Source organism: Ornithorhynchus anatinus, chromosome 4 (genome assembly GCF_004115215.2).
Source record: "Ornithorhynchus anatinus isolate Pmale09 chromosome 4, mOrnAna1.pri.v4, whole genome shotgun sequence".
NCBI lineage: Eukaryota > Metazoa > Chordata > Mammalia > Monotremata > Ornithorhynchidae > Ornithorhynchus > Ornithorhynchus anatinus.
The window spans coordinates 54,904,977-55,020,299 of NC_041731.1; the positions used below are offsets into that span (position 1 = coordinate 54,904,977).

A 115,323-nucleotide genomic window follows, 5' to 3' on the forward strand; every position below is an offset into this window, starting at 1 on the left:
GCGGGAGCTTTATTGGCCTCAGGAACATGTTTGTACCATAAATGTGCAAGCTTGGAAAATAGAGGGGCTCAGGCATAAGTTTCACTCTTGAAAAATGGTCCATTACAGCACTTCCCCTCTAAATTTTCTACAACGCAGTGATTGAGGAGGGCAGCAATGACCAGTTTCCACTATGCTTCTTAGTCCTATCAATCATATTTATTGAACACTTACTGTATGCAGAGCACTGTACTAAGCAATTGGGAGAGTATAGTATAAGAATTGGTGAACACGTTCCCTGCCCACAAGGAGTGAGCAGTCTAGAGAGGGAGATAGAGAGTAATATTAAAACATAAATTATAGAGCTGTACATAGGTAACGTGAGGCTGAAGGAGCGGTGATTAAAGGGAGCAAATCCGAGTGCTGCAAACATAACTTTGAAAAAGTACCTTTTCATCTAATAAGAGATGAAAGGAATGCAATAGATTTGAGAAACAGCATGGCCTAGTGGATAGAGCAAGGGCCTGGGAGTCAGAAGGACCAGGGTTCTAATCCTGCTCCGCCACTTGTCTGCTGTGTGACCTTGGGCAAGTCACTTCATTTCTCTGCGCCTCAATTAGCTAATCTGTAAAATGGGGTCAAAGACTGTGAGCTCCATGTGGGATGTGGACTCTGTCCAATCTAAGTACCTTATGTCTACCCCAGTGCTTAGTACAGTGCCTGGCACATAGTGCTTAACAAATGCCATTTAAAAAAAACAAAACTTGTTGGGTTGTTTTTTGGTGGAAGTCTCCCTTGGCTTGATGAAGAGACTAGATAAATAGTAAAAATCATAGAGTTGATCCCATTATAATCGCAATGGAGAAGTTCTACATGGTCTTGGAGACTTCCTTCCTGGGCCCATAAATAAGTCACTGATACCTGGCAAGGCAGTGACCACCTTCAACCTAAACTGCATTTTTAAAAAGGGGCTTGGGAAATCCAGCTCTGCTCATTTAACACTGCCTCTCGAGTTACTTTGAGAAGTCCTCTATTTATCTCATTGGAGACACAAAGCCCCAGTTATTACCTTTCTTGACTGAAAATCTACTCAGGCACCAGCTGGAAATCTTGAAGGGAAAGTCAAAAGAATTATGGTTTCTATTGTTGGGCACCGAGGCAGCTGTATGTGACATCTGGGTACATTACAGACAATATTTAGTGATGTCCCATGAGTCTTTCTGTTGTTGTTAGAAAAGAGGAGAACATGCCCTGACAGAAGGAAGACTTGTTTGGTTTCTTTGGAGGAAAAATAACCCTTGTATTTGGTTACTAAGATCCAGAGCCACATAGTGTTTGGGATCAGAAAGGATGTAGAATTTTTTGAATGGACCACCAATCCCTGGAAAAGTATCAAGATGAGCTGCACAAATTCTCTGTTGTTTACATAATGCTTCATGTTGTTCTCGTATCAATCAATCAGTGGTATTTACTGAGTGCTTACTGGGTACAGAACACTATACTGAGCCCTTGGGAGAGTACACTGTAGCAGAATTTGTAGACTATGGCCAGGTGTTGTTGACCAAGACTTTTCTATATCTTGTAGGGCTGCAGATATTCCATTCTCCAGTCACCTTGCTACTCCAGAGGATATTCTTCTTGATTTGCTTGACCCTAGAAATCTGTGCTTCCACTGAGTAGTTAATAAATATTTAATGAAGATGACTCTGTCACTACCTTACCTTTGCTCTGGCGTTTCTGGCATTGTGTTTTTTTTTTTCCACCCATCTCATTCCTTACATTAGTGTAAGTAGGGACAGGTCAAGTCCTACATCTCTTTCTATTTCCATGTGGGTCATTGCTTTTTTGTGGTTAGCCTTCATATTCAAATAACACACTCCAAATGTGAAGTGTGCCCATCCTTGTTTTGGCAGTTATTGTGCAGTGTGGATTTTCAAAATAAGGTTTCTTTGGGGAATAAAACCAGCTTTATTAAATTCACTCAGGCACCAGGCTGACTTAGGTGACTACTGGTTATGGCATTTATTATTTACTACATTCTTCTTTTAGAAGCAGTTTGTCCTACTGGAAAGAATGTGGACCTGGTAGTCAGAGGACCTGGGTTCTAATCCTATTTCCACCACTTGCCTGTTGTGTGACCTTGGGCAAGTCACAACTTCTCTTTGCCTTTGTTGCTTCATCTGCAAAATGGGGATTAAATGCCTGTTCTCTATCCTACTTAAACTGTGGGCCCCATATGGGACTGGGACCTTGTCCAACCTGATTATATTGTTTGTACCCCAGTGCTTAGGATAGTGCTTGCCACAGAGTAAGCACTTAACAAATATCATAATTACTATTCTAAACTCTATAGTAGATAATAATAATAATGATGATGGCATTTGTGAAGTGCTTACTATTTGTCAAGCACTGTTCTAAGCACTAGGGGCGGGGAATACAAGGTAATCAGATTGTCCCACATGGGGCTCTCAGTCTTTATCCCCATTTTACAGATGAGGTAACTTGAGGCACAGATAAGTGGCTTACCCAAAGTCACACAGCTAAGTGGCAGAGCGGAATTTGAACCCATGACCTCTGACTCCCAAGCCCGAGCTCTTTCCACTGAGTCATGCTGCTTCTCAAGGTACAAGGTTATGAGATTGAAAACAGCCCCTATACACATGGCGTTCACAATCTATCTTATCCCCATTTCACAGATGAGGAAACTGAGCCCCAAGATCACGCAGTAGGTCACCCTAACTGGACTTGAACCTGATCTTTTGACTTCTGATTCTATGCTCTTTCCCTTAGGCCACATTGTTTATCATTACCTGCTATAATTCTCTTCTGTTCTTCTCCCTCCTCACTCCTCATCCAACTCCCATGCACATTAGCCACAACGATTCTATTAGATTTATAACTTCCTCCTAAAACCCTCTTTTGTCCCATCTTACCCCTGATGATTTACCTCCCCCATCTTACCCCTGATGACTTTCCTCCCCCATCTTACCCCTGATGACTTGCCACCTCCCTCCCTGACAAAATCGAAATGATCAGGCATGAACTTCACCCAGTCTCTCCCTTCACTTTCCCCAATTCCACTCTCTCATCTTTCTTGGCATTCTCTCAAAGAGACCTCCTGCTTGATTTCAAAATCTACCTCTTTCATCTGTCCCTCCATGCCATCTCACCTTCTGAAAACACTCTTCTTCCCTCCATGACTGTCATTTTCAAACACTTGCTCTCTAATGGATCCAACCTTTCAGCCTTCAAACATACCCACTGTCTGCAGACCACTGTACTAAGTGCTTGGGAGAGTATAGTACAACAAAATTGGTATAACTGATCCCTGCCCACAAGAAGCTTACAGTCTAAAAGGAACATATTTCCCCAGTCTTAAAAAAACCCAACTTCTTTTGACCCCACTACCCTATTCAGGTATCACCCCATCTCCTGTCTCCCATTCTCATTCTTGTCCAGGCTCCTTCTCCCCAGCTCCTTTCTTGATCGTCTACAATCCAATTTCTTTCCCCATCACTGCTCCAAGACTGTTCTCTCTCTAAAGACACCAATCACCTCATTTTCACCCAATCTACTGCACCCTACTCTGTTCCAATCCTGGAAAGCAAACTCAGCTTTATAAGAAAAAGGCATTTAGGTTCCAGACCTCTCAATTCACCCCAACACAGAAATTCTCACCACTGCACTGGGTCGTTGACTTGACAATTGGAACATTACCAAACAGCAATTGTAAAACAGCAGTAGAACACTTTCAAGAATATCAACATTAAGACAAAGAAACAAAACGGAGGAATGGTGTTAAAAGGTTGCATTGTGGCCTGAGATACCTTTCTCCTTCTTTATTGTGAATCTACTGCCTTCAAGGGGGTCCCTTGTGTTGGTGTCATGGGTTTGGGACTCCTGAGGAGAGTTCTGCAAGGGGATTCTGAGCTTAATGTCTATTCTCCCCCTATTATTCTACTCTTTCTCCTATCCCTAATCTATTTAAATGTCTTTCTCCCCATGTAGACTGTAAGCAAGCTCTTAGGGTCACACCTGGAGAGTTTCAAATACTCTACCAATCTTGACTATGGGAGGCAGAGTCAAAAAGAGGCATTTCCATTCCTAGCTTGGGCAGTGGCTAGTGAGTAGAAGACAATCTGCTATGAGTCCAAACTCTCCTGTGCTGGGTAGCAGAGGTGTGGGAGAGAGTCGAGGGTGGAGACTCAGGTTTCCTCTTCTGTATTTGTACCAAGAAAACTACCAGAACAACTACAGGTGGAGTCGGGGCGTTCTGGGAGAAATCTGTCCATGTGTCACTACGGGTCACTGGGGAAGATACAAAATGGTATCAGACCCAGTTTCTTGATTCTAACCAGAGACTGTTGCAGTTAAAGAAATTAGTTTTTACAGATTAACAAAAATAGCTGAATATTTTGTATTTGTTTGGAGAGTTTAAGAAAATGCCTTATAAAGGAGGTAAGTCAGTCAGTTAATTGTATTTATTGAGTGCTTACTGTGTGCAGAACACGGTTCTAATCGTGTGGGAGAGTACAGTAGAACAAACAATAAACATACATTCCTTGTCCACAACAAGCCTTCTTGGAAGGAGGGAAGGCATTGACTCTAGGATAATTTTAATTTTGAGTGTATAACTTTGGAAACAGTGAAGCAGGGGAGAATTTATGTTCTAATGTACCCAGTGCCAAAGAGACAGTGGATATCTGGTTGTCTGGGATTATTATTATTATTATCATTATTGTTTGTTAATTGCTTACTGTGTGTGAAGCTCTGGGATAGATACACTAAAAATAAGGTCAGACACAGTATCCTACATAGGGCTCACAGTCTAAGTAAATCATAATGCTCAGGAGGTGAAGTCTAACATATACTCATATAACAGTTTCCTTGTTGTTTTTCGTGCCTGTAGCCTATCCCCTCTTCAGGCCAGGTTTCATTCTGTTTCATGATTATCTTCCAGAATCATCGTTCAGTACACATCTCTTCCCTCCTCAAAACCTTCCACTGCTTGTCCATCTCCCTCAGCTTCAAACAAAAACTCCTTTATATTGACTTTGCCTTTTATAGGTCGAACTACTGCTTGGTATGGGGAGCAAGCTCCTGGTGGGTAGAAAATGTGTCTACCAACTCTGCTGTATTATACTCTCCCAAATACTTAGTACAGCTTCCTGCACATAGTAAGTGCTCAATTAATACCATTAATTAATTTATTGCTAGAATGATGCAAGGCTATCCCCAGCTCCTTCCAGTTTACATGCAGTTTAGGGGAAGCAGCGTGGCTTAGTGGAAAGAGCCTGGGCTTTGTAGTCAGAGGTCATGGGTTCGACTTCCGGCTCTGCCACTTGTCAGCTGTGTGACTGTGGGCAAGTCACTTAACTTTTCTGTGCCTCGGTTCCCTCATCTGTAAAATGGGGATTAACTGTGAGCCTCACGTGGGACAACCTGATTACCTTGTACCTACCCCAGCACTTAGAACAGTTCTCTGCACATAGTAAGCGCTTAACAAATACCAACATTATTATTATTATGCAGGCTTTTCTCACCAGCAACTTCCCTGCTCACACTCTGGCTCAGATTTCTAGGTGGAGGTAGTTGAACCCAGAAGGAAATGACAGTTTTAGGATATTCATCTTCTCTCTCTGTGGTAACCTGGATGGCTTTATCTTAATTATTGATTCCATTTTCCCTCAGATTATTCCACGACATAAACATCCTGGTTCATATTATTATATAAAGAAATATCTATTTTATTATTCCTATTTTTTAAAGGGAGGGTTGAGGATGTTTATTTTTTATCTAGACCTCATGATAGACCTGCAGGGTTTTGGAAATCTTTCATTATGTCGTTAAGACACATTTTGAACAAAATGGAAGAACTTCATTTTCCAAATCTGAATCTTGGCAGAGAGGGCAATTCTCTATGTGTTTAAGAATTTCTTCTCACTTGACTCTGCAGCCACAACTGTATTTTAGAAACTTCATAATGCACCCCCAGAAGCACGTTGCTGCTTTTTAGCACAAATTGAGTTAGTATCTCAATCTAATCATATGTTCAGTATTCATTTCTCTCACTGCTGGAATTCCTGCCCAAATTTATTTCACATCTCTTCTAGGGATAATCCTCTTTCTGGAAATTCAGTCTGCAAAACCATCTCCTCAGGTCTATTTTCACTGAAAGCTGAAGGAGGAATAACCACATATATGTGGTTATGATGCTTTAATATTTTATATTTTTTATTACTATTGTTGGTTTTTAAAATATGTTCAGTTCATGCTAGTTTATTCATTGACCCTGAGGCCATTTTAAGGAGAAGCACAATAAGAGTAAATCATTGCAATTTTATCCTGAACTGATCCTCTCCTCTTGCTAAAATCCTTGGTTCACTTCAGAGTACACTGATTTTTTTTCTTTATGCTACCTTACATAGTCATTTTCTAAAACTCTATGCTCTGCAGAGGAACCAGCAAACTAGCCATGTCTCGAGCCACAGGTGGGCTATTGGCTACGTGGGAATAGGGCCAGAATGGATAGTAATTCCCTTAAAATCCACTCGTCACTGCTGTTGCTGCTGCTCTTGTGGTTATAATATTTTTTTTTTAAGTTTACTCGCAGGAATAGAGTGTGTGTGTGTGGATGACTCAGCATAGCCCATCACTACTACTGGAAAAACAAGTTAAGCATATGTACTGCTGTTGATTGGATATTCTTCCCCCTCCTCCTGCCTCTCTTTCATTTAGCATGCTTAACTAAAGAGGCATTCCCAACCTGACTTGGTAGCTACAGGCAGCAGCGATGCCACTGGTATCTGAGCAATCCGACAAATGATCACGTTATTCAGCCCTTATGATCAAGTTCGGCTAGAAAAACTCCCCTATTCTTTTTAGGTGTAAAAAGACTGTTTTTTGAACACAGCCCAGCCAGGAATGGAAATCTCATCCTCCGCAAATGGCTCCGTTTTCAAACATGATGGATAAGGTGGACAACGTCTCTTCCTCTCACCCCCCAAACTACATTTTATTTTGCCAGCAGCAACTGCATTTATTTCTTTATTTGTTCTCAGGGCCTATTTTCGTTCATTCAGTTGTATTCCTTAAGAGCTTACTGTGTGCAAAGCACTGTACTAAGTGCTTGGGAGTGTACAAAATATTGATAAATAGGCACACAAGGAGATTACAATCTAGAGGGGAAGACAGACATAAGTAAATAAATTACAGATATGAGGCAGGGTCACTTAGCCAACAGCTTTTGCCCATAGATGTGACTGCCCTCAGCTCTCCTTTGGTGTTTGACTGTTTCCTCTTTAAAAATTCTCAAAGCAGGAGCCCTGGCAAAAAAGTCATGTCATAAAAGTTGCACTAGCAACTTCTTTAGAGAAGCAACGTGACTCAGTGGAAAGAGAAAGGGCTGAGGAGTCCGAGGTCATGGGTTCAAATCCTCATGGGTTCAATCCCGGCTCTGCTGCTTGTCAGCTGTGTGACTTTGGGCAAGTCACTGAACTTCTCTGTGCCTCAGTTACTTCATCTGTCAAATTGGTATTAAGACTGTGAGCCCCAAGTGGGACAACCTGATCACCTTGCATTCTCCCCAGTGCTTAGAACAGTGCTTTGCACATAGTAAGCGCTTAACAAATGCCATCATTCTGATTATAAGAGAAATGGTGGCAGTAGCATCAGGCCAACTCAACCCTAAATGGAAGGTCCATTTTAGGGGTCACCACTCTCCAGATTGCAGGCCTCATTTCCCTTCCTCCAAAGACCCACTTTCCCCCCCACCCCCACTTCCCAAAACAAGGCCCTGGATCACAGCAGACTTTGTATTCGTGTGCATCAATCAGATATGTCCCATTTAGAATGAAGCGTATTTACAGTATTTACCAGATGGGTTGGAAAAGAGCTTGGTAGAATTCACTTGCTTCCACAGATTATAAAGGAAAAAGCTCAGTGGCTTTTTGGAAACAATTACATGATAGAAAAGGGCACTTGAGCTAAATCACTGCAGAATGTTGAATCATGGACAAGGAAGATTCAGAAGATAAAAGAACAATCATATTGTTTATCACCTTTTGTAGAAGAAAATGGGTTGGGAGGGTTTTTTAAGCTATTCTTCCTGATTACTCTGGAGTTCACACAGTCAATGTAACCAGTGCGAGGTATGGAACTTTCTCCTTTATAAGGTAACAATCCTCGTCCAGAAGAAAAAGATATAGGTTAGTATTAAAGCAAAACATGATCCAAGAATGTAGAAATGGGGAAAATATTTTCTTCCTCGAGGCTTAGTAGAAAGATCATGGAAGTCAGAGGACCTGACTTCCAATCCCAGCTACCCTACTTGCCTGCTACGTGACTTTGGGCAAGTCACTTAACTTTTCCGTGACTTAGTTTCATCGACTGTAAAATGGGGATTCAATACCTGTTCTCCCTTCAACTTAGATTGTGAACCCCATGTGGGACAGGATCGGTGTCCTACCCGATTAACTTGTATTTATCCCAGCACTAAGAACAATGCTTGACAGAGTGAATGCTTAATAAATACTATAATTATCATTATTATTAATCATGTAATGGTAATTTTAAGAAGTTAAAAGTACAGGGGGACAAAATAATAGGTTTTGATCCCCATTTAGATGATGATTTTGGAATTTTGCATTACCTTTTCCTGAAATTGAACTCAGCCTGTATTAGTTAATCGATCTCATGCCCAGGGTTCAAAAACTGCAGTATGGCCTATGGTCTTCTAGCAGTGTTGCCTAGTGGAAAGAGCACAGGTTTGGGAATCAAAGGACTTGGGTTTCAATCCCAGCTCTGCCATTTGTCTCCTGTGTGACTTGGGACAAGTTAATCAACCAACCAATCAATGGTTTTAATTGAGCACTTACTCGTGTGCAGAACATCTTATTCCCTCTCCCTTCTCCATCACCCTGGCACTTGAATTTGTCCTATTTAAGCATTTGATATTCAACCCACTCTTGGCCCCATGGCACTTATATACATAGCCATAATGTATTTTAATGTCTGTCTATCTCTCTAGGCTGCAAGCTCTTTGTGGACAAGGAAGATGTCTACTAACTCTGTTGTACTGTATTCATTCATTCAATAGTATTTATTGAGTGCTTACTAATGTGCAGAACACTGTACTAAGCGCTTGGAATGTACAAATCGGCAACAGATAGAGACAGTCCCTGCCCTTTGCGAACACTGTACTAAGCGCTTGGAATGTACAAATCGGCAACAGATAGAGACAGTCCCTGCCCTTTGACGGGCTCACGGTCTAATCTGGCGAGACAGACAGACAAGAATAATGGCAATAAATAGAGTCAAGGGGAAGAACATCTCATTAAAACAATAGCAAATAAATAGAATCAGGGTGATGTACATCTCATTAAACAAAATAAATGGGGTGATGAAGATATATACAGTTGAGCGGATGAGTACAGTGCTGATACTCCTCCAAGTGCTTAGTACAGTTCTCTGCACTCAGTAATTACCATAGAATGATAAGATCTTGGGAGATTAAAAAACACAAAGAGTTGATAGATACATTTCCTGTCCACAGGGATCTTACAATCTAGAAGTTACTTAACTTCCCTGTTTCCTAACCTATAAAATTGTTCATCTGCAATTAGATTGTGAGTTTCATGTCAGACAGACTGTGACCAGCCTGATGATCTTGTAGCCATCCCAGTGCTTAGTGTAGTGTTTGGCACATAAAATATCATCAATATCAATACTTAATAATAAATCAATATTAATTAAATTATGATAGTCAAAATGGTATTTGTGAAGTGCTTACTATGTGGCAAATGATGAACTAAGCACTGAGGTAGATAGAAGAAAATCAGGTCAGACACAGTCCCTGTCCCACATGGGGCTCACAGTCATAGTAAAACCTTAACAAATACCACGATTATTATTATTGCTATTATTATTATTATAAATGTGACTTTTCACAAACTTAACTAAGAGTTTACAGGTTTTCATAAATGTTATAAATTAACATTTGCACGTTTGACCAATTCCCAGTGGTTTAGGGCTATTCCTAAGGCTTTACCTCCTGTCCAAATAATTGTATGGGTGTGTTGGTGGGGTGGGTACTTTTACAATCTTATGTAAACATTATCAGTAAAATCTCTGCTTCCTATGGGTAGAAGAAAAATAATCAAATTTAAGTTAGGGGAAGATCATGAGTGGTGGAAGGAAAACAAGGTGGAGGAGACATGTACCAACATCCACACGCTCTCATTCAGACACGATACTTCATCCCCCACCCTAATACATACATATACACACACACACACACTCACTCACTCACTCAGAAGCTCAAGAAGTTACAACAGATGTCCGTGGAATACAGCAGCAGTGGTTTTTGGGAGGTAAATAAAATAGCGGATGCCCGTCGTCACTGCTGATTGTCTGGAATTTCAAGAATGGTAGAAGGACCCACATACAACCCCCATAATCAATCCGTCACCGAATCCTGTCCATTCAACCTTCACAACATCACTAAAATCCGCCCTTTTCTCTCCACCCAAACTGCTGGATGTGGTGAGCCCACACCAAACTGCATTATTAATGACTGTTTGTGATCATAATGATGATAATGGTTTTCGTTAAGCGCTTCCAATGCACCAAGCACCGTTCTATGCGCTGAGGTAGATGCAAGGTGATCAGGTTGTCCCACGTGGGGCTCACAGACTTCATCCCCTTTTTCCATATGAGGTAACTGAGGCACAGAGAAGTTAAGTGACAGGACCAAAGTCACACAGCTGATAAGTGGCAGAGCAGGGATTAGAACCCATGACCTCTGACTCCCAAGCCAGGGCTCTTTCCATTAAGCCATGGGGAGCTACTGATGGGCTGTATTTGAGGCAGGTGATTGTGGGCCTGTGGAGGTGGAGTACGGAGGGAGGTGAGGCTTTCTCTCCCTGTTCTACCCAGTAACGGGCCTGGAGCAGTCAGTGCCTGCCACATGGAGCCACGGCTGCCTCAACTAAGGCAGATACAAGGCCCTCGTTTCGAATCGTGAAAATACATACAGAGAAAGTACAGGGAAGCAAGCATTGAAGAGGCATGAGAGCAGTACAGTTTTGTTTTGTTCTGTTTTGCTTTGCTGTCTGTCTCCCCCCTTTAGACTGTTAGCCCATCATTGGGCAGGGATTGTCTCTATCTGTTGCCGAATTGTATATTTCAAGCGCTTAGTACGGTGCTCTGCACATAGTAAGCGCTCAATAAATAAATACTATTGAATGAAACTGGTGGACTCGTGACACACACACGGCAACGAGGATGGGATTCAAACCCATGTGTGTACAGCATAATGGATTTGTGTGTCATATTGACTATCTTATCTTCATAACATTCTTGGGGGGAGGAGAAAGGCAACTATTATTATCCCCATTTCACAGGTGAGTGAACTAAGGGGCAGAGACATTAAGTAACATGCCTAAGGTTATAGAGGAGACCAGTAGAGCTGGGTTAATCAATGGAGAGTCTACAGGAGTGTGTGTCATTAAGGATACATTCATCCACTTGTATTTATAGAGCACTTACTGTGTGCTAAGGACTATACTAAGTGTTTGGGAGAGTACGGTATAAAAATAAGCAGACCTAGTTCCTGCCCACAACAAGCTTACAGTCTAGAGGATTTGAGTTAGTGTGTGTGAGAATTTTTATGCATGGGTAGGTAAGGGCTAGAAGGTCTGTTACCGTTTCCTCTCCTCCCACCTGGATTTAGCAGCGTGGCTCAGTGGCAAGAGCCCGGACTCAGGAGTCAGAGGTCATGGGTTCCGATCCCGACTCCGCCACTTGTCAGCTGTATGACTGTGGTCAAGTCACTTCACTTCTCTGTGCCTAGTTCCCTCAACTGGAAAATGAGGACTAAGACTGTGAGACTCATGTGGGGCAACCTGATTACCCTGTATCTACCCCAGCGCTTAGAACAGTGCTCTGCACATAGTAAGCGCTTAACAAATACCAACATCATTATTATTATTACTTAGGTAGTCCCACCGCTGGAGTTGGAGCTGGGGCTACTAGGGTGCTATTTTTCCTGTTTTATCATTCCTTTGGGAGATGGATCTTCAGCAGGTGGGAGGATACTCCAATGCTCCAGCCTATCACTGCCTAAGAGTGTCTCCAAGTTAATCAGGAACACCAGGGGATGTGATCACAGGCAACTTCATTTAATGTAAGTAAATACTAATAATGGTATTTGTTAAGTGCTTACTATGAGCCAAGCACTGTTCTAAAGCACTAGATGTAATTGTTTCATAGTGTATCTTTATTGGCAGTCAATATTAGCATGTCACCCCCCTTCTTAAACACCTCCAGTGGTTGCCTATCGACCTCCGCTCCAAACAAAACTCCTCACTCTAGGCTTCAAGGCTCTCCATCACCTTGCCCCTTCCTACCTCTCCTCCCTTCTCTCTTTCTACCGCCCACCCCGCACACTCCGCTCCTCTGCCGCCTACCTCCTCACCGTCCCTCGGTCTCGCCCGTCCCGTCGTCGACCCCCGGGCCACGTCCTCCCGCGGTCCCGGAACGCCCTCCCTCCTCACCTCCGCCAAACTGATTCTCTTCCCCTCTTCAAAACCCTACTTAAAACTCACCTCCTCCGAGAGGCCTTCCCAGACTGAGCTCCCCTTCTCCCTCTACTCCCTCTACCACCCCCCTTCACCTCTCCGCAGCTTAACCCTCTTTTCCCCCCATCTCCCTCTGCTCCTCCCCCCTCCCTTCCCCTCAGCACTGTACTCGTCCGCTCGACTGTATATATTTTCATTACCCTATTCATTTTGTTAATGAAATGTACATCGCTTTGATTCTATTTAGTTGCCATTGTTTTTATGAGCTGTTCTTCCCCTCGACTCTATTTATCGCCATTGTTCTCGTCTGCCCGTCTCCCCCGATTAGACCGTAAACCCGTCAAAGGGCAGGGACTGTCTCTATCTGTTGCCGACTTGTTCATTCCAAGTGCTTAGTACAGTGCTCTGTACATAGTAAGCGCTCAATAAATACTATTGAATGAATGAATGAATGTAGGCCCAGGCTTAAACCCCCATAGCTGTGGTCAGATAAAGTGCCACCCACTCCTACATTATATTCTTATAGAATAGATTATGGGGTGGATACAAGCAAATCAGGTTGGACACAGCACCTAGCCCCAGGTGAGGCTCACGGTCTCAATCCCCATTTTCCAGATGAGGTAACTGAGCCAACGAGGAGTTAAGGAACTTGCCCAGGGTCACACAGCAGACAAGTAGCAGAGCTGGAATTTTACATTTTACAGAGCTGGGATTAAAGCCAATGACTGACTCCCAGGCCCGTGCTCTGCCACTTGTCAGCTGCATGACCTTGGGCAAGTCACCTAACTTCTCTGGGCCTCAGTTACCTCCTCTCTAAAATGGGGGTGAAGACTGTGAGCCCCTCGTGGGACAACCTGATTACCTTATATCTACCCCCGCGCTTATAGAATATAGTCTACAAAAGGAGCAGCACTGTGGCTCAGTGGAAAGAGCACGGGCTTAGGAATCAGAGGTTGTGGGTTCAAATCCCGGCTCCACCACCTGTCAGCTGTGTGACTCTGGGCAAGTCACTTAACTTCTCTGGATCTCAGTTCCCTCATCTGTAAAATGGGGATTAAGACTGTGAGCCTCACATGGGACAACCTGATTACCCTGTATCTACCCTAGCGCTTAGAAGAGTGCTTGGCACACAGTAAGAGCTTAACAAATACCAACATTATTATTATTATTATTATTATATTCATGTTGTTCAGCTAGAACAGAACATTCGCAGTATGTATTCTTAGTATTCAGAGCCTACAGAGCCTTCTCCAAGTAAAAAATGCTTTTCCTGTCCATCTCAGCTTTATCTTTTAGGTTAAGCAATGGCCCTCCGACAAACACATAAAAACTTACAAACTGCCAGCGATGCCCCTTAGACTGCCCAGCCGAAGATAAGATTAATTGGGTCTCAATTATTCCTCGAAGGGTAAGGTGATATAATAATAATGTTGGTATTTGTTAAGCGCTTACTATGTGCAGAGCACTGTTCTAAGCGCTGGGGTAGGTACAAGGTAATCAGGTTGTCCCACGTGAGGCTCACAGTTAATCCCCATTTTACAGGTGAGGGAACTGAGGCACAGAGAAGTTAAGGGACTTGCCCACAGTCACACAGCTGACAAGATATGTACAAGATATCACAATTACAAGATATGTAATTGTGATATATAATTGTTATTTCTGTGAATGACAACAAAAATTTCGGTTTGCATAAAGTATTACCGGATGCCTTTGTTTTGCATCACAGTGTATAAAACTGTGTTTTCGCAGATTAAGGACACAAGGGCACAACGCATATGAAATCCTAATTGCCTGAAACATGGGCCTCCCCATGTGGCTTGAAGAGGAACTGACTAAACACAACCGTAGTTTAGAAAATACCTGATTGCCCCCCTCTGCATGGCATTTTGGATAATAATAATAATAAAAATAGTGGTATTTGTTAAGCGCTTACTGTGTGCCAAGCACCGTTCTAAGCACTGGGGGGATACAAGGTGATCAGGTTGTCCCACGTGGGACTCCCAGGCTTCATCCCCATTTTACAGAGGAGGGAAGTGAGGCCCAGAGAAGTTAAGTGACTTGCCACGCAGCTGGCAAGTGGAGGAGCTTGGACTCCCAAGCTCGTGCTCTTTCCACTGAGCCATGCTGCTTCTCATAATAATGTTGGCATTTGTTGAGCGCTTCCTATGTGCCAAGCACTGTTCTAAGCGCGGGGGTAGATATAAGGTAATCAGGTTGTTCGCTGTGGGACTCAAAGTCTTCACCCCCATTTTCCAGAGGAGGTAACTGAGGCACAGAGGAGTTAAGGGACTTACCCAAGGTCACGCAGCTGACAAGTGGCAGAGCACGGGCCTGGGAGTCAGAGGTCATGGGCTTTAATCCCAGCTCTGCCACTTGCCTGTTGTGTGACCTTGGGCAAGTCCCTTAACTCCTCTGTGCCTCAGTTACCTCATCTGGAAAATGGGGATTGAGACTGTGAGCCTCACCTGGGGCAAGGTGCTGCGTCCAACCTGATTTGCTTGTATCCACCCCAGGCCTTAGTATAGTGCCGAGCGTATAGTAAGCACAGAGAAGCAGCATGGCTTAGTGGAAAGAGCCCGAGCTTGGGAGTCAGAGGTTGTGGGTTCTAATCCTGACTCTGCCACTTGTCTGCTGTGTGACCTTGGGCAAGTCACTTAACTTCTCTGGGCCTCAGTTACCTCATCTGTAAAAATGGGGATTAAAAAAAAAAATGTGAGCCCCACGTGGGACAATCTGATTACCCTGTATCTACCCCATTGCTTAGAACAGTGCTCTGCACATAGTAAGCACTTAAATACGGACATTATTATTAACAAATACTAATATTATTATCTCAGGGAGTGCCTTATTGCAGCTGACCCAGTATGGAGTTGATGGCTGAATGACCACTCCAATGCCTCTGCTTGGCAGCCACAATGTCATATGACTCGTTGAGATTTAATGGGTACTGAGTGTGAATCTATGGCTTCCATTAACTACGTCTCTCTCCACTGACCTTGGAACCTTTCCACTTCTCCTTCATCGGAATCCTCTGAAGGAAACTCTCTGCTTAGGTACGCCCTGAAGGAATTGAAATATATTTATGGGACGAGATGTCCCCTAAGGAATTTTTAGTTCCTTGTTTCAGTCTCGACGGACAGTTGCCGTACGGCCCTACATATCCTTTATATATCAAGATCAAGAGAGTCCAGATTTCTAAAATAAGATGAGGACAAGCCAAAATCAATGTTAGCGACAAATACGATTGTGTTCGACACAATATGCAGGACGAGATATTTTGAAATCCATAGTAGACACTTAAATCAGTTGCCTTTAATTGCCCCTTACTTTAGGAGCCCCAGAGCAGATTGCTGCTCATTTAACATTAACCCCTGTGCTTGCTAGACGAGTGGATTAACTGTTCCTGTTGTTGGCCAGATAATAATGCTGGTATTTGTTAAGCGCTTACTATGTGCAGAGCACTGTTCTAAGCGCTGGGGTAGACACAGGGGAATCAGGTTGCCCCACGTGAGGCTCACAGTCTTCATCCCCATTTTACAGATGAGGTAACTGAGGCACAGAGAAGTTAAGTGACTTGCCCACAGTCACACAGCTGACAAGTGGCAGAGCTGGGATTCGAACTCATGGCCTCTGACTCCAAAGCCCGGGCTCTTTCCACTGAGCCACGCTGCTTCCAGATGAGGCCCAGGACACTCAGGTGACCTTGGGACCTCATAATTCTGCCTGTTCTTCTTTCCAGGACTAAAGGGAAGGAGCTTTATCTTGGCAAATGATAAGACAGACTTTTGTTTTCTGCGTGGTTTCAACATCGGGGAATGTATCTAAATTCAATAGCATTTAATGAGCGCTAACTATGTGCAGAGCACTGGACTAAGTGCTTGGAATGGACAATTTGGCAACAGATAGAGACCATCCCTGTTCATTGAGGGGCTTACGGTCTAATCGGGGGAGGCAGAAGGACAAAAACAAGACAACTTAATCACGATAAATAGAAACAAGGGGATGGACACCTCATTAACAAAATGAATAGGGTAATAAAAATAGATACAAACAAGCCCAGTGCTGAGGGGTGGGGAAGGGAGTGGGGGGGGGAGCAGAGGGAAAGGGGGGAAAGGGGGCTTAGCTGAGGGGATGTGGTCGGGGGTAGAGAGGCAGCAGAGGGAGCAGAGGGAAAAGGGGATGCTCAGTCTGGGAAGGCCTCTTGGAGGAGGTGAGCTCTAAGTAGGGCTTTGAAGAGAGTTAGTTTGGAGGAGGTGAGGAGGGAGGGCATTCCAGGACCGCGGGAGGACGTGGCCCAGGGGTCGACGGCGGGATGGGTGAGACCGAGGGACGGCGAGGAGGTGGGAGGCGGAGGAGCGGAGCGTGTGGGGTGGGCAGTGGAAAGAGAGAAGGGAGGAGAGATAGGAGGGGTCAAGGGGATGGACAGCCTTGAAGCTTAGAGTGAGAAATTTGTGTTTCATGCGGAGGTCGATAGGCAACCACTGGAGGTTTTTAAGAAGGGGAGTGACATGCCCAGAGCGTTTCTTCAGGAAGATGATCTGGGCAGCGGAGTGAAGAATAGACTGCAGCGGGGGGAGAGAGGAGGAAGGGAGATCAGAGAGAAGGCTGACACGGTAATCTAGCCGGGATATTACGAGAGCCCGTAGCAGTAAGGTAGCCGTCTGGGTGGAGAGGAAAGGCGGATCTTGACGTTACTGTAAAGGTGAGACCGGCAGGCGCTGGTGATGGATTGGATGTGGGGGGTGAATGAGAGAGCCGAGTCAAGGAGAGAGAGCTGAAGCTAGGGCTGGCAAGGCGAATATCACAGGCAACAACAGGTTGAAGGGACAGGTCTGGGGTGTGCGCGGGTCACAGTGAGTCTGTCATCGGGCTAGTCAACGGCGTTTCTGGACTCTCTCGAACTTAATGCCCTGGAGATCAAGGAGAAACCGTCGATGGCATTTAGGCATTAGTAAGGCTCTTCATTATATCCCATAAGACAACCTGCATTCTGCTTGAGAAGCTAGGAAAGCATGGTTTCGATCATATTGCTGTCATGTGTCTATTGTTGATGATGGTATTTCAGTGCCTACTGTGTGCCAAGCCCTGTTCTAAACGCTGAGGTTTAGAAGGTAAGCAGGGTGACTCCCGAGGGGCTCACAGTCTTCATCCTCATTTTACAGTTGAGGTAACTGAGGCCCAGAGAAGTTAAGTGGCTTGCCCAAAGTCACACGGCTGGGATCAGAACCTACGACCTCTGACACCCAAGCCGGGGCTCCTTCCATTATGCCACACAGCGGGTCTCGGTGGAAAGAGCCCGGGCTTGGGAGTCAGAGGTTATGAGTTCGAATTCCGGCTCTGCCACTTGTCAGCTGTGCGACTGTGGGCAAGTCACTTCATTTCCCTGTGTGTGCCTCAGTGACCTCATCTGTAAAATGGGGATGAAGACTGTGAGCCTCAAGTGGGACAATCTGATTATCCTGTATCTACCCCAGTGCTTAGACCAGGGCTCTGCACATAGTAAGCGCTTAACAAATACCAACATGAATTATGCCACGCCGGTCTTGTACTCTCCCAAGCACTTAGTACAGTACTTCCCCTTGACTCTATCTATTGCCATCGTTCTCGTCTGTCCGTCTCCCCCGATTAGACCGTAAGCCCGTCAAACGGCAAGGGACTGTCTCTATCTGTCGCCGACTTGTTCGTTCCAAGCGCTTAGTACGGTGCTCTGCACATAGTAAGCGCTCAATAAATACTGTTGAATGAATGAACTTGGCACATGATAAGCGCTCAATGAATATGATTGAACGAATGCTCTAGAGATGGCTTCCCTGATAGGGAAGGCCAAGGAGGGGGGTGTGCGGTTGCCAAGGTGAATGTCTAGTCAGTCAGTGGTATTTATTGAGCGCTCACTGTGCGCAGGACACTATGTGAAGTGCTTGGGAGGGTACATTATAACAATAAAACAGACACATCTAGGTTGAGTGACCAGCAGGCCCTAAAGTTGTGTAACTCCTGCTGCTGCTTCCCTCTAGACGCTAAATTCATTGTGGGCAGAGAATGTGCCTGTTTTTCTGTTATACTGTACTCTCCCAAGCGCTCAGTACAGTGCTCTGCACATAGTAATAGCCGCTCGATTAATAAGATCGACTGACTATTGCTGATGGCAGCTCCCGTCGAGAAGGACGGGGGAGGCTCCCTGCCGCCGTGAAGACTTAAGGCCTGAGTCCAAAGAGGAGTTGAGCTTTTTCTAGGGGCAGGGAGAGTGTCTGTTACATTGTACTCTCCCAAGCGCTTAGTACAGTGCTCTGCACATGGTAAGTGCTCAAATAGGATTGACTGCGACTCTCCTGGTTTATAATAATAATAATAATAATGTTGGTATTTGTTAAGCGCTTACTATGTGCAGAGCACTGTTCTAAGCACTGGACAATCAGGTTGTCCCACGTCGGGCTCCCAGTCTTCATCCCCATTTTACAGATGAGGTAACTGAGGCCCAGAGAAGTTAAGCGACTTGTCCACAGTCACACAGCTGACAAGCGGCAGAGCCGGGATCAGAACTCGTGACCTCCGACTCCCAAGCCCGGGCTCTTTCCGCTGAGCCACGCTGCTTCCCAACACCACTCCCGTTCTGACCCCTGTCCCTCACGTTCCCGCCGGGGTACGGAGCAGATGAGCCCTCCATCGTTGTGGGCAGGGAATGTGGCTTTTTATGGTTGGACTGTACTCTCCAGAGCATTTAGTACAGTGCTCTGCACGCAGTAAGTGCTCAAATACGACTGAGTGAATGAGCCCGCAGGTAGGCGGAGATGCTGGCCGGAGCGAACTGTGAGCAAGGATTTCACCAATGACATTCTATCTCATTTGGGACTGTGACATCTTTGCTCAGAGAAGCAGCGCGGCTCAGGGGAAAGAGCCCGGGCTTGGGAGTCAGTGGTCATGGGTTCGAATCCCAGCCCCGCCACTTGTTTGCTGTGTGACTGTGGGCAAGTCACTTCACTTCTCTGTGCCTCAGTTACCTCATCTGTGAAATGGGGATGAGGACTGTGAGCCCCACGTGGGACAACCTGATTACCTGTATCTACCCCAGTGCTTACAACAGTGCTCTGCACATCGTCAGCGCTTAACAAATACCAATGTTATTATCATTATTATTCATTCAGTAGTATTGATTGAGCGCTGACGATGTGCAGAGCACTGTACTAAGCGCTTGGAATGTACGATTCGGCAACAGATAGAGACAATCCCTGCCCAGTGACGGGCTCACTTGGTTGGCAGGGGTGGGGTCTGTCAACTCGACTCCAGTGTATTCTCCCAAGCGCTTTAGTACTGCTCTCCACCTGCAGTAAGTGGTTCATCAATCCCACCTGTTTCTTGAAAAAGCCCGGGCTGGGGAGTCAGAGGTCGTGGGTTCTAATCCCGACTCCGCCACTGGTCTGTGGTGTGACCTCGGGCAAGTCACTTCACTGGGCTTCAATTCCCTCATCTGCAAAAGTGGGAATTAAAAAATGTGGGCCCCCCGTGGGACAATCTGAGTATTCAGTATCCCCCCCCAGCGCTTAGAACAGTGCTCTGCACATAGTAAGCGCTTAACAAAAACCATGATTATTATTATTATTATTATTTGATGGAATGATTAGGCGGCAGTGAGAGGATGACCTAATCCCACGGTGATTAGGAACAAGACTTGCAGAAAGGGAGTCGCTGGGGCGGGGGCGGGGGAGGAGTGCTAAAAGGCGTGGGGCGTGGCTAAAAGGGGAGGGGTGTCTAATAATTATAATAATGGTGGTATTTGTTAAGCGCTTACTATGTGCAGAGCACTGTTCTAAACGCTGGGGGGATACAGGTTGTCCCACGTGGGGCTCACAGTCTTCATTCCCATTTTATAGATGAGGGAACTGAGGCCCAAAGAAGTCAAGTGAGTTGCCCAAAGACACCCAGCTGACAAGCGGCGGAGTCGGGATTCGAACCCATGACCTCTGACTCCCAAACCCGGGCTCTTTCCACTGAGCCACGCTGCTTCTCCAAACGTCGGCATTTGTTAAGCGCTTACTATGTGCCAAGCACTGTTCTAAGCGCTGGGGGAGAGACAGGGTCATCAGGGTGTCCTACGTGGGGCTCCCAGTTTTCATCCCCATTTCCCAGATGAGGGAACCGAGGCCCAGAGAAGTGAAGTGACTTGCCCACAGTCACACAGCTGGCAAGCGGTGGGGCTGGAATTAGAACTCATGACTTCTGACTCCCAAGCCTGGCACATTGGGGAAGCAGCGCGGCTCACTGGAAAGAGCCTGGGCTTCGGAGTCAGAGGTCGTGGGTTCGACTCCCGGCTCTGCCACTTGTCAGCTGTGTGACTGTGGGCGAGTCACTTCACTTCTCTGTGCCTCACTTACCTCATCTGTAAAATGGGGATTAACTGTGAGCCTCATGTGGGACAACCTGATTACCCTGTATCTACCCCAGTGCTGTGCACATAGTAAGCGCTTAACAAATACCAACATTATTACATAGCAAGCGCTTAAATGCCATATTTATTCTTCTTATTACGAGGGGGTGTGGGTTGGAGAAGCAGCGTAGCTCACCTCCCGTCAACTAAGCCCACTTTTCCCTCTGCTTCTCCCCCTCTCCCTTCCTCTCCCCTCAGCACTGTGCTCGTCCGCTCAACTGTATATATTTTCATTAGCCTATTTATTTTGTTCCTGAGATGTACATCACTTTGATTCTATTTATTTGCTATTGTTTTAATGAGATGTTCATCCCCTCGATTCTATTTATCGCCATTGTTCTTGTCTGTCTGTCTCCCCCGATTAGGCCGTAAACCCGTCAAAGGGCAGGGACCGTCTCTATCTGTTGCCGACTTGTCCATTCCAAAGGGCTCAGTAAATACTATTGAATGAGTGAATGAATAGTAAGTACTCAACGTGGCTCAGTGGAAAAAGCCCGGGCTTGGGAGTCAGAGGTCATGGGTTCTAATCCCAGCTCTGCCACTTGTCAGCTGTGTGACTTTAGGCCAGTCACTTCACTTCTCTGGGCCTCAGTTACCTCAGCTGTAAAATGGGGATTAACTGGGATCCCCACGTGGGACAACCTGATGTCCCTGTATCTCCCCCAACAGTGATCGGCACACAGTAAGCGCTTAACTAATACCAACATCATTATTATTGTTATTATTATTTATTGATTTGTTCTTGTCTGTCCGCCTCCCCCGATTAGACTGTAAGCCCGTCAAAGGCAGGGACTGTCTCTATCTGTTGCCGACCTGTTCATCCCAAGCGCTTAGTCCAGTGCTCTGCACACAGTAAGTGCTCAATAAATACTATTGAATGAATGAATGAATGAATGAATGAATGAATCCTTGTGCAAGGGGGCGTGGCTAAAGGGGAGAGGGACCTATCGCCGAGCGGGGAGGGGGCGTGGTCATGAAGGGGCGTGGCCATGCTGATTCAGGATACTGGGGGCGTGACTACAGGGGAACGGACCAATCATCGCGAGGGGGCGTGGTCAGGCAGGGGCGCCGCTAGGCCAGTCCCGTCTACGATAGGAAGGAGGCGGGGCTATGCAGATCCAGGGGACAAGGGGCGTGGCTGGAGGGGAGCGGACCAATCATCGCGAGGGGGCGTGGTCAGGCAGAGGCGCCGCTAGGCCAGTCCCGTCTACGATAGGAAGGAGGCGGGGCTATGCGGATCCAGGGGACAAGGGGCGTGGCTAAAGGGGAACGGACCAATCATCGCGAGGGGGCGTGGTCAGACAGCGGCGGCGCTGGGTCAGTCCCGCCTACGATGAGAAGGGGCGTGGCTATGCGGATCAAACGAACAAAGGGGCGTGGCTACAGGGGAGCGGACCAATCGCCGGGAGGGGACGTGGCCAGGCAGTGGCGCCGCTAGGCCGGTCCCGTCTACGATGGTAAGGGGGCGTGGCTATGTAGAACCAGGGGACAAGGGGGCGTGGCTACAGGGGAGCGGACCAATCGCCGAGCGGGGGCGTGGCCAGGCAGCGGCGGCGCTGGCTCAGTCCCGCCTACGAGGGGAAGAAGGCGTGACCATGCTGATCTAGGGAACGAGGGGGCGGGGCTATAGAGGAGCGGTCCAATCGCCGGGAGGGGGCGTGGCCAGGCAGGGGCGCCGCCAGGCGGGTCCCTTTACGGTGGGAAGGGGGCGTGGCCGCGCGCGCAGCCGGTGACGTAAGCGCGTAAGCGGCCGGGGGGGGGGGAGGAGCAGCCGGCGCATGCGCCGTCCGGGCATCATGGAGGCGGCCATGGCGGCCGACGGGGAGGGAGAGGCGGAGGCGGAGGACCAGCGGCTGGCGCGGAGGCATCGCAAGGAGAAGAAGGAGCTCCAGGGTGAGGGGGCTTCCCTCTCCCCTTCCCTCTCCTCCGCCGTTCCCGAGCCGTCCCGGGCGCTTATTCTGTGTGCCGAGCGCTGTGCTAAGCGCTGCGGGGGGACAGAAGGAGATGAGGTGGTCCCACCTGGGGCGCCCAGGCCGCAGCCCCATTTTGCAGAGGTGGAAACTGAGGCGCAGACTGGGGCTCCCAGGCCGCAGCCCCATTTTGCAGAGGTGGAAACTGAGGCGCAGACTGGGGCGCCCAGGCCGCAGCCCCATTTTGCAGAGGTGGAAACTGAGGCGCAGAGACGTTAAGAATGATAATCTTGGTATTTGTTAAGCGCTGACTATGTGCTAAGCGCGGCGGGGGGACAGAAGGGGATGAGGTGGTCCCACCTGGGGCTCCCAGGCTCCAGCCCCATTTTGCAGAGGAGGAAACTGAGGCGCAGAGACATTATTAATAATAATAATAATGTTGGTATTTGTTAAGCGCTTACTATGTGCCAAGCACTGAGGGGGGATAGAAGGTGATCAGGTTGTCCCACGTGGGACTCACCGTCCTAGTCCCCATTTTACCGATGAGGAAACTGAGGCCCAGAAACGTTGACAATAATAATAATAATGTTGGTATTAAGCGCTTACTATTTGCCAAGCACTGAGGGGGCATAGAAGGTCATAATAATGTTGGTATTTGTTAAGCGCTTACTAGGTGCCGAGCACTGTTCTAAGCGCTGGGGTAGACACAGGGGAATCAGGTTGTCCCATGTGGGGCTCACAGTCTTCATCCCCATTTGACAGATGAGGGAACTGAGGCACAGAGAAGTGAAGCGACTCGCCCAGAGTCACACAGCTGATTAGTGGCCGAGCGGGGATTCGAACCCATGACCTCTGACTCCGAAGCCCGTGCTCTTTCCACTGAGCCACGCTGCTTCTCTAGGTCATCAGGTGTGGCCCACGTGGGGCTCACAGTCTTCGTCCCCGTTTTATTTCTTTGTGATGGCGTCTGTTCATTCATTCATTCAATAGTACTTATTGAGCGCTTACTAGGTGCAGAGCACTGGACTAAGCGCTTGGAACGAACAAGTCGGCAACAGATAGAGACGGTCCCCGCCGTTCGACGGGCTTACGGTCCAATCGGGGGAGACGGACAGACGAGAACAAAGAAGAATATATTAAGTGCTGTGGGGTGGGGAGAGATGGGGAAGGGCAAAGGGAGTGTGTTGAGGTTGAGCCTTTACTATGTGCTAAGCGTTAGGGGGGATAGAAGGTGATGAGGTGGCCCCACGTGAGGCTCACAGGCTTCACCCCCATTTTACTCTATTTGTGATGGTATTTAATCGCCTCCTCTGTGCCAAGCCCTGATAATAATGTTGGTATTTGTTAAGCGCTTACTATGGGCCGAGCACTGTTCTAAGCGCTGGGGTAGACACAGGGCAATCGGGTTGTCCCACGTGGGGCTCACAGTCTTAATCCCTATTTTACAGATGAGGGAACTGAGGCCCAGAGAAGTGAAGCGACTTGCCCACAGTCCCACAGCTGACAAGGGGCAGAGCCGGGATTCGAACTCACGAGCCCTGACTCCAAAGCCCGGGCTCTTTCCACTGAGCCACGCTGCTTCCTAAGCGCTGGGGGTGTGGGGGGGAGATACAAGGTTACAAGGTGATCAGTTTGTCCCCAGTCTTCATCCCCATTTTACTTTATTTATTTATGGTGGTTTTCTCTGTGCCAAGCTCTGTTCTGAGCGCTGCGGGGGGACAGAAGGTGATGAGGTTGTCCCACGGGGGGCTCACGGTCTTCGTCCCCATTTTACAGATGAGGGAACTGAGACCCAGAGACGTTAGTAATAATAATAATAATAATGTTGGTATTTGTTAAGCGCTTACTGTGTGCCTAGCGCTGTGCGCTGGAGGGGGGCATGGAAGGCGATCAGGTTGCCCCACGTGGGGCTCACAGTCCTAGTCCCCGTTTTACAGATGAGGAAACTGAGGCACAGAGACGTTAATAATGTTGGTATTTAAGTGCTTACTAATAATAATGTTGGTATTTGTTAAGCGCTTACTAGGTGCGGAGCACTCTTCTAAGCGCTAGGGTAGATACACGGTCATCAGGTTGTCCCACGGGAGGCTCACATTTAATCCCCATTTTCCAGATGAGGTCACTGAGGCACCGAGAAGTGAAGTGACTTGCCCACAGTCACACAGCTGCCAAGTGGCAGAGGCGGGGTTCGAACCCGTGACCTCTGACTCCCAAGCCCCGGGCTCTTTCCACGGAGCCACGCTGCTTCTCTTAGTAAGTGCTTAACAAATGCCCTTATTGTTGGTAATTATTATTCATTGGCTTTTGAGTAAGAAGAGGGAGGGTATTCCAGACCTCGGGCAGGATAGGGTCGGGAGGTCGACGATCAGATGGACGAGGTGGAAGTACAGTGAGTAGGTGGGCACCAAAGTCAACGGTGAAGGGTTTTTGTTCGATGCGGAGGTGGATGGGCAACCACTGGAGGTTCTTGAGTGGAGAAATAATAATAATAATAATAATAATGTTGGTATTTGTTAAGCGCTTATTTTGTGCAGAGCACCGTTCTAAGCGCTGGGGGAGATACAGGGTCATCAGGTGGTCCCACGTGAGGCTCACAGTTAATCCCCATTTTATAGGTGAGGGAACTGAGGCCCAGGGGAGTGAAGCGACTTGCCCACAGTCACCCGGCTGACAAGTGGCAGGGCCGGCATTCGAACCCATGACCTCCGACTCCCAAGCCCGGGCTCTTTCCACTGAGCCACGCCGCTTCTCTAGGGACTGACCATTTTTCTAGAGAAATGAGGCGGCAGCGGAGCGAAGTAGGGGCTGGAGTGGGGAGAAGACGGGAGGCCGGGAGGTTCAGCAAGGAGGTGGATGCAGTCATTAAGGTGGGTTTTATATTTATGCGTGCTTGGATTAATGTGGGAGTTTGAATGGAGAGGAAAGGGCGGATTTTAGCCAGGTCGTGAAGGTCGAACCGACGGGATGTAATGACCTGTTGAGTGTGTGAGGCGATTGAGAGATGAAGCAAGGATAAGGCCAAGGTGATGGGACGGGGTGGTGGAGGTGTCGTCTACAGTGATGGGAAAATCAGGGAGGGTGGAGTTTGGGTGGGAAGATAAGGAGCCCTGTTTAAGGTGTGTTATGTTTGAAGTGTCGGAACATCCCACCGAGTACAGACGTTTTGAAAGCAGGAGGATGTGTGAGGCTGCAGAGGGAGAGAGATGAGGCCTGGAGATGTAATAATAATAACGTTGGTATTTGTTAAGCGCTTACGTTGTGCGGGGCACTGTTCTAAGCGCTGGGGGAGAGACCGGGTGATCAGGTTGTCCCACGTGAGGCTCACAGTCTTCATCCTCATTTTACAGAGGAGGGAACTGAGGCCCAGAGAAGTGAAATGACTCGCCCACAGTCACACAGCTGACAAAATCATCCTCATTTTACAGAGGAGGGAACTGAGGCCCAGAGAAGTGAAGTGACTCCCCCACAGTCACACGGCTGACAAGTGGCGGAGCCGGGATTCGAACCCATGACCTCCGACTCCCAAGCCCGGGCTCTTTCCACCGAGCCACCCTGAGATGTAGATTCGGGAATCATCCGTATAGAGGATGTAGTTGAGGCCGTGAGAGCAGATGGGTTCTCTCAGAGAGCGGGTGTAGATGGGGGACGCAGAAGGGAAATTTGAGGATCTCCCAGAGGAGGAGCCCGTGGAAGAGACCGAGAATTAGTGGCCAGAGAGAGGGGAGAGAAGGTAGGAGGAGAACCGGGAGAAGGCAGCATCGGCGGAGCCAAGGTTGAATAATGTTTCCGGGAGGACTTGGGTGGCTGACAGGGTCGAAGGCAGCTGAGAGGTCAAGGAGGATTAGGGTGGAGTAGAGGCCGTTAGATTTGGCGCGAAGATCGTTCGTGACCTTGGAGGGGATGGTCTTTGCGGAGCGAAGGGGACGGAAGCCAGACCGGAGAGGGTCGAGGAGAGGAGTTTGAGCCAGCGGGCGTAGACAACTCGCTCGGGATTTGGTGAGGAATGGTAGGAAGGAGACGGGGTGATAACTGGAGGGAGCTGGGGGCCGAGGGAGAGGTGTTTTTAGGATTGGGAGGGAGGGGGAGATGAGTATGCTTGACAGTGGTGAGGAAGAAGCCACTGAAGAGCGAGCAGTTGAAAATGGCAGTCAGGGAAGGTAGAAGGAAGGAGACAGTTCCTCCCGGGGTCAGAGGTGCAGGTGGAGGTGGTGGATTTCGAGAGAAGGCGAGAGATGTCCAGATACCGCTGGGAAGGATGGGGGAGTTGAAAAGGGGGCAGGAGGAGGGAGGGACTGGAGAGGATCGGGGGGAGATTTTAGGGGGGGTCACACCTAATGCGCTAGGCGATCGGGTCATTAGTGGCAAGAGATGCATTCGACAGTTTGAGCAGGGAAGCCGTGTGGCTCAGTGGAGAGAGGCCAGGCTTGGGAGCCAACGGTCATGGGTTCGAATGCCGCCTCTGCCACTTCTCAGCCGTGTGACTGGGGGCAAGTCACTTCACTTCTCTGGGCCTCAGTTCCCTCATCTGTAAAATGGGGATTAACTGTGAGCCTCACGCTTAGAACAGTGCTCTGCACATAGTAAGCGCTTAAATACCAACATAATTATTATCTCTGGAAAAACTGGCAAGGGTATTGGGCAATGGGGGCCAATAAAGATTCCCCCCCCCTTGCCCTCTCCTCCCCCGCTCTGCCTTTCCTCCCTGTCGTTGTCACCTTCCTCCACATCTGGCAGTCTCTCCAGGTCCCCCTATTTCACCACCGCCAGGCAGGAAGAATCATAATAATGTCGGTATTTGTTAAGCGCTTACTATGTGCCGAGCACTGTTCTAAGCGCCGGGGTAAATACAGGGTATTTAGGTTGTCCCACGTGAGGCTCAGTCTTAATCCCCATTTTACAGATGAGGTAACTGAGGCACCGAGGAATCTATTATCTGTCTCCCAAATGCCCTTTCTCTCTCCCCACCTCCTCCCTTCTAGCTTCTTTCCCCTTTCCTTCCTTCCCCTCTCCCCTTCCCTGTCCAGGGCCTAATTAATTCCCCCGATGCTGTCCGCCCCCAGCCAAAATCCAGGGAATGAAGAACGCGGTCCCCAAGAATGACAAAAAGCGTAGGAAACAGCTCGTCGATGATGTCGCCAAGCTAGAAGCCGAGATGGAGCTGAAGCATAGGGCAGAGTTGGAGCAGCTGAAACAGATGTCACATGAAAAAACCAAGGTGTGTGAGTGAACCTTCCTGATTTTGAGGAAATTGGCATTGTTATCGGGATTGGAATGAATTATATCCCAGTGCTCTGTTTATAAATGCTGTCCGGTTGGCCTGCTAATAATGGTATCAAGTCCTTCACCGTGCTAAGCACTGGGTACAGAAACAAGATAATCAGAGCAGACACCGCTTGTTAGCCCACTCAGCCTCCTAGTTTGAGAGGGCGAATCAATAATTTCCCCCACATATTTAGGATGTGGAAAATGAGGCATAGAGATGTTAAGAAAGTTGCTCAAGCTCACAGAGCAGTCAAGAACTAGAAACCCAGATCTCTTTCCCAATCCCACACCTTCTCCACTTGGCCATGCTGCCCTCACGAGCCTTTTGCATTGTGTCTACCAAGTCTCTTATATTGTTCTCCCCCAAGTGCTTAGTAGAGTGCTCTGCACATTATAAGCACTCAATAAATACGATAGATTGGTCAATTACATGTTTCGTTTTCACCCATAACATTTAGGCACACTTGTCCTACAGTGCATAACCAGTGTGGACGTGGGACCTTAACGTGGCTTTGGGTTCACTTTCTTACCATGGGGTTTTGTGAGAACGGCTTCCCCCTACCCCCCTTTTTTTAAAATTGGAAGTATCCTGTGCTTAAATGACCTCTATCCATACCGTAAGGATTTTAAATCATCCGTCTTTCAAAAGCATTTCTAAAATTCCATCCTTCATGTTGTCGATAACTTACACTTGTTCTCTGATTGTGGGGTTACTGTGGTTTCTTTAGAGAAAATTAAAAATTCTCCTAGTAATTGAGGAATAATCGTAGTTAACCATTAGGGCATTTAAGTGCTTACTCACGTTCCCAGCGGGCCTGGGGGTTGGAGGACTGAGTTCTAATCCTGCCTTCACCTCTTGCCTGCTGGGTGACTTTGGGGAAGTCATTTAACTTCTCTGTGCTCCACTTTCCTCATCTGAAAACTGGGGTTTAATAACTGTTCCCTTTTATTTAGATTCTGAGCTCCATGTGGGACAGGGACTGTGTCTGACCTGATTATCTTGTTTCTACCCCAGTGCTCAGTACGATGGCCAGCATATAGTAAACACTTAAATACCATTATTTTTAGTAAAGTCTTGTTCTAGGGCAACTCCTGTGGTGCTCTTCTTCTTCCCAGCTTCCCTGTTTTATGCTTCCTCCTTATTGGTTATAGGGGTCCTAAGAAGGCTTGGAAAAAAAATGTTCTGTGGGTGTACTAGAGGCTCGTAAAAACAGTTTTCATGGGCTAAATGGCAGCTGTGTTTTTGGGGATCTGCCCCATAATCCGTACATTTTACAATCCTGAAATCATCATATTATTATTACCACGTATCTTTCAGCTATGAAAGGAAAAATACCCACCATTAAATACTTATTTTTACTTAGTTTTTCCCCTCTGTTTGCAAAGAATGAACAGGTGTTGGGGGTGTGTGGGCGGGATGTTTTAGGGGTGAGGAGGGAATAAGGGGAAATGGGGTACTACATTCAGTAGGATTTATCGAACTCTACGTGCAGAGCCCTGTACTCTATCATAACCATTCGGTCTTACTGGGCTTTGCCGACTGCCTCCCTGGTCACCCCAACCAAAGTAACTGTTCCACGGATCCTTGCCGGGCTGACGGTGGTTGTCTTTGTCCTCAGCGTGCAGGGGCGTGGAACCTGACGAAGGGGTGACATGATAGCTCCCGTCTTCTAGCTGCATCGGGCAGTAGTGCTGATCCTTCCTCCTAAGCCCAGCTCCCGGTCACTCCATAGGAAGCAGAACATGAGAAATGCCCTTGCTGCGTCAGGCCACTGGTCTCCAATTCATTATTGTGTTTGACAGGGGCCAGCGGCTTACTTGGATGAACCTTGGCATAGGTAAATTGAGCATTAGGTTTCATTTAACGTCACGGACTTTCCCACTGTTCCATGGGTTGTTCATCCGTTGATCTAAATCTGTCTTGAAGCTGCTCATTTTTCTTTCGCCTAACTTGTGGTTAAAACAAAAAAATCTCCATCGCTTGTGTGAGGAAATGTTTCTCTTTTGTTTGTTTTGTGTCTATCCATCTTAGACTTCTCAATGAATAGCCTTTCTTCCCCAGGACAATTACGTGTACCTTCTGTGCACACCCTTCATAATTGGCTAGACTTCAGTTGTTTCTTCCTCGGCAACAACTTTCTTACCTTCTTTTCTTGCTTCTTTCCTTCCCCAGGTGCAGCAATCAGCACTACGCACAGTGTTTCAGGTGGAGGCTTACCTGGTCTTTTAACTGTGGCCAAACTCGGCCTTTGGTTTTATATTCTGCTTCTCTTCTGAAAATGCCCAGCATCATCAATGCATTAATGACTCAGATATTTTTTCCCCCTCACATATTTTTTGGTGGTCTTTTAAAGTTGTATCCCCACTAAATTCTGTTTTTCAACACCTTTAGTCCTCATACCTGGACTTCCCCCTTGCTTCCAGATAGGGAAGGATTGACCTCACTGCTTTATAAATCAGTCAGCACTCCTAAAACTGCACCTTTTGTGTTGGTGACTTTCCTTATTTAATGCTGTCTTTGTTTTCCGTTAGGTAGATACTGCTGTAGTCAACATCGCAAGTTTGGAGCTTGAGAATCAGCAGCCCCGGATATCTAAAGCACAGAAGAGGCGGGTATGAAATCAATCGACCAATCGATGCTATTTACTGAACGCCGTGTGCCGAGCACTGAACGAGTTGCGTGGGAGAGTATAGTACAGTAGAGTTGGAAAGCATCTGAAATGAAGCAGCGGGACTCAGTGGAAAGACCACGGGCTTGGGAGTCAGAGGTCACGGGTTCGAATGCCGGCTCCGCCACTTGTCAGCTCTGTAACTCTGGGCAAGTCACTTCTCTGTGCCTCAGTTACCTCATCTGTAAAAGGGGATTGACTGTGAGCCTCATGTGGGACAACCTGATTACCCTGTATCTACCCCAACGCTTAGAACAGTGCTCTGCATATAGCGCTTAACAAATATCAACATTATTATTATTATTATGAACAGTGCTCTGCACATAGTAAGCGCCTAACAAATACCAACATTATTATTATCATTATGTATGTTCTTCTTTTAATAATGCAGGCTCTGGCCTCTTTGGTCCCAAACATGCTTTTATTGCAGGTTCCCATTTAGGGAAGATGCCTGTGTTTTTTGAAATGTGTTCCTATTTAGAGCACAGCCGATTACCACTTTGTTCACACTGAGGCCAATCTTGCAAAGATTAAGAAGAACAAAACACTAGTGTTCTTAGAACACTAAGAACAAAAATGCCCGTAATTAACCATTTACATTAAAAAGAGTGTTTTGAAAGAGGTTGAAATCTGGAGAGAGTTAAGATTAAAATGAGGAAAACAGAAAAATACCTTTTAATAGTAATACTTGTGGTATTTGTTAAGCGCTTACTATGTGCCATACACTATAGTAAGCTCTGGGGAGGATACAAACGAATCAGGTCGGACACAGTCCCTATCCCACATGGGGCTCACAGTCTTCATCCCCGTTTTACAGATGAGGTAGCTGAGGCACAGAGAAGTGAATTAACTTGCCCAAGGCCATACAGCGGGCAAGTGGCAGAGTCTGGATTAGAACCCATGACCTTCTGACTTCCAGGCCCGTGCTCCATTTACTGTGCCATGCTGCTTCCTCCCACTCTGGGAGGAAAAAAAGTGTCTTGATCCAAGGAATGAGGAAGTCAGTCTGACCTCCATCGTCCCTTTTTCACTGCTCACGTAGAGACGGAGACCCTTTGCCCACCTTCTCCCTTGTCGTTTCCTGTCCTCCCCGCCCGAGAGCTGTGCGGGTTCGGTGAGCGTGTCCCCCAGCTTGAGTTAGCCCTGGAAGCCACCACTGAGAAGTTCAGTTCTCTCCATCAGCTGCCTTATTTTTGAGTGAGGAGAGAAATCCTCTCTAGACTCTTTGTAAATCACGTTTGTTGACTCTGTTTATTCTGCCTAACGGAGCAACTGAACGGTAAAATTTTAACACAGTAAACTTTCTGCCCAGATGATAGTTTGGCAGGAGTAGTTGGTTTAACCATCCTGGTATTGGTGTGTGGTACTTAGGTCAGAAAGAAACCAAGAAAAGTATTTGTTTAATTCTGATCACACCTGGGTGCTCTCCAATGCCTTCAAGGTCCTGTTTTTAGGGCTGATGAGATTTTTTTTTAAAAAATGTCTCTGCAAGATTAGGGAAAATAGTAATTGCAGCCTATTTCAGTGGTATATTTTGAGGGAGGCAAGGTCATTGCAGCGTGATTCAGTGGAAAGAACGTGGGCTTGGGAGTCAGAGGTCGTGGGTTCTAATCCAACCTCCGCCACTTGTCTGCTGTGGGATCTTGGGCAAGTCACATGACATCTCTGTGTCTGTTACCTCATCTGTAAAATGGGGATGAAGACTCTGAGCCCCCTGTGGGGCAACCTGATTACCTTGCATCTCCCCCAGCGCTTAGAACGGTGCTTGGCACATAATAAGCGCTTAACAAATGCCAACATTATTATCGAAATGCTTTTCTCAACTTAAGGGATGGGTTATATATTAGTCAAGGTGCTTAATACTAAGCATAAAGTCTTCACAGGGTGACTTGGATAAATGAAATGCAGAGAACACCGAAAATCCCTTTAGAGCCAATAATTTTAACTTCCTCCATCCAATTTTTCACCACAGCTGCTAGGGAATTACTACATTTTCTGTCTTTGAGTTTGTCCTTTGCCCACTTTTAGTCATTTTTTTAACTTTAAAAATAAAAAGACAACAAGAGATAGGGGAGAAGCAAAGAGCCTCCTTAGTCACCTTGAATGTGTTATCTGGATTCCAGTTTTTAGAAAGGCCCGATTGAACAAATTTTAACTTTTTTTCTTTTCTTTTTTTTTAGGAGAAGAAAGCCGCTTTGGAGAAGGAGAGGGAAGAAAGGATAGCAGAAGCTGAAATTGAAAACTTATCAGGAGCCCGCCATCTAGAAAGTCAAAAGCTTGCTGTCACCTTGGCAGCTAGACATTTAGAAATTAAACAGATTCCATCAGATGGTCACTGTATGTACCGAGCCATCGAAGATCAGCTAAAGGAACAGGAATGCTCTCTCTCGGTAGCCACCTTACGAAGCCAGACTGCTCAGTACATGCAGAAACATATTGATGACTTTCTGCCATTTTTAACGAACTCTAACACCGGAGAAATGTATACCCAAGGTAGATATGTGCTTGCGTTTGGTTCAGAGAACATCCTCTATCACTCCATTTCAGACTAGTCTTCTATCTGAATGGAGATGCTCTCGAACCTTCCTCTACTCTCCTTCCTCTCTCTGATCCCATCTCATCGAGAAGAGAAGCAGCGTGGCGCAGTGGAAAGAGCACGGGCTTTGGAGTCAGGGCTCATGAGTTCGAATCCCAGCTCTGCCATTTGTCAGCTGTATGACTGTGGGCACGTCACTTAACTTCTCTGTGCCTCAGTTCCCTCATCTGTAAAATGGGGATTAAGACTGTGAGCCCCACGTGGGACAACCTGATTCCCCTGTGTCTACCCTAGCGCTTAGAACAGTGCTCTGTACATAGTAAGCGCTTAACAAATACCAACATTATTATTATTATTATTATGTGTTCAGTCGTTGTGGAGCTAATAACACTAATAATAAGAGATAATTGTTAAGCATTTACTATGTGCCAAGCACTATACTGAGCACGAGAGTAGATACAAGATCATCAGGTCCCATGTAGGATTCGCGTTGTAAGTTGTCTCTCTCTATTGTACTTTCCAAGCGCTTAATACAGTGCTCTGCACACAGTAAGCGCTCAATAAATGCAATTGAATGAATGAAGTAGGAGGGAGAAGAGGCAATGAATCCCCATTTTGCAGATGAGGTAACTGAGGTCCAGAGCACCTCGGTGACCTGCCCAAGGTCACACAGCGGACAAGTGACAGAGTCAGAATTAGAACCCGGGTTCCCTACCTCCCAGGCCCATGCTCTTTTCATTAGGCCATGCTGATTTCCGAATGATCAACCAAAGGTAATGAGTATTTGATAGGGGGCTAACTTATGGCTAGGTCCCACGAGTTAGACGACATGGATCTATGCAAGAGGATCTAACAGTGTAAGAACACGTAGTGAAGGTGAGATAACTCGAGTGCAGGAAGGAGATGGAGGGGAATGATCTGGGGTTAAGGATTAGTAAGAGGAGAAGCAGCATGAGACGGTGGGCAGAGCACGGACTTGGGAGTCTAGAGGACCTTGGGTTCCAATTCCGGCTCTGCCGGTTGCTTGCTACGTGACCTTGGGCAAATGATTTAACGTTCCTGTGCCTCAGTTGCCTCATCTGCAAAATGGGGATTAAATCCTCCTTCCTCCAATTTAGACGGTGAGCCCCATGTGGGACAGGGACTGTGTCCAACCTGATAAACTTGTATCTACCCTAGTGCGTAGATGAATGCTCGACACGTAGTAAGCACTTAACAAATGCCATTTAAAAAAGAGTGGGCAGTTTGTATTCCAAAATTACTTGCAGCCAGTTAGAGAGCGTGTTCAGTAGAGTAGTGATTGCGAGATGGCAGGAGTAGTGGTTAGCATAATGAAGTATAATACAATTCGTTAAGCAGTTATGTGCCCTCTCAGTTTGTGATAATGAAGTCCAGGATGTGACTTTGCTAATGGGTTAGCTACATTGGATGGATCTAGAGGAAGGATGGGAGAATAGATTGGACAGTTGATTAGGCTGTGAAGTTGAAGTCAGAGGTATTTTTGTGGTATCTTCAACTTGGATGACCAGAGGTTCTAATAATGAGGACAGGAAACTGGGAGAAAAAGAAAAAAGGTGATCGACATCAAACTGAATCCAGAATGTGAAGGTGTGTCCTCTTATTAGTCACCTCAACTCAGAGCTGTAACGAGTGGAATAGAGAAATAGCACACACTTGAAGTAAAGAGGCTCAAAAGAGCATTAGGGAGTGAGGGTCAGCTGGCCTTATCCTGGTAGGAGTTTGGAGAATATAAATCTTTCTTGGGAGAGGGATCGGTGCCGATCGGAAGAGAAAAGTCAGTTTAGGAAACCTGCAATGGCACCTAAATCCCATAGCAGTGAAATGGAGTAGAGGAACGGAGAGGCTGTGGGGTGAGGGTAGGGATGCCGGGTTTGGATTTGGGAACCTCTGATTTTGTGGGAAGGGACAAGCTGTTTTGGACCTGAGTGTGAATGCTATGGACTAAGAAGGTAATTAAGTTTGTCATGGTGGGAGGAAGATCTGTTATGGGCCCCAGTTCATGGGGTCCGTTCTGGGGAGTAGAGCCTGGGAATTAATTTGGAGTGGGGTACGGAGCTCTGAGGGTTGCTCAAGATGAAGAATCTAGGTTGGAAACGGTTGAAGTTCTTGAAACTTTGATTACCCTGGACACCTTGGGGAGTCTCATAATAAATCAGTGACTAACCTCGGGTAGGTTCTTGAGAGGACACAACTAGTCCTAGAGGATGGAGTCCCTAGGGGCAGACCAGGACAAGGTTAGGCAGCTATCACAGGGATTAGGGGAATCGTATCGTGGCATCTTTGTAAAAGTGATCAAGTGTTCTGTTCTGAAGTATTTTCTTTCTGCAGAGGAATTTGAAAAATACTGTGCCGATATTGTAAACACAGCTGCGTGGGGAGGTCAGCTGGAGGTAAGTTTAGGATTGTTCCCAGCAGTTAGCTATTATGGGGCTATTAAATGATTTTTTAAATTCCCTCAGTTGTTTGCAGGTATGCTTTCCAAATGTCTCAGCCTGACTTTACAGATTCACTTTTCATCAAAGTGGCATGGTGTGAGGTTGAAGCATCCAAACTGAGAATGGGGTGACGTTATTAAATCTCTGACTGGATACCTTGGGGAGACTAATGAAGAGTCAGGGACTAGTCTCTGTTGTGGCCAGATTAGCACGAGGTCCATCGCCTTTTCTCTAGCTATGATGCTTATCTAGCTAAGGTGCTGAGAACAGGTGGATTGAGCTCGTGTGGGCAGGGAATATATCTGTTTATTGGTGTACTCTCCTAAATGCGTAGTGTGGTGCTCTGCATACAGTAAGAGCCCAGTAAATAAGATTGAATGAATAAATAAATGAACTGGTATCCACCCTATTGGCGTGGTCTGCTGGAAAACTGAAACTCATAACAATAACCAACACAATTCTCAAAAGTGGACTGAGGTCTTAATCGCAGTGTTAACTTCAGGCATCTTGGGAAGGCGTAACTGGGGCGAATGGTTTCGTTGGTGACTTAAATCCAGTTTTTTTCTCTCCGTGAAATATTTCAATTCCAAAGTGTCAACTCGTGTACTGGCGTAAACCGTGATCTCTGATGATGGCTAAGCCTAATGTCTGGTGAGCCACCAGAGGGAGCCGAGTCCATGAGTTTTGTAGGTTTTTGGGGTGTGGTTTTTTGGGTTTTTTAACCCAATTTTTTTTTCAGAGTGTTTTTGCATCCACCATTAGTTTGATTCATAGGCCTAACAAGATGCCTCGAGATGAGCAATAGCACTCAAATATTATTCAGTGGTTAGTTCTCAGGGCATTTGAAAAGTGATCTTGCAAAGAAAGAGGTTGGACGTTTCCGAGAACTAGAAGCAAGTTGTGGATTGTCTCAGTAAATTCTAGTTCTCAACTCGGGCTTTGGGGTACTTAACCGTCACCATCATCACTATCAGCAGCAAAATTCACGGCTTACCCGGTCTTAATGTTAGTCTGGTATTCCATTTCTCAGTTGCGATGATTTATCAACATTACTTATTGTTCACTTGTTGAGCTCTGACTTAGTTTTCTATTAAGTAATTTAGAAGAATGGGCTTATTCCTATGTGTGGTAGTAATTGATTGCATTTATTAAGCAGAGCGCTGTACCAAGCGCTTTGGAGAGTACAGTACAATAGAGTTGGTAGATTTGTTTCCTGCCCACAGTGAGTTTACAGTCTAAAGGAATAGGTTGCAACTCTTTTATCTGAAAAAAACAAAAAAAAAACCTGGGGTTTGGCATAAACATTGGACTTTGGAGTTGGGATACAGTTTCCCTTAATGCATTTTTTTCTCTTTTTCCCCATTTATATTAAAGCTAAGGGCTTTGTCGCACATCTTACGGACGCCAATTGAAGTGATACAAGCTGATTCTCCCCCTATCGTCGTTGGTGAAGAGTATTCAAGCAAACCTTTAACACTTGTGTAAGTAAATGTTTTTACCCTTATAATATCAATGTTGTATAACAAAAGAAGAGATTTAGGATGCTTTGAACTTGTGAACATTTTGGCTTCTTTTATTTGAAAAGTGGACATAGACCTAGCAGAAGGCATCATTAACAGTGCTTGCCAGAAATAAGTCTTGGAACCATGGGTCATTATTTCTAAGTGAGAGGGGAACTTTGCCTTGGAATTTTTTTTTATTTTTTTTTGGTTGGGTGTCAGAATGACCATCAAACAACTTTTTTTACCTGGCTGTAGAGTTGGGAGATGGCAATCACTTGGATGACTGCTTGATTAGAGTACCAATCACTGGCAACCCAGAGAGATATGAAGTGGGCTGTATCCATCTTATTCATCAACAATAAACAGACCCACGTGGCAAATTGAACTTTCCTGTCAGGAGGAATACACTTAGGCGCTAAATGCACATGGTGAAGCACCTCGCTTCCACCCATGAGCACTTCCCACTCGGGAGGAATTCAGTTGTGAGTTACACGCACGCGGTGAAGCGTGTAGCTTCCAACCCCATGAGTGTGCAGTGCAGACGTGATATAGACAGAGTGGGCATTCCTCCCACGCTCTGGGCAGGGGCGACACGCAGCCGGTAGCTGCAAGTCTCGATCCACTGCCCAGAACGTCAGAGGTGGCAGGTATTTATCACCTGTCCTTCCAGGCTTTTTGGGCTTCTGTATCCACTTGTCCAATCTCCATCTCCTTCCTCACCTTCTCCTCCTCCCCCCGCTCCTTCATACCTTATTTGGCTGGCACGGGGGCAAGGGACCCCTTTGGCCGACCTGGCCTGGGGTGCCTGGCAGCTTCATTCGCAGAGGCGATGTCCCACTCGTGATTCCGCGTTGCGCTTTGCTAGCTCGGGCAGTCACCAGATGTTTAGTAGATTAGACTAGATTAGACTGTGACAGAGTAGACAGATTAGACTGTGAGCCCGTCATTGGGCAGGGATTGTCTCTATCTGTTGCTAAATTATTCATTCCAAGTGTTTAGTACAGTGCTGTGCACATCGTAAGCGCTCAATAAATATTATTGAATGAATAAACACCAACCTGTACAATTTGGTCCTCTAACATTGACCTGCCCACTATCTCGGTCTCATCTTTCTCACCACTAACTTCTTGCCCATGTCCTCTCTCTGGCCTGGAGCTCCCTCTCTACTCATATGCAACAGATCATCACTCTGTTCAAATTCAAAGGCCTTCTAAAATCGTATCTCCTTTAAGAGGTCTTCCCACCTTTCCGTATTCACCGTCCCTTCTGGATCTGGGTCTGCACCCTTTAAGCACTTTGATTTTTACCCTACCCTGGTGGCTATTATGTGCATATTTATCTGTGAATTATTTTAATGTCTGTGTGTAATCTAAAACCTCCTTTTGGGCAGGGATTGTATCTACCTCTTGCATTGTACTCTCCCAAGTGCTTAATAAACACCCTTCATTAATTAGTGGATTAAAAACTGACTAAAAATGGGAATGAAGTATAGGAGTAAAAGAAGGGTTTTCCAGAGATCACTGCAGAGGCTGGTTTTATAGTCTTCGAAAGTGTGCAGTGAAATCTCCTTCATTCGTAGGTGACAGTAAACTCCTCTGATTATGAATTGACAGGCAGAAAGGGATAAACTACAAAAGAGCTCATAAAACTGAATGGATGAAGTTATTTATTTATGGTTATTTCTGTGTCTCCCTCTAGACTGTAAACTCGTTATGGGCGGGGCACAGTCTGCTAATTTTGTTGTAGTGTACTCTTCCAAATGCTTAGTTCAGTGCTTAGTACACTTAGTAAGCACTCAGTAAATACTGATTGACGGATTAAAAGTGGCAAAGCAACTTCAATGTGGTCAATGCAGTTATCCACATAGAGAAAAATCCAAATTGCAGCTACAAGGTAATGGACACTGATCTATTAGTCTCTACTCAAGAAAGAGATTTTTAAGTCGTCGATTGTCCCGGAAAAACATTGGTTCATTCGTTCAGTCACATTTATTGAGCGCTTACTGTGTGTAGAGCACTCTACTAAGTGCTTGGGAGAGTAAAATTCAACAATAAGAAGATGCATTCCCTGCCCACAGTGTATGGCAGCAGTCAAAATGGCCGCCCAACCGTTATCCTCTTCAGTCAATCAGCTGTATTTTTTGAGTGCTTACAGTGTGCAGAGCACTGTACTAAGGACTTGGGAGAATACAGAATAAAGGTTGGAGGTCTCTGTGGGGAAACAGAACAGATTTGCAGGGGTGGAGTGTGGGGGTAGAGAGTTGGTAGACATGGTCCTTGTCCTCACGGAGCTTACAGTCTACAGACAGATGTTAAAATAAATTACCTATAAGTGAAATGGCAGAGTATAAGATTATGTATATAAGTGCTGAAAGGCTGAGGATGGGGTGAATATGAAGTGATTAAAGGGTACAGATTCAAATGCGTTGATGATGCAGAAAGGAGAGTAAGGGAAAAGAGGGAAGGGAGTTAGGGAAGCCTTCTTGGAGGAGATGTGATTTTAATAAGGTTATGAAGTTGGGAAGAGTGGTGATCTGTCGTATATGAAGTGGGAGGGAAGATGGGCAAGGGTTCGACAGCAAGATGGATGAGATCAAGGCACAGCAAGTAAATTGGCAGTAGAGATTGGGTTGTAGTGGAAAATAAGTGAGGTAAGGTAGGAGGGTGGGGGGAGCTGATGGAGCGCCTTAAAGCCGATGGTTAGGAGTTTTGGTTTGAGGTAGAACTGAATGAGCAATCACTGGATGTCCTTGAGCATTGGGGAAATATGGATTGAGCATTTTTTCTAGATAAAATGATCAGGGCAGAGGAACAGAGTGGACTGGAGAGGCGAGAGACAGAGGAAGGGAGGTCAGCGTGGAGAGCCGCACAGTTGCCGAGGCAGATTGGAACAGGCAGAAGCTGGCATAGTAAACATAGCCACAAGCTCACCTCTATCAGAGGATGCCCAGGTTGTAGCATCTCGCCTGTACTTTCCCATCCAACCTTCATCCCCAGAGAGAAACCTAATTTCCTAACCATGTTAAAGCTGGGAATCCATTTTGGCTGGAACACTGTACCAGGGGCTTGGGAGTAAACAATCAGATTTTAAGTGTTAAGTGACCAGCGTATCCCTATTTTTTTTTAAAAATTGAAGCTACTTGGATATATATTTTTAAAGAGGTACAGGAAATTTCCTTCTGGAGATCGGATTTGGAAATTGCTTACAGAGACCTTTTTATGAATATTAATTTACCTAAAGACAAAGGCCGTTCTGCTCTGCTTCAGCATAGAGAAATATCACTTTCGCTTTTTCCAAAGAATGTCTTAGAAATCCAATTTCCTCCTGTACACAGATAAAACTACTACTTAACAGATCTGATGCATTAACTGTGCTGTAAACAAGCTGTTTCTTAGTGAAGTTAGCCTTTCATGGATATGTACTACTTTTGTAGGCTTTCTTCCAAAACATTCAATAGTACTTAATTGACTTGATCTTTTGAGTTGTTCAGAAGTGCCTGTTTAACTGAGTCGATTAGCATCCCATCTGCTGAATTGATTATCTTCCCCCAAAACATCTATTTTTTATTTATTTTTATTCAGGTATATGAGACACGCGTATGGTTTGGGTGAGCACTACAATTCTGTGAAACAACTAATGGACACAGCTACTGAAAATGGCAGCGTATGAATGCCACAGCTCCAGAATCTGATGCGGTTTGGAAGTGTGAGAATCGGCATCAAGTTGAACTGCAAAACATAACTACCTTGAATTCGTATTTTTGAAAAGCTCCTAAAGTATTTTGAACACACAGAAATAAACTCCAGTGACTTCTCGGTTTAGCGGTATTTTGAAAATCTATTTTAGGTGCATTAAGATCCTTGTGGTCAGGGAACTTATCTACCAACATTGTTTTGTACTCTCCCAAGTGCTTAGTGTGGTGTTCTGCACACAGTAAGCGCTCAATAAATAACGATCGATTGTTGGATGTGTGGATCGGGTTGATGACATCCTCTCAGTACGTAGGACCTTAAAACGTACTCCATCTGACGAATGCTGATTTGTTACAGTGCAGCAACAATTTCTGCATAATTTCTACTCTCAAGAAATTGACTCACCGACAGTTTATTCACTGCAATATGTCGATGGTATTAGGGAATTGTCTGAGGCTTTTAAATGAGATTGGATGCTGATGATCTGAAATCATTGCTGGAGTGAACTCATTTTTTTTCTTCAGAAAATTATTTTAATAGTCCCATATGGTAAACTAAGAGTAAAAACTTGGAAATTCTGGCTGTCAGATCGCACCAGCTTGGTACATGAAGAGAACAAGGCAAAGCCAAAGGCCTGGGGAGTTGAACATCGTCTGATTTATGCGCGACTCTTTCATTTTTGTATAATTGACTTTTTTTCAATCCTGGACCTTGATTTCCTATGTCTTTGATTTATTAGGTAATTTATTTCTCTTCTTTAAAGATTTAGACTGTGGGATGAGTATTGCAGTTTCTTCCCTAAGTTGACAACTACTGAATGGGAGCCAAAAGTTGCAGTTAGTCCGTGCCTAGAGTGTAAGGTGCCTCTTGCATTTTATGCACAAGAATGTATTCCTTGGAAAGGTAATGTTGGCCTTGGAAGGTATTCCTTGTAGTAGAATATTGTGATTATTTATTAAAATGTCTCCGATTCTGCTTTCTAATAGTGAGAAACCTGTGGGACTGAGAGTGTCATAGACACAGAGGCACCATTCAGGTTAGGAGGTCCAGTATTTGCCATTTAGGAGAAATCTATAAATTGATCGGAATTTCAGGTGTCAGTAATCTCTGTGTTGTCCTACCTCTCACAGAAACGTGACACTTGGGTTTATGTAATTGTTGCCGTTGAAAGATACAGAAGTGGAGATTCTAAAGTAAGTGAAATGTCTATTTCATAAGCAGTCTCTGTGACTTTTTCCATCTAAAAAGCAATTGTTGAGATTTTGTATGAACCTGATATTAAGGCATCTGCAAGGCAAAAATGATGCCGAAATCAAGGATATTGAGAATTTTTTATTAGGCATTTCACCTGTTTATCATTATAAAAAGTCTGGCTGTCTGGTATCCAATTTGCACAGAGAGTATTAAAAAAAAGAAAGCATGAGAACAAGATTTTTTGCTATGGGAGATTTTCTTTCCTAAAACTTCAACCCTAATCAAGCATTAATTACCATTGTTTTAAGTATTACCTAAATTGAAGCCCTAAATGATGACAGATGTTAATTTAAATGCAGTATATGCCAACTTGGTTAACTGTATGGCATAAAAACCTTTTGTAATTGAAGTTTCATAACATTTCTTTTGTCCTAACTCAGAGAAAGGAGGATGTCAGAGTTCTGGAATATGTCTTTATCCATCTATTTTGTCCACTTTATGATGTTTACAGTTTGTTAAAGCAATTGAATATGTTTATAGTGAGCAAAGCAGTTTTGCTCATATAAGTCTTGCCAAAAGTATAATAAAAGGTGAATGAATTACATCGACTTTTGTTTGGAAACTGCCATTTTAACTCTTGTAAGAATTTGTGCTAGAAAAGTTCATTTTGCACTAGTAATTTACTGAGCCTTTGTTTATGTCCTATGTACCACTAAAGAAAAAAAACGTCTTCAAGGCTGTTAGAATTTACAGATGCATCTGAAAGCACAAAATGATGCTCAGATAAAATCGATAATAACATCGAATGGCAAATAGCCACTTTAGCTAGGGACCAGGTGAGAATTTTTATGACTTTTTGGCCCAAGTCAGTTGGCTGAAAGTACATTAATTGTGCAATTTCTTTAAGAGCAGTGGGTGGGAGACAGTGAGGTAGAGGAGCAAGTCTGAGCAAATTCTTGTTTGCCCATCATTTAAGCTTATGTTTTTCAGCCTTCCCTCTTATTAATATGATGTAGCCAGACTGTGATCAGAGATAATTTTTATACTTTTAAAATTTGTGCTTACTACTTGCATATGCAGGTGGTGGTAATTTTCTTATTGCTCCTTCTGCCCCCAACTATTTCTTTCTGCTCTGAGTTTTCTTCCCATCATCTGTGTCTGGAAGGAATTCCTAAGGTTCCAGGATGAACAGGAATGGAGAAGTGTAGGAACTAAAGACTGACCTCCCCTTCCGGTTGCCAAAATGACAGTCATTTCAGTTGTATTGTCTTTTAACATCGCACCGCAGCATCCCAGGTGTTGTAAAGAATATATAAAAGACACTGGCCCCTGTTGTCCAGAAGTTTACAAAGACGATGAGACCAATTTAAAGCTAGGACTTATTCCTCTGTCACTGACAGCTGGGATGTGACTTTACTAGTCCTCTTGACAGATGCCTACGAGATTTCCCTGAAATGGGCAGTTTGGCTTAGTGGAAAGAGCACAGGATCCTGGGATAATAATGATGGTATTGGTTAAGCACTTACTATGTGCCAAGCACTGTTCTAAGAGCGGGGGTAGGTACAGGGTAATGAGATTATCCCAGGTGGGGCTCACAGTCTTAATCCCCATTTTACAGATGAGGTAACTGAGGTCCAGTGAAGTGACTTTGTCCAAAGTCAAGCAGGTGATAAGTGACGGAGCTGGGATTAGAACCCACGACCTCGGTCGCCCGTGCTCTTTCCACTAAGCCATGCTGCTTCTCGATCTAATCCCAGCTGTCGTTCGCCTGCTGTAGGACCTTGGGCAAGTTTGCATAACTTCTTTCTGCCTCAGTGTTCTCAGCTGTAAAATGGAGATTAAAAACATCTTCTCCCACCCCCTTAGACTGGGGTGCCCGTGGTACAGGGTCTGTCTGATCTATTATATCTGCCCCAGCGTTTAGCTCAATGTTTGGCACATAGTAATAATAATAATGTTGGTATTTGTTAAGCGCTTACTATGTGCCGAGCACTGTTCTAAGCGCTGGGGTAGACAAAGGGGAATCAGGTCGTCCCACGTGGGGCTCACAGTCTTAATCCCTATTTTACAGATCAGGTAACTGAGGCACCGAGAAGTTAAGTGACTTGCCCAAAGTCTCACAGCTGACAAGTGGCCGAGCCGGGATTCGAACCCATGACCTCTGACTCCAAAGCCCGTGCTCTTTCCACTTAGTACGAGTATTATTATTTGCATTTTACTCCTATGGGCTGGAATCCCCTTCAACGGAGGGATCATCTGCTAATTGAGATGTGGATCTCAGTCTCGCTTTATCTTGTCTAATCTAGCTCCCCCTCGCTTTTTCACAAACTAAAACTTACAAATAAATGAATGAAAGTTGATGGTTCCCAGGCCTGTGAAGGGAAGCAAAATAGAAACATTGTCCACACTGGTTTGATCAGGGGTCGGTTTACTTCTCTGATGCTGGATGAGAGGCTTCGTAAAATGGCAGCGGCCGATCTCTGCCCGGCCTATAAAGATAGTCTATTTGGAAAGCCTTTAGAACTGAGACTTGAATTAGAAGAATGATTGTGAAATACTGGAGAGGTGGAAGCCAATGGAGGCCGGTATATAATGGTCGGATGTTTCAGTTGAACAGGAGTGGGTGTCTTGATCAAAGCTGTGGGGTATCTAATCGTTTCACACCCTACAGAACAATAGCAGGAGAACTTGCCTTCTCCCCCTTACATTTCTCCCTCCCACTGTATGGTAATTATTGAAACCCTTTCGTTCAGAGAATGCGGCTTAGAAAAGCAGTGTGATCTAGAGGATAGAGCAACAGCCTGGGAGTCAGAAGGACCTGAGTTCTAATCCTGGCGCTGCCACTTACATGCTAGTGATGTTGGGTAAGTCACTTTTCTGTACCTCAGTTACCTCATCTGTAAAATGGGGATTAAGACTGAGTCCCATGTGGGACAGGGGAGGTATACAACCTAAGGATTCATTTAAACGTAGTTATTGAGTGCTTACTGTGCAGAGCACTGTACTAAGCACAGGACAGTGCCTGGGACGTAATAAGCACTTAATAAATGCCATTAAAAAGAATCAGTAACCCACAAGCTATGGGAGTGGCCAACAGAAGGAACTTGACCTAGGAATCTGAAAAAAAAAACCTACTTAAATTTGCAGGATCATGTGTGAAATTTCTACGTTTCCATATTTTTCTCCTATGTCAAAAGAAGCAGCATGGTGTAGTGGATAGAGCACAGGTCTGGGAGTCATAAGGTCATGGGTTTTAATGCAGCTCCACCACTAGTCTGCCGTGCGACCTTGACCTTGGGCAAATTCACTTCTTTGTGCCTGTTACCTCATCTATAAAATAGACTTTGAGACCCCATGGGACAGGGATTGTGTCCGACTTGATTTGCTTGTATCCACCCCAGTGTTTAGTACGGTGCCTGGCACATAGTAAGTGCTTTCCAAGTGCCATCATTTTTATTATTATTAGTTCATCAATCTCTCAGGCCTTATAATCTAATTCTAATCTATCAAGGGGAAGATAGCTTTTTTTAGACTGAGAGCCCATTGTTGGGCAGGGATTGTCTCTCTGTTGCCAAATTGTCCATTCCAAGCACTTAGTACAGTGCTCTGCACACAGTAAACGCTCAATAAATACGATTGAATGAATAGATAAATTCAGTCGAATTATACTGAGTGCTTACTGTGTGCAAAGCGCTGTACTAAGAGCTTGGGAGAGATCAGTTCCCCTCTGTGTAGTCAGGGGTGAGAAATCCCAGAAAGATGTGAGAGAAGATGGTCACAAGGCTCAGAACTACAAAGAGCCCTCCTTGTTTTGGGATAGGCAGAAAGAACTGAGGGTTCTGCTAATAAGGTAAGTCGACTTCCTTGGCTCCCTGGCCTGCAAGATTTGCTGAAATGCCAAGAGCAAGAGCTGTGACTTTTTTCGTTTTTGTTTTTTTGGTTTCTGGCATAGGAGATGAGAGTTCACGGGGCTCCCCGGGAGTCCCAGAATGAAACGGTTTGGAGAACTACTGCTCTTAGTTAATTCACTCGGTTTCCTAGGCTAAATCCCCAGGTTTCCATAACCGAATAAACCTATAAAACATTTAATATTCAGACTTTGAACATGGGGTTACCATGACTTTGAAAAACATCTCACCCTTTCGCAACTTGCACAGTCAAATACATCACTAAATATTTAAGGGGATCTCAGAGGTCCAGTGCGATATTTTGGAAGTGTACGTGTGTGTGGTAACATATCTACAAAGCTTGTTTTAATTCTCAAAGGTGGTAACTGGCTGACTTTCTGGGGTATGTTGGTTTGTTTTGCTTTTCTTTTGCCAAGGAGATTACTTATCACCTGATTTATTGTATTTTGAAATTCTGGTATTAAAGTCAATAAGGTTGTTGATATTTCAGTTTAAAACCTTCTTCTGCAATGACGGGTGAGTATTAGTACCACTTTTATTCAATGGTATTTATTGAGCGCTTACTATGTGCAGAGCACTGTACTAAGCACTTGGAATGTACAATTTGGCACCAGATAGAGACAATCCCTGCTCATCGATGGGCTTACAGACTGTGACAATACCCCTGTCCTTTCTCTCACAAGCCCATAACCTTGGCATTATCCTCAGCTCATCTCTCATAAAAAAACCCCATATGCGGTCTCACCAAATCCTGTCGGTTCTTCCTTCACAACATAACTAAAATCTGCCCTTTCCTTTCCATCCAAACCGCTACTATGCTGATCCAAGCACTTACCCTATCTCACCTTGATTACTAGATCAGCTCCCTCGCCCAACTCCCCTGCCTCCCGTCTCTCCCCGCCCCAGTCCATATTTACTCTGCAGTCCAGATCATTTTTCTAAAAAAAAAATTTGTCTACTTTTTCCCCACTCCTCAAATGCCTCCTATGGTTACCCAACCACGTACCCATGAAATAGGAACCCCTTACCATCAGCTTTAAAGCACTCAGTCACTTTACCCCATCCTATCTCACTTCACTCATCTCCTAATACAGCCCAGCCCCCACACTTGGCTCCTAATAGTAATAATGTTGGTATTTGTTAAGCGCTTACTATGTGCAGAGCACTCATCTAAGCGCTGGGGTAGATACAGGGTCATCAGGTTGTCCCACGTGAGGCTCACGGTCTTCATCCCCATTTTGCAGATGAGGGAACTGAGTCCAGAGAAGCGAAGTGACTTGCCCACAGACACACCTGACAAGTGGCAGAGCCGGGATTCGAACCCATGATCTCTGACTCCCAAGCCCGGGCTCTTTCCACTGAGCCACGTTGCTTCTCTAATGAAGCATTCTCCTGTAATGAAGGTGTTAGAGTAGCAAAGTGGCTTAATGGAAAGAGCCCGGGCTTGGGAGTCAGAGATCATGGGATCTAATCCCACCTCTGCTACTTGGCAGCTCTGTGACTTTGGGCAAGTCACTTCACTTCTCTGTGCCTTAGTTACCTCATCTGTAAAATGGGGATTAAGACTGTGAGCCGTACTTGGGACAATCTGATAACCTTGTATCTACCCAGAACTTAGAACAGTGCTTGGCATATAGTAAGTGCTTAACAAATACCATGATTATTATTATTATTATTATTATTAATAATAATAATCCCAGCTTGCTCACTATGCCTCAATCTCATCAATCTTTCCACCGACCCATTTCCTACATCCTTCCTGTGCCCTGAAACTCCCTCCCCTTCCATATACACTAGACCACCACTCTCCTCACCTTCAAAGCCTTATTCAGCGCTAGTACAGTGCCTGGCACATAGTAAATGCTTAACCAATACCGTAATTGTTATTATTATGGTCACATCTCCAAGAGTGCTTCCCCAGTTGAGGCCTCTTTTTATTATTGTTATTACTAATAATAATCGTGGCATTTGTTAAGCTCTTACTGTGCGCCAGGCACTGTACTAAACACCGGGATGGATGCAAGCTGATCGGGTTGGATACGGTCCCTGTCCCATGTGGGGCTCATAGTCTCAATCCCCATTTTACAGATGAGGCAACTGAGGCATAGAGAATTCATTCGATCATATTTATGGAGTGCTTATTGCGTGCAGAGCATTGTACTGAGTGCTTGGGAAAGTGCAATACTGCAATAGACAATCTCTGCCCACAATAAACTTACAGTCTGGAGGGTGGGGAAACAGACATCAGTACAAGTAAACAGACAGTAAGACATCGATACAATTAAACAGGCATCAAAGAGAGCGAAGAGCAAAGAAAGTGAGTCAGGGTGACGCAGAAGGGAGTGGGAGATGAGGAAAAGTGGGGCTTAGTCTGGGAAGGCCTCTTGGAGGAGATGGGCCTTGAGCAGGGGTTTGAAGGGGGAGAGAGCGTCAGGCGGATTGGAGGAGGGAGGGTGTTCCTGGCCAGATGTAGGATGTGGGCCAGGGTTCGACTGGGACGGGCATGATGGAGGCACAGCGAGAAGGTTAGCACCAGACGAGTGGAGTGTGCGGGCTGGGATATAAAAGGAGGGAAAGGAGGTGACGTAAGGGGCAAGGTGACGGGAGAGCTTCGAAGCCCAATAGTGAGGACTTTTTGTTTGATATGGGGGTTGATAGGCGACCACTGGAGATTTTTGCGGAGGGGGAGTGAAATGCCCAGAACGTTTCCGTAGAAAGATCATCCAAGCAGCCGAGTTAAGTATTGTCTGAAATGGGGAGAGACAGGAGATTGGGAGGTCAGAAAGGAGGCTGTGCAGTGATCCGGTCAGGAGAGGATGAGAGACTGTACTAATGCGGTAGTGGTTTGGATGGAGAGATAAGGGCTGATCTTGGCGATGTTGTGAAGGTGAGACTGGCAGGATTTGGTGATAGATCGGATATGTGGGGTGAATGAGAGGGCGGAGTCAAGGATGACACCGAGGTTCCAGGCTTGTGAGACGGGAAGGATGGTTGTGCCGTCCACAGTGATGAGGACGTTCGGGAGAGGACAGGTTTGGGAGGGAAGACTAAGGAGCTCTGTCTTGGACATGATGAGTTTTAGGTGGCAGGAGGACATCCAAGTAGAGAGGTCGTGAAGGCAGGAGGCGATGTGAGCCTTGAGGGAGGGAGGTAGAACGGGAGGAGATAAAGACATGTGACACCACGTAACAGCTTCAGGTGAAAGACACTACAGGCCTGCTCTTCACCCCAAATTCACCATTGAACTGTATTTATTGAGCACCCACTGCGACCAGGTCAGTCAATCATATTTATTGAGTGTTTATTGTGTGCAGAGCACTGTACTAAGCACTTAGGACAATGAAATATAACAATAAGCAGACACATTCCCTGCCCACAACCAGTATACAGTCTAGATCACGGTACTAAGTGCTTGGGAAAGGACAATATAACAGTTGGAATAAGTTCCTGCCCACCAGCGCCTTACAGTTCAAAAGGTCTAATAATAATATTTGTTAAGCGCTTACTATGTACAAAAAGCACTGTTCTGAGCACTGGGGGGAACAAGGTGATCAGCTTATCCCACATGGGACTCACAGTCTTAATCCCCATTTTACAGATGTAGTAACTGAGGCACAGAGAAGTTAAGTGACCTTGCTCACAAGCTTACAAGCGGGCGGAACCAGGATTAGAACCCATGACCTCCGACTCCCAAGCCTGTGCTCCTTCCCCTGAGCCATGCTGGACTTCTCTAGGAGTCCCAACCAACTCAAACCACTCAAAGTCAACAGAGTCAAAATTGCTGCATGAGGCAAACTGGTAAGCAGCTAAAGTAGAACTTGCTTTGATATCAGTGGAAATACGCAGGTGAATTTCCTCAAAAGAATAGATGGAATTTCAATAAATCTCGGTCACTGATCTGAAAACCTAACTCGAAAAAGAAACTACATGGCATTATCTTATGTTACAATACAATTATAAATGTAGTCTGCTAAAGGAAGAAACGGGAAACAATTAGCTACAAAGACACCATTGTTTACATAAAATATGTCCCTTATTTTTGCTAATTTATTACCCTGGGTGATTTCTGTTTTAATTACAAGATGAACTTGCCAAATGAATAAACGAAGCTCACTGTGTGTTTCCATAGTCTGTATTTTTCAAGTCAGGTTGGTTCCCAGGCCTGCCAGTTTGCAAAATTCGGTAATTTGCAGAGGGTCTCCTCTGTCATTAGTGGGAATTAGCCCGATTCTCTTAGGTTACATGTTGTTTAAAATCATCATTATCCCTCTATTTGTAGAATTAAAGTCTTCAGATATCAGACCTGCTATTATTTATCATTTTCATAGCACTTCATCTTTCTAAAGTGCTTTTTACTTCTTAGTTAGGCCCTTTCTCCATTTCCCCATAGAAAGGTCAATCTGTTTCACTAAGAAAAAATACAAAGCCCTCATTTATTCTATGTGTTCATGGCTCAGCCTGGACCTACCTACCATTTATCTCCAAAACCCTTCAGCGAATTGGCTGCACTCACTGTCAATTTTTCTCTCCGATTCTTTTCTTGACCCCCTTCAATCTGGCTTCCTCCCCCTTCACTGCGAAGGAATCACCCACTTAAAGGTCACCAATGATCTCTTTCTTGCCAAATCCAACAGCCTCTACTCAATCCTATTCACCTTGGCCTCTCAAATGCCTTAATCTCTGTGGACCACCACGTTCTCCTGGAAACATCCAACTTGGGCTTCATGGACACTGTCCTCTCCTGGTTCTCTTCCTATCTCTCTGGCTGCTCATTTTCAGTCTTTCACAGGTTCCTCAACTGCCTCCAACCCTCTAACTGTGGGAGTCCCTCAAGACTCAATTCTGGGTCCCCTTCCATTTTCTTTACCTACACCCATTCCCTTGGAGAATTCATTTGCTCCCATGGCTTCAACTACTGTCCCTAAGCAGATGATTCCCAAATCTACATCTCCAGCCCTGATCTTTCTTCTTCTCCACAGTCCCATATTTCCTCCATCCTTCAGAACATCTCTACCTGAATGTCCTGGTGAGACCTCAAACTTAACATGTCCAAAAGAGAATGGGCGGGGGATATGTTTGCTAATTCCGTTGTGTTGTACTCTTCCAAGTGCTTAGTACAGTTCTCTGCAAATAGTAAAAGTTCGGTAAATAACATCGATCGATGCACTGATTGATTCCCAACCAAACTTGTCCTCCCCATGACTTCAATATCATCGTGGATGGCACCGCCATCTTCCCTGCCTCACAAACCCATTACCTTGGCATTATCTTCAATCAATCGTAAAAGAGTTGTAAACTCATTCCCTGCCCACTACGAGCTTATTGTCCAGAGGGGGACAGACATTATGAGAAGCAGCATGTCCAAGTGGATGGAGGCAGGAGGAACTGGGTTTTAATCTTGCCTCTGCCATTTGTCTGCTCCGTGACCTTGGACAAGACAATTTCTCTGTGCCTCAGTCACCTCATCTGTAAAATGGGGATACAGAGTGTGAGCCCCATGTGGGATGAGGATAGTGTCCGACCTGATTTGCTTGCATCCACCCCAGGGCATAGTACACAGCCTGGCGCACAGAGCTAAAAAAAAAACCCATCATTATTATAATAAGAATGATGGTATTTGTTAAGCACTTACTATATATTATAAACATATTAAATTACAGATATGTCAACTGCTTTGGAGCTGAGGAAGGGATGATTTGGTACAAATCCATGTGCAAGGGAAATGGTAAAGAGTTTTCATTTGCAGAGGTGGATGGCAACCCCTGGAGGTTCTTGAGGTGTGGAGAATGGAGGAACATGAGTTAAATGGCTTTAGAAAGATCACCTGGGCAGCAGATTTAAGTATGGATTGCGGTGGGTAGAGACAGGGAGAACAGTCAGGAGGCTGATACAGTAATCAAGGTGGAATAGAATAAGAGCTTGGGTGAATGAGATAGATTGAAAGGAGAGAAAAGGGTGGATTTTAGCGGTGTTAAGAATTTACAGATGGATTGAATATGTGGATTGAATGAGAGATGACTCTAAGATAATGTCATGGTTATGGACTTGTGAGGCAGAGAGGATGATGGTGCTGTCTTCAGTGACAGGTAAGTCACCAGAAGGGCAGGGTAAGAATGGGAAGGTGAGGAATTCTGTTTTGGACACACAAAGTTTGAGGTATCGACGAGACAACTGAGTTGAGATATCCTGAAGGCATGAGGAAATGCTACGCTGCAGAAAAGGAGAGAGATCCATTCATTCTAAAGTATTGAGCGCTTACTATGTGCAGAGCACTGTACTAAGCGCTTGGAATGTACAAATCGGCAACAGATAGAGACAGTCCCTGCCCATTGACGGGTTTACAGCTAATCCAGGCTAGAGATTTAGTTTTGGAATCTTAGAGACTAGAAGGGGACCCAGAACTGAGCCTTGAAGGGACTCCAACAGTTAGGGGGTGAGAGGCAGAGGAGGAGCGCTCTAAAGAGACTGAGAATGAGTGGCCAGAGAACTGTAAGGAGAATCAGGAGAGGACAGTGTCAGCGAAGCCGAGGTTGGATAGTGTTTCCAGGAGAAGGGGTTGGTCAGAGGTGTTGAAGGCAGCTGAGAGGCCAAGGCGGATTAGGATGGAGTAGAGGCCATTAGATATGACAAGAAGGAGATCATTGGTAACCTTTGAGAGGACAGTGACACTGGAGTGAAGGGAGTGGAACCCAGATTGGAGGGGGTTGAGGAGAACTAGAAACAGTGGGTGTAGACAACTCACTCTGGGAGTTTGGAGAGGATTGGTAGAAGAGAGATGGGTGATAAGTGGAGGGAGCTGTGGAGCCAAGGGAGGAAATTTTTTTTTTAGGATAGGGGAGACATGAGTAGGTTTGAAGGCAGTGGGATAGAAGCCATTGGAGAGTGAACAGTTGAAGATGGCAGTCAGGGAGGGACGGAGTGGCTACTGTACTTCCCCGACCAAGCCCTTATTTCCCTTATTCCCTCTTCCTTCTGCGTTGCCTATGCCCTAGGATATGCAGCCTGTAAACACTTGGTATCCAACCCACCCTCAGCCCCACAGCACTTATCTACAAACCCGTCATTTATTTTAATATTCGTCTCCCCCGTAGACTGTAAGCTCTTTAGGGGCAGGGAACATGTCTTGCAAATCTATTATAACGTATTCTCCTAAGCGCTTAGTACCATGCTTGGCACACAGCAAGTCCTCAATAAATATGATCGACTGGCTATCTAACGTGGCTCAGTGGAAAGACCCCGGGCTTGGGAGTCATAGGTTCGAATCCCGACTCTGCCACCTGTCAGCTGTGTGACTTTGGACAAGACACTTAACTTCTCTGTGCCTCAGTTACCTCATCTGTAAAATGGGGATTAAAACTGTGAGCCCCACGTGGGACAACCTGATCACCCTGCATCTCCCCCAGCTCTTAGAACAGTGCTCTGCACATAGTAAGCGCTTAACAAATACCAACATTATTATTATCAACTAAATCCCTATGGTCCCATCTTAGATGCTTTCTGACTCGATGGTCTTTGAAAATTTAGGGGAAGACCAAACAGTTTCTCCTGTTTATACCTATGAGAACTGGCTGGTATATTGTCGATATAGGTCAGTACAAATTAAGCCGAAATGTTTACAGTCTTCTTAGCCAGTATTGTCGATTGATTTTTAGATGGAAAATTCTGGCAGCTTTTGGCCGTTCTCTGGGGCAGTGGTCATCATAGCATTCTATCCTTTCCATGGCAGCATTGTCTGTGTCCAAAGATTCTGAGATTGTTGCTGGAGGGTTTGGTTTTACCTGAAGATGCCAGGCGCCCTCACCTTGGCCTCATTTCCGGCCTCTTCTTCAAGCCATGGGTGAAAGGTTGCTGTTGAGAGCCCTGCGGAGTGGAAAATCAAGGACTGTCATCCTGAGGGGGAAGAAACTTCAGTGCATACCCCAGACATTGGCAAAACTCAGTTTGCTCCGAGTATTGGACCTGAGGGACAATTTAATCTCTCATCTGGGCCCCGGATTCAGCAGCTTGACTCAGGTAAGTGGCAGAGCGTTCTTTTTTTCGGGCTGTGGACCAAGATTGGGTGAAATAAGGAGTGATGGTCACAGGTTTTTGACTATACAGAGGTATCAACTCTAGAGGGAGGTGCTGGGTGGCAAAGATCATAGGCTTGACGGCAGACCAGCTCCCCTTCTCCTTCTTCCCCCCAGAATCGCTGGAACATTCTGAAAGGAGAATGGCCTGTCTGCCAAAAGAGGGAGAGGTCTACCCACCCCTGTGGCATATCCAAGTTTTCCCGAGTGAAGGGAAGTTAAGCGTTAATAAATACCATAAACCCCCCACCCAATTTAGTCATATTAATTTGTCTCCCCCTCTATAAGCTCGTTGTGGGCAGGAAAAGTGTCTACCAACTCTGTTGTATTCTCCCAAGTGTTTCCTACAATGTTTTGCACATAGTAAGTGTTCAATTCATACCACTGATTGATTGATTGATTGATTCAGTCATGATGTGACCCTCATAATCCTTGCTTTGAAGAGGTCCTGCAGGGTTGAGCCATTTAGATGCGAGATGGAAGGCTCTGGGAAGGAAGTTTTGGGGGAAGAGGGGACCTAAAAATAGAACTGAGAAGTGCTTTCAGATGAGGATCATTTTTAGCAGGGACTTTGTTTATTCATCCAATTTAGTCCACTCCTTGTTCTGTATTGGTGACCAGAGTTAAAGAAGTGAATGATTAGAAGAACATCAGTGGGAGAGATGGATGAAGACCTTTCTAAATATGAACTTTGGGGTGGCTTTAAGTGGGATAGACCTAGTAACTTTTGGTGGAATAGTAGGTTTTTCCTGATACTATCCACCAGGGTGATCTGTCTTAAAATGTGGATTGAATAATATATGTGAGGTAGCTTTCCATCAGAAAAGATGATGCTACAGGCGAACATTATCTTCGTGTGAGTGATGACCAGTCATTTCAACCCTGATAAGGATCATTCTATTGTATTGCAGTTTTAATGCTTGGGACTTTTTCATTCTGCCTCTTAGTCAATCAATTAATGCTATTCACTGAGCACTCACTGTCTGCAGAGCACTGTGCTAAGCTCTTGGGAGAGTACAAAGTAATAGGGGAAGCAGCGTGGCTCAGTGGAAAGAGCCTGGGCTTCAGAGTCAGAGGTCATGGGTTCGACTCCCGGCTCTGCCACTTGGCAGCTGTGTGACTGTGGGCAACTCACTTCACTTCTCTGTGCCTCAGTTACCTCATCTGTAAAATGGGATTAACTGTGAGCCTCACGTGGGACAACCTGATTACCCTGTATCTACCCCAGCGGTTAGAACAGTGCTCTGCACATCGTAAGCGCTTAACAAATAACATTATTATTATTAATAGGGTTGGTGGACATGATCCCTGCCTGAAGGACCTTACAATTTACTGTAATCTCAAAATGATCCCACAGAGAATCCACTCTGACCATCCTTTACCATAGGCAGCACATAGACTGCGGTCCCTTCATCACACAATTTCCTGTTCTCCCAAACTATTGGAAACCGACTGGATCTGATAGACCTTGGCCAGTTTTAGAATCTAAGATAGCGGCTTCAATTTGAAGACCTCTATTTATGTTCACCGTAGAGCTTCCCTCCCATGCCAAATTGACTTTATGGAGGGCGTTTTTAAGAATTTTAAACAATAGTAATGTTTGGTGTTTAAGTGCTTACTATCTGCCAAACAGTGTGGCCTGGGAAAGACCATAGGCCTGGGAGTCGGATGATTTGGGCTCTAATCCCAGCTCTGCAACTTGTCTGCTGTAAGACCTTGGACAAGTCACTTATCTTTTCTGTGCCTAAGTTTTCTTATCTGTAAAATGGGATTAGGACTCTGAACCCCATGTGGGACATGGACTATGCCTAACCTGATTAGTTTGTACATACCCCAGTATTTAGTACAGTGCCTGCACAAAGTCCCTAACAAATAACATAAAAAACAAAAACCTCTGGGATGCAAAGTAACCAGGTTGGATATAGTCCATCTCACATGGAACTCACAGTCTAAATAGGAGGGAGAAAAAGTATTAAATCCCTATTTTACAGAGAGGCAAAGAGAAGTTAAGTGACTTTACCAAGATCACAGACCCGGGAAGTTGTAGAAGTGGGGTTAGAATCCAGTTTCTCTGACTGTGTTTTGTGCTCTTTCCAAGTAGCATGCACTAGGGGACAGAGCAGGTGCTTGGGAATCAGAAGGACCTTGGGTTCTAATCCTGACTCCACCACTTGTCTGCCAAATGACCTTGGGCATTTCACCTCACTTTTCTGTGTTCGTTACCTCATCTGTAAACTCCATGTGGGACAGGGACTGTGCCCAACCCAATTTGTTTGTACCTACCCCAGCACGTATTACACTGTCTGGTACATAGTAAGGGCTTAACAAGTACTACAATTATTATTATTATTCGCTAATTTTATCTTTTAGTTCTGATGAGTTTCAATCGAGCAAGTGACCTAATTGATCTTCATCTATTTTCGTATTTAAAGCCGCAGAAATGGGGGTGCCTTGTAGATTATTAACCCTCCTTGACCTCTCAGCTGCCTTAGAAACTGTCAACCACCCCTTTCTCCCCCTTCCCAGACCCACAGCACTATGTATATATTTGTAATTTATTCATTTACGTTAATGTCTGTCTCCCCTTCTGGACTGTAAGCTCTTTGTGGGCGGGGAAAGTGACTGTTTATTGTTACACTGTACTATCCCCAGGGCTTAATACAGTGCTCTGCACAAAGTAAGTGCTCAATAAATACAGTCGAATGAATGAATGAATCATTATCTTGGTTTCACAGACACTGCCCTCTCCTGATTCCCCCTTAGTGAGAAGCAGCGTGACTTAGTGGAAAGGGCACGAGTTTGGGAGTCAGAGGTCGTGAGTTCTAATCCCGGCTCCGCCGATTGTCAGCTGTGTGACTTTGGGCAAGTCACTTAACTAATCTGTGCCTCAGTTCCCTCATCTGTAAAATGGGGATTGAGTTGAGCCCCATGTGGGACAACCTGATAACCTTGTACCTACCCCAGTGCTTAGAACAGTGCTTGGCACATAGTAGGCACTTAACAAATACCATCATTATTACTATTATTCTCCTCATATCTCTCTGGCAACTCATTCCCAGTCTCTTTCGTGGACTCCTCCTCTTCCTCTCACCTCCTAACTGTGGGAGTCTGTCAAGGCTCAGGCTTGGGACCCCTTCTATTCTTCACCTACACCCACTCTCTTTGAGAACTCATTCGCTCCGTGGCTTCAACTACCGTGTCTATGCACATGATTCCCAAACCTACATATCCAGCCCTGATCTTCCTAATTCTCTGCAATCTCCCATTTTCCCCTGCCTTCAAGACATCTCTACTTGGATGTCCTGCCGTCACCTCAAACCTAACATGTCCGAAACAGAGTTCTCCGACTTTCCCATCAGTGTAAACACCATCACCATCTTTCCTGTTTCGTGGGCCCATCAAGTTGGCATCATCCTTGATTCCTCTCTCTCGTTCAATCCACATATTCATTCGGGGTTCAACCGTCACAGTATCGCTAAAATGTGTCCTTTCCTCTCCGTCCAATCTGCTACCACATCAATTCAAGCACTTATCCTACCCCACCTTCGTTACTCTATCAGCTTCTTTGCAGACCTCCCTGCCTCTTATTTCTCCCACTCCAGACTGCACTTCACTCCGCTGCCTGGATCATTTTTCTACATGGGAACGTTCAGTCCATGTTTCCCCATTCCTCAAGGACCCCCAGTGGTTGCCCAATCACCTCCCTCTGTTATACAGAAACTTCTTATCATTAGTATTAAAGCACTCAATCATCTCGGTCCTTCCTATTTCACCTTACTGCTCTCCTACTACAACCCAGCCTCTCCCTAATGCCAACTTTCTCCCTGTATCTCCAACTCACCTATCTCACCATTAAACTCTTGCCCAAATCCTGCCTCTGGCCTGAAACACCCTCTCTTTTCATATTTGACAAGTAACCTCCCCACCTTTAAAGTCTTATTTGAAGGCACATCTCCTCCAAGACACCTTCCCTGACTAAGCCCTCATTTCCTCTTTTCCCACTCCCTTCTGCATCACCCAGCCCCACAACACTTATGTACATACCCATAATTTTTTATTAATGTGTCCCCCCACCTTAGACTGTAAGCTCCTTGTGGGCAGGGAATGTGTCTGCTTCATGGTTGTGTTGGACTCTCCCAAGCAGTTAGTACAGTGCCCTGCACTCAGTAAGCACTCAGTAAATAATTGATTCTCTCCATTAGTAAGTGATCAGAAATCAATACATCATTTATTGAGTGCCGACTTTGTGCAGAGCATTGTACTAAGAGTTGGGGAGAGTACAATATAACAGAGTTGGTAGACGCGTTCCTTGCCCACAGTGAGTGTATGGTCTGATATAAATACATAAATTATGGATATGTGTTTAAGTGTTATGGGGCTGAGGAAGGGGTGAATAAAAGCTGCAAATCCACGTGCAAGGGTGGATTCTAATCCCTGCTCTGCAACGTCTGCTGTGTGACCTTGGGTAAATCGTTCACTTCTCTGGGCGTCAGTTAGCTCATTTGTAAAATGGGGATTAAGATTGTGAGCCCCATGTGGGACAGGGACTATGTCTGACCCGATTACTTTTTATCTATCCCAGCACTTAGAACAGCACTTGGTCATAGAAAGCTTTTTACCAATTCCACAATTATTATTATTGTTATCATTATCATCATTATTATGCAGAAGGGAGTGGGGGAAAAGGAAATGAAGGCTTAGTCAGGGAAGGTCACTTAACATTTTCCTTAGAGATCTGAAATAGCTGATGAACTTCCCAAAATTGTAAGTCCGCTATTAGAGAATATCTGTCCGATGGGTAAAACCAAGTTCACATAATGGAAAAGAGTTTATCATAGGTGGTTTTTTGATATCAAAATTTATTGGGGATTCCAGACGGTTCCTGGGGTTTTGAAACTAGGATTCCAAATACAGAGTAAAGTACGCAGTCCCTTTTCTGAAAGTCAGTCAATCATATATTTTTTTTGAGTGCTTACTATGTGCAGAGCGCACTGTACTAAGCACTTGAGAGAGTACAGTGTAACAATATAACAGACATATTTTCTGCTCACAGTGAGCTTACAGTTCCTGATAAATTGTTTGACTAGGAGACACTAGCTGCTGTAAGGCCCAGCAAATAGAACTTATCTGAATGCTAATGAGAAAGCAATATTATAATAGAATAGCACCTTTCCAGGAGTGCCTGCAGAAACACAGGAAAATACTTTGAAAGGAAGGAAGGTCACAAATTTTGTATTGAACTATATTTTTTGACTAAAAATGCCTGCTTCTCCAGTTCTGGTACTACTTACCAGCCCATAAATGCATTTTGGGGGGTCTTCAAGCCTGGTGGCCATTGAGAATTTACTTCTGTGGTGCTGCCTTCACTGTGATTAAAAAAGGGTAAAAAAAAAAAAAAGAACCTCCCACCAGGAAGAGTGGGAATCTGAAGGCCCACAACCTCTGGATTAATTCTCTGTGTGGGAAATGGCTTCATATAATGTTTTAACTTACTCTTTACAATAGAAATGAGACCTCCAGAGTGGCAGGCATTGTTGGTGTACAATATTTTGGTTATAGGGGAATAGAGAAAATCTCAGAGGAAGAGGGGGCAGATTGCCTGAGTGGCACCCTTTACCATTAGTTGGTGGGTTAGAGCTGGAATGGGCCCCATTGTAAATATCCACCCATTATTTTACATCCAGATTTTATATTCATTTTAATCAAGAACATAAATCCCAAAGATCTGTCTTGAACAAGACTGGGCGGCACTGTACTCCACATTAGCTTGTTCTTTTCCTCATGTAAACTCACAGATGAGGAGGAGCCTGACGGTTTCTGATAGTCCTTGTTTGATATAGGGCTGTTGTTTTAAATCAAGGGTATTTATTCATTCAATAGTATTTATTGAGCACTTACTATGTGCAGAGCATTGTACTAAGCGGTTGGAATGTACAATTTGGCAACAGATAGAGGCAATCCCTGCCCACTGACGGGCTTACAGTCCAATCGACGTGCTTCCTCTGTGCAGAGCTCCGTACTAGGCACTTGGGAGAGTACAGTCTCCCGCTCCCTTCTGTGTCTCCCTGACTTTCTCCCTTTGCTCTTCCCCCATCTCCCCGCCCCACAGAGTTTATGTATATATCTGTCATTTTTTCAATTCATATTGATATCTGTATTGTCTGTCTTCCCCTCCCTCCTGACTGTGGGCTCGTTGTGGGCAGGGATTGTCACTCTTTATTGCTATATTGTGCTTCCCAAGCACTTAGTACAGTGTTCCGTGCACCCTTAGCACTTAATAAATATAACTGACTGAATGAATGAATAAAATACATCAGAGTTGGTAGACGAGTTCCCTGCTGCCAACGAGCAAGAGACCATGGTGAAGGTGTTAAGAGATGCTCTCCCTTTCAGAGAGGGAGAGTGTGGGAGTAGACACCTTTCTACTCAGACTCCGGCTTGGGTTCAAATTTATCTGGCATTTCCATCCCCTCCATTCCACTCTGGCAACAGCCCCATTAACTTCTGTCACCCTTGCATTTAGATTTGCACCCTTTAGTCACCTCTCCCTCAGCCCCACAGCATTTATATACAGATAATTACTCTCCCCCCGCCCCCCCCACTTCAAAGCCTTATTGAATGCACATCTCCTCCAACAGGCATTCCCAGACTTAGCCCCCCCATCTCCCTCCAAATCTTTCCTCTTCTCCCACTCCCTTCTGCATCACCTTGACTTGCTCCCTTTGTTCTTCCCTTCTCCCAGCCCCACAGCACTTATGTACATATCTGGAATTTATTTATTTGTACTGATGTCTGTTGCGCCCGCCTCCAAGACTGTCTCCTCCATGTGAGCAGGGAATGTCACCGTTTATTGTCGTATTATATTTTCCCGAGTGTTAAGTACAGTGCTCTGCACACAGTAAGCGCTCAATAAATACGATTGAATGAATATCTGTTATTTATTTCTGTTAGTGTCTGCCTCCCCCTCTAGATGTGAGCTCGGTGTTAGCAGGGAACGCTTTACCGACTCTGCTATATTATATTCTCTCAAGCACTTAGTTCAGTTCTCTGCACACAGAAAGCATTCAATAAATCTGATTGGTGATGCAGGACAGGAGGAATACTAGCAAGCAGCCTAAGCCCTCATGATTTTTTGTGCACACATTTTCGGGGTGTACATGAGGATGAGGGGGAGAACATGGCAGAAAAGCAACTAAACTGTAGCAGAAAGAGTTTGAGAAGGGCAGAAGAAAACTCTTCATCCTTTTTGGCAGCCACTTAAATGCCACCACCTGAGTTCAGTGTCACTTCCTGGCTCCTCATGTGACTCTATTCCTTTATTGTGGGTGTTCCATAAGGTTCTGTTCTGGACCTCTTGCTGTTTTTGCTCTGCACTCACTCTGTCGGCGAGCTTATCCACTCACATGGTTTCAGCTGTCTTCTCTACGTGGACACTTCCCAAATCTTTCTTTAGCCCTTTCCTCAAACTTAACTTTCATTCCTGTCTCTCCTCTTGTCTCCAGGACATCCCCATTTAAATGTCCCTCAGTCACTTTAAGCTCAGTTTGTCTTTCCCCCATACTACTTCTTTCTAACATTTGTTTCAATCACTCCACAGCCTCCCTGTCCCAATCAATTAATTAATGTTATTTATTGAGTGTTGACCATGTGCAGAGCACTGTTAAGTGCTTGGGAGAGTACAGAGCAATTGAGTTGGTAGACACAGTCCCTGCCCTCAAGGAGTTTTCAATCTAGTTCCAAAAGCCGGTGTTATTGATGTCATCCTTATCTTCTCGCTGTCCTTCAACTCTCTCATTCGATCTACCGCTAAATCGTGCCAGTTCTTCCATTATAGCTGCCGTTCACCTCCAACTGAACAGTTATCACTTGGGATCAAGCTCTAATATTCTCAGCCTATCAGTCACACTTAGCATGGTCCGGCCTGGGAGTGAGAACGTCATGGGTTCTAATCCCAGCTCTGTCACTTGTATGCTGAGTGGCCTAGGGTAAGTTACTTCACATCTCTGTGACTCACTTCCTCTGTAAAATGGGGATTGAAACTGAGTGCTTAATACAGTGCTCTGCACATAATAAGTGCTCAATAAATACTATTGAATGAATGAATGAATGAATGAGAGTCCCATGTGGGTCAGGGACTGCGTCCCGTCCCAATTCGCTTATATCCACCCCAGAGCTTAGTACAGTGCCTGGCACGTAGTAAGCACTTAACAAATACCGCAATTATTATTATTATCACACTAATCAGCCTCCTTACTAGTCTCCTTGTCTCCTGCCACTACCTCATTTAGACTACACACTGCTGTACGAATCACCTTCTCGAAGTGTCACTCATCTGTCCACTCCTAAAAACCCACCACTGGCTTCCAGTGTTCCTCTGCATCAAACAAAAATTCCTCACAGTCTGCACTGAGGATCACCTCCAGATCACCCGCCTTTCATATTTACTCTTTTTACTGGCTTCTGTCTTTGTTTCTCCCAACCTAACCTTCTAACCACTCCCTTCTCTGCCCCCTTGCTCCCACCTTTCCCCCGGTTTGAAACTTGTTCCCAAACCTCTTAGGTTATAGCCTCCCTCTCCCCCTCAGAGTTAATAATAATAATTATGGGCTTTATTGGGAGCTTACTATGTGTCAGGCACTGTAATAAGTGCTGGGATGGATGCAAGCAAATCAGGTTGGACACAGTCCCTGTCCCACGTGGGGCTCAGTCTCACTCCCCATTTTACAGATGAGGCAACTGAGGCCCAGAGAGGTGAAGTGACTTGCCCAAGGCCACACAGCAGACAAGTGGCAGAGCCGGGATTAGAACCCGTGAACTTCCAGGCCCGTGCTCGATCCACTACGCCATGCTGCTTCCTTATAATGGTATTTGAGGGCTTACTGTTCTAAGTGCTGGCATACATACAAGATAATTAGGTTGGACACAGTCCATGTCCCGCATGGGGTGCACAGTCTCAATCCCCATTTTGCAGCTGAGGTAACTGAAGCACAGAAAAGTTAAGTGACTTGACTAAGGTCACACAGCAGACCAATGGCAGAGCTGGGATTACAACCCAGGTCCTTCTTGACCTTTTGAAATCCCACCACCTACAACAGGGCTTCCCCAAATTACCAACACCCGAAGTTGTATAAACCCATCAGTCATGTCTAGCATTTATGTGCTCAATTTTTACCCATCCTCAGCATTTGTGTATATATGTTAATCTACCTGTACATTCAGTTATTTGATTATTTTTAAAAAATATTTTTAGTCTACCTCCCCCTTTAGAGTTTAATCTCCTTGTGGGTAGAAACGTGATCTCACCTCTTTTCTTACATCAGTTCACTGCACTCAGTAGATAACCAAGAAGTGCTCTTACTCCTATTGCCTCTCTAAAGTCAAATTCAGATCCATAAAGCATGAAGTGTAGGTCTGAGCATTATAAATGACGCAAAATTCAGTATGAAGGTGAGTTCACACAGATTCAACAATTTATTTCTAGTGAGGTTTTTATTTTGCTAGCTAAAAGATATTTCCATTTCTCATTCTTTACAAAAATATATCTGTAGCTCCTAATGCCATTTAAGACCTCTGAGTAGCTCAAGTAACTTGGAATGGATCGTCAGTTATGGTTTTTTCAGTGTTCTTAGAATGATTGGCCTGTAGCCCAATTGTAATGAAGTAAAGTGGTAATTTAAGGGTAATCCCTTTTTTCTTTAAAGATCATTCTAGTAGTGTAAGAAACAATGATTTACAGGTATGCAATTTTCTCATGGAAGATACACGGCTTAAGGGAAGTGGAAATGTAATTCCGATGTATTCTTTGCCTAAGCTATAGCATGACATGCATTTGGCTTAAAGACTTTTTTCCCCCTTGCTCTGAAGTTGATTCCATGTGACAGTATTAAAATTTAAACGTGTTTATAGTTGGCAGTACTAAATCTCGGAAATAATATCTTCAGAGAAGTTCCAAAAGAGCTGAAGTGTCTCAAATCATTGCAAATTCTCCACTTGTTTGGAAATAAGATAACCACAATTTCACCGGAAGTATTTGGTAAGTCAGAGAATAATCCTTTTCTAACAGTTCAGTAATTTTGTCTTGTTGAAGATCTTATATTTATGAATATGAAGTGTAGGCATGGTAGCTGAAAAGAAGTGCTTGATACAAAAAACATTACATTTTTATAGGTTTACTAAAATTTTCAATACTCAGGAAAAGTGAAAAAATTTTGAAGGAAAAATATTTTTGGGTGGAGTCCTTTTATTTCCCCTGAACTGCTAAGAACAGCAAATAATAGTGTCACGGTGCCGGCGATCCCAGAGTGTTTGATATAAACAAGAGGTAATTCTTGGAAATAAAATGAATATTGGCATTTTCTGGCCTTTCCTCTTTGCAATCTCTGCATTAGATCCAGCGCTGGAATGCATCAGCACTTGGAGCAGTGCTTTGCACACAGTAAGCACCCAATAAATATGATTGAATGAGTGAATGAACACAGTACCACAGAATGACCACTGAATAGCTGTATCTTAATGCGACTAACCACCATGTGTTCCTGAAGCTAAAGTCTTCCTGGCGGTGACCTTGCAGGGTATTTGTGTCTTTCCAAAACATGCTATGTGCAAATTCACCTATCCTCAGTCTGGATACAGAGAGGCTAAATGATACTGGAATCGAAAGGTTTCTAATTCTGTTCCTTTCAAGTTTCTCCAAGGAAAGTGTTCTTTCCCACATTGTACATGAAGTTTGAGATGGTTTTAGAAAGAAGAGTTCCATGTGCGTCAAAAATTACATCAGCACTTAGTAACAGTGTCTGGCACGTAGTAGACACTTAACAAATACCGTAAAAAAAATGGTGTGACGTGCCATAATAATTTTACTGCTAGGTATTTTGAACAGCTTACGTCTGCCGCTTTCCCCATTAGGTAGACAGGCTAATCTCCTCTCCCCGTTTTCTTCAAATGGTCAGTTTGAATCCCTCTGTACCCATTCCCTGGCTCCCATGTCCCCTGAACTCCCAGGACAAAGGGACCTGTCATGACGTGATTCGGAGACCATAATAGCAATGGCTCCCTGTGACATTCACTGTAAATGATTGTGCGTATCAGGGGAGAGAAGATAAACAAAAAGGATTCCATTTTGAGTATGACGTCCACAGAAAATGTAACCGTCACGTCTCCTCTGAAACAGCTAAAGATTTATTTTTCAACAGATGGCTTAGACAATCTGATCCTTCTTAATCTGAACAACAACAAGCTTGCCTGTCTTCCTCCACAAGTTTGCAGGTGATTTTGTTTACTGTTTACTTCCACTTGCCCCAAGTCCCCGACGTGTGTTATACTAGCATTCGGAGCCTGTGGGTATTAGACAGAGCATATGGTGATCTGCAGCTCTGGGACAAAGCACTGATTTTCAGCAGATGTGTTCCTGAAACTTTGCGAACCAGGAGGCAGCGTGACCCGTGAGTCAGTGCAGACCTGAAGGAACGTGCCATGCGTATCCTGAGGGTCTCTATTTCACCAAGTCACAGAACAGTCACTCTTTCCTGGGGAGGGTCTCATAAGACCCAATATTTTGTAGGTCTCTTCGAGCTTGAAGGAAACAAAGTGATGTGGGAAGCAGCCTGACTTTGCAGACATAGCAGAGTTGTGGAAATGATGGATTCTCTCCCAACTCTGTTACTGACCCCCTTTGCGACGGGAGGGACTTTTACTTTTGACCTTGGTAAAAAGCAGCATGGCTCAGTGGAAAGAGCACGGGCTGGGGAGTCAGAGGTCATGGGTTCAAATCTCTGCTCCTCCTCTTGTCAGCTGGGTGACTTTGGGCAAGTCACTTCACTTCTCTGCGCCTCAGTTACCTCAACTGTAAAATGGGCATTAAGACTGTGAGCCCCATGTGGGACAACCTGATCACCTTGTATCCTCCCAGCGCTTAGAACAGTGTTTTGCACTTAGTAAGCACTTAACAAATGCCGTCATTATTATTATTAGTAGTAGTACTCCATGAAATTATTAGTATCATCTTTTGCACAAAGTAGGCTGTCAGTAAATACTATAGATTGATCTTGGGCAAGTCACTTAATGCCTTTGGGCCTCAGTCACCTGGTCTGTAAAATGGGAATGTGTCTACCAACTCTGTTGTATTGTACTCTCTGAAGCACTTAGTACAGTGCTCTGCACAGGGCTAAGAGCCCAATAATTACTACTGATGATGATGATGATGGGAGAGCAATATCTACCTCTCCCAGTCTTCTAAGAATGTCAAGAGCATAAAATGAGATCATTGATCCAAAAACACTTTGGGAAAAGAAATGCGCAACATAAATTCAATCACAGAGGATTTAAAACTAAATATATTGTTACCAAAAAAAACCCAACTTTTAAAAATGCCATTTGCCTTTCATTGCACATCTGCACAGCCCAGCTGGCCTTCCAGCATCTTTCTCGGAGACAGCTGAGAACTTGGTCCAAATCCCAGCAGTGCTCCCTTTTGCCTTTTCAACTGACAGATGGGGAGAGGAACCTGTTTGGGCTTACTTTGGAGATTCTCTTTATTGCCTTTGGAACAGAAACAGATGTTTTACAAAGCAAGATTATCCAGAGTGTGTTAAGCTGATAAAACTGTATCCCTGCAGAATAGTGCAATCTGGAATATTCAGCCTTTATTCCCGCTTTAGCCATTTTCGTTTTTTGTCAATATATCCAGTTTCCCCAAATGTGTTGATGTGAGAAAAATTTGAGCACAAATAATTAAGCATTTTTACAAAAGGGGCATTGGATAAAATTAAGATCAAAATCAAGTGCAAGGAATAATATGTTTATAAATTTCCAATTGATGTAAACACTTGTACTTGAAGCAGCGTGGCTTAGTGGAAAGAGCACGGGCTTGGGAGTCAGAGGATGTGGGTTCTAATCCTGGCTCCGACACTTATCTGCTGTGTGACCTTGGGCAAGTCACTTAGCTTCTCTGGGCCTCAGTTACCTCATCTGTAAAATGGGGATTAAAAGTGTGAGCCCCATGTGGGACAACCTGATTACCCTGTATCTACCCCAGCGCTTAGAACAGTGATTTGTACATAGTAAGCGTTTAACAAATACCATAATTATTATTATCTAGGATCTTCTTATTAGGGGTCAGAACACTTCCTCCTGAAATTTGCCTAACTGAGGAAAAGAGCAGAAATAAGGAATTTGAGATTCAGGGTGATATGCAACAGTATTAACTAGGCTTCTAGATTAATTTTTTTGTTCCAGATTTTTAGTTACGATAATGATCGTATTGGTTAAGCGCTTACTATGTGCCAAGCACTGTTCTAAGCACTGGGGGAAATACAAGGCAATCAGATCCTCCCATGTGGGGCTCCCAGTCTTAATCCCCATTTTGCAGATGAGATAACTGAGGCACAGAGAAGTTAAGTTGTATACAGTCTCAAAATTAACTAACAATATCAACAGTATGGATTAGAATTACTATATTCATAGAGCTATATTTGGGTATATCCAAAATAAGTATAATCGATGTCTTGTTTTTATTTTGTTCTGTTTCGCTTTGCTGTCTCCCCCATTTAGACTGTGAGCCCGTCATCGGGCAGGGATGGTCTCTCTCTGTTGCCAAATTCTACATTCCAAGCTCTCAGTCCAGTGCTCTGCACAGAGTAAGCGCTCAATAAATACTACTGAATGAATGAATGAAAGTATAAGATGTTACCCCTTCTTTGGGGAGTTTAGAAACTACTGGGCATGACAAGAACACGTAAACTGGCAAATGCGCAATAGTTTAAAGCATCCAGGAATAAATATGAAAATTACCAGATAATAAATGACTCTGCAGTGAATGAGAGTATTTTCCTGCTTGAGTCAGGTTGCTGTTAGAAACGGCTGCTAAGGAAGCAGGGAGGAAGAAAATAATCTATTTGTGACCATATATCCAGATGTGCAATGGAAGCAAAATGGCTTCTCCCTCAATCAATGCAACTTGTTACCCCCTTAACTTGAGTCATTCATTCAATCATATTGATTGAGCGCTTACTGTGTGCAGAGCACTGTACTGAGTGCTTGGAATGTACAGTTTGGCAACAGATAGAGACAATCCCTGCCCAACAGTGGGCTCACAGTCTGGGATTAAAACCCAGGATTGTGTTTCTGTGGATCTGAGACAGTTGAAAAAAAAATTCTGGCCTCAGACCAAACGGTGTATTCTTAAAGGAGTCATGGAAGTATATTAATAATAATAATCTTGATACTTGTTGAGCACTTACTATATGCCCAACACTGTTCTAAGCTCTAAAGTAAATACAAATTAATCCGATTGGACACAGAGCCTGTCCCATGTGTCCCACTCTTATTCCCATTTTACAGTTGAGGAAACTGAGGTCCAGAGAAGATACGTGACTTGCCCAAGGTCACACAGCAGACACATGACAGAGCCAGGATTAGAAGCCAGGTCCTTCTGACTCCCAGGCCCTTGCTCTGTTCACTAAGCCACAGATGGTAGCACTTAACCAGTATTTTTTGTGGCAGTCAGTGTATCTGAGGTTTTTGCAATATTGAAATTGTAGTTCCTTGGAGAGTAAGCCCTGATATACTCTGGTAATTTACACAAAACTTAAGCACAACTTTAACGTTTGTTAATACCCTAGACTGTAAGCTCAGTGTGGGCAGGGAAAGTAGCTACCAACTCTGTCATACTATACTCTCACAAGAGTTTAGTAAATGTTCTGCACACAGTAAGTGTTCAATAAATAGGATTGATCGATTTGATATACGGAAGCGAATAATAAGAGTAGAAGTAATAATAATTATGGTATTTAAGCACTTACTATGTGTCAAGCACTGTTCTAAGTGCTGGGGGAGATACAAGGTAATTAGTTTGTCCCATGTGAGGCTCACAGTCTTAATCTCCATTTTACAGATGAAGTAACTGAGGCACAGAGAAGTTAAGTGATTTGCCCAAGGTCACACAGCAGACAAGTGGCAGAGCTGGGATTCAAACCCATCACCTTCTGACTCCCAGGCTCATGCTCTTGCCGCTACCCTATCAGTTGAGTGCAGTGCATTATCCTAAAGTGCTTGGGTGTCACAAAATAGTACAATGGCAAAATCCCTAAGTACAAGGAACTTACACTCTAACAGGGGAAATATCCAAATATTTTCAAATAGAGCAATCCAAATAAATAGAATGCTCAGTTGAGTGGACAGACATACCAAAGTGCTAAGGATGGGTAAAAATGTGTGCATGAATGCCAGAGATGGATTTATATGCCTTGGAATGCTGGAATCAGTAAATACATTAGTCTAACGAGCAGTTGGGAGAAAAATCAAAGATGACCAGACTTTCCTTTTAGCCTTCTGGGCAATTAAGAAACAATAGCAGGAAACAAAGGTGTATTGAGAGAACACAAACAGATAAACAGAGAAGCAAAATTGGAGAACATGTAGAGTGGCAATTTAGTTTGAACCGAGGCACCGTTTAAGATCTGCACCTTTTAGAGTTGGTTTATGATAGTGTATACTACCTCGGATAAATGAACTCCATTACAATAAAAAAATTTTACTTCAGAGCATAGGGTACTTGTTACAGAATCAATCAATCATATTTACTAAGCACTCACTGTGTGAACTCTAATAACAAAAAAAAGATTTTCTGAGTTAGGTTCTGTCTTAAAACGTGAAGTTGGATCTGTTCTGCCACATGTTTGTCTCAGTTTGCTGAGTCTTCTAGCCCAGCCACTTGTTCGAGGAAGTTCAGGGGGACGGGGGAGGCTGAGGTGGACAATCATTTATCCCCAGGCTTCCTGTCACAAAGTCCCCTTCTCCCTCTTTATTTTTTTTTCGTATATAAGAGCCTATGTGCCAAGACTACACTAAGCACTGGGATAGATACAAGATAATCAGATTAGACCACTCCATATCCCACATGGGTCTCCCTGTCTTAATCTCCATTTTACAGATGAGGTAACTGAGGCATAGGGAAGTTAAGAAGCAGTTTGGCCTAGTGGAAGGAGCATGAACTGTGTTCTAACTACACCACTTGTCTGTTGTGTGACCTTAGAGAAGTCACTTAGTTTCTCTGTGCCTCACTGACCTCATCTGTAAAAGCGGGGTAAGACTTGTGAGCCCCATGTGGGACATGGACTGTGTCCAACCTTATTAGTTTGCATTTAAGCGAATCAGTATACGTTGCCTATCAGCAACTAAATGTGTCAGGGCAGGAGACCTTCAAATAGGATTTCACTGATTTACTTTATTTTACAGATTAAAGAACCTTAAATTCATGAGTTTAAACTATAACCAGCTAGCCAGTATTCCTAGAGAACTCTGTTCTCTGAAAAAATTATCTGAACTTCACGTTTTACACAATCAGCTCACTGCCCTGCCTGAAGAGATCAGATTCTTGACAAATCTTGGAAAACTCATCTTGGCAAGAAATCAGATAAAAGAACTTCCAGATGTAAGTGTGGAGCGTGTGAGGGTTTAGGTGGAGTCTAGCTCTGCTCCCTTGCTAGGAAGAGACCTACTGGAGAAACGATCCTCAAATAATACTGGTTTAAGCATTCTCTAGAAAGAAGAATCTCTGTAAAGCAGAGGACTATGGGCTAGAAATTCCAATTCAGGGTACGATCCTCGGCTTCAGATAACTTATGTTCTTATCCTAGCTCTGTTCACTTGCTTGCTCTGGAACTTTGGGTAATTCACTTCTCTGTGCATCAGCTTCCTCATCTGTTAAATGGGGATAAAATTCCGGCTCTCCTGCCTACTTACACTGTTAGCCGCATTATTATTATTATGGTATTTGTTAAGCGCTTTCTATATGGCAAGCACTGTTCTAAGCACTGGGGTAGATTGAGGTAATCGGGTTGTCCCAAGTGACGCTCACAGTCTTACTCCCCATTTTACAGATGAGGTAAATGAGGCACAGAGAAGTTAAGTGGCTTGCTCAAGATCACACAGCAGACAAGTGGCGGAGCCAGGATTAGAACCCACGTCCTCAGACTCCCAAGCCCGGGCTCTTTCTTCTAAACCACATTGCTTCCCATGTGGAACAGGGACCGTCTGACCTGATTATTTTGCATCTACCCCAGTGCTTACTGGAGTCCTTGTGATATAGTAAGCTCTGAACAATTACCATAGTTACTACTGTTGTTATATGACCTAGTAATAATAATAATATTGATGGCACTGAGCACTTACTATGTGACAAGCTCTTCAAGTGCTGGGGGAAGATGCTTGATAATCAGGTTCGACACAGTCCCTGGCCCAAATAAGGTTCACTGTCTAAGGAGGAACGAGAACAAGTATCTAATCCCCATATTATAAATGAAACATAGTGGTGTTAAGTGACTTGCTCAAGATCCCACATCATGCAAGTGGTGGAGGCAGAATTGGAACCTATGATCTCTGTCTCCTAGGCCCGTGTTTTTGCCACTAGACTAAATTTCTTCTCAAATTACTATTATTTTTTTTTATGGTATTAAGTGCTTACTGTGTGCCAGGGCACTATACTAAGGACTGGGGTAGATACAAGTAAATCAGGTTGGACACAGTCCATGACCCACATGAGTCTCACAGTCTTAACCCACATTTTACAGATGATTTAACTGAGGCACAGAGAAGTTAAGTAACTTGCCCACGGTCACAAAGAAGACAAGTGGTGGAGCTGGGATTAGAACCCAGGCCCTTTGATTCCCAGGCCCAGGCTAGGGTTTTAATTAGAAATGATAACTCAACATATCTGACAGGGATGTTGTCATATTTCTTCAGTATCATTCACAAATATTTCCCATTTCTTCTTGAGATTTGGAGATAATAATCTGAAGTGCAATCAGAAGGGAATATGCAAAAGCATAATGAGGTAGTTACACCAATTTAATTTGTGCTTTTTCTGAAAATGATTATCCCTTCTTGTAAATTTTACTCAAATGAGTTGATCACTTCGAAAACTCTGCCAGTGTGGTTTGTCACATTAATTAAAAGTCTTGCTTTTTATTCATCCATTCATTCAATCCTATTTATTGACCACTTACCGGGTGCAGAGCACTGTCCTAAGTGCTTGGAAAGTACAATTCAGCGATAGAGATAATCCCTGCCCACAATGGGCTCTCATTCTAGAAGGGGGGAGACGGACATCAAAACAAGTAAACAGGCATCAATATAAATAGAATTTTAGATATGTACATATATATTTACATATATATATATATATATACACACAAGTGTTGTCGGGCAGGGAGGGGGGATAGAGCAACGGGAGCGAGTTGGGGTGATGCGGTGAGGGGGGAGCTGAGGAAAAGGGGGGGTTTTGTCTGGGAAGGCCACTTGGAGGAGGTGAGCCTTCAGTAGGGCTTTGAAGGGGGAAAGTGTGTTTGGCGGATTTGAGGAGGGAGGGCATTCCAGGCCAGAAGTAGGACGCGGGCCGGGGGTCGACAGCACGTCAGGCGGTAACAAGGCCCAGTAAGCTTAGCACCAGAGGAGCGGAGTGTGCGGGCTGGGCTGTAGAAGGAGAGAAGGGAGGTGAGGTAAGAAGGGGCAAGGTGATGGAGAGCTTTGAAGCCAACAGTGAGGAGTTTTTGCTGGATATGGAGGTTGATAGGCAACCACTGGAGATTTTTGAGGAGGGGGGTGACATGCCCAGAGCACTTCTCTAGAAACATAATCCGGGCAGCAGATTTAGTGATCTAGCTCTTAATTTCCTCCACCAGGAATGTTTTGTAAAACAAGACTGTGCAATTTAATCTTTTTCTTTCTACCCAGGGACTCTGCAGATTGAGAAAGTTAAAGATTCTAGATCTGGCCGGAAACCAAATTCATGTTTTTCCCTCAGCTGTAAGTATAGAGTATTCTATTCCTTGAAAAAGACTGACCCTCTTTACCTTTGCCAAACCACTCTAAGTATCAAGCTCAGGCACAGTAGTGAGGGCAGAGGTACATCTGCTGCTTTTGAGGTCTCAGAGATATTCTGTTCTGTGACGATAAAATACACAGACCAAGAGCCATCTTGCAATATGTTCCACTGGGGACCTGGTGGAAGAGTGTGAATGATTCAGTGCCAACCATCACCTCTCCTGTGGATATAAATCAAACTCACGTCCTGCTGGCGGTTGGGCATTGTGTCGGAAAGATGTTCACCCGAAGAGTCAATGCAGCACCGCGATACAGCACTGCCCTTCGTGTTCAACAGTCCTAGAGCAGCGTGACTTAGTGGAACGAGCCCGGGCTTGGGAGTCAGAGGTCGTGGGTTCTAATCCTGCGCTGTCACTTGTCAGCTGTGTGACTTTGGGCAAGTCGCTTAACTTCTCTGTGCCTCAGTTCCCTCATCTGGATAATGGGGATTAACACCATGAGCCTTGTATCTACCCCCAGTGCTTAGAAATGTGCTTGGCATGTAGTAAGTACTTAACAAATACCATCATTATTATTATATTTTCAAGACTATACTCTTGCGTGTGCAAGTGTGCAAAGGACGCTTTCTCAAAGATTTCACGCTTTCTCAGAGAAGCAGTGGAAAGAGCGCGGGCTTGGGAGTCAAAGGTCATGGGTTCTAATCCTGCCTCCATCACTTGCCAGCTGTGTGACTTTGGGCAAGTCACTTCACTTCTCTGAGCCTCAGTTTCCTCATCTGTAAAATGGGGATGAAGACTGTGAGCCCCACCTGGGACAACCTGATCACCTTGTATCAACCCAGCGCTTAGAGCAGTGCTTTGCACATAGTAAGCACTTAAATGCCATTATTATTATTATTATTAAAGATACCCCCCTTGTGAATGCAGTCTCACTATCCCCAACATCATTTTTTGAACCAAAGGACAACTTTACTAATTCTCAAAAAATATCAGACACTGAAATCCTTGGCAGTACTTTATTTGGGCTTTCTTCTATGTCCCTCTAATTTCAAAGCACAAAAATTCTAAACTTATAGTTTCATAAATTTAAAAGTTAATAAGGGCGTAACTACACACAAAATATTGGCATTTTCAGTAGGTGGCACAATGGAGGGAAACATGCTGTGCCTACAAGTTAATCTGTGCCTTTACTTAATTATATCAATCAATCAAACGTATTTATCACTTCTATGTGCAGAATAGTCTTCTAAACATTTGGGACAGTACAACAGAATTAGCAGACACTTTCTCTGTTCATAATGAATTTACAGTATAGACATTAGTCTAGACATTAGGGGGTGACAGACATTAATATGAACAAATAAGTAATTTATAATATGTAAAGATATGTACTTCAGTGCTATGGGGTTGAGGTTATGTGCTGTATTGCAGTCACTTTATGGTGAGAACTGCGTGTTTAAAATATCCCAAAAGCATCTGTTTAGCATGGAAACTGCAGAAAATGAAAAGGAGAGATTATTGTTTACAGGAAGCAAAGAGGTTGACATGTGGTCTTTTTGGTCACATTAAGAGGTGTACCGTCTTTCTCTGCTGGCCATGGTGGAGAGAAGAGGTTTTGATTTGTAATCACCATAAAGTAACTGCAGCACAGCACCATCATATGCATAACCTCAACCCCATAGCACTTATGTACATATTTTTTACGTATTATAAATTACTTATTTGTTCATACTGTCACCCCCTCTAGACTGTAATACAGAGCTATTGTCATGTGGGTAAGTCTTTACTTCCTAATTAAGCCGATGGGAAGGTAAACTGGGAAATGAGGATTAGTGACCTATTTTCAGCTCTTTCTGGTATCAGTCTTAAATCTGTGGGTTTTCATTTCTCTTGGAATTTATTCTCTTGCATTGTTTTCAATTGCATTTAAAAATTAAAATACTACTTGTTAGCAAGCATGAGAAGTTAGAGTTTTATAGTTCTTCAAAGTACTCAGGCAGAGTTTCCTTTTGTATTCTGGCCAGAGTCCACATCTCTCTTCTTCCTCCAATGAAAAGCCTGGTTTGACCAATGGCTCCTAAGGCTTCCCATTCTAGTACTTTAGCTCCTACCAACAACCTTCATGAAATGTCTCTAAACTGACCCCAGTGATTCCGTTGAGATGTGTGAAATTGCATTCTCAGATTCAGTAGTTTACTCCCTGTTTAGAAAAAAGGTCATTTTAGGGCTGCTGGTGGAAGGAGTTTAACTAGATTCCCCTCTCTCTTATCCTGTTGACATGAGCCTGAAGCTTGGGCCCTAGAACAGAGACCTTCCCTGCTGGAGCCCAAGGAGAAGGAATAGAGAAAACACAATCTGTAAAGCAGAAAAAGGATGGGGGTTGCTCAGAAGTAGATCACCTACCATAATTCACCACTGATGATCTTGAAATGGAGTGGACCTTTCCCTTGATCCTTCTCCCTTCAACCAGATCCCCAGGTGCTAGCAAATAATTATATTGGAGTGAAATGATCATAAGTGGCTATTTTATTATTATACCTTTATTATACCTTTAGTTTTTTTAAAAAAAGCTTTCTTTATAGTTTTCTATTTCAATCACTTCTGATTCTTTTGCAAATATTTTCCTGTTGCAGTAAAGTACCTACGCTTTATTATAATCCAAAGATGAGACATAAGGAAAAACTGTACAGTGGTTTTTTAAGCATAAATTGTGGAAAGTCCCAATTGGTATAAAATTTTATTTTGTTTCATTTCAAAGGACTAAGAAATGGCAGACCTTGGAAACTTCCAACTGTTGGGAAAGAACTGGCAGATTTTCATTACTCATGTTGAAACACTTGAGAGTATTTTTGAGCATGTGCAATGTGAAGTGCATTTCCCAGCAACTCACATTTTGTCTTGCATTCACAAACAGCTCCGGTGAACTTTCCCCTTTTGTCCAGAGCTTAAAGCAGCCCTCATTATCTTGGTGTAAGGGAGTCTTTATGTGGTGATTATAGCAATACATAGACACTATGTGTTTTGCTGTGGTTACACATCCAGTCAGTGGCAGAATGAGGATACAAAGACTACACCACAGAAATACTGATAATAATAATGATGATAATATGTTAAGGGCTTATTATGTACCAAGCTTTGTCTTGTCTTATGCTGTCGAGTTGTTTCCGACCCTTAACGACTCCATCTCTCCCGGAACACCCCAATTCCATCTGCAATCGTTCTAGTAGTGTAGCCATAGAGTTTTCTTGGTAAAAGTACGGACGTGCTTTTCCACTGCTTCCTTCCATGCAGTAAACCTGAGTCTCCGCCCTCGACTTCTCTCATGCCGCTGCTGCCCAGCACAAGTGAGTTTTGACTTGTAGCAGAGATTGCCTTCCACTCGCTAGCCACTGCCTAAGCTAGGAATGAAATGGGTATGACTCTCCCTCCCGTAGTCGAGACTGGTAGAGCACTGGAAACTCTGCAGGTGAGATCCTGAGAGGGGATGTAACAAGCACTATAATAATAGTTGTGGTATTTGTTAACCACCTACAATGTCCTAAGCACTGGGGTAGGTGCAAGTTCATCAGGTTGGACACTGTCCCTGCCCACGTGGGGCTCACAGTCTTAATCCCTATTTTACAGATGAGGTAACTGAGGCACAGAGAAGCTAAGTGATTTGCCCAAGGTCACATAGCAGACATGTGGTAGAGCCGAGATTAGAATTCACATCCTCTGATTCCCAGGCCCGGGCTCTATCCACCAGACCCTGTTGCTTTGTGCTGGGTAGGATGCAAAGAATCAAGTCAGACGCACAGTTCCTATCCCCCCAGGGGCTCATAATCTCAGAAGGGGGTAGAATAGATATTTAATTCCCATTTTACTGATGAGGAAATTGAAGTACAGAGAAATTTAATGACTTGCTTAAGGACACACAGCAGATAAGTGGCAGAGCCGGGAATAGAACCCAGATTTCCTGACTCCCAGGCTCATGCTCTTTCCACTAGGCCAGGCTGCTCTCATGCTGTGCCTCAAATCTATCTTTCAACCTAGGAGTGATTATCTGCTTCCTGATGGCATTTGTCCAATTAATAAAAAAGACTAGCTTTAAAGACAACACATTTTTAGCATGAGTAGTTGAAACTCTGTTCAGCAGAAATTTTTTAACTGGTCCATTTTATTGCTATAGAAGGTTAGTGTTTTCTAGGGGTATTCATTTGAGTGCTCTGCCATTTTACGACATACTGGTGTGATACTTGGAAAAGGTAATTATTTTGATATTTTTAAAAATCGCATGAGTTTTCTGAAGTTTGAACTTTATTTTTCACAGAATTTAGGAAGATTTCATGGAAGGGCCCAAGTTACAGGGATAACAGAATGTTAACCAAGAAAAGCAGCATGGTCTAGTGGATAGAGCACAGGCCTGGGGGCAAGAAGGACCTGGGTTCTAATTCCGGCTCTGCCACTTGTCTCCTGTGTGACCCTGTGCAAGTGACTTACCTTCTCTTAATAAAAAGTACAGTGAGAAGGTTTACATTAGAGGAGCGAAGTGTCCAGACTAGGACATCAAACCGAGTCATCAATCATTAAACTCTTCAAGTGTCTTGGTTTTTGCAGCTGGACACACAATATTGAGGTGGATAGACCAGAGATCTGAACGAGTAATGACACTACTGACATTTCTTAAGCTGTTAAGAGGACAAATAGTTGATCAGGCATAAGTTCAGTAGAAAGTGAAAAGGAGTCATAATGCCCTCAAACTGGATGCCCCCAATTTAGTTTTAATATGTTAAAAGAAAACAAATGTGATAGTCAAGGTGTATAATATTGTTGCTGTTGTCTTATGCTGTTGAGTTGTTCAGACCCATAGTGACATCATGGACACACCTCTCCCAGAACGTCCCACTTCCACCTGCAATCGTTCTGGTAGCGTATCCATAGAGTTTTCTTGGTAAAAATATGGAAGTGATTTACCATTGCTTCCTTCTGCTCAGTCGACTTAAGTCTCCGTCCTTGACTCTCTCCCATGCTGCTGCTGCCCAGCACAGGGGAGTTTTGACTTGGAGCAGATTGCCTGCCACTCACTAGCCACTGGCCAAGCTACAAATGGAATGGTTAGGCCTCTGCTTGACTCTCCCTCCTGTAGTTGTGACTGGTAGAGTACTGGAAACTCTCCAGGGCTGACCTTGAGAGGGGTGTGTAACATTACGAACAGCATTACATCCTCCTCTGATATTTGATATTAGTCATTTGTAAATTCCCTGTGGGCAGGGATTATGTATACCAATTATTATTATTATTATTATTGTACTCTTCCAAAGGCTTAGTGCAGTGATCTACACTAGTAAGTGCTCCACTGATTGATTAATGGACCATTGGTAGACATAATAATTATTATTAAGAGCGCACCTGCATATTGGGCTGTGCCGTATACTGAATATAGCAATAGGGAAGTTAACTTGCCTAAGGTCACATTAATTCACTCACTAAATTCTATTCATTGAGCACTTACTGTGTGCAGAGCACTGTGCTAAGTGTTTAGGAGAGGACAGTACAACAATAAACAGACATATTCCCTGCCCACAATGAGCCATAGCAGGCAAACAATGAAGCACATAGTAGGCTCAGATGTGTTCCCTGCCTTTCATCTTGTGAATTCTTTTTCTAAAAATGCTGTTTTACAAATATTCCTCAAATTTCATTTTAAAAGCCATGTTTCCTGGAGATCAAACCAAGCAGGGACCCTAAATCATTATTTCAAATCCCACTGTGGACATGGATAAGAATCGCAGTCTACTGTGGGAAGACGTTTGTCTGAGATGTTTATATTTGACCTATCAAAGCTCTTGAAAAAACTTTTGAATCTCTTTTAATAAAGGGCAGGAAGACTGGAAAACAATATGAAAGTTTGGGAATTACAGACAAAGAAAAATACCTAAACCGCTGTTCAAGTAACAATCTGATTTGACCTGAAACAGACACTTTATTCAAGCAAATTGTGAAAATGGAGTCCCCTATTGTTAAATTGTTACAATCCTCAAAGTAGCAACATATTCTACAATGAATTAGTTTTCATTTTCATAATTGTGTTTTTTTCCTCTCTCAGCTGATTGGGAACTAGATCATTTTTTTCAAGCTCAAACAAATGTAGACCCTTAATAGATATTTTTAAAAGGGAATGCATTCCAGCCCTACTTTGGTGTCAGGACCCACTAAATTTAAAAATCACGCTTTCCAAACTCTCATTTTTTATAGCCTTTAAGCCAAATCTTCTCCAGTTGGAACCTATGGGAGCAACACTTTGCTTGTCACTTTGGTAGTTTATACTGGAGTGATGTAAACTTAGCTAGATCAGTATAGAATCTGTGAGTCCCATACTTTGCTGGCTTATGTACAGTTCACTATTTTTATGAGAGTGAGATCATGCTTGAAATGTCTTATTAAAAGGGGGAGAGGTGTTGGAATATATTTAGTGATCCCGTCATCATTCCAATGATAAACTTTCACTAGGTTCGACTGTTGGAAGATGAAATTGACGCTAGAGAGTAATTCAGCTTTACCAAATCTTACCCTACATAAAATGATGTTGTTTGCTTTGATGAGACTGAGTGAGTTGTTTTACATATGTATATAGTTCTCCATAGTCATAGAAGATGAAACTGTTGATGGTGAGATTTTTATCTATGCATTCAGTGGGAATAAACAATGTCAGTGCAGTTAACCATTTTTTCCAAATACTGCATACATAAATATTGTCTTTTGTATATGGTATTTTTAGGACCTTTCAATTATGCTTTTTGCCATGATAATCTCCCTAAAGTCTCTGAACTAAAAGGGCCTGATATTTTTTCAGTTACTGCGTGCCATGTTGGTTTGTCTGTGCCTAGTTCAATCTGCACAGTTAATTATTTGAATATTTATGATCAAATAATTTTTATTTTTATTTCATATTGAAGATACTTTGAACTGGAGAAAAAATGTTTTTGACAAGGAAATCTATTCCTTTTTAATGGTATTTAAGTGCTACTACATTCAGTCATTCATTCAGTCGTGTTTATTGAGCAGAGCACTTTGCTAATCGCTTGGGAGAGTACAAGATAACATTAAAAAGACAAATTCCTTGCCCACAGCGAGTTTACATTCTAGATGGGAAGAGGGGCATTAATAAAAATAAATACATTACAGCTATGTATGTAAGTGATGTGGAACTGGGAGGGCGATGACTAAAGGTAGCAAGTCAAGGTGACGCAGAAGAGAGTGGGAGAAGAGGAAAGGAGGACTTAGGGAAGACCTCTTGAAGGAGATGTGCCTTCAGTAAGACTTTGAAGTGGGGGAGATTAATTGTCTGGCATATTTGAGGTGGGGAGGGTGTTCCAGGCCAGAGGCAGGACATGGGCAAGGGGTCGGCAGAGACATAGATGAGATGGAGGTACAGCGAGTAGGTTGGCATTAGAGGAGTGAGTTGTTCGGGCTGGGTTGTAGTAGAGTAGTGAGGTGAGGTAGGAGGGAACAAAGTGCATGAGTGCTTTAAAGCCAGTGGTGAGGAGTTTTTGTTTTATGCAGAGGTGGATGGGCAACCCCTGGAGTTTCTTGAGAAATGAGGAAGCATGTCCTGAACATTTCTGTAGAAAAATGATCCGGGCAGCAGAGTGAAGTATGGATTAATAATAATAATAATAATAATTATGGTATTTGTTAAGTGCTTACTATGTGCCGAGCACTGTTCTAAGCTCTGGGGTAGATACAAGGTAATCAGATTGTGCCACATGGGGCTCACAGTCTCAATCCCCATTTTACAGATGTGGGAACTGAGGTCCAGAGAAGTGAAAGGGCTTGCCCAAGGTCACACAGCAGACAAGTGGCAGAGCCAGGATTAGAACCCACATCCTCTGACTCCCAAGCCCGTGCTCTTTCCACTGAGCCACGCTGAGATAACCAAAGACATTGCTGGAGTAAAGAGGTGACTTTATGCGGAAATGGCTGATGCAGAAGACAGAAGACTAGTTAACTACAACTCCTTCAAAGGGATCGCCGTTCAACAACTAGAGTGAGTAGAGACAGGGAATTAGGAGGGCAGCAAGGAGGCTGATATAGTAATCAGACAAGGGACTGGATTAACACTGTAGCAGTTTGGATGGAGCTCAGTGGAAAGAGCCCGGGCTTGGGAGTCAGAGGTCATAGGTGCGAATCCCACCTCTGCCACGTGTCAGCTGTGTGACTGTGGGCAAGTCACTTAACTTCTCTGTGCCTCAGTTACCTCATCTGTAAAATGGGCATTAAGACTGTGAGCCTCACGTGGGACAACCTGATTACCTTGTATACCGCAGCGCTTAGAACAGTGCTCTGCCCATAGTAAGCGCTTAACAGATGCCAACATTATTATTATTAGGGGCAGATTTGACTGATGTTCCAGGCACCGTATGAAGCGCTGAGATAGATACAAACTAATCAGGTTGTATACAGTCCATGTCCCACGTGGGGCTCACTATCTTAATCCCCATTTTACAGATGAGGTAATGGGAAACAGAGAAGTTAAGTGACTTTCCCAAGGTCATACAGCGGACAGAGTGACTTAGGGTGGAATTAGAACCCAGGTCCTTCAACTCCCAGACCATGTGGAAGTCTCTCAACTACTGCTTGCTCATTTATTATAGTGGTGCTGGCAACTCCACCCTATTTCATCCCCTATTATATTACCTATTCACTTGAGTTCCTACTCCCTAAACACGTGAATATTCATTCACCCTCACAGGACTTATGCACCTATCTTTACACTTGGTTGCTTTTCCTCTGTATAATTCATTTTAATCTCTGTCATTCCCAGGAAATTGTAAATCCACTGAGGGAAGAGATCATAAGTAAGCACTCTCTCACTCTATTGTACTCTCCCAAACTCTCAAAAGAGTGTTCTGCTCTGCTCAATGCTACTCTAATTTAGTTGAGAATAGCCTAAAGGAGGAAAAGTTCCCCCACTGAGCAAAGTCCCAGGAAGGTGTTTATGACCAAGTAAACGTTGACAGTAAATTTAATGTCGCTATGAGTAAACATTTATTGCGTGCTCAAGAATTGCTGGATATTGGTATAGAATAAAATAAATGGTCAAACCACAACAAACCAGTGATTCATTTAGTTTTATGTTCTGTCTCCAACAGTGGACTCAAAGGTTGTTTGAAGAGTGACGGTTAGAGTGGGCATTTGTTTGGCTACTACCCACCCTCCTTTTCCGAGGTAGAGGGTAGGGAAAGGAGAGGGACTTGACTTCCATGGTGCTTAGTAGAAGAAGGATTATAGGGTGGTCCAGGAAGTAGAGGGACCCCTGGGGCCCTGGAGTGTTCTGTTTATGGTCGTTGTCTATGAATTTCATTGTATTTTCCCAAGCATTTAGTACAGTGCTCTACCCAAAGTAGGTGCTCAATAAATACTGTTGATTGATTTGGCCTAGAGCTGAGACGTCTGAACTTCCCCTGAAATATGGGGTCAATCACTGTTCCAAAAATAGAAATCCACAGACTAATGAATAGTAAAGTGTTAGGGTTGAGATTAGAGTGAAGTTAATCATGCCAAGGATAGGGCTGGGAATGTGTCTGGTTGTTATGTTGTACTCTCCCAAGTGCTTAGTACAATGCTCTGCGCACAGTAGCACTCAATGAGTATGTTTGACTTGATTGGTCTTGTCTATGAGTCTACTGTTGGTGACTCTAAACTAGATGATTGTCTCGACGGATGCATTTTTGAGCTTGATTCTCAAGAATTTATCAGGTTGTGTTCCAAAATTTCACTTGATGGAGCGCTCACCTTGAGAGAGGTTTGATTTTCCCACTGTAGGGATAGTAATTGCTCATTCTCTTCTTCCTGCCTGGAACTCTCTCCCCTTTCACATCCAGCAGACCACAACTCTCGCCCATCTTCAAAGCCCTCCCAAATTCACATCTCCTCCAGGAAGGCCCTTTCCAAAGATATCTATTCTTTCCATCTTAGATGTTTCCAAATACCATTTCAGGACTCTGGTGTCACCTAAGGACTCAGGTTCTCACCCTCTCCTCACAGCACGAATTCACATATCTTCATATTCTGTTACTTCCTCTACCTGAAATGAAGTTGAAATGTGTCCAACTTGATTTCCTTGTATCCTCCCCCTTGCTTAGTACAGTGTCTGCCACATAATAAGCACTTAATAAATACTATTATCATTATCGGGAAGCAGCATGACGTAGTGTATAGGGCACTGGCCTGGGAGTTAGAAGCACCTGGGCTCTAATCCCAGCTCTGCCACTTATCTGCTATGTGACCTTGGGCAAGTCACCTCACTTCTCTGGGCCTCAGTTGCCTTATCTGTAAAATGGGGATTAAGACTATGAGCCTCAAGTGGGACGGGGCTGTGTCCAACACGATTTGCTTGTATCCATCCCAGTGCTTAGTACACTGCCTGGCACACAACAAATGCTTAACAAATACCACAATTATTATTATTATTATTATTAAATTTGGGGGTCTGTCTCCCCTGCTAAATTTTCAAGCTCTCTGAGAACACGTCTATTAATTCTGTTGTACTCTCCCCAGTATCTAGTTCCATGCTCTGCACAAAGTGGGTGTTCAAAAATTGTTTAATTAATGATCGATTGGTTAGATGGAGACTGGTGGGAAAGTGGGAACTGGGATGTGCTTTGGGAGGATTCTTGCAAAGGAGAGGGTGGACTATTGGGTGATAATGGTGGAGACTTTGCTGATTTCCTAACCTATCTGTGGAACACTTGATTTGTCTCTCTATCTAGGATGATTCATTCATTCATTCATATCTATTGAGCGTTTACTGTGTGCAAAGCACTATACTAAGCCCTTGATCCTAACCTGAATTTGGTGGTGGAGTGAGGTTGGGCACCAATCCTTTCATGTGAATGAATCCTACTAACCCTAGTCTTCTTGGCTGTCAGTGATGAAAGGGGTAATTCTTCCCTGGCCATTTACATAGTTGGATGGAAATGATTCAAACTGTACATTCCAAGCGCTTAGTACAGTACTCTGCACATAGTAAGTGCTCAATAAATACGATTGAATGAATGAATGAATTTGAATTCCTTCCAATTTTTACAGCAGAAATACTTCAAGTTGCTCCCTGTCCCTTTCCTCTTTAACACCCCAAAAAGTGAACCAAGAGTTTAGCACGCATCAATCAATCTGGATCTAGGATGCTAACACACTGCCCATCAAAGAACCGGACAACCAAACCAGTATCACCTGGAGGAAGATGTCCTCCTTTTTAAGAATACAAAAAAAAGTCAGGTATTTTCTTTGACCAAATCAGTCTTATGGTCCTACTACTATGAGACGTTTGGAATTAATTCTTGACACAAACCTTAAATTATTAAACTGCATCGAGCTTATATATCATTTTCAAAACATTAATCTATTTGTAAATTGGGGATAACTGTGTTTTTCTCTTTGATTTTTCTTTATCTTGTCTTACAAATTTTTTGAGGATCCGAATCCTCATTAATTCTTCTCCTCGGTTCTCTGCTTTGCTGCCTTGACTTTACATTCATCTTTTTAGTTGCAGAAGTGGTTGGGTACCTCATTAGTGGGGACTGCTTCAGTCAGAGCCTCCTGAGGGACAGAATCAGGCACTTCTGTCTCCTCAGAGACTGGATTCCTTCCCAACCGTTTGTAAAGACGAGGAGTTTTTCTTTGACCACATGCAGTTGAAAGTAGCCAATTTGGCTTCTAAGTCTGGACTCAAGGGTATGAAGCACTTGAAAAAAGAAGCACTCTAACACCTTACAAAGACACATTAAAAAGCTATCCATCTCTTAGGTGGAGAAGCACTAATGTTTGTTAAAAGAAAAGGCAAATCGTTTTTATATATGAGGGGTGAAATGATTGTAACTCCCTAGGATCTGCTCAGTGTGTCCCAGCGATAGTATAAATGGAAAAAGAGATGTGGGTTTAATATTACTGGAGCTATAGCAGCTCAGAGCACATAAAACAGAGCCTGGTTTAATATCTCATGGAGTCCAGATGTGTGGGAAATTTTTCAAACTTTTAGGAGGATACTAGCCCTGAAACATATGCTGTCAGAAATTTGTTGAAACAGAAAATATTTTAAGCTCAAAGGAAAAGAAAAATATTTTTGGTAGCTCTCAACTCAGGAATGGGATGATTGGATCTACTGGTGTTTTTGTACCCTGTTTTAAGAAGTCATGCATGCTTACTATGCGGGTAAACTTAAGAGATAAGTTAAAGATGGGGAATGTAAAGACTAATTGGCTCTGGAAAAAACAAAAAAACTTAAATGGAGCTAAGTTTAGGGCACCACCAGCGAACCTTACAGGTGGGAAAAAAAAAAATCAAGCAATGCATAATTAGCTGCCAAAGAATCGTAAGGATCACATATTTGCCAGTAGCTAAACCCAATAAAAGTCACCCCCATTAAACAGTAGACTCATGGGAAAAGTAAAGTTGGTGCTGAAATGGTGCACTCTTGTATTTTCATGGACAAAATGATCAGGAGTCACATAATAATTGTCGTATTTGTTGATTTTGATTACTGGCTGAGGTAATTCCTTAAATAGCTTCAGAAAAGATCTGGGGAGAAGGGGAGAGTGTGCACCGGGAGTGGACAGTAAAGTAATGGAAATGAGGGAGGCTTGTGAGGAGAAAAGAACCAGGAGAAGAGGACAAAGACCATCAGAGATCCAGAATCATTCATTCTTTCAATTGTATTAAGGGCTCACTGCGTACAGAACACTGTACTCAGCACTTGGAAAAGAAAAATACAACAATAAACAGTGACATTCCCTGCCTGCAATGAGCTCACAGTCTAGAGTGTGGGGAGGCAGACGTTAATACAAATAAATAAAATTACAGATATATATATATATATATATATATATATAAATGCTGTGGGTCTGGGATTGGGGGGAGGAGAGTAAAAGGAGCAAGTCAGGGTGACACAGAAGGGAGTGGGAGATGAGAAAAAGTGGGGCTTAGTCTGGGAAGACCTCTTGGAGGAGATGTGCCTTCTCTCCCTTCCTGCCTACCTTCTCCAGGGAAAGCACCTGTCTCCCAGAAGCCAACCAGAAAGCACTTACTACCTGTCAAGCACTAGGGAAGATGCAAGATAATCAGGTTAGACACAGTCCCTGTCCCAAATGGGATTCACAATCTAAGTAGGAGGGAGATCAGATATCAAAAACCCATTTTACAAATGTGGAAATGAAGGCATAGAGCAGTTAAGTGACTTGCCCAAGGTCACAGAGCAGACAGATGGCAGAGTCCAGATTAGATCTAAGGGCCTTTAACTTCCGGGCTCAAGCGCTCAGCTTCCCAACATTGGAAATAATAATGATGATGATAACTGTGCTATCGGTTAAGCGCTTACTATGTGCCAGCACTGTACTAAGTGCTGGGGTGGTTATAAGCGGATCAGGTTGGACACAGTCCTTGTCCCACAGGGAGCTCACAGTCTCAATCCCCATTTTACAGATGAGGTAACTGGGAAAAGAGGACCAATGTAATGCTAACGTTGCATTAATGTTGCCAGTAGAATGGACTTTTCCACTGAGAATGACGGACAGAGTTTGGTCGGGAGACTATGGGACTATTCTTAGGAATCGATGACTGTGATCACGTCGTGTGCAGTACCACTTAAACTCTCTTGCACCCGATCGTGTTCCTGCAGGGACATGGAGTTCAATGAGCAAGTGAAGCAGTGTGGCCTAATGGATAGAACACAGCCCTGGGAATCAGAAGGCCCTGGGTTCTAATCCCAGATCCTCCACTTGTCTGCTGTGTGACCTTGGGCCAATCACTTCACTTCTCTGTGCCTCATCTACCTCATCTGGAAAATGGGGATTAAGACCGTGAGCCCTTTGTGGGGCAGGGACTTTGTCGAACCCAATTACCCTTCTATCTACCCTGGCGCTTAGTAGAGTGCCTGGCACATACTCAGCGCTTAACAAATACCACAGTTATTACTACGATCACCGAGTTGGCGGGCAGGTACGGTGCAAATGGTAAACCACAAGGAAAGTTTTTTTTTTTTTAAATCTCACACCTCCTTGGCTCAGTGGAAAGAACACGGGCTTGGGAGTCAGAGGTCATGGGTTCTAATCCTGGATCCGCCACTTGTCAGCTGTGTGACTTTGGGCAAGTCACTTCACTTCTCTGCGCCTCATCTGTAAAATGGGGATCAAGACTGAGCCTCACGTTGGACAACCTGATCACCTTGTATCCCCCCCAGGGCTTAGAATAGTGCTTTGCACATAGTAAGCGCTCAACAAATACCATCGTTATTATTATTTCTAACCAAAATGCCCGAAGTATAGTGCTGGTGCTGAGCCCTGGTGCCATAACTCAGCAGGCAGTGTTTTGGTTGCTACGGTGATCTTTGGCTCACCCGGTGTCCAGCTATTTTTCCGGATTCTTCAGGGGCTTCTGTACCTTGCAGGCCCCCCACCCCCCACCCCGGTCATTCCTCAGGCAGAAATTTCCACCACTGGTGGTGTGACTTCAACAGACGCTCCCCTACTGGTAAAATCAGGATAAAAGCCAGGTCTCCTGATTTCCAAAGTTTCCTCTCCGTCCAAGCTGCTATCACATTAATATAATCACTCATCCTGTCCCGCCTAGATTACTGCAAATCAGCCTCCTTGCTCCTCCCAACCTCCTGCCTCTCCCCACTCCATTCCATTCTCCATTCTGCTGCCCGGATCATCTTTCAATATAAACAATAATAATAATAATAACGTTGGTATTTGTTAAGCCCTTACTATGTGCCGAGCACCGTTCTAAGCACTGGATAGATACGGGGTAATCAGGTCGTCCCACGTGAGGCTCACAGTCAATCCCCATTTTACAGATGAGGTCACTGAGGCCTGGAGAAGTGAAGTGACTGGCCCAAAGTCACACAGCTGACAAGTGGCGGAGCTGGGATTAGAACCCATGACCTCTGACTCCTCAGCCCGGGCTCTTTCCACCGATCCACGCTCCTTTTCAGAACATGTCACCTCCCCTCCTCAAAAATCTCCAGTGGTTGCCTATCGACCTCCATACCAAACAAAAGCTCCTCACCACTGGCTTTAAAGCAGTGCATCACCTTGCCCCCTCCTACTTCACCTTGCTTCTCTCCTTCTACAACCCAGCCCATACACTTCACTCCTCTAGTGCTTTCTCACTGTGCCTCGATCTCGCCTGTCTCGCCTAGCTCACATAGTACCTCTGGCCTGGGAAGCCCTTCCTCCTTTTATCTGCCGTACAATTCCTCTCCCTGCCTTCAGAGCCTTACTGAAAACACATCTCCTCCAAGAGGCCTTTCCAGATTAAGCCCCATTTTTCCTCATCTCCCACTCCCTACTGCGTCGCCCTGACTTGCTCCCTTTGCTCTTTCCCCCGTCTCCCTGCCCTATAGCACGTAGGTATATAGCTGCAATTTTAATTTATTTTTATTGATGTCTATTTGTACTGATGTCCGTCTCCCCTCCTCTAGACTGTGAGCTTGGTGTGGGCAGGGATTGTCACTCTTTATTGCTATATTGTACTTTCCCGGGTGCTTCGTACAGTGCTCTGTACACAGTAAGTGCTTAATAAATGTCATTGAATGAAGGAATTCAAAAGGACTGAAACCTGAGCTAAATGCCAATTGAATACTATTTTTGTAGCTCAGTATTCATTTTCTCTATTTTAGCCCAACTTAGACCTTCTAAAGATACCATCCAGAATTCTAATTGAACCTATATCTGTCCTTTTCTCTGCACCGTCTGCAAATAGGGATTTCAAAGAATGGGACAGGCTTGACCCATTTTAAAAATTACATTTTTCAATTTTTTTATGGTATTTGTTTTTGATATTTTTTATGGTATTTGTTAAGTGCTCACTATGTCAGCCCTGTATTAAGCATCTGGGTAGATATAAGTTAATCAGGTTGGATACAATCCCTGTCCCACATGGGGCTCACAGCCTTAATCCCCATTTTACAGATGAGGTAACAAAGCACATACGTGGGAGTCAGAGGACGTGGGTTCTAAATCTGTCTCTGCGACACGGTTGCTGTGTGACCTTGGGCAAATCACTTCACTTCTCTGTGCCTCAGTTACCTCATCTGTAAAATGGGAATGAAGACTGTGAGCCACATGTGGGACAGGGACGGTGTCCACCTTGATTACCTTGTAACTACCACAGTGCTTAGAATGTAGTTGACACGAAGTAAGCATTTAAATACCATTGTTATTCTTATTACATAACTTGCTCTAAGTCACAGAGCATAAAAGTGGTGGAGCCAGGGTTAGAAACTAGTTCTGACTCCCAGGCCTGTGCTCTATTCATTAGGCCACACTGCTTCAATTATCCTCGTGTACTATTTCTACATTATTTCGAAGTTCTTTCTATTCACCTGTTAGTCTGTACCCTTATAGACATTTTATGTGTTCCAATTCTAAATAAGATCTAGCAAGGTTTAGAGTTAATGTTGCTGCGTTTGAGAAAAATGCCATATTTTTTTCCTCAAAAAGATGCAGGAACTTCAGCTGCAAGAACTCTACTGTGAAGAAAATCCATTGCTACAGAAAAGGCCTCTTTACGCCACACAAATAGAAGAAGTTTGGACTCTGAAGGTGAATTGTTAGAGATACATTTAACTTATGCTAAGAATATGAAGATCTGTTTTTAAATACACTTGTCAACTCAGAAATCTCAAATCATTAATGGATCTCCAGTTACTTTTCCACTGAAAATGTACTCCTCCCCGCAGAATATAGTTGAATCCTGTCTGATTACCAGCACGTCCATAAGAAGGGAGAACTTTTAAGCCACTCTTTGGGGAGAGGGTGAAGCAAAATGTGTATTTTCTAGATACTTTCTAAATTCATTTTATCATCTACTTGGTCCTTTTAGAATTTTAACCAAATAGACCTATAGAAAAAGGCTCTCTTTATTCAGCATTTGGTTCACTGGAACAATAATAGTGTTTGGAGGTTGATAATGGATACAGTTGTTATGAGTCGGAAAATTATTAGCGCAGGGACTTAAAGAAGAGCATGATACAAGGAGCCAATTTGAGCACAGCCCCAAGAACTGCAGGCTGCCAATTCAATGGCACTGCAAAGAATAACCTTTACCTCTCCAGTGTAGGATGGAGAGAAGCAGCATGGCCTACTGGAAAGAGCATGGGCTTGGGAGTCAGAGGTCTTGGGTTCTAATCCCACTCCACCACTTGTCAGCTGTATGACTTTGGGCAAGTCACTTAACTTCTCCGTGCTTCAGTTACCTCATCTGTAAAATGGCAATTTAAACTGTGAGGCCCACGTGGGACATCCTAATTACCTTATATCTAGCCCAGCACTTAGAACAGTGCTCAGCACATAGTAAGCGCTTAACAAATACCATTACTATTTATTATTATCATCAATGGCTTACATTTAATATTCAATAGATAACACAATATTGTTTTTGAATTTTTTTCTCAGTTCAATCATATTTATTTAGTACTTACTGCGTGAAGAGCACTGTACTAAACACTTGGGAGAGTACAATATTAAAAGATTGGTAGACACTTTCCCTGCCCATAATGTTCACAGTCCAGAGGGGAAGACATACATTAATATAAATAAATTATTGATATGTACATATGTGCTTTGGGGCTAAGGGAGAGGTGCAAATCAAAGTGAAGGGTGACAAAGATCACTTTTGTGTTTCCGAAGAAGATAATAATAATAATGGTATTTGTTAAGCACTTACTATGTGCCAGGAACTATTCTAAGCTTTGGGGTAGATACAAAGGATGGACACAGTCCCTGTCTCATGTGGGGCTCAGAGTCTCAATCATTTTACAAATGAGGTCACTGAGGCCCAGAGAAATGAAGTGACTTGCCCAATTTCACACAGCACACAAGAATCAGAGGTTGGATGAGAACTCATGACCTACTGACTCCCGGGCCCATGCTTTATCCATTATGCCATGCTGCTTCTCAAGATACACTTGTTAGGAAAAGACATGCAGAATTTTATTCTGAGGATTACTATAAAACACATTTGAAGTGTACAAATGCTAATGCTGATTAAATTCCACTGAAATTTGCCAATGTATTTAATCCATTTTGAGTGTGGTGGAGGAAGTGCAGGACAAATCTGGCTTTGCCTGGATTTTTTCCTTCACCTCACAGATTCAGTGGGATATGATCGAGAAGCAGCATGGTGCAGTGGATAGAGCATGGGCCTGGGAGTCAGAAGGTCATGGGTTTAATCCCAGCTCTGCACTTGTCTGCTCTGTGACCTTGGGCAAATCACTTAATTTCCCTCTGCCTCAGTTCCTTCTTTTGTAAAATGGGGATTGAGACTGTGAGCCCCACATGGGACGGGAACTGTGTCCAATCTGATTTTCTTGTACCCATCCCAGCGTTTAGTATATAGTACATGCCTGACACATAGTAAGTGCTTAACTAATACCATAATAATAATAATTATTGTTATTATATGATCCCCACAAGGCTATTTACTTCAACATCCTTATCTTACTGGCATAGGTTGTTTGCTATATTAACTTTTACTTCTACATAATGCTAGACATTTTAGCAAACTCTTAACCAATCATGATAGTTAGCATTCCAGAAATAATGTGTGCATCCTCTTTAGACAGGAAATTTGAGAAAAATTGTATTTAAAATATTGACGTATATACGTAAGAGATTTTATTTAGGAATGAAATTTATGGAGTAAAAGATCAGATTGAAAGATCAAAGAAAGAAGAACTTGATATTTTCAAAGTTTTTCTGAGGAAGTCAGTAACTTCCCCAATGCAGGATTTCAAATTTCACAGATATGGTCCTAAATGGAGTAAACTGCTTTTAAGGAGTAAACTGTGAAGGGCACATTCATATGTCAAGGCTGTTGTTGGTCTGACGGGTGAATAATTTACTCTGAGTAATTTACTTATTGCATTGTTATTGCATTTTCAAGATGCATTTGTTAAATATGTTCCCCTAAGGATAAAATGACTAATAATAATGTGTGCTTACTGTGTGCTGAGCACTGTCCTAAACACAGGAATAGTTAGAAAATTATAAGATTAGATGTGGTCCTTGTCCCATCTGTAAAGTCCTCACTTTACAGATGAGAAAAGTGAGGAATGGAGAAAGTTAGGTGACTTGCCCAAGGTCACACAACAGGCAACTAGAGTCAGGATTAGAATCTAGGTCCTCTGACTCCTAGGCTTGAGTTCTTTCCACTAGATCACACTGCTTCTAAAATGAACCCATCACTTTCCCAAAATTACAACTTGTAGTATTAGCAGGAGAGTGATATTAATAGCTGGTGGTGAAAAGCCATACGATGAATATGATCTGACAAATGGACCCAAAAGTATGAATGTATTCCAGAAATAAAAATTGGAAAAGATGAACTAAATGTCCCAGCTGGAATTTTTAAAAAGCTCTTTGCCATTAATTAGATTTGCTATTTCAGAGGCGTATCTCTTGACAACTGAATATAGAGGACTTTTTTTTGTAAGTGCTATTGATATTATGTTCAACTGTCCATTGAAGGCTATCTTTTAGACTCCCAAACCCTGAAGAATGCCTTCCCCAAGTGATTACAAATTAAAAATGAAATATAAGGCTCCTGGTGAAAGGTTAATTTAAAGCTGCTCAAGACAGCAATGACCACTCAGCGCGAAACATGACTTTGACCTTGAGTATAACTAGGAGAGTCATTGCTCTCTATGTGTCTAAGAGGTCCTTCTACTTAAGGATCATTACCAGTGGTATTTATTGAGCACTTACTGTGCACTAAGAGCTTGGGAGAGTACAATACAATTGAGTTGGTTGACCCATTCCCTGCCCACAATGAGTATGTGCAGTTAAAAAAAAAAAATTTTGTTTTGAGGACTATGGAATTGAATGGTTCCTGCTTACTAATAGAAATGACAGGAGAATGCAAATTGCAAGGAGGACAAAGAAATAAGAAGGAAACAGTCTCTTCTACCACCTAGAGACTCTGGTTGCCAGTGTGTTGGAAAGTGTTTATAGGAGATTTTTCTCTAATTTTAGTTTTTTGGTTTTTTTTTTTTTTGATGGATAAAGATTTTCTAATGGATAAACTCATGAAGTGGTCTTTGCATGTAGTCAAAGGTCATTACAAACACACAATATAGGCAAGGTGGATTGTGCTGGAGAAGGTTCTCCGGGGAGCAAATAGCAAAACAAGACAAGAAAAGAATAATACCGTACTTGGAGTATTTAAGTGCTTACTATGTGCCAAGCACTGTAGTATTCCTCGTTACCTCTTTTCTTTCTCCCTTCTGCGTCACCCTCACTCTTGGTTCTTCATCCTTTATTACCCCTCCTTCAGCCCCATAGCACTTATGTACATACCCATAATTTGTTTATATTAATGTCTGACTTCCCCTCTAGACTGTCAGCTCGCTGTGGGCAAGGGACAAGTCTGCCAACATTCTTATACTGTACTCTCCCAAGTGCTTAGGGCAGTGCTCTGCACCCAGTAAATGCTCAATAAATTGATTGATTGGGGGACCTACAAGATAAGGAGGTCCCACATGGGGCTCACAGTCTGAGAGAGGAAGAACAGATATTGAATCCCCATTTTGCAGATGAGGGAATTGAGGCATTGAGGCACAGAGAAGTTAAGTGCCTTGCCAAGGTCTCACAGTGGATGCGTGGTGGAGTCAGGATTAGAACCCAGTTCCTCTTTCTCCCAGGCCCGTGCTCTTTCCATTAGGCCATCCTATGTCTCTATAACAGTAAATGATGACTGAATTAGTACCTTTCCAAAGTACTTTCATATCAATTACAATGTCTCATTTTAAACAACTTCCTTGAGCAAGAGGGAAAGTTTGGTATTATTCACTGTATTTGCTGATGAGGGAAACAAACAGAAGTGAAGGTCGAACAAGAATTTTATATAGCTTTCACTAGAATTCAGATTTCTTGACTCCCATACCACTTTCTACTAGATCTTCTCTGTCTCCAGATAATCGGCCAAATTACTCCTTAAATCATTTAAAATGTGTTGGTTATCTGCATAGAATGCCCAGATCGCTCCTGGTTTTAAAAAAACAAAGTAGAAAATGTGTAAACTGGTGTCATAAGGGGGTGAAACTTTTGTCTGGATTATCTGGAAAATTGCTCAATTTACCATTTTGTCTGGCTAATGGAGACCAGGGCACTATGGGTCACCTTAGAACAGCCAATGGGAATAGTTTAGATACATCCTGTCTCTATCACCTTAAAGCTCCGTACCTATATTTTGTAGTTATTTGACTTTCCGGTCATCCTAGCTCTTATCGGAATTAAGCAGAGGCTGATTGGCCCACCCTTATATTTTTGCCCATGTTTTACTTATGCTATTGCTTTCTATAATTATATAAAATAGATTATCAAATAAAAATTTACTTTTCTGAGATACTTATGGAGTCAGTTTTCACCATATCTAAAATTTGTTAAAAATAAACACTTTCTTTTCTTTTGTCTTCTGATTGAAGGCAAGTTAAGATAAAACCAAGCCCTATGTCTGTACCCTTCACATATATAAGCTGAAAACATTCTTGTTATTAAGCTTCTGATCTGTCAATTAATCATTTGTATCAGTCAACCACATACAATGTGCAGAGCACTGTACTATTCATTCAATTGTATTTATTGAGCACTTCCTGTGTGCTCAGCACTGTACTAAGCACTTGGAAAGTACAATTAAGCAACAGATAGAGACAATCCCTACCGAACAATGGGCTTGGGAGACACATTCCCTGCCCACAGTGAGCTTACAGTATAGAGAGGGAGAAAAATGCATTTGCCATAAACCTGAATAGTACAATTATATTAATTTTAGACTGGTATACTTATATGAAAGAATTGATTTAATTCCAGATGTTGTAAAAGAAATCTGAAGGTTTTTTTTTTAATGTGGTAGGAAATAACAGCAAGATTTATTATGGATCAGCTTGATGAAAATGATTCTGTAATAAAGAATTCAATAAAATACTACCCAGAAGCAAGAAATATGCTTTCCCAAGGAAAAGAGTGTCCCGTATGTGGGAAACATTTCTTAAGCATATGGCTAGAGTGCGTTTATTTTCAAACTCCAAATCAGGTAAATAGTACTTTTGTATGAATTTTATTCAATCAATCAGTGGTAGTTATTGAGTGCTTCCTGTGTGCAGAGCTCTGTACTAAGCACTTGGGAAAGTACAGTACCACAGAAGTGGTAGGCATGTTCCCTGCCCATAGTGAGCTTCCAGTCTTGAGGGGGAAACAGACATTTACATAAAATTCTGATCTGTAAATAAGTGTGGTGGGTCTGAGAGTGGGGTGAATATCAAGATTCATTAATATAAAGATGACATTAATAGTGCATGTCCAAAAAGCACAGTGGGTGGCTGTAAGGTCATTAGTGTTGAAGTAGGGGAAAATTGCTTAGGTGGTAGACAGGAGTCTAAAATCTGGGAATAAGAAAAAATAAATGGGAAATAGGATTTGTTGATGGGGAGAGTTGTGGTCTGGCAGGTTTTAGGGGGGAGGAGTTCCAAGCAGGATAATAATAATAAATGCGGCAAGAGCCATGCACTGTATCTTTTTCTTTTTCACATGGTTTAAGTGGAAGGAGAACAGCTATTTAATCCCTTTTATACATATGAGGAACCTGAAATCTATAGAAGTTAAGTGATTTGTCTGAGGTCACACAGGAGGTAAGTGACTGAGTCAAGAGTAGAATCCAGGTGTCCTTACTTCCAAGTCTCTGCTCTTTCCACTGAGCAGTAGTATTGTTTCTCTAGTATGGAAGGTTTGAATAAGGAGTTGGAGACAGAAAAATTGAGAATGAAGGACAGAGAATGGGCTCTCTTGGGAGAAACAAAGTGTTTGACATGGGGTGTAAACATTGATAATCTAAAAAGAAAGAACTAATAAACTGCCTTTAAAGGTTAGGGGTTTCTGTTTGATGCAAAGAGTGGAGAACTAGTGAAAGATTTTGAGGAATGGAATTTTGCCAAATGGTATTTTAGAAAAATGATCTGAGCAACAAAGTATTGTGCAGAAAGACTAAGAGTAGTAGACAGGAAGACCAATGAGAATAATAATAATAATAGTCCTTGTCAAGTGCTTACTATATGTTAAGCACTGTTCCAAGCACTGGGGTAGATAAATCCCCATTGAAAATCCCCATTTTTCAAGTGATGTAACTGAGGCCCAAAGAAGTGAAGTGACTGGTCCAAGGTCACTCAGCAGACAAGTGGTGGATTTGGGATTAAAACCCAGATCCTTCTGCCTCCCAGGCCTGTGCTCTAACCACTAAGCCATGCAGTTTCTGGTAAGAAGGCTGAGTCAGTAGTTTAGCCAGATTAATGAGGAGTACCTGGAACTGAGAGGTGATCGTTTGAATGCAGAAGAAGGGGCAACTATGGGAAGTGTTGCAGAAGAATTGGTAGGGAAGATGGATTCAGTTTCAATATAGAGAGTGTTTAAGGTGGGGACAGAACACTCCTGTGGAGCTATCCTGAATACCAGAGGAAATGTGAGATTGCAGAGAAAATGAGAGATTGGGGCTAGGGAGACAGAATTGGGAGTTATCTGAATAGAAGTAGAACCTAAAGCCATGGAAGCTGATTATCAATAGTTATGTCTTTAAAAACTTGCCATTAGAGTTGTAAATTCATGATGCATAGTAGGATGGACAGAGTGTCTCTTTAGAAATGGCAGATGAACCTCAGTCCTGAGATGTTTTCAAGCCCTAGAAGTGGTGCAGAGGTATTAACCTTTCGATGAAAGGGAGTGTGTGCAAATCAGGAAATACAGAGGGGATGCATTTCAGGCTCTTGAAGAAGTTATAGATTAGCACTGTTGAGCTGGGAGCAATTTACTTTTCAGGACCTACAGAGAATTAGGTGGCAGAAGAATGGGAGAATAAAGTAAACACAGTATCAGTTGGGGAAGATGAAATCGATCATTCATATTTATTTCATGCTTACTGTGTGCAGAATACCTTACTTAGCCGTTGGGAGAGTACAGTGCAACAGAGTCATTAGACATCTTCCCTGTCCACAAAAGGAGCTTAAGGGTGGTCTAGAGGGAAAACCAAACGATCAATCAGTAGCTTTCAGTGAGATTCTTCAATGTTCGGAGCATTATACAAAGCACATTGGAAGGGTACGATTGAATTAGTAGACTTGATTCCTGCCCTCGAAGACTTTAGAATCTAGTGGGGTAGATAGAAACTAGAATAAAATACAGGTATGAAGACTCAGTGGAGTACATAAATGTGTATGCTATGAGAGGAGCAGAAGGAAAGGTTGTGAATAACAAAGTGCCTGAATCAATCATATTTATTGAGCACTTTCTGCCTGCTGAGCACTGTACTAAGCATTTTGGAGAGTGCAATATAACAGAATTGGTAGACATGGGCCCTGCCCACAGTGAGCTTACAATCTAGGGAACTGATGTTGAGGGAATGCTGAAGAGGCAGCGTGAAGGAAAATACAGGGTGGAGAGATGAGGGATTAGTCAAGGATGGCCTCCTGGAGGAGATGGGATTTCAGAATGGCTTGGAAGATGCTTGTCATATATGAAGGCAGAGAGTAGAAGAAAGGGTCTAAACAAGAGGTCAGTTGTAGGAGAGATGTGACTGAGGTACAGTGAGTAGATTGGCTTCAGAAGAATGAAGCATGTAAACTGATGTGTAGTGGGAGAAAAGATATATAAAAGATAAGAGTTGATTGCCTTGAAGTCAGTGGGCAGGAGTTTCTATTGGCTAGAGAGAGAGGAAAGTGTAACCACTGGGGGCTTTGAAGAGTGGAAAATCTTGAACAATGTGAATTTTTTTTAAAAAAATGATCTGTGCAGCACAGTGATATATGGACAGGAGACAGGTGAGACTAGAGGCAGGGAGAGCAGTAAGCAGGTTGATGATGTAATTGAGTGAGGATAGGACCAGTTCCTGGACCAGCACAGTAGCAGTTTGGATCAAACAGTCAGTGGTATTTATTGAGCACTTGCTCTGTGCAGAGCACTTTGCTGAGCCCTTGGGAAGAGTGAAATTAAGTAGAGAAAGAAAGGGGCAGATTATAGAAATGTTGTGGAGGAAGAATTGACAGGATTTGGCAATGGACTTAAACCGGGGGAAGAAAGAGGAGAAAAACTTAAAGATAGAATAGGAATTGTAGGCTTGAGAGATGGGCAGGTTGGGGGTGCTGTCGTGCTGTCTCATAGATGATGAGAGGAATGTGGCCTAATAGAAGGAACATGGGCCTGGGAGTTGAGGACCTGGGTTCTAATTTTGGTGCTGCCATTTGTCTGCTTTATGTCCTGGGCAAGTCACTTAACTTCTTTGTGCCTCAATCAACTCATCTGTAAAATTCATTCAGTTGTATTCATTGAGAGTTTACTGTGTGCAGAGAACTGTACTAAGCACTTGGGAAAGTACAGTTCAGCAATAAAGAGAGAGAACCCCTGCCCACAACGTGCTCACAGTCTAAAGGATTACAGCTCCGATCCCCATGTGGGACATGAACTGTGCTCAGTCAGATTTTCTGGTGTCTATCTCTTGCTCAATATAGTGCTTGGCACAAAGTAGCACTTAACAAACACCATAAAAGCACCACCACAAACTATGAAGAGAAAATTAAGTGGAGGAGAGGATTTAGGACCCAAAATGAGGAGTTCGGTTTTTGATATGTTAAGCTTGAGGTCCATGTGAGATGTTTTGGTCTGAAATATTAATTTGAATTAATTTACACTGAACACTTATTATTGGAAGGAAGGGAAAAAGATACTATAGGGGGACCTGGTAAGCAGATGATAATGGAACCTGGATCAAAATACAGCAAGTACATCCAGTACATTACACTGGAAGAATTCAATCCATTTTGTTTTTTTTAAAAATTGAGGCAATGGAGTTCAGAAAAAGAGAGACAAGGTATTATTATAATAATGATAATAACAATACAGTGATAGTTAAGTTCTTACTATGCCAGGCACAATATTAAGCACTAGGAGAGATGCAAAAAATCAGGTCGAGCACAATTCCAGTCCCACATGGGGCTCACAGTCCTAAGGAGTGGGAGAACAGGCACTGAATCCCCATTTTGCAGATGAGGAAACTGGGCCACAGTGAAGTTGTGACTTGCCCAAGGTCCACACGGCAGGCAAGTGGCAGAGCTGGTACTACAACCCAGATCTTCTGAGTCCCAGACCTTAGCTCTTTCTACTTGGCCACAGTGACTGAGACAAATTTCAAACACAGTTTCGGTCTGAAAATCACTGGAACTTGGGTCATATCCATGGCCTCCAAACAAGTATTTAAATTGGTGTGGGTAAGAGTGATGAATTTTTAACTGCAAACACTTAAGAAAGATAGCAGCGTGTCTCAGATATGCAGGTTTCCTTGGGAAGTCTGTTTCCTTGGGAAGTCTCGCCTCCCAAAAGAAGCCTCACTCAAAGATGAGCTCTCTAAGGGCCAAATTAGAACAGTTCATTTCAGATTCTTGAACTGCATGGCTTTTTGATCATGGGAAGAAGATCAGTTTGATAATGCTGCAAGACTCCGTCCCTGTGGGTCCCAGCTCTGGCCGGGGCCGTGATCTTTCAGCAGAGAATCGTCAGCTGTCATGTGAGAAAGGGGTTCTGTGTTTTGCTTTCAGTATATCCGAATGCCCAATACTTATGACAGCCTTCAGATGATTTCTTAATGTAAACAAATGTCTCTGGGAATCTGCTTTCATTCAGATTCTGAAATGACGTAATACTAATCTTAAGAGTCGTTGAGGCAAATTTGGGAAATGGCCCTGGAAGAGCTTCCACACTTAGAAAATGCCCAGCCTAAACAGACTGTGTTCAGATTCCTCTGCTGCCCCTCTATCTCTGGTCTCAGCCTGAGGGGGTTGCTTACAAATGTTTATCATCAATCAAATGGTAATTCTTCTACCCTTAAACACTTCAACTTGTAACAATTTAATCTTCTTAAATGTTAGTTGTCCTTCAGATTCCAATACGATGCAGCTGACAATGATATTGCCCTTCTACATTATGCACGGACTCAAAGAGTGCCAAGAGTTGATGGGTTTGCTGTTTGCAGCATTTCATGTTGTTTTCAGTTTTGCCTCTCAGTCTCACAAGACCTCGAAGCTTCTGGTCTAAGGCTGCTCTTTTCTTCACTGCTGCATTCAAAGATAGTTCGTCTGCTGCTGCTATCTCCCATTATTCAGTTGACATGCATTCAATTTAATCGTATTTATTGAGCGATTACTATGTGCAAGAGCACTGTACCATGTGACTTGTCATTATGTTTCTGAGGAGTTGCCTCTCCATTTTAAATAGCCAAATCAGGAAATTGCAGTCCCTAGATATGGCCACACCAGGCTGAATTTGAAATGGTGACCTAAAGGTAACATAAAAATTCTCTAATTCCCCTTATGAAATTATTTCATCAGCCGACATTAAAATATGCATTTCATGATTCTCATTTCTTACAGTTCTGTAGTTGAGCTTAACTTTCCCCCTGATTCCCTTAAACTTGAGGAGTTTAGGGAATGAGCTCCTCACGGTTTTGAAAATGAACTCTCAACCCCACATTAAATGATGTAATGTAATTCAAACTACTCTCAAAAGAGATTAGGCCGAATAAGCCTCACGACACTGTTTAAGACAGACAGACCTGCCTTATGAAAATAAGGGTAATTTGGGAATCATAATTCCTTTTTCCTTCAAGCAGCCAGTAATGAAATATAACATCAGATAATATTGTTAATAATTTTGTTCGTTATGTGGCTGCAAAAGAAAGTGTATTGAAAAATACAATTTTTAGATACCACCAATGTATTCAACAGCTCCAAGTAATTAATGGAGTTAATATTTAATCAGATTCAAAATGAAAATTAATGCACTGAAACATTTAATGGGTCTAAACTGATATACTAGGTGACTGGGAAACATAGAAAAGAAGTTTCCTTTCCCCCAGTAGGATTACATTCTGATGGTCAAGACCACAGTAATAAAGTCAATATCATATAAATCCATAGATACATACATAAATAAATAGATAACTATTGAGAAGCAGTGTTGCCTAGTGAAAGAATGAACCTGGGAGTCAGAAGACTTGAGTTCTAATCTCAGCTCCATTATCGTCTGCTGTGTGACCATGGACAAATCTCTTAACTTCTCTGTTCCTAAATTACCTCACCTGTAAAATGGAGACTTGACAGCTGTGAGCCTCACGTGGGACATGGACTGTGTCCAACCTGATTAGCTTGTATGTACCCAAGACTTAGTACTGTACTTGACACATAGTAAGCAGTTAACACCATTAAATAAAGAAAAGAAAAAAAAGAAATGGCAAAACTCCTTACTATCAGATTTAACTGCTTAAGTAGCTCTAGCCCTCCTACATAATCTTGCTGACCTTTTGCTATCACCCAACCAACAATGTGGCTCAATGGAAAGAGCCCGGGCTTGAGAGTCGAGATCATGGGTTCTAATCATGGCTCCGGCACTTGTCTACTGTGTGACTTTGGGCAAGTCATTTCACTTCTCTGACTCTCAGTTCCCTCATCTGTAAAATGGGGATTAAGACTGTGAGCCCCATGTGGGACAACTTGATTACCTTATATCTTCCCCAGCACTTAGAACAGTGCTTGGCACATAGTAAGGGCTTAAGTGCTGTTGTTATCATTATTATTATCGTTTCGCTCCTCTAATGCCAACCTACTCACTATTTGTCAATTTTGGGCCACCAACCCCATGCCCAAATGCTCCCTCTGGCCTGGAACTCCCTCTCCTCCCACTTCATATCTGACAGGCCACCACACTTCCCATCTTCAAAGCCCTACTAAAATCAGATTTCCTCCAAGAGGCTTCCCTTAATTACATCACATGACCCCCCACTATTTGCCACCCCTGCTGGTTCACCTGTGCACTTGGGTGAGTACTCATTCTCCCTAACCACTTTGAAACTCACCCCACCCCCAAACCCACAACATTTAGCAATTATAATAATAATAATGATATTTGTTCATTCAGTTGTATTTATTGAGCACTTACTGTTTGCGAGCGCTGTACTAGGCGCTTGGAGCGTACAATTCGGCAACTGATGGAGACAAGCCCTGCCCAACAACGGGCTCACAATCTTAAGCACTTACTATGTGCCAAGCAATGTTCTAAGTGCTGGGGTAGATACAAGGCAATCAAGTTGTCCCACGAGGGGCTCTCGCTCTTACTCCCCATTTTACAGATGGATTAAGTGAGGCCCAGAGAAGTGAAGTGACTTGCCCACAGTCACACAGCTGACAAGTGGCAGAGCCGAGATTCGAACCCTTGACCTCTGACTCCTTAGCCCGTGCTCTCTCCACTGAGCTATGCTGCTTCTCTTATCCTACTCCACTTTGATTACCACATCAGCCTCCTTGCTGACTTCTCTTTCTCCCCACTCCAGTCCATAATTCACTTTGCTGCTTGGTTCAGTTTTCTACAAAACCATCCAGTCCATGTTTCCCCACTCAAGAACATCCAGTGGTTGCCCATCCAGCTCTGCATCAAACAGAAACTCTTTACCTTATCTCCCTGTTTTCCTACTATAATCCAATCTGCACATTTTGCTTCTCTAATGCCAATCTACTCACTGTACCTCGATCTCATCTATCTCACCACTGATCTCTCACCAACCTCTTGCCTCTGGCTCAGAATGTCTTCCCTCCTCATCTCCGTCAGACAATCATTCTCCCCACCTTCAAAGCCTTCTTAAAAGCCCTTCTCCTCCAAGAGGCCTTCCCCAACTAAGCCCTCATTTTCTCTTTTCCCACTCCTTTCTTCATCACTCTAGCACTTTATTCACTTCTCCCTCAGCCCCACTCCATTCACGTTCATAGACATAATTTATTTATATTAATGTCCGTCTCCCCCTCTAGACTGAAAGCTTGTTGCGGTCAGGGAACATGTCTACCAACTTTGCTATATTGTACTCTCCCAAGTGCTTAGTACTTTGGTGCTCAATAAATACCACTGATTTATTGTCAAGGTGGCATGGTATGAATGAGAAGAAATGAGAATTAATTGGGAATTGTCTTTGAAAGAAAACTCCTTCCACCAAAGAGTGGCAAAAAGCAAAAAAATTATTGTAACTCGTCACAGTGATGTCTGGGAATTTTTTGTTCCTTAGAAACCCGGGGAAAAGAACAGACACAGCCAAACTCTCTTGCCGGCACGGCAGAGAACAGGTCTGTCTTTGAGCCTACCTGAGCAGCAATCTTCCTGATTCCTGACATGCAGTCGTTTCACCATTTTTTAATGCTTGCTGTGTTGAGAATGTGGAGAAATGCTGAGTTGCTAGGGACAAGCATACTGCCTCCAGAAAACATGCAGATTAGATCTAGAGAAGAATCCAGAATGGAGCCCTTTCTGGAGAAATGTGTGTTTCATCGGGCGGAGTGGGACATTTTACTCCAAGTTCTTCTTAGTTTATAAAGCAACAAAAACCCAATCATATACTGCCACTTTTATTTCATCAGAAAATTCACTGACCCTTCTTTTCATCCCCAGTTAGTTCTTGCTAAATGATCCTTAATTGTATTTGTTAAGCTCTTATTATATGCCAAGCACTGTATTAATTGCGGAGTAGATAAAAGATGAGAAGAAGCGTGGCTCAGTGGAAAGAGCACGGGCTTTGGAGTCAGGGCTTATTAGTTCGAATTCCCAGCTCTGCTACTTGTCAGCTGAGCAAGTCACTTCACTTCTCTGTGCCTCAGTTACCTCATCTGTAAAATGGGGATTAAGACTGTGAGCCCCACGTGGGACAACCTGATTCCCCTGTGTCTACCCCAGCGCTTAGAACAGTGCTCTGCACATAGCAAGCGCTTAACAAATACCAACATTATTATGATCAGGTTGCACATTGTCTCTGTCGCACTTTGTCTCATGGTCCAAGGTGAAGGGAGGAGAAGTATTTTATCCCTCTTTTACAGATGAGGAAAATGAGGCCCAGGGACATTAAATGACTTGCCCAAGGTCACACAGCAGGCAACAGGGGAGCGTAGATTAGAATCGAGGTCTCCCGACTCCCAGGCCCATGCTCTTTCCTTTCTTAAACTCTTTCCTTAAGCTGTGGGAGAGTGTCACAATGGTTTCTAACATTTATTGCATTTTTGCCAAACATCCCTGAATTGTTTAAAATTTTCATTGTATTAAATCCAAGATGTGGGTCACTGAATATTTCAAACTCACCCCCACAAAACTCTAGGGATGCTAATTACACTGAGGGTAAAATTGGAACCATGGCCAGTCCTGTAAGGGGAGATGCCTCTTCAGATGGATGGATTTAAAGTTTCCCTCTTTGCATTCAACTCTCCCCCTGGCACTGGAACGGTCCAGAGGGCTCTAAGATCTGGCTTTAGATCTTCAGTCGTCTCCTCTTGTCTTTAGTGAGTACATAAAGGGTGACTGCACCATTGCTTAAGTTGCAGCTTGAAGTCATTTGAAAATACTCGCTTCAGTTGTGTCCAGGCACCCTGAACGACTCTGCCTTTATCAAGCCAGATTCAGAGCTCTATAAGAGTTATTACAAACAGTATTCTGTAGGTTTGTGGGGTAGTTATAGCTCTATCCTATACTTGAAGGATAGGGATTTATGTGTGTGTATGTTTATGGGGAGGTTGCAACTGGAAAAAGTCAAGTTTCCAATTCTATTTTTCAATCAAAAGTGTTTATCGAGCACTTACTGTGTGCAGAGCACTGTACTAAGTGCTTAGCATTGTACTAAAATTTTAAAATTTACATTTAAAGCTTCCCTCTTCTGCTGTGGGGATTCTTTTTAGCTGTTTTTTATTTGCAAAAATATTAGGCTCCGGATTGCGATTGGATTGGAATGAGAGGAAGTCCCCCCCAGATAAACTATGGATTTCAAAAGTTGTGTATTAGTTGTAGTCTTAGAAGTAGCAGCAGTTATTGAACACTTACTTAAATGTGGTATATGGTACTGGTTACGTGGGAAGTACCGGATAATGAAATGACATATTCTCTGTCCACAGGGAGCTTACATGGAAGTCTTACATAAAACATATTTACAATTAGGCCAAAACAAATAAATTGAGCAATTGAACAGATATATATGTGCAATTTATTTACACCATATATACATTAAGTGACTTTCCTAAGGTCACACTGTGGGCAAAAGGGGAGCTTAGAATAGAATCCAGGTCTCCCAACTCCCAGGCCCATACTCTTTCCTTTCTTAAACTCTCTTACGCTGTGGGAGAGCAACACAGTGGTTTCTAACATTTATTGTATTTTTTGCCAAACGTCCCTCAATTGTTTAAAATTTTCATTGTATTAAACCCAAGATGTGGGTCACTTAAGGTCACCAAATGTATATATATGGTGTAAATAAGTTCATGGGTGCTAGTATGAACTCTTTTATATTGTGCTCTATCAAGAACATAGTCCGTTGTTCTGTACACAGTAAACATTGCCTAGTGGGCAGAGCAGAGGCCTCAGAATCAGAAGGGCCTGGGTTCTAATCCTGGCTCTGCCTCTCATGTGCTGTGTGACCTTGGGCAACTCTTTTCACTTCTCTGTGCTTCAGTTATCTCATCTGTCAACTGTTCCCAACCCTCTCAAATGCTAGGATGATGATAATGAAGTTCTGTCTATGAACCAAGCACTGTACTAAGTTCTGAAGAGCTTAGTACAGTACCTAGAACATAGTAAGCACTCAACAAATACCACCATTATTATTGTAATTATTAATAAATGACATTGATAGCAGTGGCTGAAGGGAGGGTGCTGGAAAATTAACTCGGCACTGCTTGTTGGAAGATGTTGGATTTTAGGAGGGGAGACCTGTGGTCTGCAGATGTGGGGAGAGAGTGAATTCCATGTCAGAGAAACAGCATGAGTGAAGAGATGGAGATGGGAGAGGGGCAACTAGAGAAGCTTGGGAAGAACAGAGTTTGCGAATAGAAGGTGAAGAGGTTGGATAGGTAAGGTGAGGCCAGATAGTGTAAAGCCTTGAAGCTGTTGGTGAGGAGTTTTTATGTGATGCAAAGAGACCCACAAAATCAGGAGAAGTTTTTAAGGAGAGGAAGATTGTGGCCGTCACGATGTTTCCGGAAGATAATCTGTGCAGCAGCATGTAGTGTAAATTGGAATGAGGTGAGGCTGAAAGACCAGTGACAAAACTAATGTCATAGTTTGGTCTTGGTAAGACCAACGCTTGTCCAAGCAGCGTAGGAGTTAAAGTGAAAACTCTCTAAATGAGGATATTAAGAATAGTTCAACTCTGGAGGGTTGGCCAGGATTTTGACGGTCTTCTGTTTTGTTAATTGATGTTAGCGGAGGTCTTTTAGGCACCTGAATGGAAAATGGTGTGTCCGTTCACCGTTACTCTCCCAATCGCTTAGTATAGTGGTCTGAACAAAGCAAGCACTCAATAAATACAATTGCATGAATTAATTCATTTTACTAGAACTTACTCATCACTTCAAATATTTCCAACCTGCAACAATGCAGTTGCTGAGGAATGAATCTTGCTACTCCAGATGGAATTTGAATTACACGTGGGGCCTGAGAAATAGTCATGTTTTTGTAGGGTTGATTTTTTTCCATGCAAACATGTATATGAAAATGACTGTTGGTGGAAGTGTGTTTTGCAAAATGATTTTGAAGGGTACATTTATCTCAGTAGAAATTGGCAAGAAAATGACACGCAGTGCTTCAGGAAATATAACTTTAGAAATAGAAATTATGAAGTCAGTGGGTCAACAAGAAGTTAGAGGGGGAAAAAAATCAGCAAAGCTTCAGATTCTTCATAATTGATAAGGTCTATGGGAGAATATGTGCCTTCCTAAAACACAAAGCAAAGCATTGTTTTTGTTCCAACTAACCAAACACCGGGGCCATGAGAGGAAGGAGAAGGAATACAGACTCCTTGCATTCCAACTCCATTCAAGAGCCAACTCAAACTCTCTTCATGCAAGTCGAATGACACAGGGGACCTGGGGAAAAACCACACTGGAAAGACTTAATTTCTCCATGAAACTGTGCACCTCATGGGAAAACTGGGTAAAGCAAGCAGGAGAACTTAATCAAATGTAGAACAGCAAAATGTAAATTTGAGAACGCCACTGTTAATGATTGGGCAGGTGACAACTAAGTTCTCAGAATTCATCTCTTGAAGTGGAAATCTCCAAAGTCACTTTACCCTGCAGAAACTTTCCCCTAAGCATATCTGGAAGCGTTTTGGTTAGCTGAGTTTTTTTTCTTACTGGGAATGACACAACAGTTGATTTTACCCTTCTTCCATCACTGTGGACCATCCCTTTTTTTAGAACCCTTTTTTTGGGGAAGAGCACTTTTTTGGGGGGAAGCAGCATAGCTTAGTGGCAAGAGCACGGGCTTGGGAGTCAGAGGACACAGGTTCTAATCCCGGCTCTGCCACTTCTCTGCTGTGTGACCTTGGGCAAGTCACTTAACTTCTCTGTGCCTCAGTTACCTCATCTGTAAAATGGGGATTAAAACTGTGAGCCCCATGTGGGACAGGGACTGTGTCCAACCTGATTAACCTGTATTAATTAATTCATTCAATCCTATTTGTGGAGAACTTATTTAAGTGCAGAGCACTGTACTAAGCGCTTGGAATGTACAATTCGGCAACAGATAGAGACAATCCCTGCCCAACAGCACTTAGAACAATGCTTTGCACATAGTAAGTGCTTAAGGGGTACTATTATTATCATTATTACTATTATTATTATCACTTTGGGGATCTGATTTTCCTTTCTCTAGTGTAATGAAAATGGCCAAAGTCTATCAATCAAGTGATGATATTTACTGAGCTCTTACTGTGTGTGTAGAGCACTGAAATAAGTGGGAGAGTACAGCAGAGTTGATTGACACGTTCCCTGACCATTAAACCTGGGGCAAAATTATGATCCCTACAACTGAACAGTGGTAGTGGGCACTGCTTCCTTGGGCCAGTTTTGTAACACTGGCGAGAGTCTCTTGAAACTGTTACTGATTCCAGATGTAGAGGGAGCAGAGTTGAGAGGGAAAAATAATAATAGTTATAGTAATTATGGAATCTGTTAAGCACTATGTGCCAGGCACTCTACTGAGCACCGGGGTGGATACAAGTAAATCAAATTGGACGCAGTCCCCGTCCCACATGGGGCCACAGTCTCAATCCCCATTTTATAAATGAGGGAACTGAAGCACAGAGAAAACAAGTGACTTGCCTAAGGTCACACAGCAGACAAGTGGTGGAGCTGGGTTAGAACCCACGGAAAAAAAAAACGGTTCCTCTGTAGAATAGAATGAGGTAGGGAGAATCGGGATAAGTTGTATAGGGATAAGATTGTTTGACCAGTTCCTGCATAGTACTATGGAATAGGAGAATCGCCAGAAATAGATTAAGTAAAGAACTATAAATGATGTGTAAATTGAACTTTGCACCTTGTCCCATCCTCCGTGGAAAATGTATTTTCTTTTATTTCTTTTTTAGAATATGAAGATAAGTAAAAATGCAAACTGCTTACCTATCAAAACATTGCTTTGCTCATACACCTGCTTTAAAAATCGTGGCCCTGGAATTTATGGAATCGTTTGACTCTAGATCAATCTCCTCATTCAGGACAACAACCAACTTACCCTTTCGGCACCACTTAGGTTGACAGATATTCCAGCTCTAATGCAGTGAGATCTTCTCTAAATATAAATGGGAATCATCATTTGAACGAAGCAGTGATAATCTGGTTGTATTTAGTCGCTCGCTCTCTTCCTCCTCAACTGAACATGCCAAACCCCACTCGTGAAAGTAATGGTCAGACAAATTACATTGGTTTAAGGATGACGCAGAGAACTATGGTGTAAATTGTTACCAACTTTGAGTGCAGTTTCTTAGACCAGCAATACTCTCTTAAATGAGATTTTGGAATGTTCGTAGCACTCATAATCACATTCAAAAATGAAAATAAAATGCTGGAGGTGGAACAAGTGGCCTTGAATAGAATTGGCAACAGTCAGCTGCAGCAATCCACATTTTGCAGGGATTTTTACCCTGGCAATAAAGGTCTGAGCGAGGGAGCGAATATTTCTGAGCATTGTTTTAGGGGTGCGGGGAGCATCATGGGGTGTGGATTAAAAGAGTAGGATTGCTGATTAGAGAAAGGTCCTCATCTTACATGACTGGTGAAATTCCTAACCAGATTTGGTTTCCAACAGGTGGCACTGCTTCATGGATTAGATAGAAATCCCCTTCCCTCATAGAAGCAGAAAATAGGTGACACTAAGCCTGGATATTTCACTTTCTCTCTCATACGTATATGTTAATAGTTATCCCTGGGTTACAGCTGGCTGAAGGCTCTAATTGATTTGGAAACAGCTCCCACTGAACTGGGAAGGCTGAATCACAGGAGGGAGAAGAGCAAAGGAAAGGAGGAGGAGGAAGAGATAGGGAGACAGAAAGCCTGGCCCTTCAGAAGAGGAGAGGCAGAACCAATCGCTGGGAAATAGAACTTCTGTGAGGGGCAGGACTGGATTGAGTCAGGGGCCCCAAACTATAGGCTGAGGGGGACCCCAGGACCCCTCTCCCTCTCCCCAGAGACGTACAAAGCAATTGCCTCTTCCCTTACTGTACTAATATGTGCACTCCTTGGGATATGGTGAAGATGGTCTCTGAAAGAGATCATGCCATAATGGTCACCACGCATGCATAATGTGAGAAGGGAGTGAGCGGACAGGAGAGGGGCTGGGAGAAGACAGGAATGGGGTAGTTGGAGACAGGAGGGGGTAGAGGAAGATGGGAGGGGGGTTGAGAGAGGATTCATTCATTTATTCATTCATTCAGTCATATTTATTGAGCGCTTACTGTGCTTAGGAAGTACAATTCAGCAATAAATAGAGACAATCCCTGCCCACAATGGGCTCACAGTCTAGAAAGGGGGAGACAGGCAACAAAAGAAGTAAAGAGGCACCAGTGGCATCATTACAAATAAATAGAATTATAGATATATAATTATAGATATATCCCTGTTCCACCACTTGTCAGCTGTGTGACTTTGGGCAAGTCACTTAACTTCTCTTACCCCATCTGTAAAATGGGGATTAAGACTGTGAGCCCCACGTGGGACAACCTGATCACCTTATTTCCTCCCCAGTGCTTAGAACAGTGCTTTGTACGTAGTAAGCGCTTAAATATCATCATTATTATATATATACATCATTAATAAAAAATAGAATTATAATTGTAAATATGTACATATATACATAAGTGCTGTGGGGCGGAGAGGAGGGATAGAGGAAAGGGAGTGGGTCGGGGTAATGGGGAGGGGAAGGAGAGCAGAGGAAAAGGGGGGCTTAGTCTGCGAAGGCCTCCTGCAGGAGGTGGGCTTTCAGAGGATGGGAGGGAGGTAAGGGAGAGGGGTGGGTGGGATGAGGAGCACAGCCCCCTTGCTTGGGGACAAGAGCAGCATCCAACCTCTCCCAGAGCTACTCCCACCTGTCTCTGGTTTCCAGTACATCACGTTTCTCTCCCAACCTTCTTTGACCCTGGACTCCCAGCCTGAATCCAAAATGCAGGGTCTGCTGCGCTTCAGTGGAGGTGACATGTTTATGTGAATGTGTTGTGCCCTAAGGATATGTGTGTGTCTCCTTCTCAAGGCAGTGTTACCCCAATGTGCTACGGGTGTATCACCATGCTTGGGGTTGGGGGAGGTGGGGGGATTTTTCTGCTGTCCTTCTTCCCGTCCACCCCCTTTCACTAGGCTATGGGAAGCAACATAGCCTAGTGGCAAGACTACGGGCTTGGGAGACGTGGAACTTGGGTTCTAATCCTGACCCCGCCACTTGTCTACCACTCGGGACTTAGGGCAAGTCGCTTAACTTCTGTTTGCCACAGATTCCTCATCTGTAAAATGAGGATGAAGATAGTGAGTCCCATGAGGGACAGGGCCTGTGTCCAACCTGATTACCTGGCATCTACCCCAGCACTTAGAATAGTGCTTGGCACATAGTAAGTGCGTAACAAATACCATAAATATTATAATTACTGTTATTATTCCTCGCAGCATCCTCCTTCCTCAGGAGGATAAATTGAGGGTTGAAGCTTGGAGAGACAGAATGGAGAAGAGAAGTTGTCCAGGAAAAGTCACTCTGTCTTGGTGGTGTCAGGGCCTCTCCCTTTACATAGCCTGGCGGGGGTCTTCCCAGCTCCTCATCCACTAGCAGACCACCTCCCAGCCCAAGAAAAAGTCCTGCCTGGCTTGTGCGTAAATCCAAAGTTATCTGCAGCTTGCTTCCATTTCTGCCACCATTTTGGCTGGAGAGAAGCAGCGTTACATCATGATGCCATTATAATGCTCTACATAGGACATCATCTATCTTAGGATAAGTGAGGGTTCTCACCGGATGGTCCAGTCTGGGCTCCAGCTTCAGTTGATCGGAGTTTGATGAAGGGAAAAGGACAGAGACTGCCCAACAACTCGTGTCTAGAGTGTAAGCTCGTTGTGAGCAGGAAATGTCTCTATTGTTGTATCGTACTCCACCAAGAACTTACAGACTCTGCACACAGTAAGTGCTCAATAAATACAATTAAATTTAGGATGAAAGGGAGAAGGAAAAGAGGAAGGGCAGGGCTTGGGCACCTGGTCACAGAACTGGTATTTCTGCTATTTGTGAAAGAAAGGAGAATGAAATACCAATAGACAACAAGGAAGCAATTTGTAAACTGAGAGTGTTTTTTGTAACTCTGGCAAAGAGCAGTTGAGCAGCACTTTTACAGGGTGGGAAAGGAAAGGTGTAACGTTTCTCTGATCTTTAAACCCCACTAGGGTTATATGCCTTCCTTTGTCATTTTCAGCAGTCCTGGTGGCATGGGAATTCTTGTCTAATTCCTCCACCCCAAGCAGGCCTAAATCATCGAACAAGGTCCAGTGTCATTAACCATGGCTCAGATGCCTTTGAAGGTTGTAGCACTTATTAGAACTATTCAGGTTGCATGCATTTCTGCCAGAGAGGTGCCTGAGGCAGACTTTGAAATGAAACTGGTGAAGCAAAGTTAAGACATTCTCCATTCCAATGTTTACCGAGGGCCCGCCTGACTCGGTTGGAGGAGGCTCTCAAGCTCACCTTGGAAAAGCTCTATTAACCAAGAGTTACAGCTTTACCACGGCAATCTGAAATAAAGCAAACAAAGGAAGGGCAAGAGATTTCATTTGATTGACAAGCAATGATGCATTTTAAAGTAGAATTAAAATTCCAGAGATCAGAAACAAGAAGCAGAGAGTAGGAAAAGAAAGAATTTTTATTGGATTAAAGAGGGAATTTTAGCTAATGGTTTTTTGCAGACGTGAACATTCCAATTTTTTTTTTGTTGCTTTGTTTTGTTTTAAAGAAACTTCACGAGTTACCATTTAAGCACATCTTCACTGGGTAACTACACAGAATATAGTTCAGTGGCATTAACTTTTCTTATTCTGTAGAGTCATCTCCGACCCATAGCAACTCCATGGACGCATCTCTTCCAGAACTCCCCACCTCCATCTACAATGGTTCTGACAGTGCATTCATGGAGTTTTCTTAGTAAAAATATGGAAATGGTTTATCCCTGCCTTCTTCCATGCAGTGAACTTGGGTCTCCGCCCTCGACTCTCTCTTATCTCACTGCTGCCCAGCACGGGTGAGATTTGACTTGTAGCAGATTGCCTTCCACTCGCTAGCCACTGGCCAAGCTAGGAATAGAATGGACAGGCCTCTGCTTGACTTTCCTTCCTGTAGTCGAGACTGGTAGAGGACTGGAAACTCTCCAGTTACAATCCTGAGAGGGGGCCATTAACTAGATGTGGCGTACAGGCTCTCCACTCCAGTGTTTTGTTTCCAACTGTGTTTGGAGTTATTGTACAATGGTTGCCCTGCTCCTCCCTGATGTTCAGTCAAACCTTCATTCAATTGTATTTACTGAGCACTTACTGTGTGCAGAGCACTCTACTAAGCGCTTAGGAGAGTACAATGTAACAATAAACAAACTCATTCCCTGTCCACAAGCTTAAAGTCTATGGGTGGAGAGATAGAAATTAATATAAATTAATAGATTACAGATATGAGTGATGTGAGGCTGATGTGAATCTTAATGGCCCTTTAAGCCATAGTGTTTCTTGCTCTTACCCTAATTTCCCCCCTTGGTATGAACCACTTAACCATCAGTCAATCAATGGTATTTATTGAGCACAGTGCGGACAGAGTACTGGCCTAAGCGTTTGGAATAATACCGTAGAACGGAGTTGGTGGACATGTTCCCTGCCCACAGCGAGCTTACAACCTGGAGGAAGAATTTACCTTGTATTGATCAAAACCCTCCACGTTTTCGTATATACTACCACTGGCTCCAGAGGGGATGGTTTTCATCAGGAAGGCCAATTTTCCTAAGTTCTGAGGTACTGGTTGCATACAGGGCTAATGTAAACCTCGACAGCAAAAAAGATTTAGACTTGAAACCAACCTTGGCCGAAATCAAATTCAGAAATCACTGATCATGTCTTTCGGTTAGTTACTTCCAGCACCGAATGATTATGTTCTGCTCCTGCCTCCGTTAGGGACTGTTAACTTGTCCTGGGTACTCCAAGGTACTAGGGCCACGTTGACCTGAAGTCACCTGAATCTCTGGTCTTGTTTTTTCTTAACTGTATATGTGCAAACTTTACGGTCTCCGTAGTAACTCTCCCAACCTGGTTCATTCATTCAACCGTATTTATTGAACGCTTACTGTGTGCAGAGCACTGTACTCAGTGCTTGCAAAGTACAATTTGGGAACAGATAGGGGCAATCCCTACCTAACAACGAGCTCAAAGTATAGAAGGGGGAGACAGACAACAAAACAAAACAATTAGACAGGCATCAGTAGCATGAAAATAAATAGAATTATAGATATATACACATAAATCATTATATAATATATGCACATAGCCTGGTAATAATGATGGTATTTGTTAAGCGCTTACTATGTGCCAAGCACTGTTCTAAGAGCTGGTCATTCCTAGCACCTACCAGGTCCTTATTCCAGCCTAGTCTGGAGTTACATGTTCCATCCAGTGGAATTGTATGTTCCTCAGCCACATGTTTGTATGTTCCTCAGCCACATGTCGCGATGACAATCCTGGTCCTCAGCACTAACTTTTTGTTTGCCTCAGTCAAATGATCAATCACAGTTTTTGAGTGCTTAATAGGTGTGGAGCACTGTACTAAGCATTGGGGTGAGTGTGCTAGAACAGAATTGGCAGACACATTCCTTGTCCATAACGAGCTTCAAGCCACTGAACGGCTATGAAACTAGGTTACAAGCAAATGAGAAACAGTGTAGCACAGTGGAACCACCACGGTGCCAGAGAACCTGGGTTCTAATTTGACCTTGCCAATTGCTCGATGTGTGATCTTGGACAAGTCATTTAACTTTTCTGTGCCTCAGTTTCCTCATCCATAAAGTGGGGATTAAATACCTATTCTCCTTCCTATTTAGGCTGTGAGCCCCAAGTGGGAAGGAGCTGTGTCCAACCTGATAAACTTGGATCTACCCCAGCACTTAGAAAAGTGCTTGACATATAATAAGTGCTTCTACAAATACCATAATACTGATGATAAAGGAAAAGGATGAAGTCTGTCACAGGATTTGGTACATCTTGCAGTTCTGAAAAACTTTACTTTCATGAACAAGCTTAATTCATATTTGCTCTGTAGCACTCTGCCCTATTCAAGTGGTCATGACTTTCCTGATTCAAGGTATATCACAAAGCAAATATTCTGTTTCCTCTAACCCCATCCTCAGCCAAGCACAATCTTGTTATTCAGGTAATGAGAGTGACATGACCTAGTGGAAAGTGACTGGATTTGGAAGTATGAGACCCTGGGTTCTAATCCCAGCACAGCCACTGGTCTGCTGTGTGATGTTGGGCAAGTCATTTAACTTCTCTGTGCTTCAGTTAGACCACCTGTAAAATGAGGATTAAATTCTATTCCTTTCTACTTACACTGTGAGTCCCATGTGGGACTTACAGTCGATTAGACTGTAAGCCCGTCAAACGGCAGGGACTGTCTCTATCTGTTGCCGACTTGTTCATCCCAAGCGCTTAGTACAGTGCTCTGCACATAGTAAGCGCTCAATAAATACTATTGAATGAATGTGGGACAGGGACTGTGTCCAACCTGATTAATTTGTAACTACCCCAAGGTTAGAAAAGTACTCGGCAAATACTAAACACTTAGCAAGTACCATTATCAACTATCACTTCCTCTCTATTGTCATCTGTCTCTTTAGCCATTTCTATTGGTTTGTCAACACCCACAGAAAGAGAGATTCATTGACCATTTTTTTTCTTATTAGCAGCCTC

The 115,323-nt window shown here is 43.7% G+C and overlaps 2 protein-coding genes and 1 non-coding gene across 5 annotated transcripts; 2 read left to right on the forward strand and 1 right to left on the reverse strand.

Moving 5' to 3' along the window:
* Positions 1-22,751: 22,751 nt before the first annotated feature.
* Positions 22,752-42,808, forward strand: OTUD6B (OTU deubiquitinase 6B). The gene is made up of 7 exons (XM_029063662.1): positions 22,752-22,872; positions 27,950-28,104; positions 30,684-30,764; positions 33,001-33,313; positions 35,706-35,767; positions 37,187-37,293; positions 40,896-42,808. The coding sequence occupies exons 1-7, from the start codon at positions 22,758-22,760 to the stop codon at positions 40,981-40,983; spliced, it is 921 nt and encodes a 306-aa protein (XP_028919495.1). The 5' UTR covers positions 22,752-22,757; the 3' UTR covers positions 40,984-42,808.
* Positions 42,809-53,850: 11,042 nt separating this feature from the next.
* Positions 53,851-108,685, forward strand: LRRC69 (leucine rich repeat containing 69). Of its 3 annotated transcripts, XM_029064215.2 has the most exons (8): positions 53,853-54,121; positions 64,084-64,210; positions 65,370-65,442; positions 70,411-70,606; positions 72,907-72,978; positions 89,477-89,578; positions 94,887-95,066; positions 108,450-108,685. In XM_029064215.2, the coding sequence occupies exons 1-8, from the start codon at positions 53,942-53,944 to the stop codon at positions 108,552-108,554; spliced, it is 1,035 nt and encodes a 344-aa protein (XP_028920048.1). In that variant the 5' UTR covers positions 53,853-53,941; the 3' UTR covers positions 108,555-108,685. The 3 variants fall into 3 exon arrangements, with proteins under 3 accessions (XP_028920050.1, XP_028920051.1, XP_028920048.1); XM_029064217.2 differs by lacking the exon at positions 94,887-95,066 and having other exon boundaries at positions 53,851-54,121; XM_029064218.2 differs by lacking the exons at positions 64,084-64,210; positions 65,370-65,442; positions 70,411-70,606 and having other exon boundaries at positions 53,852-54,121.
* A 3,947-nt stretch (positions 108,686-112,632) lies between these two features.
* LOC114811637 lies at positions 112,633-112,770 on the reverse strand. The gene has a single exon (XR_003759333.1). It is a non-coding gene; the product is annotated as a small nucleolar RNA SNORA7 (small nucleolar RNA).
* Positions 112,771-115,323: the final 2,553 nt, after the last annotated feature.

What these genes read in the sequence shown, in the direction of transcription:
- OTUD6B (XM_029063662.1), top strand. Translation starts at nt 22,758, where the DNA reads ATGCGCCGTCCGGGCATCATGGAGGCGGCCATGGCGGCCGACGGGGAG. An exon ending in GGAGAAGAAGGAGCTCCAGG is followed by an intron (nt 22,873 to 27,949) that starts GTGAGGGGGCTT and finishes GTCCGCCCCCAG; the next exon opens with CCAAAATCCAGGGAATGAAG. An exon ending in TGTCACATGAAAAAACCAAG is followed by an intron (nt 28,105 to 30,683) that starts GTGTGTGAGTGA and finishes GTTTTCCGTTAG; the next exon opens with GTAGATACTGCTGTAGTCAA.
- LRRC69 (XM_029064215.2), top strand. Translation starts at nt 53,942, where the DNA reads ATGGGTGAAAGGTTGCTGTTGAGAGCCCTGCGGAGTGGAAAATCAAGG. An exon ending in CTTCCTCCACAAGTTTGCAG is followed by an intron (nt 65,443 to 70,410) that starts GTGATTTTGTTT and finishes TTTATTTTACAG; the next exon opens with ATTAAAGAACCTTAAATTCA. An exon ending in TTCATGTTTTTCCCTCAGCT is followed by an intron (nt 72,979 to 89,476) that starts GTAAGTATAGAG and finishes TTCCTCAAAAAG; the next exon opens with ATGCAGGAACTTCAGCTGCA.